At 32.6% G+C, this 132,062-nt stretch overlaps 5 protein-coding genes across 12 annotated transcripts; 3 read left to right on the top strand and 2 right to left on the bottom strand.

Annotated features, from left to right (window-relative positions):
• Positions 1 to 12,610: 12,610 nt before the first annotated feature.
• Positions 12,611 to 15,252, bottom strand: LOC135142024 (angiopoietin-related protein 1-like). 2 transcript variants are annotated; one of them, XM_064073661.1, is made up of 5 exons: positions 15,164 to 15,252; positions 14,928 to 15,050; positions 13,714 to 14,869; positions 13,438 to 13,659; positions 12,611 to 13,382 (listed from the first exon to the last, which is right to left on the bottom strand). In XM_064073661.1, exons 3-5 carry the CDS (start codon positions 14,090 to 14,092, stop codon positions 13,195 to 13,197), a joined length of 789 nt encoding a protein of 262 aa, XP_063929731.1. In that variant the 5' UTR covers positions 14,093 to 14,869; positions 14,928 to 15,050; positions 15,164 to 15,252; the 3' UTR covers positions 12,611 to 13,194. The 2 variants fall into 2 exon arrangements, with proteins under 2 accessions (XP_063929731.1, XP_063929730.1); XM_064073660.1 differs by having other exon boundaries at positions 13,714 to 15,050.
• A 4,867-nt stretch (positions 15,253 to 20,119) lies between these two features.
• LOC135142022 (uncharacterized protein CG3556) lies at positions 20,120 to 46,119 on the top strand. 2 transcript variants are annotated; one of them, XM_064073658.1, is made up of 8 exons: positions 20,120 to 20,198; positions 20,287 to 20,445; positions 33,796 to 34,078; positions 40,235 to 40,443; positions 40,492 to 40,652; positions 40,701 to 40,902; positions 40,956 to 41,303; positions 45,544 to 46,119. In XM_064073658.1, the coding sequence occupies exons 2-8, from the start codon at positions 20,352 to 20,354 to the stop codon at positions 45,603 to 45,605; spliced, it is 1,359 nt and encodes a 452-aa protein (XP_063929728.1). In that variant the 5' UTR covers positions 20,120 to 20,198; positions 20,287 to 20,351; the 3' UTR covers positions 45,606 to 46,119. The 2 variants fall into 2 exon arrangements, with proteins under 2 accessions (XP_063929728.1, XP_063929729.1); XM_064073659.1 differs by having other exon boundaries at positions 20,187 to 20,262; positions 20,323 to 20,445.
• LOC135142026 (putative uncharacterized protein DDB_G0270496) lies at positions 46,053 to 47,314 on the bottom strand. Of its 2 annotated transcripts, none has more exons than XM_064073664.1 (4): positions 47,047 to 47,314; positions 46,820 to 46,940; positions 46,420 to 46,771; positions 46,053 to 46,359 (listed from the first exon to the last, which is right to left on the bottom strand). In XM_064073664.1, exons 3-4 carry the CDS (start codon positions 46,616 to 46,618, stop codon positions 46,226 to 46,228), a joined length of 333 nt encoding a protein of 110 aa, XP_063929734.1. In that variant the 5' UTR covers positions 46,619 to 46,771; positions 46,820 to 46,940; positions 47,047 to 47,314; the 3' UTR covers positions 46,053 to 46,225. The 2 variants fall into 2 exon arrangements, with proteins under 2 accessions (XP_063929734.1, XP_063929735.1); XM_064073665.1 differs by having other exon boundaries at positions 47,047 to 47,313.
• Positions 47,315 to 50,746: 3,432 nt separating this feature from the next.
• Positions 50,747 to 127,817, top strand: LOC135142019 (myotubularin-related protein 4). Of its 4 annotated transcripts, none has more exons than XM_064073653.1 (14): positions 50,747 to 51,013; positions 61,235 to 61,524; positions 78,598 to 78,802; positions 78,864 to 79,039; positions 91,426 to 91,836; positions 96,773 to 96,968; positions 97,019 to 97,201; positions 97,258 to 97,431; positions 103,851 to 104,584; positions 107,681 to 107,999; positions 116,990 to 117,097; positions 117,690 to 117,770; positions 117,952 to 118,151; positions 126,523 to 127,817. In XM_064073653.1, exons 2-14 carry the CDS (start codon positions 61,238 to 61,240, stop codon positions 126,722 to 126,724), a joined length of 3,276 nt encoding a protein of 1,091 aa, XP_063929723.1. In that variant the 5' UTR covers positions 50,747 to 51,013; positions 61,235 to 61,237; the 3' UTR covers positions 126,725 to 127,817. The 4 variants fall into 4 exon arrangements, with proteins under 4 accessions (XP_063929723.1, XP_063929724.1, XP_063929722.1 ...); XM_064073654.1 differs by lacking the exon at positions 50,747 to 51,013 and adding an exon at positions 51,024 to 51,178; XM_064073652.1 differs by lacking the exon at positions 50,747 to 51,013 and adding an exon at positions 60,855 to 60,932.
• Positions 86,956 to 87,744, top strand: LOC135142218 (uncharacterized). 2 transcript variants are annotated; one of them, XM_064073891.1, is made up of 3 exons: positions 86,956 to 87,136; positions 87,187 to 87,240; positions 87,301 to 87,744. In XM_064073891.1, exons 1-3 carry the CDS (start codon positions 87,130 to 87,132, stop codon positions 87,732 to 87,734), a joined length of 495 nt encoding a protein of 164 aa, XP_063929961.1. In that variant the 5' UTR covers positions 86,956 to 87,129; the 3' UTR covers positions 87,735 to 87,744. The 2 variants fall into 2 exon arrangements, with proteins under 2 accessions (XP_063929961.1, XP_063929960.1); XM_064073890.1 differs by lacking the exon at positions 86,956 to 87,136 and having other exon boundaries at positions 87,177 to 87,240.
• Positions 127,818 to 132,062: the final 4,245 nt, after the last annotated feature.

Here is a 132,062-nt window from a genome sequence, read left to right as displayed (position 1 = left end):
TAAAATCAATAACAAGAAATCTTACGGATTCGTTAGTGTCTCTTACAATCTTGGGAGCTCTTAGTGTCTTTTTTTTAGTCAAAACGAATTTTTGAATAATATGAAAAACTCTTGGAATCCCTAGTCTTTTTTAAAAATATGAATCAATTTTGGGAATTCTTAACGTCTTTTTATAATCTTGGGGGCCCTTATACCGTTTTTAAGAATATGCATAAAACTGGGCTCCTAGTATTTCTTTTAAAAAATTTGAAAGAATCTTGAGGACCTCTAGTGTCTTTTTACGGTCTTGGGTGCCTTAACGCTTTTTTTTTTTTAGAAATGTGAAAGAATTTTGACGGTTTCCAATGTCTTTTTTATTTTACGATCAATATTTATCCTTGGAGATCTTTAGTGTCTCGTACAATCTTGGAGGCCCCTAGTATCCTTTTTTTTTAGGAATGGAAAACAATTCTGCGGGTCCTTGTATTTTTTCATCAAGAATATGAAAGAATCTTGAGATCTGTACTGTTTTTCTTTTTTTAAGAGTAGGAAACAGTCTTCGAGATCCTGGGTGTCTTTTTACAATGTTGGTTACCCTTAGCGTCTTAGTGTTACTTTTCAAAAATTTGAAAAAATCTAGGGAGCGCTTAGTATACTTTTTTTAGGAATGTCAAAAAATATTGGGACCCTTGGTGATTTCTTTAACAGTGTGTAAAATTCTTGGTGATCCTTAGTTTCTTCCTTTTTTAAAAATACGATCAATTAAAATAAAGTAGTGGTAATGTTTTTTTTTTTTTCAATAATATGAAATACTCTTGGGGATCTCTAGTATCTTCTTTTTCCTAAGAATATGAATCAATCTTGGGAATTCATAACGTCTTTTTAAAATCGTAGGGGCCGCTAATGTTTTTTTTTTAAGAATGTGGATGAATCTTGGGGGTTCCTAGTATTTCTTTTGAAAAATTTAAAAGAATCTAGAGGACCTCTAGTGTCTTTTTACAATCTTGGATGCCTTATTGCCTTTCTTTAGAAATGTGAAAGAATTTTGGCGGTCCCTAATGTATTTTTTTTTAAATACGATCAATAATCATTCTTGGAGATCTTTAGTGTCTCTTATATTCATGGGGGACCTTGGTGTCCTTTTTTAGAAGTGAAAAATAATTTTGTAGGCCCCTGTATTTGTTCTTCATGAATATGAAAGAATCTTGGGATCCCTACTGTCTTTCTTTTTTTAAGAAGAGGAAACAGTCTTGAAGATACTTGGTGTCTTTTTTATAATGTAGGGTGCCCTTAGGGTCTTAGTATTTCTTTCCAAAAATATGAGAAAATTGAGGGACTCCATAGTGTCTTTTAACAATACTGGAAATCCCTTGTGTCTTTTTTGGGAATGTGAAATTATCTTGGGAACCCTTGATGTCCTTTTTAGGAATGTGAAAAATTTAATCTTGAAGACTCCTAATGTTCTTTTTTAGAAATAAGAAAGAATGTCGGGTGTTTTTTGTGTGTTTTTTTTTTTAAAGTGAAAGAATTTTGGAGGGTTTTGGTGTCTTTTTTTCAAGAATATAAAAGACTCTTGACAGTTTCTAATATCCTTCGTTCTTTAAGAATACGAAACAATCTTGGAAGCACCTAGTGTGTTTTTTTAAAGATAGAAAGAATCTTAGGGGTCATTAGTGCCTTTTTTAAGAATTGACCAATCTTGGAGACTCCTAGTGTCTTTTTAAGTTGTGAAAAAATTTTGAAGGCTTTTGGGTGTCTTTTTTTTCTAGGGTATGAACTAATCTTGAGGGTCCCTTGTGTCTTTCGTTTTTCAAAATACGAAACAATTTTGGGAGTACTTTGTGTTTTTTTTTTAGAAGTAGGACACAATGTTGGAGCTCCCTAGTGTCTTTTAAAGATACAAAAAATCCTGGAGGTGGCTGGTATCTATTTTAGGAATGTGAAAGAATCTTGGAGGTTTCTAGAGTTTTGTTCTTTAAAAATAAGAAGCAATCTTGGGAGCATTTAGTGCGTCGTTTTTTTGAAAAGAATGTTGAATATCTCTAGTGTCTTTTTTAGGAAGGTTAATGAATCTTGATGGGCTATTGTATCTCTTTTCAAGAATTCTGTGACACCTAGAGTCTTTTTTAGGAGTGTGAAAGAGTGTTGAGATTATTAATGTTCTCTTTTCAAGAATATGAAAGAACCTTGGAAGCTTCTAGGGCTTTTTTTTAAGAATACTAAACAATTTTGGGGATCCTTAGTGTAGGTTTGAGAATCCTTAGTGTCTTTTTAGAGGCATGTGAAATAATCTAAGGAGCTCTTAGTATACTTTTTTATAGAAATGCCGAAGAATCTTACGGCCCTTGGTGTCTTTTCTTCAAGAGTGTGAAAGAATCTTGGCGGTCCCTAATTTCTTTCTTTTCTAAAAATACGTCTAATAATAAATCTTGCGAATTCTTGATGTCTCTTACAATCTGGGGGGCTCTTACTGTCTTTTTTTTTTTAATCGAAAAGAATCTTGGAGGTGGTAGCGTTTTTTTTTTCAATAATATGAAAGACTCTTTTCTTTTTGTAAGAATATGAATCAAACTTGGGAATTTTGAATTTTTTATAACCTTGGGGACCTTAATGTATTTTTTAAGAATGTGCATGGATCTTGGAAGCTCTGGTACTCCTTTTCAAAAATTTGAAAGAATCTGGAAGGCTTCTAGTGTCTTTTTACAGTCTTGGGTCCCTTGGTGCCTAATTTTTTTTATTTTTTTGCGGTTCCTAATGTATTTTTTTAAGGAGTGGAAAATAATCTTAGGGCCTCTTGTGTTTTTTCTTCAAGAATATGAAAGAATCTTGGGAACCCTACTGTCTTTCTTTTGCCCTCCATAGTGTCTTTTTACAAAACTGGAGATCTTTAGTGTCTTTTGGGAATGTAAAATTATCATGGGAACCCTTGGTTTTTTGAGGAATGTGAAAAAATTAATCTTGGAGGCTCCTAGTTTTCTTTTTTTAGAAATAAGAAGGAATATTAATAATCCCTTGTGTCTTTCTTAAAGAAAGTGAAAGAATTTTGGAGGATTTTGGTCTTTTTTCAAGAATATGAAAGAAGTTTGGGGTGTTTTGTTTAATTTTTAATTTTTTTAATCTATTTAAATAAATAAATAAATCTTTATTTTCAACAGGTATATATTACCCAATTATAGAAAATATAAATTAATTATGGAATTATGATAATAACATGGCACGTTGAAATGACTAAAAATGCAAAATAAAAAAAAATATTGTTCAAATATTGTACTTATATATCAAAAAGAAAATTCGAAAGAAGGAACTGGAATAATAATATCACAGGACATTATTAAAAAAGCCTAAATGAATGAAAGAATTTTCGACGAAGAACAGTGAACAATGAAAATAGCTTATGGGGGACAGCAAAGGAAACTAAAGAGGAATTCTATGGCGAACTGCAGAAAGCAATAGATTAAGGAAAGGAAAATTGACAATAATGCGAGACTTTAATGGCGGAGCAGGAACCCATAGTACAGGCATACGAGAATTTTTAGGAAAAAAAGGAGAAGAAAGAATTACTGAAACACAAAGGCATACACAAGTATACGAAAGAACTAACTAGCAAAATTGTAAAATCAATAATGAATTATTTTCTACTCAGGAAAAGAAAATGAAAAAAAAGTAAAAATCACAAGAGAAGCGGAAATAGGAAGTGACTTAGTAAAATAGACATGTGGAAAGAATTAAAAATAGCTTGCTGGATGCAACAAGAAAAGGCTGTGGAACTACAAAAGTAACAAAAAAAAAAATACAGAATTACAGAGAAAAAAGATTGTTGGAAAAGGTACATAAATACAAAGACGCCAAAAAATTATGAGGCTTACAAAGAATAACGCAACTTCAAGAAAAGAAAGAATCTAATGCGACTAGCATAAAAAACAAAAATGGAAACGTAATAAATCACAGATGACGGGAAAACATTGAATTGACGGAGGATGTTCTAGATGAAAAGGAAGAACATCAGGAACAGAATTGATCACAGGAAATGGAAAGAATACAATAAAGAGAATTATCAGAAGCCATACAAAGATAAAATTAAGAAAATTACCTGGGAAGGATAATTATAACCCCCGAAATGATAAATATATGGGATAAAAAGTACAGGAAAAGTTAAACAAGGTGATGAATGAGGTAATGCAAGAAATAAAGATGCCAAAAATTAGAAGTCAGAGATAATATTACCAATATATAGATAAACAAGAGAATAAGAGAGATTGGGAAAGATAATGGAAATAAGAATAAGAGAAAATATTGAAACATGTACAAAAGACACTCAGTTTGGGTTCAGAAGATTAAAAATCGCACAAGACATGATATTTACGATCAGGCAAGCCAGCGAAAAATTTATAATCAGAAAAAAGAGGTAAGTGCGTGTTTCTTTTATCGACTTAGAAAAATATAGAAATATAAAATATAGACAAAGGAACAAAAAAATTATAAAAGAAATATACAAAGAGAGCACAAACATACTCAGAACCAACAAACAAGGATCAAAATAATTAAAAAGAAAAAGATGGGGATAGATGAACCAATAAAGCAAGCTAAGAAAACAATAAAAAACTAAAAATGAGATGCTAGTACATGCAATCAATCCGCCTCAGTGAACTAATGTTTACAAGTAACATGACCATAATAGCAAAAATTCTTACGAAAAAGGTAAAATAAAACGAGGAGGGATGAAATAAGAAATAAGACATACTAGAAAATGAATTTTTACGCAAAAAAAATTACCTGTTCGAGAAACATCAATTATCGGAATTATGAATTTCCTGCGGAACTTTATCCACTCTGTAGATGTTTGTATTTCTTTTTATCTGATTTCAAACTCGCAATCAAATTAAATACAACTGAAAAGTTTTAAGAGGCAGCCAGCAGCAACGTATTATTGCTGAAATTCCCAGGTAAGTTATATCGATTGCCTGAAGCGTTATGAACTCAGCACTAAATGGATTTAAGCATCGACAGTAAAACTTTGCGCTATAAGAGAGATCAGAAAGTCTCATATCCTGAAAGGATTTGACTCGATTTCCTTTCAGTCTTGTTGAACAGCCATCGTGTGAAATGGTTATTACTGATGAGTGTGATTGGATCCACTTGACGCTTGACTTCCAATTTAACAAAGTTATAGGAAAGGCACAGTTTAGCCACGTGTAGGTAACGCGAGTAAGAAAAATCTTATTAGTCTCACTGCGATGATAAATTCTGATTAGACGCGACAAAGTAAAATAAAAAGCGCGATTAAATTTGTGGCCCATCCATCAGCTCTGTTTACAGACATTAAGAAATCAGATATGAGATGAAAAGCAAAGAAAGCGATAACTTTAGTATTTTATGTGTGGTGATTATGGAAAATGTTTAATTTCATGTTGCTTGTTGGTCCGTGAAGGTAAATGACAATGTGCCAGTAGCAGGTAGAATCCCGTGCGCATCATTGTGCCATTGTCCAACTCTTTATAACCACGCCATAAAATTTTAACGGATACAAAAATAACGTTCTGAGTATGTATACTTACACTCTATTTATCTACATAAACGAATTAATCAAGTCTGACGCAAGTGTGCACCGACAACATTTACCAAAATGGGTTAAACATATTATACTAACTTCATAAAAATTAAAAATATAATTTAAACTGAGAAAAATCAGCAGTTAACACGTCGTGCGTGAATGAAATCAGATGGCAATACCTCTGGAGTTTAGCGCGCTATAAAATGACCTTTACTTTTTAAATATGGAAATGGACGGGCAAAATTCATGAAATACAGTACTTTATCATCCCCTATATTACCACATGCCAACCGCAAAAAATTTTTATTCATTTTTTCCAAAGTGATGCTTGGGATTTAAATCCACAAAACGTGTTCGAATATAATATGAAATATTCCCCGAGATACGGGAGGAATAGATACCAGTATCCGACATACATTCACCCTTAAATGTTTACCATCTTTTAGCAACTGCACAAAACATACCAAGATCACGATAAGTCAAAAATACAGAAAAACAATCTTTTTTTTCGCAATTTTGGCCACGTATTTTCAGCTTCATCCCACTGCGAACCGCCTCCACAAAATACCAAATGTAACACCACTTTGTCCTCCACTCCAAACTTTCCTGTCGCCTTATCTAAACTTTTAACTTTTTCCCTTAAAATAATTCCGTCCACACCTGCCTCCCCTTGCAAACCTTTATTTGTGCCGAAACGCCCTCCTTCCGCTCGCCGCGATTACGATCAAAATTATTCCCTCATCAAACCTGTCCGAAAACACACAAACACATTGTTCCCAAGCAGTCGTCGGCGTGGCGCTGAAATCGCCCCCGTCCCTCGTCGTGGCGCACCTGTGTGCACACTCACCCCCGAGGCCTCAATTACCATATTTCACCCCAAAAACTTTAAAGTTCATCCGAAATTCGCTGCTTATTCGAAGGAACAGAGCTGGAAGTTGGAGAATGGGGTATTGGGTATTAGGGAACGGATTTGTGGGTGATGGGAGGGAAGTTAATTATTTTGAAGGATTGTTTTGGTTATTTCTTTAGGGAGATAAATGGGAGGAAAATGTGTCTGCGCAAATCCGGAGTGTTATTGTGAGGTGAATGAGAATTTTGGATTAAGGGCACGAAAAGAATTATTAATGGGATTTATTTGGGTTGTGTTGAGTGCTACGAATTGAGTGGGGTGTTTATTCGACCGCACAACGTCTCTTGTATTGCGATATTATCTATTCATCCCGCAACAACAAGCAAGAAAACAAGAAAAGTAAACTAAGAAATTGACGTAAAACGTAAAACTCGATTAGAATCAATGTTGCATACCCGATATATATACATATCGTATAGATAGTTTTCAAGAGTTGACGTTTATAACTTTAAACTATCAATTTAGTATACTTACAATCAGTATCACGACGGATTATTGATCAGTACGCCATTTTTTCTATTTTAACTCACCTCGTAACTTTTACGGTTTCGAGATCAGAATAGTGGGGCAATAAACATTTATCGCCTTGTATATCGAGGTCATACTATGAGTAAGTGAATGTCAACACTGATTATATACTAGGAGATATCTTTACAGCATCACAGGACAACGCGTCCTGTGTAAAGAAATGCATTCCTTCGAATATATTGGACATAGATGGAAGTCTTAGCAGAAAATTCGACACTTGTTGATATCCTTTGTTGTAAGAATTGCCACCAAAGATTTATATTCCATTAGCACTCCATAAATGTATCTCTAAAGGGACTGTTCAGGCTTATCACCTATCCAGGTTACAACAACTTATTTTTCATGAAGCTCCAAAGATTAGTCTTCTAACTAAGCTATTATTACGTATCTATAGACGAATTACACGAACACTTAAAACAAGGCTCAGCTGAAGCATTAGGAATCAAAAAAAGAAATCAAGAAAGAACGAAAAGGCCAAAGTGTAGAACTGGAAAAGAATCAAGCATATGTGAAATGGAAAAACCAAAATATATAGTAAATATCGAATAATGTACGTAGGTATTAGAAGGAAAGTGAAAACATTAGTCAAACAACAAAAAAAAGAAAACTTCCTCGATGATTTTACTCTGTTAATACGTATAACACACACTTCACATTTTTATGTCCAAAAAACCTGCCGCATATTATATTCTATACCCCGCGTCTTGGCAATATAACTCCCCATTAAGCCAAGCTGCACATTTCACGTAATTGCAGGTCTCCACATGACGTTTATAAATACAATGAAACATATCCAGCATTTTCGAGTTTTGCAAGGACACGTATATGAACTTGAATTGGCGCAGTGTAGGACTTGCTAAAATAAGACTGTTTGTGGCAAAGTACATATAAAAAAATGGAGCGCGGATGGGCATAGCTAGTATTTGTTAAAATAAAATTGATTTTGGTAAATAACTGAACAGTATTATGAGTAATCATTGGAATGAAGAGAGGGTGGGTGGGCGGGGCTATTGCTTGCTTATAAAAGATTCTGTAATCAAAAATTAAACTTAACCCCGCACACCCGCCCGTTCACACATTTTTTACGATTAACGCTACTTTTTAACAGCGTACGTTCTATTTGGTCCCATTCTCACTTGAAAAAAGAACATATAATTCACCACGCCCACCCACCCCGCCACCATTTCAGTGATTCATTTTGTTTAGTCTGTAAGAAAGGTGAATCTCAACTGAAGAGAGATAAAATCGTTAGAATGAGAACAGCGTTTGCGCGGGACTAGTATCTGCTAAGATGAGATTGATTTTGGTAAATGACATATCCCCTAAGAAAATAAAGGGCGGCTGGGAGGGGCTAGTATTTACTAAGATGAGACTGATTATGGCAAACGACATATCCTCTAAAAAAATAGAGGGCGGGTGGGCGGGGCTAGTACTTGTTAAGATAGGATTGATTTTGGTAAATGACATATCCTCTAGGAAAAAAAAGGGTGGGTGGGCGGGGCTAAAACTTCCTAAAATAGTACTGAACAATAATAACAGTAGTCACTGGAACGTAACTGCTTGCTCATAAAAAAGGTAAATTTAGGCCCGCCCACCTCGTTTTTTCATTTCACTGACTTATTTTATTTAGTGGAAAAGGGAAATTGAAAAATAACAGTATTGTATTCCCAAAATTTTCTGGGAAAAAGGAGTGATTTAATCAATAACAAAAAAATTAATAATTCATTAATTTCTTTCACCCACCCGTTTAAGCAAATCTAAAAAATATGGATGCAATTATAAATCACAAGTAAAAGCTCATCATATTTTGCACATTTTGGGTAGAATTTATTCGGCAAAATTTTGACATAACGTCATCAATTTTTTGGGGGAAATAAACAGATATATTTTGATTAACAATTTACCATGCTTACAAAACGTCCGCAAGATTTCAAAGTATTCAGTTATGCAATTCTCGATTTATTCAGTAAAATAAAGTGACTGATTCATGTTTTTTTTTTAGACAACCTGTATAAGCAAATCCAAAAATCCCAAAAGTATGAATGGAATGATAAACCCTAATAAATTTTGATTACAAATTTATTATGCTTTTCATAACTTTAAAACATCTGCAAGGTTTCAAAGCATTCGGTTTTGCAGTTTCAAAATTAAGTTTCAAAATTTTGTTTTATAATCATGTTTTTTCCAAAAATCTGGACGTTTCGGGTGAAAACTCAACAGGGAGTGATAAATTAAATGTGTAGGACTATGTTATTTTATACAACTTAAAACCCATTTACTATGTGCAATTTTGAAGTGACGTATTACATTATTGGTGGGGATGATTCCACAAATTTTGGTTATTAATATAAATACAAAATTTTACAACAATCGGTCCAGTATTTTCGGAGATTATCTGTCTAATTAAAATCCGGGACGGTAGACACACAGACAGACGGCCAGACAGACAGACAGACGGAAACGGGAGACCTATTTCTTCGTACTCTAGGGGTCATGAAAAGTCGAGAAAACATGAAAGTAGAGAGTCCGCCGACGGACTCAATTACAATACTTCCTTCGCTTACGTTCGGGAAGTAAAAATGATACAATTTAACTCTGAGAATTTTATTTTTTTGTGGTGACCCATAATTTTCCATACAAAAATTTTTTCTATCACCCCATCAACATTTTAGTAAGGGCATAATATAACAATTTGAATGGATTATTATTACTGTAAAACTATTGATAACAGTACCGTATCCTCAAATTTTCGGAAAAATAGGATGGCTAATAAAACATATCGCCTCATTTATTTATTCATTTAAATATATATTCATTTATTTATTTATTTATTTATTTATTTATTTATTTATTTATTTATTTATTTATTTATTTATTTATTTATTTATTTTGAAAGGCTTTGTATAAACAGTTCTAAAATTTTTTAGAATTTTTTAGAATTAATATTTATTGATGTACTTATAAACCATAAGTATAAACTCTTAATATTATGTATGTATATGATTTATTCGGTAAAATTTAAGTGACGTGTTCAATGTTTTTGAGAGGGGATAACCTGATAAATTTTGATTAACAATTTACCATGCTTCTGATAACTTTAAAATTTTTGCACGATTTCAGAGTATTCGTTTTTGCAATTTCAAAGTTAAATTTTAAAACCTGGATGCCTAGGATAGAAATTCAACACGGATTCTTAAACTGCAAGCAGAGGAGTATCTTATTTTATCAAATTTAAAACACATTTACTACTGTAAAAGTCGCATCTATGTTGGTGGGGATGGTCAGACAATTTTTGGGTAGCGTTTTACCATCTACGTATATTCGTAATGAAGATACAAAATTTGCCAACAACTGGTTCGGTAGTTTAGAAGATTAACTGTCTAATAAAAGATAGACGGAAACCTATGTTTTCGTAGTCTAAGGATCCTGAAACATTGAGAAAACATAAAAGTAGCCAGTTGCCCGATAGACTCGATTACTATAGTTCCTTAGCTTACGCTCTGGAAGCAAAAAAAAAACATTCTTGATGATTTTACTCTATTGACAGGTATAACACAGACACCATATTTTTATGCCCAAAAAACCTGCCGCATATTGTATTCAGTCTTGGCAATACAGCCACCTGTTATGAAGTTTACAAATGAAAATCCATTTGGAAAATTAAAAAAAGTCAGCTTTTACCAGAAACCCTGTGTTCTGCTTTCGCCTCGCGATCTTGTACCCTTTTTGGATAAAGTACTTAGTTTAGAAAAACTATCTTTTTCGAATTTTAGAACGATAACTAAATGCGCCATTAGAATTACAAGAAATAAAGCAAGCAACATTTAATAACGTCAACTCTCTCAAGAATAAATTGAAGATAATGATTAAATCAAAATTAATTCATTATGGACACAACAAATCCCATATCACATAAAACAACGCACATTTGAAATAAACACAACAAGGCAGCTATTAAATATGGTCAATAATGACTAATAAGTGTTCCAGTTCAAACTGTGAGAAAATAATTCGGATGTAAGAAAATAACACATTAATAATACTTATAACAGAAAAAACACTTCATTAAATGCTATAAATGAACTATTATAGTATTATAAATCTCGAGTGAGAAGTTATGAAGTGTTGATAATGTAATAACTTACGTAAAAAGATGCAGAGCTTTTAAATACATCGTTATTTTAAAATAAGTTGAGCCTGAATGACCGAAATGTTCACCGACAATTTCTTTGTCGTTGTTAAATTGTATTAGAAATATGAACAGTTAAAAATCGTAACATGAACTGTGAAATTACAAACAAGAAAACAAAAATTACACGCGCTAAAGTTTTACACATTTCAGATTAAAAAATCTTTACCCTAATTGCACTTAATGAAGGGACACCGTGGCCTCGAAGGCGATTCATTTTTGTTTAAACAATTTTGTATTTTATGATGGGATCCGTCGTCAAGTCGTCGAGTGATGTTGGACTATGATTCATTGGTGTAACTTTGCAAAGTTGCTCGGATATACGAGGAAACCCTTGGGCAGATTAATTAAGTTCAAATTCCCTACACCAAAGTTTTAACCACAAAACTGTTACATTCCGTAAACTCCGAAGTACACCGGTTAATCGAGTTTTGAGTGAACAAGTGAACTTTGGATAGAGCAATTTTTATTATTATTATTAATTTCAGTGCCCTTCAGGCTAACGTTTCCTAGTTATGGGGCTAGGAGAAAAAACAATAAAAAAGTAAAATCAAGAAAATATAAGAAAAAAGACATTCAACCACTTGATTTTAAATTTTACGTTCCTTGTTGTTATCACAAGTACAAAATATTAGTGTAGCGACTGGGAATTCTCGATAACCGAAATGGTATTTTCCTTGGAATATAGCAGTAATCAACTAAATTCTTGACTGTTACGCACCATAAAGCGAAGACATTTATAAGTAGAAGGTAGAATGTTTACAGTATGATACAAGACCGACAATTTACAAACTTTTATCGCTCTTTTTAAAGACTAGACAAATCGCAGATATTTTAAGAATATTCTAATAAATTCCAGTTCATGACATCAAGTTAAACAACCGAAAGAGGTTTCCTAAAAATGATAGCACTATCTCTGATTAAAAACATCGGTATTGACTTAGAGCCTGCAATCATCGATAATAATTTTAGATGTTTGAAAGCGTCGATACCATTTTTTCTTTAATCTTAGGAATGTTTAAGGAATAATTGCATGATGTTTTAGTTGTATTTTAGTTTACTTTATTAGAACAAGTTTAAGTTTTTGGAGGCAATTAGAAGGATTTTTTTCACAAATACATATATGAAACAATTTTGATACTGGAAAAAGAAACAAAGGGTTCAAAGACCTGAATTTGTATTACAACCTACCTTACCCACATCTCAAAAAAACAATATTAATAGAAGAAAACAGGGATTGGAATCACGATCTGAAACTTTTCACGTATCGTTTTCTGTGTAAAAGTAAAGAAAATTTAAAAATCATAAATTCAGGCTAAAGTTTTTAAAATAAAAAAAAAACGCTTCTGGTTCATTTAATTGTAATAACAATCTTCATTCAGTTTTTCTAGTATACTAGTGAGTAAAAAAGTTAACTGAACTGGAGAAAAATAAGGGTATTTTGTTAGGCTTAACATATTATTTTTGAAAATTTCCACAGAATAGGCGTAAATTGTTTAGAATTATTTAAGTGTGTCTATAACTTAGTTTAGTATTAGTGTTTAGTAGTTTAATGCTAATGTGGGTGACAATGTTTGTAATTTTGTTCTAAAGTTTAAATAAAGGGCCACAACACACAAATAAGATTTTGGAGATGATGTCAAGTGCAAGTAAGGTATGAACACATGAAATCTTATTAGTCCGTAATGATTTAACATAAATACCATAATGATGATGACCTAAATAAATCAACAAATACAAAATATCAACACATCGATGGAATGATAAAATTACGTCCTGCAATTTTGAATAGTTTTCAAAAAATCTACATGCATACAGTGTTAAATACGTGTAGATTACTAATTCACGAGTTTAGATATATAATATGTTGCACATCTGATAGGTACAGAAATTACTAGGAGCAACTTTGAGATGACGTCCGAAGTTTAACTAAAGTACTATATTAATATATAGTATAATAAAGTGCTTTATATTCAACCTAAAATCGACATAACCAATATTTTTAAAATGTTAGTTTACGCGCGGCATGTAAAAATGTCATATAGGTACATATCCAAGCCGTGGTCTTATCAACATCCTCGCTTCTTTAAGACTATAGTTGAAACCGTGAAAGCTGTTCCACTTGATTCCTGAGAAAGGGCGATGAGTTCTTGCTTCATCGAGATCACGTTGATATTTGCAAGTCACGCAACCAGCATGGCAATCTACGTACCACCAGCCAGCTTCTGCAAGTACATGATTATCACAAACTAGCCCTACAAAAATAAAGCTGAAATTCACCGAAATAGGCTGCACACGTTTCCGAGTGCTCATTATCGGCGGTACTAAAATTCGCATTCTGATGTGGATAAAAAGAGTTTCCAGCATCCCCTGTATACTTTCCCAAAGTTTTCACACGATACATTTCAAATTCGTTTCCTATCTGAAAATCGTCATACAGCGCATAAACCTTTTTCAAATCCCAGTCGACAAGTTCGAACAACAACTCGGTTCGTTTACTATCTAAACGATAAAAACAAAATGAATGCAGGATTTTTTTGACAAAATAAAACTTACTTGTCAGTTCGTAGAGATGATCTAAACCTAGCCAATATTCTCCCGAAAGATTACCAAAACCTTGCTTATAATCGGTCCAGTTAAGGTAAAAATTTTGTGACCCATCAAATCGATTAACGACATAGGTCCACCCTCCTTCTCGAGTTGACAAGTCGCACCAAACTAGAAAACTTTGCAAGGAAAGCATAGGTTGTATGCGAAAAATGCCGGAAGTGTTATATCCCCTCTTCTGAACTTCTCTACAGTCCCTTGGTACAGATTTACAGTCTTGAATTTCTGTAAGAATCTTCTCCTGAGTTTTCGCCAGTTGGTTTTTAACTTCGTTCAAGTCCTGTAATTGGGAGATCTCGGTTTTGGCCTCTGTAAACTGAGCTTGCATATTTGACTGTATTTTTTTCGATAAGGTTTTCGTTGTTTAAAAGCAGAGCCTTTATTTCGTCAACCATTCCGTTGGTTTTAGTCAGTTTTTGCGTGAAATTAGAAACAACTGCTATTTGTGTTTCTCCCAGTTCTCCCATTTGCTGAATAATTTTCTTGCTTGTTTCCGCAAGTTGCTCTTTGGCGGTCTGTTCTTGTGCGTTTATATTGATTACTTTGTTATTAATTTCGTTGAAAGCGCCAGAGGTGTTAAGAATGGCTTCTACTTCTTTAATCTGAATTCTAATTTCCGACTGCATCTCTGAAGTAAGTTGCTCATGTTTAGAAATAGAGAGCTTTGTCAATTCGCTTGAAACGTTTATTTTAGCAAGTACTTCATTTTTCGCTTCAGTTATTTGCAATCTAAAATTTTCTTCTGTTTCTGCCACAATTTCTTGTTTCGTTTTTTTCAACTGATTTTCCAGATTGGTAAAATGAGTTTGCACGTGTGATTCTATTCCCGCGATGCGTTTTTCGCTTTCGGAAAGAATTAGCTTCGTTGATTCTCTTTGGTTGCTCATTTCATCAAGTACTTCATTTTTTGTTTCAGTGAGTTTCTTTTCGATGATAGAACAAAGCGAAAATCCCGATTCTTTTACGGCGTTCATCTGGATCGTCATTTCATTCTTTGCCTCTGTTAATTGGCGTTTAACATTTTCTTTCGTTTCTGACACAATTTCGGTTTTTGTTTGGGATAATTGCTCTTTTAGGCCTGCGTCGTAAATACTGATTTTGTTTTCTACAACGTTTTCGACTACTTCGATAATTTCCCGCTTTATGTTTTGCAGGTTACTTACCGATTCTTTTAATGCGTCAAGTATAGTGCGCATTTCTAACGGTAATTCCACTCGTACAAAGAAAGGGTTGTTTACGATGGCGTCAAATTTAGGTGGGCTTTTGCTAGTGGAAACCACAGAAAACTGCCAAACAATAAGATAGTAAATACTAACAAAAACTGCTTATTTAATTAAATATGTGTGATGTCTTTTGGGACTATAAAGTAATTTTGAATGAATTTCAAACGAGTACTTACGTCGTCAGTGTCACTAGGGTTCAGGAACACATTTCCAAACAACGACAGTAATAAGAGTACAATTTTTGAAACCATTTTCTGCATCAATAGTTTTGATGTACTACGAAAGTTTTAATCGTGGGTTGTACTTTATAACCTCTTTCTTGATATTCGTGATCATTGACCATTGACCAAATGTGTGATAAATGAAAAAGTTATCTAAAAATTATGTGCAATCATCATCCAAACAAACAACGAGTACATGCTTATAGAAATTTAACTGGTAGAGTTGTTGTATTTTGACGTCGATTCTTTTATTTACTTTAGAATGTCAAAAAACTTGAGCTCATTAGACGTTAAGTTCTTTTTTGGGGAACAATTCTTGAAGTGATTATTCATTGTTATAAACTTTTATTTATCATTATTTTATTATTTTTATGCATGCATATTTACTTTGACTTGCAATGTCATAAACGGAGGCTTTGATTAATATAGGTAAGCTTGTCTTACGTGGACTGATAAGTCTTTTATAAAAAAACTTATGTATTATACGATACTTCGTAAGCTTAATAGAATTTAGAAACGTTTTTTTAATTAGTTTCCCTTTGGCATACATTTCATATTTTCGAATAGATTTTACAAAATTCTGTTGTAAAATTTTAACTAAAACGCCAATCAAAATTTTGCTTATCAATCTTTCAAAAAACTTGATGAAGTAATTTCAGAATTGTGCTAAAATATATAAAATAGTGTAGGTCTACATTTATGGTTTATTGGAACGTTCATACTTTATAAATTTGCTGCTTAAGTAAATTATTTTATTGATTAAATCAAAAAGGGCTTGCACCATTACCTAAAATTCTGAGAATACGTTACTGTTGTTATTAGCACTACATCCACACAGTAATTTCAGGCTATTTTTTCTTTGTTAGCAAACTATTAATAGTATTTTCTGAAGACATAACTTTGGATGTTAGTTTGATCTTGTTTAATTCGTCTTTGAGCCAAAAATTAAGTGCAATGGATGTGTATGTTCCATTAGTGTTAGAAATTTGCGACTGATTGGTTGTTTTTATATGAATGTGTGGGTTTATCAAAATAGTACTCCTTTATCTAATTATCATTTATTGTGTATATAAACCTTCCGAAAATGTTAATCAGACAAATAAGAACACTCTAAAAGAAAAAACGGAAGGCTTTTTTAGTAGAATATTTCCTCAAAAACAAGTAGATATTCCACCAATTTCTGATACTGCTCAAGTTGAAAATGAAGGACAATTGAAAAATTTTACAATTGAGGGCTACAATGCAATAAATGACAACAGACACCCTTGGTATTTTTGTAAAAGTTCGACCGTCGATGAGAAGAAGATTAAATGCATGCTGGTGGTAATCATTTAATTTGTGCAGTTTGTGCATTTATTCTGTTTAAATTGACCTACAATAATCGTCATATTGGATAAAATAATTCAATTTGAGTCGTTCAGTGATTACTGAGTGAGGCAGCGCGAGTACATTCCTAGCTTGACGAGCTCCCAGGACATGTCACAATGCTGCCGATGGAATTTTGAGGAAGACCAGCTGATCGAAGTCTTCATCTCGGGCTTTTTGGATACAGCCTGAGTGTAGTTCGACATGGCTCGTTTGACGGGGTCGCGCACTATGACGAATGAATGAATCACTTTGTGCATTTATTCCGTTTAATTTGCCCTACAAAAATCATCACGCTGGATAAAATAATTCAGTTTGAGTTGGTCGTTGATTTCTGAGAATAATTTCTAATTGCACTTTGACATTTGGATTTTATATGGTTAATCCAAAGACGCGATCACCGAACTTCGGCAGTGCGACGGAATATTTCGCGACAAATCGGCTCGGGCGCGAATTTCAAAATACGATTTTTAAGACCTTTTTACTGTGAATAAGCCCGATGCAACGATTTGAAAAAAATACTAGCCGGTAGCCCTCTTCGACTTCCATAAAGGCATGACTCAATAATAGCTTTAAAGTGATCTGGGGAGATATTATAAAATAAAAACCAACAAAATTTTAGATATTGTACGTTTTAAAAGTGAATCAAAATTGAACCTAGCCGCCTAAATTCAAGCAATTTTTTAATATCTTCCAAAAGTGATCGTAACCTAGAGAAGTGTTATAAAAGGGTCCATGGAAAAGATCCAAAGATTTGGACGTCTAGTTAGCCTTACCGTATCACAGCAATGCAAGAACTCTTACCAGTGGACTTCTCACGAAGATTTTTAATGATGAGGCATGATTTCATCTCAACGAATACATAAACTCACGAAATATGAGAATTTGGAGTCATGAAAAGCCACATGAATTTATTGAAAAAAATTGGTGTGTGGACAGCAATTACTCAAAGACGGTTTTTACTCATTTTTATTTTTATTACACTAAATGCTGTTAGATATCGAAATGCAATTTTAGAACCCTTTGCTAACCAGTTACACGATGATGAATTGCAGAACGGATTCTTTCAACAAGATCTGGAGCTCTGATTCATTGTACAAGGGACAACTTAAATTTCTTAAAACACTTCTGTGATGACCGCATAATTACCCGAAATACAGAAACTCCTTGGCTACCTCGTTCCTGTGATTTGACAACTTGTGTTTTTTCTTGTGACCTCATCTTATAAACAATATTTCAAACGCCGGTTGCAAATCTGGAAGACTTACGGAAAATATTTGAACAAAAACGCCTGGAGATTAATAACAATCCCATTATGTTAGAACATGTTTTTAGAAATTTTGAGAGGAGGGTTTTACGATGCATTGACGCAGAGGGGCAACATTTTCAACATTTATTGTAATGTCAAACCAAAATCAATGGCAACTTGATGAACTTTTTAAATGAACACCCATTATATGTGTTATGAATATCGTTTAGATGGTCAAATGCTAACTAAACTCTGAAAATCTGACCTGATCTGACATGACCTGGGTCGCCATAACCAGTGTAACGGATTTTTATTTAATTTGGAATGGATTTGCATTCGAAGTGGTGGCGCATCTATCACGCGTAGTGTTGGTGCGAGCTACGGGAAAAAACGAGGAGAAAAAGAGAGATAAGAACAAGAGAGGAGATAGCGGGGCAGGAGCGAGTGAGGAGCTCGGCAGGAAGACAATCAAGTTCAGGGGCTTTTCAAGGAAGATTTTCGGGAAGAGACGGGACCTGAGAACCGAAGGAAGAGTCAGGAGCCTCCGCCGCCTACGCTGAGGAGAGAAGAGGTGCCCTTCCGCATATTTTAACAGTGATTGGCTTATCGTATGTAATATCTTTAATAATATCATTTGTCGTAAACGTAGTTTTATTGGGCTCGGGTTGAAACCCACTTCGTGAGGTAACAATAAAGTAGCATTTATTTGAAATCCGGTAAGTAGGTTACACCAGACAAGCCTCAGGTTACCGCTCTGAATATGAGGGAAGTACTGTATAATGTCATTATTCCCGTATACTTTTTGGCGGAATGGGACTATTTGGCGCGGCCGATTTGGCGCGGCCAACTTGGCGCGGCCGACTTGGTGCGAGCCATTTTGGCGCAAGGCCAACTTGGCGCAGGGACACTTTGGCGCAAGCAATCTTGGCGCGAGCCATCTTGGCGCGAGTACGTCGGTATATAATATAAAAAATATTTATTTTTTGTATCGTCGTTTGCACCCTGTTATTTATGCTAAGTGTAGGCAACCAAATACACAGTTTCATTCGCACAAATTCCAATAACTAAATGATCCACGGAGCAAGAAGTTCCACGTTTAGGAGTATGTTTATAATGGGGTGCAGGGCGCGAAGCGCCCGCGTGTCCATTAAAAAGTCGACATTACCCCTCCACGCATTGGAGACCCTAAAAAATTAGGTTATGCTAACAATGGGTACAATTTTTGTATAATTATATCCATTTTTCTTGGTGCGAGTTCATTCGCGCCAAGATGGTCCACGCCAAGATGGCTTGCGCCAAAGTGTCCCTGCGCCAAGTTGGCTTTGCGCCAAAATGTCTCGCGCCAAGTCGGCCGCGCCAAGTTGGCCGCGCCAAGTCGGCCGCGCCGAATTGTCCTAGACCGACTTTTTGGGGGTACTCCTAATTTTAGTTTTTCTAAGCCTGATTCATGTTCTTTGCTATTTTCTATTTGTCTTTACAATCATCTGGAAAGAAATTTCAGTCATGTTTTTTGTTTATTAAACTTATTTTTGTGGCTTAAAATTTTTGCGAAATAACTTATCTTCCTAAACTAATTTACTCTTACTTAATTTTATTTTTTTTAATTGAAATAAATATTGTGTTACTACAAATCTATGAAAGGAAGCCGATTTCTTGGATTTACAGTTATTCTAAATGGGATCGCATCGTCGATAACTCTAATTTGATGTTTATTGCATAAGTTTTTTGCTTACACTACAGCCTCTTGACAGCGTCGACATAATATTTCTTATTTCCGTCCAAAACCCATTCCGCTCTTTTAATAAGGAAGCCTTTGTCTGGAAACGGAACCACGGTACTTGGTAAGTAATCAAGGGAAGACTGAAACTGTAAATAAAAAACACGCTTCAACTTCCTTAAGTGCAACTAAAACAGAAAGCTGAAAAAACAAACAAAAAGCAGAAACACTAAAAGAACAAAAAATTCGTACAGGAACTAGAAGTTGACAGTCAGATTGACGGCCCATCGTAAACAGGAGAGAGAACATAATTTAGAAACATGAAGCTCTAAAACGAAACAACGTGAGAATCGAGCAATTCATCACACGTAGTTATGACAGCAACAGGAAAATTCTTCTTCTCCCGGTCCCAAAAAAATTGCCTCCTTGACCCTCCTCCGGCCGTCCCCCAACCCCCAATTAACCCATCCACGTCTCGTCTCCCAATTAAATCAGCTTAATAAAAACCTTCCAGTGAGTCATAGCGTCCATTGTAAACACGGCCGCATGAATGGGAAAATCGATAGCACATCCCGGAAAAGCGACGCAGAGGGCGCTCTTTCCCCACGTCGGCACAGCAATCGACCACGCCAGTTTTCCTCCAGCCTCTCCAGAACCAGGTACTAAACCAAAGGCAAAGATCAAGCTTGAACTTGCAGCCTTGGGATGAATTGTCGCAATTCGGTGATTAAGTCTGCTCTTGATTAGTTGTAGGTGTGGGCTACCACTAGTTTCCTGCTCTAGGTCTTCATGGTCGTGTCGTGAACGCGAAAATGGTCTATTTGCCCCTTATAGTGTCCATCTCGCTGGTGGCCTTCGGCTACTCGCAAGACATCGAGCTGCAAACGCCCACCTACACTTCCAAAGGTGAGTCGCAATCCGCCAGAAACGGCGAAAATCTTGCGTGCAACGCGGGCCGAAAACCCCGTTAGTGGTGAATATTTAGCGCTGCCGTGTCGGGCGACAATCAACTTTCAATTTTCGCGATCGCACTTCGAAGAGCCGACGAGATGGCCCAAAATTCGCAAAAGTGGAGAAAATGTTGCGTGCAACGCCGGTAAAAGGGGTCTAATTGATAAATATTTAATCGCGGCGTGGCGTGCGACAATTCGAGTTTCAATTTTCACGAAAACGGTTCTCCGACAACCGGCTTTGAAAAATGACGAGTTGGGTGATGAGTTGAGCGAGATCGATACTCGCGTTGCTACTTGTTGTTTTTATTTATAAATCTGTACCACTTCGGCAAAATTATGCAAAGTGGGGTGCCGCAAGGAGGTGTCCTCAGACCGGTGCTGTTGCCGGTTTTATTATATCCGCAGAGTTTAAGGCAAAACGTAAAGTTTGTACATCCATATATATTCATTCATGTAAGGCTCCCAATTTAACTTTTTTATTCATAAAGTTTAGCTGTTGAAATTCAAAACATCTGTGTGTTATTTAAGGAAGAATATGTGGGGTTGATATATATGCCGGCTGTCAGCAACTGTTTCAAAAACGTCTTTTCGTTAGAATTTTTGAGCTAAATTGCTCTTACATCAGATGATTCAACCTCATTAATTTTAGTCACATGACAAACCTTGTAAAATAACCTCACTTTTATTGATGTTGTCTCTAAATTTAACGTAATTTATTAAAAAAAGAACTGACAATGTTAAAGACATACATATAACTTTGTAAATATTTAGGCTAGAAGTTTGCAAAATGAATCTTTAAAAACATTTACATAGAGCCTTTCTGAGCAAATATATCTACAGGTAATAGTATTTTTTTCACAATAAATTTTACGAAATAATTGCTTAAAATAATCCTATTAACTTTTTAGGGCAATAAGATGCTCCAAACCAAAGTTTTTTTTTTGGAAAAGATGAATAATTAAATTAAGACTATACTTAGTGTTTTACAATCACAGCAATCTTAAAATACACTCAAATTTTCAAACTACTTGATTTGGTAATTTTTGACATTATTCACCTAACAGACAGTTCGAAACCGAAAACTTGCAACGTCAGCAACAAATGAAATTCGATATTCTTCTTAAAGATCCTAGATTTTAAAGCCATAGGTACGGAAGCGAGTCATTCAGCACATTTCAGCTTGTTTTGAAATGACGTCAGCAATTCTTTTGAAGAGATGAATACTTCAATTTAGGTTAATATTCTGCAATCATCAGAATAACAACCTTTATGTATAATTAAATTTCGATGGTATTATTAGATTTATTCCAGACGTACCAACTTCATGAAATTTACAAAATCAGTGCAAACTTAATGACTTTTTCTATTGAGCACACGATATGAAAATGTTAACAAAATATACAGTCGCGGCCAAAAAATTTTGGACTACAGTCTCGTTCCACCTTCACAAATGTAAAACACCTTTAAGTATTGTAAGAAATCTTATTGTTTTAGGTTTGTCATTTTTGACATTGCGGGCATGTTGAATGTAATGTTATAAATCTTTTAAAGCTCAAACGTCAAAATGACAATAAGGTGTAGACATAAACGTCATCAATTCTCTGAACGAAATGAATAGTTACGTTTAAATTAAATTAGTGTTTGAAATTGATTTTTGTAATCTGGCACCAACATATTTCCATCAAAATATAAAGTCTGATATTCTTCTTAAATTCCTAGTCCAGTAATGACAAAAGGGCCTTGTTTTATAGTAGATGCATGGTGTATTTTTTTTTAAGCTTCTTCCATTACTGTTTACCTTATGCTAGTTTCCTTCCTGACATTCATGCATTTTTACTTTCTTCTTAAGTTTTAGAGTTTCTCGGAGCCTTTTTCTTGTGTTTCTATTTGATTCCTCTTCTATATTTATTACATTCATGTTTCCATCTTAGTTGATTCTTCTTCGTGATTTCCGGTAGTGACTAAGCTTCCAGTTCATCTCTCAATTCTTGTAATTCTTTAAATTTTTAGTATAAATTTCTCTTTCAGTTGCTATAGTTTGCTCTTTAATTGATACATAGAGTCTTATTAGTCTTTTTGGTTATTTCTAAAATTCTTTTTAAATATTGAATAAAATGATTTCGGTACTTTTCTTATTTTTCGTTAGTCTGTTAGCATTTACAAATGTTATTCTTCTACTAAGTAATATAATAATAATATAACTTATTATTATTATACTACTTTTCTCTCTTTCTTGATTGATATTACTTATAAGTCCGACTTGATTGACATTTCTTCAAAACATTTTCCCGACTTCAAACTTATTACTAGTGCAATTCTTACTTTCCTTTGGCCAATGCTTCATTCAAAAACTGCGTTCACCAATTTCAGATGACTGTAGTTTTCAATCCCTAACACATACTTTACTTCACACAGTTTGCGTCATTTATTAAAACTATGAATAGCATCGGACTTAAACTCCACCTAATTTTAATCCTTCCAAAAATAATTTGATGATTTCTCCATCTCGAATTTTTTACGCCTTTGTACGTACCACTTTAAAATGAATTTCTTACCTCAGTAAAGTCTTACAAGCTTCAACCTGAAAATCAAATATATGCCTGTCACAGAATTTTGAATTTTGTTCCATCTTTGTATTTTTTTCAACATTTTGGAGATATCACGTTTACTAGCTTTATAGTGTTTTTATTATTTTAATGAAATAATAATAATTCTCTGTTTATTTTTTCCCTTATTTTAGTTTGAGTTGGCATTACTTCCACTGGCAATCTCTTAAATTGTCCCATGTTTCTCTTTTACCTTTGACTTGTATTCTTCGATTTATTTCTTTTTGTGTCTGTCTGTTACCAAATGATCATTTTTACTTCTCGAGCATAACTTAAGGAAGTATTGTAACAAGGTCCATATGGCGAACGACTACTTTTACGTTTCCTCGACGTTTCATGACCCCTAGAATATGAAACAATAGGTCTTCTGTTTCCATCTGTCGTCTGTTTTCTGTCTACCAGATCGATTATTGTCGAATTTTATATGTAGTTTAGGAATATCACGTAGATGGTAAAACACTAACAAAATTATTTGTCTAATCAACCCTACCAACAAAAAAAAACTCCTGTACTGTACTTGCGGTTTGTACATCCGTTTTGAATTTTTCCCTAAGCATTCAAATATTTCGAAAAAAATCCAAACTACATAACAACGTTTTATACATACACCCCATGGCGTGGTGATGAGCGTTATGCTCTGTTCGTCTTGAGTACTTTTTTTTGTTACAAAGTGACTAGTATTTCTATATTTTTAACTTAGGGATTACACAAAAAGTGACGTTTTATAAGTTTTATAATTTTTCGAAGCAACTGAACCTGTTGGTCTGTATTTCAAAGACGAGAAAAGTTCTCTCTAAATAATCTCAGACCAATTTTTTCATTGGTAAATAAATCGGAATACGATCTTTCTTAATTTTGAAATAAGCAAAAGAGGTCAAAATTTTTGAAATTCTACCAACTGAATGAATGAATTGGATCAAATTGGCTTTGGATTTTATAAATTTTGCAACGTCAATCATAACCTAACTTTCCTAAGCTTTTTCCAGTGTGTTTGCTGCCTAAAATAATTTTGTTAGCTATGTCAAAAAAGCGGCAAATTCTTATTGCAAGAACAGATAGATTTTGTAAAACCCACTTACATTTTTCCTTGGTTTCTCTCGACACTTTATAAATGTACATATATCCATGTACAGGTTGGGAAAATGGAAAAATCTTGCTCTCATTTTTACTTCCTGAGAGTAAGCGAAAGAAATTTTAATAGGATCCAAGTTTTCTCGACGTTTCGTGACCCCTGGAGCGCGAAAAAGTGGTGTCCCATTTCCGTCTGTCGTCTGTATTCTTTGCCGACCTTTATTAGACAGATAATCCACGAAAGTCCTGTATCAATTGTAATCAAATTTCGTATGTATATTAGGAATAACATGTAAGTGGTAAAAGTAATTTGATAATCGTTCCCACCAAGAATTTGTTGACGTCAGCTCAAAAGAGTCTGTATTAAAATTTTTAAAATGTTTTGAATAATATATTTCTATACTTGTAGTATACGAATCCGATTTAAGTTTTTCCCATAGACACTTAAATTTTCGCAAAAAAAAAACAAAAAATGTTAACAATATCATCAGAAAACTTTATAATGGAAATATTCAGTTGAAACCTTTACTCTACTTCATACATATCTTTATTTTAACATATCAGGATAGGCGTTATCATAAAAAAATTAAATTCGCAAAATGAAATTTTATCGGTTTTGGAAACATTTGGATACATTGTATTGTACTTCAGGAGCTAGGGAAGTTCTGTCAGAATAAACTTCGACTAATTTTTTGGAACTAGATATCAATGTTTAAATGCGAAATTTTTTTCAAAAAAAATATCTAAGAACTACCAAAACTGTAAAAATTAATTAATTATTTCCTTATTATTGTACTAAATATCTGATCTAAATATATAAAAATATAGAAACTGCATTAAAAAAAAGAAAACTTAACTTTGGTGTCAACGTTGTAAAAACCCCTCTGAATAACCACAAGTAATTGTAGGTTGTAGACCTAGAAAAAATCTTGCGTGTAGCCCCAGGTAAAAGTCATTCATATTTAAAACACACTTAATCATCCTCACGAACTCGCCCCCCTAAAAATTCAAAAAGCCAGGGGTAGGTGATGACTGATCATTGATGAATGATGAGTCAAGCTAGGTCGATACCCTGTTGCTACTTGTTGTTTTTATTTATAAATCTCTACCACTGCAATAAAATTATGCAAAGTGAGGTGCCGCAAGGAGGTCTCCTCGGGCCGGTGCTGTTGCTGGTTTTATTATATCTGCAGCGTTTAGGAAAAGCGTAAACTCCGTACATAAAGTTCATAATAAAGTGGCTCGAATCGATTAGAAGACGTTCGTATGCGTTTTATGGCTGGTCATCATAAAAAGAAAATAAGGGATGAGGAAACGATGGCGATTAAAGATGTAGGCGATTGTTGTTGCTTTAATGGGAACGTTTATCGGAAAATAATCAGAACAAAGCGGCGACAGGAGGTCTCCGATTTTTTATTTTAAAAATTCAGAGGGAGAATTTTAGTTTATGTATGGTGTGCGAGTTGTAGACTCATGTCTGGGTTTCTTTTTATTAAATTTTTATGTTTTATTATTTGCGAGGTCTGCAGTCGACGTCACTGTCCTACTTAGCCTACTTAGTTGAAGCCACTAGTAATAAATATGTTTCACATAGTTCCAGACAAAGTAGTCCACTCAGCGGCATGTTTAGATCTAACGATAAATCATAATAACTTTATTTCTGTACTATTTTAAGTTTTTGCAGACTTTATCGATTTGTTAATCTTTGTACGTGGTTCTCAAACAATAGGGGACGACACGGCGACACGTAGTTCAGACGTACTTGAAAAATTGGGTTCAACGCTAACTAACAAATGTGCATGATCATCCTCACCAAAAATTTAATGACGTCACCTCAAAATTTTGCTAAGTAAATCCCATTTAAAATGTACAAATGAATATACTTTTTTTGTTGAAAAAATTTCTGATGTTTTTTAAATTATATTAAATTAAGGAATCTTGCGACCCTCTCGTTCGTTGTAATCGATCAATAAATAGTTGTCCTTGTTTCTAAAGTGCAACTAGTCACATTTCTCCACGTGTACGATAATTTTCTCCGTTATCTTTAACATATAACAAGGATGACCGAATATAAAAATATAACGTACAGCTCCCTAAAAGACTGTTTGCAATCAGCTGAAAAGCTTAGGTTGCAGATAGATCGGATTTCCCCTCTTTATATCTTAAATAAACGACTGAAGGTCCAAAGGGTGTCCCCAGGACTCTATAGGTCAGTTTAGAGTATAGAACGGTATAATAAGACGAAAGAACATTTTTAAGGCAATATCACGTAGGTAGTGATTTAAGAGTAGTCGCGACATTTAACTCTTATAGGGTTTCCAATACCTCTTTGAAAATGTAATATCCATAATATCCATTATTATGAAAATTTAAATACAACCTGCCCACAACTTTCTCTATATAAAACAAAGGCAGGAATAATGGTTGGCGTTACTATTTGAAGTAGAGGGGCAATGTTTATAATTTTTGCATCGATTTCTTCCGAAAAATGAATAAATTGTGGTGTCCCGATTTAAACATTAAATTTTGCGCCAAGAAATGTTATTACTTCTTGCCTTCGTGAGTTAAATGTTGGAATAGTACGTTAAATTTGGTAGTTTAGTTAACAATGTTCTAGTCCTAAAGTTTGTCAAGTTTTGACAAGTTCTTCAACATATTTGTTTCACTGTTTGAGAGTTCACGTTAAGATTTTCATCCGTTCACAGGTTTTAATACAATTTGGTGGCAATCATGTAATATAGAAAGATGTGGCGCAAATTTACTTATATTATGCAGGTTAACTTATCCTAGTAACGATGTCTAAAATTCTGGTCGATTTGCCCTAAGTTATTATTCACAATTTATGACTTCTCACTTGAAATTTTAAAACGGCGCTTAAAACTAACTTTAAACAACGATATATTTGTCCCCATCAAAAAATTGATGACGTCATCAAAAAGTTTCCGTCAAGAAAATCTATATAAAAAATTCTATCATGCATCGGTTAACATTGTTTGAACTCTGTAGACCATTTTTGACACACCACTGATACCAATCTTCATTTAGCCTAAAATAAAGCACGCAACAATCAAATATTCAATAATAATTAAGAGAAGAGCCAACAACAAAAGTGGTATATATTTAGGCAGCCATTATCTACTTTCGGCCAGGAGCAATTATTATTCAAACATATAATCACTCCCCCGTGCATGTGCATACAAACATGTACATTGTACACTTACTTTAAGTAATTAAGTTGACACTGAATACACCGTCAAGGGTTAATTTTCTTAATTAATAGGACAACGGCGCTGCAAATGTTTGAATATTTGAGACAAGCATTAATTAGTGCTTTAATGTACACAGCATTACGGCCGAGGACCGGGACAAGGTTTTCACCGCTTATTTGAGGACATTTTCTTGTAGGCAGTAAGTAATTAAAGACAATTATGTATTTAGGAACGCTACCGTTTTATTATTAGGGCTATTCATATTTCGGCGACACATGTTGCTAAATTAAGTTTGTAATTTATTGGTCATCAAGAAGCATTCAGGGGAGTTCCGCAGGGTTTAAGCCTTAGGCCACTGATCTTTGCAGCATACATTCATTGATTGTTTCGTCTGAAATTTTCCGTTGAACGCCTGCCAGTTCCTTATGTATATTCTTGGCAGCTTCTTGTATGCTGCTATAATTTACGATGTCACAGAGATATTTAATAAATGGGGTGCCTACTGTATGTCAATTTTTGCACGTTTCTTTTACCAGGAGCATGTCAATGCAGACGTACAACTTAATTTAAAATTTTTATTTTCAGTTGTTGAAATAAGTACATTGTTTCAATTTTTCAGGACACACCTAACGCGGTAATAAATTTTATGGCGGTACTTAAAAAAGCACTGCGGTTTATCCATTAACATGATGAGTTTAATTAAATCAACATAACAATATGCTGAAATCTGTAATATATTTTATATTCTAGAATTATATAATTATAAACATTGTGTAACGAAATTTTTGAACCGATTTTTGTTATTGTGAAACCATCCAGATTAAGATTTTCACTAGAAAAATGAAAATCATCTCATTCATTACTGCAATTCCATTCTTTTTCAAGTAATGAGTAATTACAACAAATAATTTTTTTTTTTGAGTATTTCAGCTACTTTTACAATTACTTTTTGCAATTACTTTCAACCCAAATACTCAAATAATTGTTGGGATTATTATACCTGGAGTTTAGCATATAATTTGTTGATAAGCCAGGTAATCATAATATACATAAGCTCTTCATCATTTTAAGGGTGAGCTAAAGCATATTCCAGCATAGGGAAATACATATAAACTTCTGCCCACGTTTTTGCCAAATGTATGCGACCGATTGTAATAAACTTCACACCCTTGAAATAAGCGTAAAAAACTCTACCCAGACTGCTTTTCCGTTTTTTAAATTTTATTGTCAAAAAAAAAACTACAACGCGTTAAAATTGTGATGAGTATGAGATTATCTGGTTTTCGCTATTTATGGATCAATTTTGAATTTTCAGAAATGTACATTAGTAGAAATTATATTAAAAAATCCATTCCGCTTTACAGAAATAAAATATCTTAATAAATAATTGAGTAAACAGAGGCAAAATTTGTGGTCAAACAAACTTTAGCCATTTTTCTGGTCCACTCAAATCTATAACAGGTAACCGCTAAAGCCTGTCTTTTTAAACCCCTCATCCGACAATAAAATTTTATGAGACTGTCCACCCTCTAAGGTTTTCTAAATTTAATCTGTAAGCCACAACGCCAAGTAAGAGGTAATTAAAGACAGACTTTTAAGTTTACATTATCTTGTACTCCCGTTCTAAGGATTTAGGAACATCCTTTTTATTAAAGATTAAAAGATTTGCGTCCGCAGATAATTATATAACAAAATTTATAGTTACAAATCATTTTTCAGTAATACCTGAAAAAATTGTAACTATATTTGATTTAATTTAATATGTCAAGATTGGTGAATATTGAAATATACCATCCCAAAAATATGTAAGTATATGACAGACTTAAGAAATACTTAACTTAGTACGTCGTAGGTGTAAAACTATATACACTTGCCCCAGCTGACAATAACAGTTATAAAACTATTGTAAACGAAGCGAACGATTTTAACCCTTAGAGATGAGTGGTAGCTGTCATAACGAGGTAGCATGAGTTGTTTTACAAGTTGCATATCTTTTAAAATAGAAATTTTCTTGAGGTGTGATGGAGCCTTAACTAACTACCATATTTTGAATTACTTCAACGTCTTTATAAAGATCAGAGAGCTGTAATAGACATGTTTTTACTTCCAGGTGAATGGTTACTTTCATGTTTTCTCGACGTTTCATGGCCCCTACAGTATAAAAAAATATATCCCTCGTTTCTTTCGTCTGTCTGTTTGTTGGTCCGACTGTCGTGTCGATTATTATTATTATTAGACAAATAATCTTACTGGACTGACTGTTGTCAAATTTTATATATGTACAGTAATAACTTTAAGATGGTAACACCCTAACCAAAATTTGTTAATTATCCCCACCAATAATTTGATCACATTGTCTCAAATTTTTGCATGGTAAATGCTATTTGTGTACTTGTGGTCTATGAGTCTGCCTAATTTTTAACCCTGTTGTAAGAGCACGGTTCATCAATCGCTTCGATGGCTCAAATGGTTCTTACATTGGCTGGTATTACCTTTTTTTTCTAAAAAACTGGATTTGTTTGATTATATATACATCAGGGGGGCGGAAGTTCTATTTAATAATACGAGAGATCAATTCTTTTCGCTGTTATCGGTCATCTCAACTTGAGTAAAAGCAGTTTGAAGATTTCAGCTTAAACTAATTTGAAGCTCTGTTTTATATGAAATTATTTTATATTTTTGCACTGGCAAATTTTCCTTTGAAAATCTAACAAACTGTAGTTTAGTTTAACAAATTTATTATTTTGTGACAGAAAATACTACTATAAATTACAATCAACACAAAACCAACACAGTTAATTTCTGTTCGCTATATTGCAACAAATGTTCACATACGTCACTGGTGGAACACTTGAGCAGAAGTTTACAAACTTTGTGTCCGATTGTTTTACTTACGTGTAATAAAACGGAAATTAAAGCAAGAGAACACGCGACGATCAATTTTTTTTCAAGTGAAATTTGACAGAATATTAGATTAGAATTTTATAAATAAAATTCAGTTCAGTTTATCGCACAGATTACAGAACAAAATAATTACAGAATAAGACAAAAGTACAATAAATTCCTTACATTTTGGTTGCCAAGGAGGACGTGATCAATGGTCAAAATAAATTTTTATTAAGTATATTAAAAATACTAACATTCTCCAATAAATATTTTGCGTCAAAATTTCTACTAGAACACGTATTAACACAACCCCGAGTTTTTATCACGGAAATACCTAAACTAGAAAATTGTTCAAAATAAAAAAATCTAACTAATGGACTACCATATAATAAAAAAAAGAAATGTTGGACGCACCACCGCGTTTCTCGTTTGGTTTGACAATTACGGTCAAATAACTGTGAAATGTTATTTTAAAAATAAATTTCATAGCTTACTAGAGGACACTTTTTCAACATAATTATAGTACCTACTTATTACACGTTGTGTTGACTTTGACGAATTTGCAATTTAAAAACTACATGAAACAGTTAAAGATTCTTAACAAATTAATAATGAATAAAAACTAAAAATTCGGTTATATTGATAATATGTATTACATTTTAGTTGTTGAGGTTAGAATGATGTTAACTTTATACACAGACTGTCCAACAGATGGGTGGTGGGATGCTGAAAAAACTTTAACACCCTTCACTAACACTCATTGGGGACCACAGTTTAAAATTACCGGATGATTTTTTTTATTGCTATCTGTTACTCATTTCGGCCGAAAAGTAGGTATGTCGTAACCTGACCCAGTTTTTAATATAAAAAAATTATAAAATTTTAATGAATTTAGCACCCAATTCTCGTTGTCGAACGATCGAACAATATCAATTTCATTGTAGAGCACAACAAAAATACCCATAGGGGGAGTTGTAGCACGAGCGAAGTTTGGGGCTCCTGGTTGTGGCTGTTCTTCCACCGCGACGGTAATTATATTCTATCGACAAACACTGTCGCCCAGCACCCCTCTATCTAACGAAGAAACGTGCCGCATTACCCAGTCCGTTTAGGTCGCAAACTCGTGGTTGGAAATCACGGCTATAATTAAGCTGACAGCATCACGTCATCCCGACCGTTCCCCTGACTTCTAAACAAAGCCTGCATCCTTTGTGCAGATGGCGCGATAAATCCCGCCAGCTCGACTAGGAACCGCGCCCTCCGCTTCTGCCACGTATTTCTTGTGTTATTTACCTCAATTCTATTTTAAATGTTCAATTCTCATGACTCTGATATTAAACTACAACTGAACAAGTGTCAAAATTTCCAAAAGAGCAATTAACATTTGAAATCGCCATACACTCACGTGCAATATTTAAACAGCAAAGAATTCTCGTGTGAGATTAAGATTGGACATCAGATAATTTATGTGGTGGAAACATTCATCAACAAAATATTTACATGAAAAAAAAACTCGCAAAGATTTGTAAAAACAAAAAGATCTGGTGTGGAGTAAAGCTGGTGCGGACAAAAAATTACGTGAGGTTAGAAACTGCAGAGCATGAAAATTTACATTCAATTTAAATTATACAACAAAAAAAATACTGAAGTTATAATTGTGAGATAGAGAAAAATTGCATGAGGTGAGAAATTGCAAAGCTAACAAAAGTACATGAGGTTAATATTTGCCACACTTTATCAACAAGAATTTATATTATGTTAAATGATGCCATGATCCAAGTGATTGGTTACTTAAAATAATCATATTATCCTCCTAAGGAGAGAAATCCTTAATCCCCCGTACCTCAGTCCACGATATCATGAATTCTGCCGCAGTTTTCTATGCTCTTTTTCTATTAGCAACCTTGTGTGAAGAATTAAGAAGTGTTTTAATGTAACCTTTAAGTTAACCATCCAGAAACTTATTCATAATTACAAAAACAAAGAGTATTATCCTGACTAAGTAAATTTCATGAAATTTCCCAGCAAGTAATTTATTAAATTGTGTTAGCACTAGTTAAGCTTAACCTAGCTAACTCACCACGTGGTTTTCACTTACACCACACAACACACCTAAAGTGACCGTCACCACCCTCTACCAAGCAGCCTTCTTCGATCAGCCCTCTCACTTCGCTCTCCAGCAGCCATTTTCTACAAACCCTCTAACTAGAATTCCCTAGCGAGCTACCAACTACCCAAAAAGCGTTAACGTGCATATGGTTGCCTATGTTTAACTATTTTTTTGATTGCATTTTTTTTATTCAAATTCAAATTATTCAAATGTGATTTCGCGCCGTTGTAATTTTTTTTTTTGCGCGCGAAATTTTAATTCAAATTCGGTCACCACAGCGTTGTTTGATCATTCCTCTTTTGACAAATAATATAATAACACAACAAGAATTGGTTATTTCTCTAAATACTGCAATTTTATTTGCTAATGATTTTTGTGGTGGACAACCGAAGCTGTTTTTACCGATTTCGGTGCAGCAACACCCTTAAATGAATCTCCTGTATCTCCAATAGGTGCACCGGGTATCTCTCACTGTTTGAATATTTTTATATATTCTTTTATAAACGTAAATAAGAAAACTGATTTCTTTTTCTTTAGGTACTTCCTTCTGCATAGAAAAATGTTTCTTTTATAACCTATAGGTGCGGAATTCTGACAGTATACTACCTACTGTCTGTAAAAACGTCACATATTTTCTTTTGGGATTAAAGTAGTTTTTTCACCCCGGAGAGTAATATTTTAGACCCACGAAACTGAATTTTTGCTACACTTATACATTTGAAAATAATGATATTGGAAGCCTGGTATATACTTTCCGATCGAGCTCTGTAACGGTAAATCGACTTTTCAACATTTTGATAATAAATATTAATAAATTTGCTGATGGTAATTAGCACGTTTTAATTAACTTTAGCACTTATTAACAACATTCAAATTAGAATTTATTATTAAACACGCAAAGGGCAAATTTCATTTCCTTTGAATGTTATTATTTTATAATTTCTCTTAAATTGGAAATTTTTCAGATCCTGAATTCAAATTGAACTCGTGTCAAATACCTGATACTATAGTTACCATCAGAATTATACGTATAATGACGCCCTTCGGAAAGCATGTTCTGTGTATGCTTCAGAATATTCAAGCTTGGAAAACGTTGGATATTACAATTCTAGTGTCACCGTACTTCATAAGCTCGACCTGCTTTTAGATTAATCTGCATCAACACACCATAAATACACGAAACAAAACAAATTCATAACTTTTACCCTCACAATACCTTTCGCAATGAATATTAATTTTTAATTCAATTATGCCAGTCATAGAAAAAACTACCCTCGAGAAAAACCCGCTCTCAACGCCCACTTTATTAAAAACCTAAGCCCCCACAGGACCCACCACCACTTCATCCACCTTTCCGTTAAACGCTGACCCGTAAAACAAAAACACACTTATTATTATTCCCTCCGGTTGTGACATTTCAGGGACGACCGACTCGTTCCGCTCCACATCCGAAAATCCCGAGCACGAATCGACCATCCAGAAGGCCTTAGCATGGTTAATAACCCAGAGAGAGAGCAACTGGGGTTGGCGGAACGACACCCCCAAAGCGCTCACCGCCCTCCAACTGGCTTCGTACGACGACCTCGGGGTCGCCTTCCCCAACCTAATTGAGATGCAGCTCTCCACAAAGCAGCTAGAGGTCGAGATCGTGGTTCTGTTGTGGAGGCACCACGAGGTTCCTATTACGCCACCGAAGCTCGCACAGTAAGTAGAAATTTGTTTGTATCGCGGGTAAAAAGGCCGGTTACCGCACCGCAGGTTTTTACGCGGCTGCTTGACTGTCAGTGTGAAGGGGTGGAATAAATCAAACATCCTGCCAAAATGGCGACGGGCCAAATTGCGGCCATAAATTGCGATCGTCGTGAGGTGGAAAAGCTACGTTGTGTTTATAAATGGCGGAAGATGAAGTAGAGGTGTAACTGAAGGAAATATAACACATCTGGGGGAGAGTAGAGCGATTGGTCATTTATTTAAATTAAATGTACAATGTTTGATTCAATTTGGCATTTACTGGTTTTAAATAAATACATAAAACACAGTGTAAATTAACAGTTTAAATTTTAACAGTTTTATTACAACATAGCACTAAAAAATCCAAGTAATAAAGATTCATCTATAAGTATATAAAGATTTGGTTCCAACAGGATGGTGGTCTCCCTCATCGTGATATTACCATTAAATGTTACAAGGTGCCGCTTTTGGTGGCAGAATCCCTCAATATCTTGCCAGAGCAAAAATAGGCTTCGATAATAAATTTATCTCCCACATTTTTATGTATCCTTTGTGACTTAAAGAAATACATGTTAAAATTTGATTCAGTTTGACAACTAATTAACAAATTAATTAATTTACCAAAAAGTCAAATAAAGTGACACAATAAATTAATTTCACAGCCCACTAGATGCAAATCCTTTATTAACACCCTGTATTTGCACAATATTTTACTAAATGATGGATTGGAAGGCGGGGATTTACAGAGCGATTAGTCAGATTTTAGCAGACTCAACACAACGAGACTATCTGTTGTAGCGTTAGCATAATTTAGAAATATAAGGAGTGAGTCACAAAGAGCGCGGTCCTTGATATCTCATTAATATTAGAGACAGAAAAAAGCGTCAAAAAAAATTGCACGGTTCTTTGGACTATACTATAAAATAATTTTTAACTACACAGAGTGCTCTGTTTTTTTAAGAAACACCCTATTTGAAAAAAACAAATTAAGATGTAGTAATAAAATACAGGTGCTCCATTTGGAAAAACTGGAATATCGATAATTGAAGCTTATTGTGGCGGCACAATAACACATTGGTAAGCGGAGAAAGATAACCGGCCTCGTGGTCTAGTGGTCAAAATACCTGCTCGGCAAGCGGGTGGCGTGTGGTCCGATTTCCACCGAGGCAACAACATTTTTCTTACCTACACTTGCAGTAATTAAAAAAAAATATATATAAACACTGGGTCCAATGATTTTCCTTTCGATAAGTTCGCTTTTATTGACCTTTTGAAGAGCAATTTACAAAGCTAAAATTTTACTGCATTTTTTGTAAACATTTTTATTGGTAAAAAATTTGAAAAAAAAAATGGAATAAATGGCAACAATGTATCGGAATTTCAAAAATAAGCTGCAGACCTAAGACATATTTGATTGAGCTAAGAAGAGGTCAATCAAATATGTAAGAATATATACGCTGATTTTATTAAAAAACAATAATTTCGTGTAATGCCTTAAAAACAGAACACTTTGCATAATTAAAAATAATTTCAGAGTATAGTTCTTAAAGAACTGTGCAAATTTGGTTTTTGACTTTTTTCTACTTCTAATAATAATTATTATTATTGAAGTGTGGAAGAACTCGCGCTTAGTGACTCACCTTGTATATCTATCATTTTATATTAAGTTATAATTTTTGTTAAGGTACAGACAGTGTCAAAAGCCTTGACATGTACGATTGTTTCTCTAAAAGTGTTTTTTCTGTCCCAGCATAAACCAAGGAACTATTGTAAGAGGTTAGCTTAGTCAAGTGACATCAAGTTAGGTCAGATCAGGTCAGCTCAGGTTAGTTTTCCCGGCGTTTCATAGCTTCTAGAATACAAGAAAGTACATGTATTTATTCAAATTTTGTTTGTTTATATCCATCAAAAATTCGATGGCGTCATCGCAAAATTTTTTCTACGTGAATCCCATTTAAACTTTCTAAAGTAATATACTACTACAGAGTTCTATAAATGATTCATACTTTGTACCTAAATATATTTGTGGTTAATTTTTTGCTTCCAATTTGTTTGAAAATAAATCAAAATTATAGAAAATTTGAAATGTTGCAAACGTTTTATCGTAAACATGGGCATCGATAATCAGAATTTCTTATAGTCTGTTTGCCTCCAACAATAATTTGATGACCTCATTTCAGAATTTTGCTGAATTTCATAAGACATGATGCTTCAGTACTTGTGAATTATGAATTCACTCCAGTTTTTTACTATTTCAGTCATTCAGAATTATAGAGGAAAATTTTTAGAAAATACGAAACCGACTGCTCTAAAATTTTGAAAAGTTTTAAAGTTGTGATAACCCAAACATCCCGCCTTAAATTGACATGTGAACAAAATTTTAAAAGCCCGCGAAAAATTCAAAAATTTGGCCGGTTGAAGACCCCCCTTAATACTCAAACGTTCTGAATCAATGCAAATATTTGAATAGCACAAATTCAATGAAAAAAAAACAAAGAAAAATCTAAAATAAAGTAACTGGATGCGAATATACAAGTTATTACGAGCGTGTGAAGGTAAATTTAAAATTGTGGCAGTCAACAAGAGAACAAAATTTTAATAAAAAAAAACTCTATACAGCGGCAGGGGCAGCGATATAAGAGTGTGGCGATCGAACTATATCAATTTCATTCTAGAGCACAGCAAAAATACCCATAGGGGGCGTTGTAGCTGTAGCACGAGCTGAGTTTGGGGCTCCTGGTCGTGGCTGTTCTCCCACCATGACGGTGATTCTAATTTATCAGCAAGCACTGCCGCACAGCAACCCTCCACACGGAGATGCCGTACGAGCAGGCCGTTACGGTCGTAAACTCGAGGTTGGGTCTCGGCTAGTGAGACAAGCCGACAGCGTCACGTCATCCCGACCGCCCCTGACTTCTATTCAAAACCTGCATCCTTTGTGCAGATGGCGCGACCGTCAGCTCGACAAGGAACCGCGCACTCCTCAATTCCATGTTCACTTTCTATGACTGATATTAAACTACAACCGAACAAGTGTTAAAGTTTCAAAAGAGTAATAAACAACATTTAAATTCGCCATACACTCTCATGACATTTTAAACACCAAAGAATTTTTATCTGAGATTAAGATTGGACATCAGACAATTTCTATGATGGAACAATTAATCAACAAAATATTTACACGGGAAAAAACTAGCATATTTATAAAACAAAAAAATCTGGTGTGATATAAACTTGTGCAGACAAAAAAAATTACGTGAGGTTAGGAAAATTTACGTTCAATTTAAATTATACAACAAAGAAAATGACTAAGGCTAAAATTGTGAGAGAGAAAAACTGCATGAGGTGAAAAATTGCAAAGCCAACAAAATTACATGAGTTTAACGTTGCCCCAATTTATCAACGATTCAAACAAAGAATTTAAGTGATGTGCAATTATGCCTCGATCCAAGTGACTGGTTACTTACAACAATTAGCTTTGAGAGTTTATAACGTGGACTGTCCCCAGTTTAACCCAAACAAAACACTTGATAAATAAACACAAAATGCATTCACCGTCGCGAGAAATGCTTGTCGGTGGTGTAATTTCCAATGTCGCGAGAAAATATGTCTCGAAGATTTGATGATAACAATGATAACTGCCCAAGGGGAAAATTTAATTCCCCCGACCCTCAGTTCACGATATTATAAATTCTACCGCACTTTGCACAGTCCTTTTCCCAAAATGGGAAAACGTTCTTAGGTTAATCTTTACTACCGTAAATGAATTATTAACAATCTTGTGTGAGGAATTAAGAAGTGTTATAATGTAACACTTTGTAATGTATAACAACCAGAAACCTTATTTTCAGCTTGATAAACATGAATGTCATGAAATCTTCTAGCAAGTGCTCTATCTACCCAATCTCAGGACCGTTGTGTTAGAACTAGTTAACGATTAAAATCCTAACATGAACTGTGAATTTACAAACAATAAAACAAATTTACACCACGTGTTAGCGTCGGTCGAAAATTCGCATATTTCCGATTAGAAAAACAGCAATAATTAGCTACGCTTGTTGGGGAAAACTGTGGCATCGCAATCGGTATATTTAATTTTCGTTAAACAAAGGCTCTTTCCTTTTTTTCTAACTGCCAAACCAAATAAACTTAATCTAGCTTTCCTACCGCGTCGTTTCACTCCCAAAACAAAACAACAGTGACGCACCACCTACCCTCTAACAAACAAGTGAACTTCATTACCAACCTTCTCACCAGATACTATCCACAAATTCCCCTAGGAGAGCTAGCAACTACCAGAAAAGAACTAAACGTGCACTGCACATTGTGGCCTGTGTTTAACAATTTTCTTGTTTGATTTTTTTTAATAATTCAAATTATTCAAATGCGATTTGGCGCCGCTGTTTTTTTTTTCAGCACGAAGTTCGAATTCAAATTTGGTCACCACAAAGTTATCGTGCACATGATAAAACACCAATGAAAATTTATCTTTTATCCATTCTAAAATGCTCTAAAATGTACAAATTATACTTTGTACCTACCGTTTATCACCAGACCTATTATAGTTCCGCCATTTTTTTAGAAGGAAAAACTGTTGCAATAAACTATATAAGGAATGAACTTCTCCAGCTCTCAAAAATGAAATCAAATGTTATAAATTTATACAAATAGTTGAATATTACAAATTTAAACAAGCAAATAAAAATCGGTTTCGGGACCGACGGCTCTGATCAAGGCGATCGAACCCTCCTCACTTTTCAACTTTATGCTGTTACGAGAATCACTAAAATTCCCCGTGATAACATTCGCCCAATTGACCAATGACTTTCACAGAAAACTGTTTGCTTCGACATCCATTTTATAGAGGTGACCGTATTACGTTGAAATACACCTGAAGATCTAAAAAATAAATTACTGAAACTGCAACACTAACAAGTGTTCGTAGCAAGCTCTTCATGCAACAAAGAATTTACGTGGTGTCAAATTGTGAAACACTTTATCAACACCTTCGAACAATAGGAATTAATACATGGTATGCAAAAATACAATAATATATACATCAGTAATGAACTAATGACTAAATCAAAATAAGTTCATCAAAAATTCATCGTCGGCTCAAAGAATTCACACATCACAGAAGACAAGGCACATACCTATTAAATGCAGATCAACATAATAATTCAAGAATAAATGTTCAAATTCAAGCTGACACAAAAAAAAACACAACACGCCTTACTAGAGTGAGTGCTTTTCTGATTTTACTGGTTCAGATAAACACCTATCAGAATTTTAACTTTCTACTTTTCGCCGAAAGAGTTTATTATTTGATGTGCTAACTCCCAAAGAATCACATCTATCTACAAATGAGAATTATTGTGTATTAACAACTGTGTTTTGAACTGAAACATCAGCTAAAGTAAACAAATAAACAATATCTAGAGGGTGTTATCAATACGAAGACGGATGTTTACGTAAACTTACCTTACGTGGCGTGGTTTAAATAGTAAAATTTACCACCATTTGGTCGAAAATCGAATGCTACAACACGATGTTCCCCTAATTAGAATCATTACTACGAAAATAAGAACATCTGCATTGCCAACAATTAAAAAAACTGCAATACTGAGATTTATTAACAAATACCAACTATTCAATAATTAAAATACAAATTGTTTTCCTTTTCGTTTTTATTTTTGAAGGAACTATTTCTCTAGAGTTTGCAGCGTCGAAACATTGTTCTCTGAAACAGAAAAGAAGTGTACTTAATCCGTATATCTGTAGGTTCAATATGTCCACCCTTTTGTGTCTACATTTTAGTTTTCATAGGTGTCTTTTTTCAACACAGTTTTTCATTAATGTCAGTATTTAAAAATAGACCTGACTTATCTGGGACCCTTTAAAATTAACAGTAGCACAAAGTTTATTATCTAGACATTCTAAGACAACGGTAGTAGTTTCCAGAAACAAAATCAACGTCGAGTCTAATTTACACTAGCACAAAACAGAGAAACCGTTCTTAGAAGATGCATTTCCTCCCTATCTAATCAATCTATCAAGGAATAGAATATAAAATTCACATCGTGATAAATGACTTCCAACAAACAATAAAACGTTCTATATCCAATCCAGATATGCGCTCGCTTTAAGCGCCCTCTGTCACGACCCTCGTCAATTCCACGGCCACGACCTCATCGGTTCCCTGCAACACCACGAAGCCATCCAAGACCTAGAATTCGCATATGCCACTCTAGCAGCATGTAGTTCAAGGGCGCACGTTCGAAAGAAGCAAATCCGACGGTTATTGGACATCGCCAATACTGCGAAGGACCACAACATCGGTACGTTCCGGCCAATCAGAAACCACCACGTGTAACACTTATTTCCAGATACCGTCGCCATGACAATACTGGCTTTGAGATGCATCGTCAAAGACCACCGGCACAGAAACTTGCAACACTCGTTACGAAGGCCCAGCATCAGCTTAGCGCGACAGCAGCAACCTGACGGTGGCTTCGGAAACTTGTACAACACGGCTCTGACCATGCAAGTAAGTTAACAAAGACGCGCTTACACTATGCCAATGCTTGTTTTTAAGGCACTGCAAGACATGACAGAAGCCAGCTCCCACTGGAACAAAACGGCTGCGAAATCCTATATTGAATCCCGGCAGGACCCAGATGGCGCCTTCACCGACCCCGGTCTCACCTCCGACGTCATCCTGGCCTTATCCAATCGCGGCCTAGGCTCGATTCGAACGCTAGATTGCGGCAAAAACGACGGCGATATAGAGAATCACGGTTCGTAGCCACGCCTAGTTTTGCAGCCACAGATCTTAACTTTTTTGATTCAGTGGAAATCGACGGGCTGACCAAGTCGCTTTCAGTCCACGGCAACGACTCGGAGATTCGGAACGTTACCATAACTTATACATTATGGGTGGGTTCAAATGTGACTGAGAACTGTACCATCGCCATTACGGCACCGCGAAATACTTCCTTTTATTCTGTGATGCAAACAGCGATGGAATTAGATCCCCACTTTACTTTTGAGGCGTCGGAGTGGCCCAATGGGCATTATGTACACACGCTGGCTGGGTATAAGGAGGAACCAATGGGTTATCACTACTGGCTGCTGTATCGGCTGCCGGAGATACCCGATCCGAGCGCTCCGCCAGCCAATCAGCTCGTGGCTCCTGTAGGTAAGGAAAAATTGAGACTGTAGTGGTAGATATAAAACAGGGGGTAAAACAAAGCGAGCGAAGCCTTAAATTAAAATTCCCAACTATCAAACTTTGTGTGGTATATTTTATTCATAAATTGAAGTAATTAATGTTTCAAAACTCTACAGTTTGCTCTAATGGATTAATTTAAGTTTTAGCATTCACAGATCCGCCTCTGTGGAATTTATTAAATGTTTTATGAATTCAAACGTCCGCTTATCACAATAAATAAAATATGTTTGTTATTTTGTCGTCCCGCCCAACAAGTTTTAACGTCCAATTAAATTTAGATTTGTCCAGGTTAAAATAAATATAATAGTCACATAGATCACAACATAAATGTCATATGTTATTAATATTGCACTTATGTCATGAATGACAGCTGTGACACTGTTAAATAAAACAAACTAACTTTTGTTACAATTTTTTTTCATCGACTTCAGAATCGTTTTTTTTTTCTTGAAATGTGATGTTCTGTTAAAAATATATTTTACTCAATTGAAAAAGTCATCAAGTTGGATTTGATTTTTTGTAAACATGGTGAAATGTGTCTACAATTAGCCTAAAATTTAATCGATGCCAGCGTTTTTGACTACGTCTTCTTTTATTAAAAAAGCAACGCCAACTTTATGACTTTTTCGATTGAACACCCGTTATATTTTCAGTGTCGCTATTAAGCGATGACTTAGGGAAATATTGTAAAAAGATCATTTTGCCAAATATCCAAGATTTATTCAACGGGTAGTATTCGAACTATTTAATATGAAGCTATGTTTTTTATGCATTTTGTGTTGCCGTGAAGATGAGATAACTCTAATAGAATTTTGTTGGCTAATCCACTCCAAAGAATTAATGACGTCATCTCAAAAATTTGATAAGTAAATTCCGGTTCAAAATATGCCCTGAAATAGTGAGGTGTTTACATTTCAAAATTTCAAATAAATGTGAATAATCAAAAAAAAAGTATATACTTATGGACAAAAAATCTGTAATTTTTTTAAATTTTCATAATTTTTCACAGTGACGATTTAAATTACTTACACACGTTGTACTAGAAACGTTACTTTAGGTAAATAAGTTGTAAATTTTTATGAGAATGAAACTGTGACAAAAATTTTCTGTAATGAAAAACATAAAGTGTTAATAGTCCCGGACTCAGATTTTCGAAAAACATTTTTTTCCGTAAAAATAACTTTTTTTTTAAACGTACTAACACAAAATTACTCGTTTAACAAATACACAATAAACATCAAATGTTGTCATTGTCAACTGTATTGGGCAAAAAACCCAAACAGATCAGTGTAACCAACCTTTCTTCTATCAACTGGGCAGATAGAAATGGCCTGGACTGTATATTTTTTATTTTTGGAAAAAATCTGACTGCCTCATTTTAATTGTTCTGAAGTTGTACGTCAAATAAACCTCCCTTTCTTTTTAGCAACATCCTTTGTGTCACGTGTACAATATTATGACACTTTGATTTGGCACGTTGTTGACATTTGAAAATTTTGACATTTCGAAAAATTATTTATTTTGCTATTTACATTTTCGCAAAAAAAAATATCCTGTAATGTTCATTTTTGTAAATCACATGAGATATAGCTGAAAATTCATATTTTGGAAATTTAACTTTTCGTAAATTAGAAATTTGTTATTTTGTATTGATATTTTATTTTTCGTTTTAATTACTGTCATCATTTTTGACATTTTTTGTAGGATACGTCAAATTTATTCATTCATTTATTCAACTTTCGACTGAAAGAAATTAAATGGGTGTTTGCGTTTTGCTGACTGCAATAATAAATGTATTACTTATTCTCATCATTGGTTATTCGGATTTTTAAATTTATAATTCATTATAAAGTTTACATGGTGTCATAATACGAGAATATGGTTATTACAAATTTTCATTTGATATGAAAAAGTATTTATTAATAATTATGGTGTTGCTCTTTTCTATAACAATTAGTATTCAAGAATTTTCGCATAACATTATTTTCCTTACCACCTTACCCATATTTCAATGGAGTAATAAAAATAATTACATACCTCTATACTTTTACAATACAAAAGAAGTAAAAAAAATCGAAATTAATTTATTGAATCCTTGAATCGAATATCAGAGATCCGATTCTGCAGCGTTTGAGATATACGTTGACGCCAGGGCGTCCTGCCCCGCTTGAAGCAAGAAAACACAGATATGCAAAGACATGCATTTCGAATTCTTTACTCTCAATCACGTACATAGAAAATCGAACGGATGTCGTTGCTTACAATCAAGAGGGTGGACCAGGGTGGACTAGCCCATCTTCACATGAACCGTATAACGCCGAGATCTGACGCACTCTTTTGCAACTGCAATTTCTCAGTGGCGGAAACTGCGGCATGTAATGAAGAAAATTCGTTGGCTTAAATGATGTTTATGACGATAATTATTTGTGTATACACATAAAATAATTTAAAAAAGATAAAAATCAATACTTTACTTCGTATCGTAAACAATCAAATAGGGTGGACATTGCCCACCCTGCCCACCCCGAGGAGCCGCCACTGCTTATACACAACAATATGCATTTAAAAAAACACATACGTTTTAAACACGTTTTTTTTTTCTATCAAAAAACAACGCCAACTTCATGACTTTTTCAACTGAACACTCGTTATCTTCAATGTCAAAATATACCTACTTTTACGAAAAAACTGAACATTTTTAGTATAAACCGAGTTACAATTACAAACCTGTAATCATTAGGAACCTATTTATAGTAAATGAATTCGAATTAAATATATATATATATGAGTGATTAACCCGTGACCTGTTATTTCAAAATCACAAATCCATCAACATCGCAACTTCTTTGAAAATACAACCGACAACATTGTCAGTGCTAGTTTTAGTGATTTATTGTGAAATAGTTTAAGGTATTTCATTCCACTTTTATTGACAGTTTATGTCCAGTTTTAAACTTCAAATTGACAATCCGTTGAAAGAAGGTCTCAAACCTTAGAATAATTAAATTATATGACCAGGTTTTTTTTACACTAAATTGAAAAAGTGGTGCATTTTTGATTTTAGAATAAATTATATGTCATTCTTTAACCGATTCTAAACACCTTAATTTTCAATCCTTGACAATCTTTCTCACATTTCTTTAGCCAATCGTAAAAAAAAATGTTAAACACCTTTAAGTATTGTGATATTATTATTTTTAGTTTTGTAATTTTTGACACTGCGGGCACGGTGTAAACCTCAAACGTCAACATAACAATAAGGCATAAGGTACATCAAAATTTTCAGAATGTATGTAAATATGTTTTTAACAACTTTGACTTTTGACGATTTACTTTCAATTATTTAAACAAATACTGGTCAATCTGTTTTGCATAACATACCTAGCGACTATTGGTGTTTGTGATTTTTTTGTCAGGTTGACAATCGATTTAAAATTTTATGATGGTATACCTAATTGTCAAAGTGACATTTATGACAGCTGCCACCGTCTCAACCAATCAGCATGTTTATTAGACGTACTCATGCCACTCTGACAACTGTGAACTGATGTACTAACACTGATGCCAATAATTCAGGATTACCAACACAAAAATTTTCTTCAATCACTTAGGTTCATATTTAACTTTTCTGACACCACTACAGTATTTTTGATAAGTGTTTCTCATTGACAATTTTACTGTTTTATTTTTGATAAATTAACTGAATTAAAAACTTTTATAACATTCCAAGTTCATACGTTATATTTAAATACTTACTGTGTTGCATTATAATTAAAAAATGTCATATCCAATGTTCCTGCAAAAAAAAAAAACGAAACTGCCACATATCAACGCAAATTATCTGTCAAAGTCCATCAGATATAAAACGACAGACAGCAAACAAAAACAGAAAACTAAGCCAATGTAAACTTGAATTGAAAAAAAAACTGATATCATTAGGACCAAAGTAACAAATACTTCTTTACACTATTGACATTTGTAAAAAATGAGGTTAATACGAATGAACATTATTTTTATTATAAGCCCTGTTTTATTTCTTTTGTTCTTGTTCTTTTGTTTTGAAATTTTTCATTTTTCCATTTTGCAAATGACATACTTAACGTAAATATACATATTGATATTTTTTTGAGAATATATGAGTTGGGCTCGCTTCGCTCGCTTTGAATAACTTATTTCCACACCCTTGTTACCACGATTCTGTTTTCAGGAGTCGACGACTTACTTATTGAAGAGGGTGACCACTACTTATTCTGGTACAAAAAGCTCTAAGCCTAAGCACAACGTTCTGTATACAAAAAACCAAACCAACATCGCTTCTGTACGCCTTTTTCCTCTTTAGTTAGACGATGTTTGTGTGTCGTTGTTTATTTCCGCCACAATATACCGGGTGACTCGTTTTCGTTTCCTTTTGCTTCATTTCAAATCTCTAGAGGGCGCTTCGATCTGAAACGACGGAATTTTTGACACGAGCCACCTGTATCATCTCGGACTGTATTTTATACTGTAGCCTCACAATACACAGTGTGTTTTCTTTCTACTATTGTGCAGATAATAAATGTACAATACACTATAGGTGTGGTTGTAATAATTATAATGACATTAATAATTAATATTAATAATGCATTTTGAGGGGACAATACTTTGACATCTTTGTGTGACCTTTTTTATAAGTAGCTTAGGATCTTATTATTTATTCAATTGTTAATACATGGCAAAAATTGTTAAAAATTCTTTATTTTTGTTATATTTGGCTTAAAAGATTAATAATAAACACTTAAATACAGTGGGTGTTCACTTAATCCCCTTTTATGGATATTGTCTCGAGTTTATAACATGAAAAATATATTTATTGTTTAAACTATTAACAAAAGAAATTAATAAAATTATCCTTAATTACTTAGCTCAGGTGCTGAATCATCACTAGACATTACTATGGCGTTATCGTCGTCGAAGTCTTCGTCGTCTAAGGAATCAGGGACGTAGTCTTCGTCGTCTTCGTCATCCTCGTCGTTATCGATATCATCTACAACACACCAAAATACAATAAAAAATCTAGAAGATAACCTAAATAATTCGAGAGTACCGAAGTCATCATTCTCGTCACTCTCTTCATCAGGAGGGGCCACAAATAGCACAAATTGTGAATTTAGGTCCACTTCGTCATCATCAAAAGGGTTTTCTATAAGAATACCATTACCATAATCATAATCCTCGTCCATCAGATCGTCACTACTCAAAATCTCCCATCCTGGATTTCTAATAAATCCCCCCGCCCCCATCATCACTGACTACTTCTCCTGCTGCTCCTCCTTATCCTTCTTTCGATGCACGTTAACGAACACCTTCTTGCCGTCAATCTTAACAGCTTTCAACTCCTTGACACCCGCTTTGGCTGTCGTACTGTCAAACTCGACAATGCACCAGCGTCGAGATTTCTACAACCCAACAATCACACATCTCCCAACCCAATCCACCTCACTCACCTGTCGCGGCAAACTAACCCTCAGAATTCCCGGATGCAGATCCCTCACTTGTTGTTCGTCGGCAATCTTAACAGGTAAACGCAAATATAACTTCACGGGAGCACTTTTACCATCCGCAACTCTGCAAAGCGAAACCTAACCTCAATCTCGGAAAAGCGGAAAATCGCGAGAAACGGTGAGCAGTGTGCGCTTTTCAGTAAGGACGGGACACTGCGGTGGAAACTTACCCCATTATAAGCAGTTTGGCGAAAATATCAAAAATATTTGCCTAGCGAACATGAGTGGAAATAAAAACAAAATGCTTGTTTGAGATGCAGCGCCCTCTGGGCTGATCGGCGATCAGTTGCGAAATGGGAGTCACGTGGGTGAGTTTATGGATGCTGAAAATGGGTCTTGGCACAATTGTGGGTTGTGTAAGGCGAAAATGGGTCGGTTTTTCTGTTTTTGGGGCGCGATGGGAGCGAGCAGCGTGTGGAACAGGTGGCGTGGGACGGGCTAAAAATATTCGAAAAGTGGGGAAAAGCGTTCGTTAGGTGCCCTCACTCGGGGGTGTGGGGTTGGTTGCCTAAATAGGCTGAGCAACAGAGTAAAAAAAATCCATTATTTTTACAATAATGGCATGCGCATTAACTCATTTGGGACTCATTACGTCATGCGACAAGGTGGGGGGATTTTTCTCAGGTTCAAATGGCGAAACAACAATAAGAAGAGCACGTAAATATGACAACAATTTTCTTCGTGGATCTAGTTGGAATTGACCATATTTTATATGGATTTGACAAAATTAAAATACAACATGTATGTGAGGGTATATTTGAACAGAAATAGATGGCATTCATTGCTATTGTGTTAAATTTTAGTAGGATAAAGAGAATAAGAGGTAAGGCGTAACTGGTCCTTGTTCAAGATATAATTGACATTGTTAACTCTGCTTAGTGTGTCAAATTTTCAAAAACACCCTAAGCGTCCACCACGACCTGAGTAATGCATATTTAAGTGAAGATTAGTGATGCTAAATGATGATTATATGTTACCTTATTAATTGACATTTGTTAAGAAATTATAGTTATATGAATTATTAGTATGATAATTACACTTCTGTATAATACAAGCCTTTGACAGTTAGCTGCCTGTAGAAATAGATCTTTTAACTGTCGCCAATTTTGAAACATTATCTCAATTTTACAAACGTTTTGTTATAATTTATTAAAAAAAATGCGGAAGTATTGGTAAATACACTATTTTTGTATGCGAATAAAATTTTACAACCTCCAAGGTAAAAAGCTTGTATAATAAGAAATTACTTACCATACAGGGGCGTTTCTGCTCTACTCTGTGATGAATTTGATTGGAGGTCATGTATGTACCATTGGTAGACAAAAAATTTGGGACACAATTGGTACCTAGATAATCTTGAAAATTACAAGTTTCGAACGTGTAAGTTGTGTTTTGGTCCAGAAAATTTTCATTTTACGACATATGGTTGACACCAATGAAAGCATTTTGATTGACTTTTTGAAGAACAATTTACAGTGTTAAAATTTCCAATTTTTTTGTTGTTTTTTTTTATTTTCCGGAATACAACCCTGATAATTAAATAACTTTCAAATTGACTCTCAATAACTGTCAAGTCGACGAGGATCTTTATTAGACAGGTGGGTATAGAATTTTATTAGTATACTCAAATATTGGATATTTGATTGCCATCTACAGGCTGCATTTTAAGAATTTTTGGTCTCTGTAAATTTAGTTTGTCAGAATTTTTCTCATTCATTGGTAGCAATATTTTCCTGAATTTCCATTTTCTTTTTTTTTATTCATATTTGGTCTTTTCTTGAAATGTTTGAATAAAATAAGTACACTTTTTATTTTTTTAAGGACGTGGACAAAATTATGCAACGTAATATACAGAAACTATATTTTCAATTCGAATAAAATGTACAACGCAAGATATTGATTAAATACATGTAGGAAGTATCTATTTAATCAATGTCCAAGATCACAAGTCAAAAAAATTTAGAAATTTTAGGTTAAATTTTCTCTTTTTTTAAATTGACATAATATCGACATTGACATTGACTTTTTTTGTTGTCTGATAACAGGGAGTAAAAAAATACATGAACAAAAATTTTGTCATGGACAGGTCCCTACATTAATTTAATTGTGGATTTTAGATGATGACATTAATAAACTTTTTGATAAATAAATGGTTAAGATTCAGATTAGTTCTATAGCTCTAACAGTCTGTAGATTACTTACATTTTGTATTATGATTATGCTCTTTTAAATTAAATAATATGATAAATTGAAATCAGTAATCATAATGATCATCTTGTAAATATTGATTGATCATCAGGTCCTACATACTTTTATCACCATTTTTTTTTATCGCATTTGCAACATGTTTGCTATAAAATATAATAAATTATAATCACAGGCAGTAATGACGTTGTTTTACATTGCTGATTCATACTGCTAACAACAAGAATTAGTACATAACAAAATATTTTAGACAAATGACCAAAGTTTCGAAATCTAGGGATTTTAGACGGGCAAAGTGACACTTTGTTAGCGCCGTTAGCGGAACTTGTCCATTTTTAGTCGGTTTTCGGTAACGTTGTCCCAAACATGTATGAGCTAAACGTGATTACTCAAATGTACAAAATAAAAACTTTCATTGGGTTCCTGAGTCAGGTAAGAAATTCATGACTAATTCTAATTTGCTTTCTCAATAGTTATACATATTGTTTTCGTATCGTGTATAAAATCTCAAAAAAAACACGTGCTTTGTAATGCGTCACCACTTGCAAATTGCACTTTTCTGGTTACAGTTGCTATTTTTTAATTATCTGTCTCTATAAAACTTCCATTGTATATTATTCGAGACATTTTTCTATTGTTTAACACTTCAAAAAGCATGGGTTTCATTTTTTTGGTTATGGCGGGAATGTTGACCAAGTGATTTTTAATCAATTGTTTTGAAGGAGTATATAATTTGTGAATAAATCTTATGTTTATAAGTGAAAGATTTATAAAACACTATTTATATTTCATATCGAAAATTAATTTAAAAAAAAAGTGGTCTATAAACCTACTACAATATTAAACTTAATTGACATAATGTATATGTGTCATGGACCTGTCTTTCGGTGATAAAGTAATAATAGTTAATTTTAATTGCAAACCACACACTACCGGCACTACCAACTGCAATTTTATAAACAAAGTCACCTTCAACTTCTTTTTTTATCGCATACTTACCATTGAACCTTATTTTAAATTTAAAATAGTAAATATTCTGCATTTGCACATTCATTAATTAACTGGCAAAATATATAAATAGCTTGCAAATCATTTGTTATTTACTTTATTAAACAAGTAATACTGGTTTTTAATTCTTGAAAATGGGCTTGCTAATCTGAGTATAAATGAGTTAATGAAGTATTTTTTCATTAAGATGTGTTTATTTCAAGAACAACAAGAATCCAATAAAAATTTAAAACCAACTATAAATGTTTTTTCGAATAACTAAGCATTGTTAAATCAAAATATTTCTGGCAAACTCAAAAATTAGTACAGTTGTAAAAACTGTCTAGTCCATAAAGTGAAAATTCTTGCAGTGGAAACGACAGTAATAATAATCCAGTAATTATTTTCTGTGTTCTACAGTACTGATAACGTTTCAGAATGCGCCCTGCATTTGAATTTTTCGTTTCAGCATAGTCACCCGACTTCACAGCAAGCCATTGCGAAAATTTTCCCCTTGCGTTTACTGGTGCACGTTACGTCATAGCCCCGTGACAGCACCCGATGAACAAAAATCAGCGCAAGAACTGACCTTTCCTCCTTTTCTGTCGCGGGATCGCTCCAACGTTCGCAACGCAAGCAAAAACCGTACTTTTCCGTACCGAGTGTGATTATCCGCTCCGATTTTCTCTCTAACATCTTTTTTTTGCAGCGAGCAATAAATCGTCTCATTTTTTCGGCACCCATGGTGGCGCTAGCGTCGCACGTGACCCGAATTTGACGTCACCGCCGCCATTTTGACTGTCACAAGGACGTTGTCTAGTGTTATCGTTTACGAAACCGAAAGGGTGGCATATTTATTTACCAATTCGGGTTATCTCTGTTATCTTGTAATCAGTGCGATGTCGTGGGACGTGTGAAGTTGGCCCAACTGCCGGATTTCGACCAGTGAGTACCGCTTACATTGGTAGCACAGTTGCGTTTTCACCTGCATTTGACATTTCACAATTTCCACAATGTCCGGATTTTTGCTAGTTTTTCCGTGACTGTGGCACGGATCTCGCCGCCGAGGAGCCCGAGTGCACCCCGCGCCAGCCCGCAAGGGGGCCCCGAGTGAGTGGCAGTTGTTACTAGATAGCCTTCAGCGGAGTTGGGGCAGAGCCGCGGGCTTGCTCTCCTGTCGTACCATTGTAGCACCCATGAACCCAGTGCAGATGCTTGAACCAGCTAAGCCCACCAGCTTTGTCGTTGAGCAGTCGATATCTTTGAACTCCAGATAACAGAGGCAATCAATAGCCCCGATAGTGTCACTGAAACAATGATAAAGACAGACCGGCCTCCAGTCGTGTCAAGGCTTTCCCGATTTTCGCACAGACAATGATAAGACGTTTTCTTTTTTCCTTTTGGATGTGTGCCAGTTTGCACCGTAAACACGCTTGCTTTTGCCATAAATTTGACAATAATCAAAAGAGGAGTTTAAATTTGCACTGCTAAATTTATAGATTTGTGCACGCGGAATATAAAAAATAGCTTGTTTGAGTTCCGCCCCCGCGCCGTGGGGGCGGCTGCAATCAAGCACACTTTATAAATTGGCGCATTGCGTCTAAGGGGGTGGGTTGGCCCCTGGCGTTTAATTGGTATTAATAATTTTGCGCTCATGCCTCATAATTGCCCACTTTTAATTAATTAACAATTAAAAGATTGTTAATTGATGAGTTTGAAGGTCGCTGATTCGGTGCTAGGTTGATGTTTGGAGTGCGACAGGGGGTCTGTCTGGGACCTTCCACAATCGCAATTGCCACAGCGATTTTATAAGAACGCCAGCGACCCTGAGAAGAGGCATTAACTTTTTTTGTGCAGTTATTATGGGACCTTGACTATTTAATAAGGTTTTATTCCTTGTCGTTTCATTGGGGTGATTTTCTCTGCAGCCCTAATAAAATGGAAAGCGACTACGTAATTTATTGATCAAGTCTGTTGTTATTCCAATTTTTTTGCCGCGAATCGATTGTCATATCAAAAATCTGACGAAGAGTTTTCTTTAATGGATAGGAATAAGTAAATTGATTTTTCAATATGGATATGAGGATTACATCATACAGGGTCATGAATTAAGTGCATCATTTTTGCATTGGAGTTTACGTAATTGTGATTTATGGCCATTTAATTGATAATGCAAGTGTTGCTAGGAATTCGTGTTTATTTTGAATGCTTAATAAGGTTGAATTTATTCCGGGGAAATACATTTATTTCGCTTGGTTTTTTGGATGATTTTAAAAGAGTAACAAGGTCTTATTTTTGACAGATTATTGAAAAGTCGTGTGTTATTGTTAACATAGCAGGTACGAATTAGCGTTCAAATTTCAATTATTTTCACTCAGCCATTTCAAATTGATTTTACTGCACCCACTTCATGGAATTTCGCCTCAAGACCGATATATAATGATAGTAGAAGAATTTAAATGATAATTTCACGTCAAGAGACAAGTAGATTGTGTTCCTTTGTTGCACGAAATTTTCTGGTCTTAATTTGTTACGTGTTGATTTAGCGAGATTAAAAATAAAATGATCAAAATATACAGGGTGTATCACTAGTGCGAAGTTTTTTAATGTATTCTAAGTCATTTAAAGTACAGAAAGTGAAACACAAGGGCAAGTTCATATTCTAAGAATATTTTCGTCTTAATTTTTTCAAACAAATATATGTGTATAGTAACATTTTTAGAGCTGGATTTACGATCTCGATATCTTCTCGCGTTATTAATATCGTGAGCTATGAAATAGCAACATTATTAACAAATCCAAGAATATCAAGTGCAATGAATTTTAAGAATTACGGAACTCGGTAGATGTTATCTTAACACAATAGGAAAAACCAGTTTATTGAACACTTTTATTTTCACGCTATTTCGTAAAATATCTTGTGTTATAAAGCCTACATCTTGTGAAATTGTTGGCTATCGCTGTGATATATGGAAACCAGTATATAGTTTTACATTCGTAAATAAACTGTAACTTGGTTGCTTCATTCTTATTATATTTATTCATTAGTAAATAAAACAATCCAAGAACAAGGTAATATTTTTCATTTAAGATTTATTTAGTAACTTTTTGACATGACGTCTTCAGCTTCTCGGAACGGTGTTATCTAATACTGAGATAAACTGCAAAATTTAATGGTCTAAACTTAATTTTGTTCGGGCAGTCGTATAAAACCAAAAACGGTGGTCTATTTATTACCTGATGAACAGATAAATATGTCATAAATATCCAATAGAATTTTATTGTTATAAAAATTGTACACAGATTCACAATAACAAGTTTTGAAACGAGAAAAACAAAGCCGCGTGACTCGTATGAGAAAATTAAACCATATAAGTAGACATTTCTACGGAATTAGAATGAACTAGTGCGGTAAGATGAGAGCACGACCTTACTTACGAGGTATTTGTCACATTATAAGAAATTATGCAGACGGCGAAAGTCAGGAAGGTGATAATGATAATATACTAGGAGGAAATATGCTTCCTGGATTAAGATCAACTAAATTAAACCAAATCAGGAATATTGAGATGGTTTAGTTTAATTTACTCTAATGAATACAAGAAAATCGACTGGTGTGGAAACATACAAAGTTTGTCTGAGAGAGTGGTGATAATCAAAATAGGTAGCAGAGATGATGTCAACATTGTTTATTTATTTATTCTTTTTAATATGCGTATTGTAGGCTGTGTCCGACAATGATGTGTTCATTACAATTGCGATATTTTAGAAATATTATTTTTAAATGTTGATATAATGGACGTAAATATTTGACACTAAAGTTAACATACTTAAATTAAATAATAGTTGATTCTAGATTTTCATCATCTCTATAAATTTTTGAAATAAGTACGTAGCAAATTATGTGAGAAAACATTAAAAAGGATTAAAATATTGTGGTGTTTTTGCAGTAATCTAATTTTAGGAAATTGTTCACGATAAGGGCCGATAAGCGTTTGCAATTTGCAGTGTCAAGGCAAACTGAATTGGGTTTGCAAATTGCAGATCCTTATCGAGTTGGTGAATTACCTAATTGGTATTTTTTATCAGTAGTTATTTGATGTATTAGTGACTAATATTTGTGACGTTTGGGCCAGGTATTCCCTAACAAATTCCCCGAGTTGTAAAAATGTTTGGTTTTGATAAAAGACGCATATTAAATATTTGTAATGAGATAGAGCAATTGGGTACGATTTTCCTTGGTTATTTTCTAGATAAATAATGAAAGTTGTGGTGAAATATTGAACAATTAATTAATTCGTGACCAAAAAGACAGCCATTATTTTTAAGTTTTACTTGGGCAAATGCTAAGTTTCATTTACTGTAGTTATTTCAATAACGTACTTTCTTTTTAAGAAATTAGAAAATTAAAGTATTTATGTATATCTATACTTGTTGCAGTTGAATAAATAAATAAGAAAAAAATATATAAATAAGTTACAGGTGAATTAATGAATAGTTTTATCATCAAAAGAAAGTTTTAATTTTAAAAATCTTATAAATATGAATTCAAGATTATAGGAGGAATCGCCACGTTTGGCTCCTTGTTGAAATTTTTTCGTCATGTATTTTTAAAAATCAATATTTTAATTATTTATGAAAATTTCGGAATGCGGTTTCCACCACTTTTTTCAGCTTACAAAACTTTAGAAATCGTACCAGATACATTATCGACTTCGTGTTGGAAATGAGATATAGTAAAAAGAAACTTCTAGCAGCTTCTCCACACAAGCTTCTTTTTACTGGATCTAGTGTCCGACCCAAAAAATCGACAATGTGTCGGGTACGATTTCTAGAGTTTTCTCGACTGAAAACACTGTTGAAAACCGCGTCCCATAATTTTCCATTAATAATTAAAGAGATTGGTTTTTAAAATCGGAAATTTGGGAATACAATACTGTTTAGAAGTGATTTTTTTTTATATTTATATCAGGGCTTGTTTTTTATATTTTACTACTTTGTAATCGTTAATAATAATATCGTACTTTATGTACAGAATTTGGTTCAAAAATAAATTTTGGAAACACTTGAAAAACTAAATCAAATGTATTTTCGCTTAAGGTACAAAGTTCAGTCTCAAATTAGAACTATTTAATGATTTACTTCGGTTGTAACAATGTCGGTTACATAGTTTTTATGAGTGTTTTTGAATCCCATCATTTTCACTTTTCTCCAATAGTTTGTTTAATTTAGCTACCTTACTGTACTATTTTTTTATGATTTTTTTAACCACAATGTACCACATTAACAAAATTTAAATGTTCGAAAAATAGAGAAATCGAAGAATTGAAAAAATAAAATCGAGAAATTTAAAATTTAAAAAATGTGAAAATTAAAATATTCAAAAATTGAAAAATTGAGCAATCGAAAAATTGAAAAATCGACCAATCAAAACATCGAAAAATTAAAAAACTAGACATTCAAAAAATCTAGAATTTAAAATTCGGAAAGTTGAAAAACCAAAAAACCAAAAACACGAGAAATAGAAAAATTGAAAAGTCCAAAAAATCGAAGAATTGAAATTAAAAAACCCCAAAACTGAAATAATCAAAAATTGGAATATTAAAAATACGAAGGAAAATTGAAATATCAAAAAACTGAACAATCGAAAAATTCAGAAATCGAAAAGTTTGAAAAGTCAAGAAATCGAGAGATGGGAAAATAAAAGAATCGAGTCAAAAAATTGATTAATCCAGAAATTGAGAAATCGAAAAATCGAGATGTTAGACGCACCAAAAACTGAAAAATCGGAAAATTTAATAATGAAAAAACTGAAGGATCGAAGAATTGCATGTCAAAACTGGGAAAAATTGAAAAATTAAAAACATGCAAAGTCGAAAAATCAAAAAATCGATTAATCGAAAAGTCGAAAATTTAAGAACGCCAAAAATTGAAAAATTGGGAAGTTGAAAAATTGAAAATTCTAAAATTTAAAAATTGATAAAATCGAAATAGTAAAAATCTAGAAATCAAAAAGTCGAAAAATCGAAGTCAAAAAATCGAAAAATGGAAAAAATGAAATGCAAAAAAACTGAAGAATTGAAAAACTGAAAAATCGGAAAATCGCAAAATTGAGAAGTCAAGAAATCGAGAAATAGGAAAACCAAAAAATCGAAAATTCGAGAATTCGAAAATTTCGAAACACCAAACCTGAAAAATAGAAAAATCGAGAATTTAAAATTTAAAAAATCGGAAATTTAAAACATTTTAAAAATTGTAAAATCGAGAAATCGAAGCATCAACAAATCAAAAATTAAAAAATTGTAAATTCAAAAAATCTAGAATTCAAAATTCGAAAAGTTGAAAAAACAAAAAAGTAAACAATCGAGAAATCGAAAAGTGGGAAAAAATTGAAGAATCGATTGGAATATTAAAAATTTGAATATAAATTGAAGAATCGAAAAATTGAAAAATCAAAAACCTGAAAAATCGAAAAATCTAGAAATCGAGAAGTTAAGAAATCGAATCATGGGAAAGTCGAGAAATCGAGAAATGTGAAAATCAAAAAATCGATTAATGCAGAATCCAGATTGAGAAATCGAAAAATGGAAAAGTTAGAGACACCAAAATTGAAAAATCGGAAATTTAAAAAATAAAAAACTGAAGAATCGAAGAACTGCATCTCAAAACTGGAAAAAAATTGAAAAATCAAAAAATCGAAAATTTAAAACACCAAAAATTGAAAAATTTGATAATTTAAAAATCTAAAATTGAAAATTTGTAAAACCGAAACATTGCAAAATTGAGAAATTGAAAGTTCTAAAATTTAAAAACTGATTAAATCGAAGAGTTGAAAAAACGAAGTCAAAAAGTCAAAAATTGAAGAGTTCAAAAACTGAAAAATCCGAAAATCGCAAAATTGAAAAGTCATGAAATCGAGAAATGGGAAAACCAAAAAATCGATATATCGAAAATTTCGAAACGCCAAAAAAAATGAAAAATAGAAAAATCGAATGACTGAAAAATCAAAAAATCGAGAAATTTAAGATTTAAAAAATCGGAAATTTAAAACATTTTAAAAATTGTAAAATCGAGAAATCGAAGCATCAACAAATCAAAAATTAAAAAATTGTAAATTCAAAAAATCTAGAATTCAAAATTCGAAAAGTTGAAAAAACAAAAAAGTAAACAATCGAGAAATCGAAAAGTGGGAAAAAATTGAAGAATCGATTGGAATATTAAAAATTTGAATATAAATTGAAGAATCGAAAAATTGAAAAATCAAAAACCTGAAAAATCGAAAAATCTAGAAATCGAGAAGTTAAGAAATCGAATCATGGGAAAGTCGAGAAATCGAGAAATGTGAAAATCAAAAAATCGATTAATGCAGAATCCAGATTGAGAAATCGAAAAATGGAAAAGTTAGAGACACCAAAATTGAAAAATCGGAAATTTAAAAAATAAAAAACTGAAGAATCGAAGAACTGCATCTCAAAACTGGAAAAAAATTGAAAAATCAAAAAATCGAAAATTTAAAACACCAAAAATTGAAAAATTTGATAATTTAAAAATCTAAAATTGAAAATTTGTAAAACCGAAACATTGCAAAATTGAGAAATTGAAAGTTCTAAAATTTAAAAACTGATTAAATCGAAGAGTTGAAAAAACGAAGTCAAAAAGTCAAAAATTGAAGAGTTCAAAAACTGAAAAATCCGAAAATCGCAAAATTGAAAAGTCATGAAATCGAGAAATGGGAAAACCAAAAAATCGATATATCGAAAATTTCGAAACGCCAAAAAAAATGAAAAATAGAAAAATCGAATGACTGAAAAATCAAAAAATCGAGAAATTTAAGATTTAAAAAATCGGAAAATTAAAATATTTAAAATTTGAAATATCGAGAAATGGAATGGAATAAATCAAAAATTAAAATATCGTAAAATTAAAAATCGACCGATCGAAACATCGAAAAATTAAAAAATTGGAAATTCAAAAAATCTAGAATTTAAAAAAGTAAAAAAATCGAGAAATCGAAAAGTCGAAAAACTTTAATTGAAATTGAAAAATCCCAAAACTGAAATATTGAAAAATTGAAGAGTCAATAAATTGGAATATTGAAAATTCGAAAATAAATTGAATAATCGAAAAATTTAAAAGCCCAAAACTAGAAAACCAAAAACCTAAAAAATCCAGAAATCGAGAAGTTAAGAAATCGAATCATTAAAGTCGAGAAATCGAAAAATGGGAAAATCAAAAAATCAATTAATCCAGACATTGAAAAATTGAAACATCGGAAAATTTAAAAATAGAAAAACTGAAGAATTGAAAAATCTAGTCCCAAAACTGGAAAAAATTGAAAAATTAAAAACATAAAAAATCGAAAAACCGAGAAATGGGAAAAATCAACAAATCGAGAAATGGAAAAATCAAAAATTTAAGAACGCCAAAAATGGAAAAATTGGAAAATTTAAAAATGAAATGCCAAAAAACCGAAAAGTTGAAGAATTGAAAAACTGAAAAATCTGAAAATCGCGAAATTGAGAACTCGAGAAATGGGCAAACCAAAAAATCGAGAAATCGAAAATTTCGAAACGCCGAAAACTGAAAAATAGAGAAATCGAAGGACTGAAAAAACAGAAAATTGAGAAATTTAAAATCTAAAAAATCGGAAAATTAAAATATTTAAAATTTGAAATATATATCAAGAAATCGAAGTATCAACAAATCAGAAATTAAAATATCGAAAAATTGAGCAATTGAAACATTGTAAAATTAAAACATTGGAAATTCAGAAAATTTAGAATTTAAAAATCGAAAAGTTGAAAAACCAAAAAGCATATCGAGAAATCGAAAAATTGAGAAGTTGAAAAAATTAAAGAATCAAAATTGAAAAATCCCAATACTGAAATATTGAAAAATTTAAGAATCGATAAATTGGAATATTGAAAATTCCAAGATACATAAATCGAAGAACCGAAATATTGAAAAATCGAAAAATCGAGAAGTTAAGAAATCGAATCATTGAGAAGTCGAGAAATGGGAAAATCCAAAAATCGATTAATCCAGAAATTGAGAAATCATAAAATCCAAAATTTAGACACCAAAAATAAAAAAAATCAAAAAATTTAAAAATAGAAAAACTGAGGAATCGAAGAATTGAATCCCAAAACTGGAAAAAATTGTAAAATTAAAAACATGAAAAGTCGAGAAATCGAGCAATGCAAAAAATCAATCAAGTCGAAATCAAAAATTGATTAATTGAGAAATCGAAAAATAAAAAATTTAAGAGTGCCAAAAATTGAAATATTGGAAAATTTAAAATTCTACAATTGAAAATTTGGAAAACTGAAACATGGTAAAATTGAAAAATTGAAAGTTCTAAAATTTAAAAATTGAAAAATCGAAAAATCAAAAAACCGAAAAATTGAAAAATAACATACCAGAAAAAACGAAAAATCGAGAAATTGAGAAGTCAGGAAATCCAGAAATGGAACAACCAAAAAATAGAGAAATCGAAAATTTATAAACTCCGAAAACTGAAAAATTAATAAATTTGAAAATTTTAAAATCAAAAAATCGAAAATTCAGAAAATATGAAAATTGAAGAATCGACAAATTGAGAAATCAATAATTCCAAAAATTGAAAAGTTTTGTTTATATATACATATATTTAACTACTTTTTACACATCGTACGTTATGTACAGAATTTCGCTCAAAAATTGCATAATGTTCGTGAAAAAAATTAGAATGGAACCCAATAAGTCACTATTATCTCTATTTCTAATTATTGACAAAAATAAATTTTGTAAATACTTGAAATCAGTTAAAATTTACTAAGGAGAGGTGATGACTTTTTGTGCACATATCAGTGGATTTTTTTTTATATTTTGCTTTATAATTATTAATAACAACACCCCAGTTTACCTTCAGTATAATTTTACTTTTAGCTCTAAATTCAAACTCAAAACCTAACGATTTACTGTGTTTGCAATGATGAGAGTCAAGTGATTTTATTTCTCGAGCGTAAGCGAGGAATTGAGTTCATGGGGCGATTTCCTATTTTCCTTGACGTTTCATGACCCCTACAGTATGAAAAAAGTTGTCTTCCATTTCCATTAGTTGTCTGTCTGTCTGTCTGTAGTGAGGTTTCTAATTTGTGTAAAAACTATTTTTTCTTGGATATAGACCATTACTCTGTCTTGTGTTGTAGTTGTGCAACTCTTTGCGACACACATATTGTTCTTTGTTTTATATTTAAAATATAAAACATCTCTGCAATTTAGGTCCTTTTTTAATAGCAGCCCAATTTGTCGTCAGAAGTTGTCTCAAAAATCAATTTCATAATCACTTGAAATACCAAAATCCGCACTAAAAATATTTTCCCTTTCAGCACAAACTTCAAACTCAAATAAAAGTGATTTAACGATTCTCAATCCAAAGATAATGAAGTAATTATACTTGATTCGACAACCCGACTGTGAAATCGATTCCTTTGAATAATTTTTAACTTCCGGTAATAACCGAGGAAATGATTCTCACTTATTCCGTTAATTAATTCATACCTAATTTTTGAATCTCGTATTCATCGTATTCAAAATAGTTTCTTCGCATAATTGAGACCCCTATAAGAGAGGAACTGCTCAGATCGCACTCATTATTTCAGATAAATTCCCGTTGGTTGTCTGAGTTTACCCAAGGTGTACTCCATGATAAAAAAAAACTACAAATCTGTATTTATTTATCAAACTGTGATTATCGCAAAGTCGGGTTTTTTTGTTAAATTGGTTTTTAGGTGCGAATAAATTTCATTTTATTTGTGTGTTCTGTGTCGTTGTGTGTGTCTTATTCATGTTACGTTGGATTCAAGACTTATTTACTACGGCGGTGAATACTGTAACACGTTTTTGTTTGTCTATTTCTCGGCATACACTTTTAATGACTTCACCTATGTCCCGTGTGATCGATAATGAATGTAGACATGGCAACGCACCATTTTTTTAACCTCTAAGAAATTGACAGTATGTCGTAAAATATTCAAACAGCAACATTCCCGTTATTATTATAAAACAACCACCTCAAGATGAAACACGTTAGGTAACAGCTATAAATCTTCAATTGTTTGCCCGTGTCTCACCTTGACACTAATCCAACACGCATCATTCTAACGTTTGACTGTTTCGTGGTAGGTGATGGACAACACTGACCAGCCCAACTCAATATGCCACGTCCAGACCATCCAGATGTACCAGCTGCCACCAGAAGACAAGTCGCTGAACCTCCCATTCAGGTTGCTGGACGGAGAGGGCGTCTTCCACCACGGGAAGACGGTGGATGGGCTCGTAGTCATAACAAATTATAGGCTGTATCTGCAAGTCGGCGACAATCATTACCATCTACCTTTAGGATTGATCGAGAATGTTGAGCACAGGGAATTGTTTTACCTACATATCTGGTGTAAGGATGCCAGGACTTATCGGTAAAATCTGTTTTTGTATTGTTTGAGGGACGGTATTGTCATGGGACGAGGTTCGAAGGGGATGATGAATGTGCCGGAATTATCGCTACAGATCGATTTTAATGAAAGGGTGGCCGGTTTTAATTTTCGAAAAACAAATAACGGGATTTTTAATTTAGATCGGGATGCGTATTTGTGATATGAGGGAAGTTTTGACCGGATGTGGCGGATTGTGTCGAAGTTTGGATGTTGCAAAGTTCGGAAGAGAAATATAAACTTCGTGTTCGGTGCTATTATTAGCTTGGATTTTAACAGAAAAACCAACAGTTGTAACAAAGGTAACAAAGTTGTATGATTCTTAGAAAGTTTGTCATTCTGTATCTCCTCGTAAAACATTTTTATTTATGAAAGTTTCCTTATAAATTGCAGTTGTAACAAAAGGTAACAGAGTTGGACAATTCTTTTTAAATTTGGCATTTCGAATGTATTTTCGATAAAAGTTGATTTTTATTTATTAACCTTCGTTTTTTTTAATTTTCATTTTTTATTGTCATGTTTTCACAATCTATTCAAAATTTTGACCTAGTTTTTTTATTAGTTATATAATTATTATTTTATAGTTACATATTTAAAACACTGCTTTGCATACGTTAAAAATTTCGAATTGGGAGCAGACTGTTTCTCCCTGTTTTTTAAAAATAATTTCGACGTATTAATTACAGTTTTGTGACAGATCAGTTTCAAATTTCGCATAAATAAAAAAATCTTGATTGCTTAAAATTTTGAAACATGTTTTGCGCAGCAACAAATTTTTTTTAAAGAAATGTAGACAATTATTAACCAGAATTTATCGATTTTGTAGTTTAAGATGTATCGTAAAATTTTGAGTTTCAAAGAATTGAAGAAGTAAATTTAAAAATAAAGGTGAATTAATACACCACATATTTGGAAAGAACAGTTTTACTTGGTCAAATTCTCAGATGACATCAATTTTTTTATGAAGGTTAACGGGCAAAATTTTTGTTTAGTAGAATAATACGTATACGCATTACGAAGAATTTCAGGATAATCTAATTGTTTTTTCGTGGAAATTTATTTTACAAACATTAAAATTTTGAATGGCTATTTTTCAATCCTTAAATACTTTAAACCTATGCAAAATTTCAAAACAATCGATTTTCTAGTTTGTAAGATACATAGTAAAATTTTGACTTTTTTTTATATTTCAAAAAATAAACTTAAAAATAACTGTGAATTAATAAATTTTAGGTAATATAATAATAATTAGCAATTTTGAAATGACGTTATCAAATTTTTGGTGATGATGAACAGACAAATTTGGAGTACTTATAGGATAATCAAAAGATTACGCAGAATTTCATTATAATCTGTTTAATAGTTTCGAAGAAGTAGTTTATGACCGTTCTTTTTTTTTGGAGTGAACTTTATTTCGCAAAATTTTGAGATGAATCCAAATTTTTGGAATTGACGAACTATAAAATTAAAGTTCTGATTGACAAATTACATGCCTTGGATATCTTAAAACCATAAAAAATTCCAGAACATCTGATTTTCTATTTTCTAAGATAAAATAGTGAAGATTTGTCAAATTTTGATTTTCTTTTTTTTTTCAAAATGAAATAAATAAAGTTGAAAATAAGTGTGGATTACTAAACTATGTATAGTTACGGGAGTTATTATCATCTGTATTTCAAATAGTTTATTTGGCAGAATAATCAAAATATCGACCAGAATTTCACAATAGTTTATTTACGAATGTTAACCCTTACAAAGAAACCAAAATTTTTTTCGAGTGAACTTACGTTGCAAAATTTTTGGGGTGGACGAACTATCAAATTCAGATCGACGATTTACAATGCCTTAAATACCTTAAAGCTATGCAAAATTTCAAAACAACTTACTTTCTAGTTTCTAATAAGATAAATAGTAAAATTTTTACGTTTTTTCAAGAAGTTAAATACATAAAGTTAAAAATAAATGTGGATTAATAAAGTATAGATACGGGAACTTATTATTAACATGTGTTTTTCAAATAATTTACTTGGCAAAATTTTGGGATGCCGTCATCAAATTTTTGCTGAGGATGAACAGATAAATTTTGGGTACAGAATTAACGAAAAGATTTGCAGAATTTCACAATAATCTATTTAATAGTTTCAAAGAAGTAGTTTACAGCTGTTGTAATTGTCTAAGACATTCCTTATCAAGAATTCATATATTTTTTTGCAGTGAACTTGATTTTGCAAATTTTTGAGACGATGTCATCAAATTTTTGGAATTTACGAACTAGAAATTTAAAATTGTGATTGACGATTTACAGTGTCTTAAATACCTCAAAAGTATACAAAATTCCAAAACAACAGATTTTCTAGTTTCTAGGATAAAATAGTGAAGGTTTGTCAAATTTGGATTTTTTTTTCAAAAATTAAATAAATAAAGTTGAAAATAAGTGTGGATTACTAAACTATGTATAGTTACGGGAGCTTATGGTTATAATCAGTATTTTAAAAAGAGTTTATTTGGCGAAATTTTGAGATTACGCCAGATTTTTGGTGAAGATGAACAGGCAAATTTTATGTATAGGATAACCAAAAGATCGCGCAGAATTTCACAATAATCTATTATTAATTTCGAAGAAACAGTTTACTAGTGTTTTAATTGCCTGGAATATGTCTTAGAAAGAAACCTAATTTTTTGGAGTGGACTTCATTTTGAAAAATTTCAAGATGACCTCATCACATTTTTGGAGTGAACGAATTATCAAACTCTGACTGGCGATTTACAATGCCGTAAATATCTTACAGCTATGCAAAATCTCAAACAACTAATTTTCTAATTTCCAAGATAAAGAGTAAAGTTTTGTTGTAAAGCCTTTTTTTTTAATTAAATAAAGCTAAAAATACAAGTGGATCACTAAACTGTAGATACGGGAGCTTATTATGATAATCTATTTTTCAAAAAATTTACTTGGTACAATTTTGAGATGGTCAGTTTTTTGGTGAGAGTGAGTAAGCAAATTTTGGGTACAGAATAATCAAAAGATCGCGCAGAATTTCACAATAGTTTATTTAATAATTTCGAAGAAGTGGTTTACGAATGTTGTAATTGTCTCAGATAACCCTTACAAAGAAACCAAAATTTTTTTGGAGAGAACTTACTTTGCAAAATTTTAATATGACATCGTCAAATTTTTGGAATGGATGAACTATGAAATTCACATCGATGATTTACAAAGCCTTAAATACCTTAAAGCTATGCAAAATTTCAAAACAACTGATTTTCTAGTTTGTAATAAGATAAATTGTAAAATTTTGACTTTTTTTCAAGTAATTAAAAATATAAAGTTAATAATAAATGTGGATTAATAAATTATAGATAAAATAATAATTAACATTTATTTTTTAAACAGTTTACTTGGCAAAATATTGAAATGACGTTATCAAATTTTTGGTTTTGATGTACAGACCAATTTTGAGTACTTAAAGGATAAAACATTACGCAGACTCTCACAATAATGTATTTAATAGTTTGAAGAAGTAGTTTACAACCGTTTTTTTTTTTTTTTTGAGTGAACTTGATTTAATTTTGAGATGTATTCAAATTTTTGGAATTGACGATTTACAGTGCCTTAAATATGTTAAAACTATACAAAATTCCAGGACAACTGATTTTCTAGTTTCCAAGATATAAATGGTGGAGATTTATCAAAATTAGATTTTGAGATGACGTCAGATTTTTGGTGAGGATGAACAGGCAAATTTTGAGTACAAGATGAGCAAAAAATCACGCTGAATTACACAATGATATATTAATCATTTCAAACAAGTAGTTTACGACTGTTGTAATTGTCTCGGAGATCCCGTATCAAGGATTCATATTTTTTTTGGAGAGAACTTTATTTTACAAAATTTTGAGATGATGTGTCAATTTTTTGGAATTGACAGACTATAAAATTAAAATTCTAATTGACGATTTACAGTGCCTTAAATATCTTAAAAGTATACAAAATTCCAGAACAACTGATTTTCTAGTTTCCAAGATAAATAGTGGAGATTTGTTAAATTTTGATTTTTTTTTTTTTTCAAAAATTAAATACATAAAGTTGAACACAATGGTGGATTACTAAACTATAATTACGGGGGCTTATTATCATCATCTGTCTATATTTCAAAGAGTTTATTTGGCAAAATTTTGTGATGAAGTCAAATTTTTGCTGAGGATGAACAGGCAAAATTTGGGTTCAAGATAACCAAAAAATCACGCTGAATTTCACAGTGATCTATTAATAATTTCGAAGAAGTAGTTTACGACTGTTGTAATTGTCTCGGAGATCCCGTATCAAGAATTCACATTTTTTTTGGAGAGAACTTTATTTTACAAAATTTTGAGATGATGTGTCAATTTTTTGGAATTGACAAACTATAGAATTAAAATTCTATTGACGATTTACAGTGCCTTAAATATCTTAAAAATACAAATTTCCGGAACAACTGATTTTCTAATTTCCAAGATAAATAGTGGAAATTTGTTAAATTTTGATTTTTTTTTTCAAAAATCAAAATTTGTTAAATTTTGATTTTTTTTCAAAAATCAAATACATAAAGTTGAACACAATGGTGGATTACTAAACTACAATTACGGGGGCTTATTATCATCATCTGTCTATATTTCAAAGAGTTTATTTGGCAAAATTTTGTGATGAAATCAAATTTTTGCTGAGGATGAACAGACAAATTTTGGGTACAGGATAACCAAAAAATCACGCTGAATTTCACAGTGATCCATTAATAATTTCGAAGAAGTTGTTTACGACTGTTGTAATTGTCTTGGAGATCCCGTATCAAGGATTCATATTTTTTTTGGAGAGAACTTTATTTTACAAAATTCTGAGATGATGTGTCAATTTTTTGGAATTGACAAACTATGAAATTAAAATTCTAATTGACGATTTACAGTGCCTTAAATATCTTAAAACTATACAAAATTCCAGAACAACTGATTTTCTAGTTTCCAAGATAAATAGAGGAGATTTGTCAAATTTTGATTTTTGTTTTCAAAAATTAAATATAGTTGAAAATGGAGGTGGATTAGTAAACTATAATTACGGCAGTATTGTATAATAATATTGTAATATATTCCATCAAAATTAAATTAAACATCAAACAAAAGCTGTCCAAGAACAGCTAGCTAGTGATAATGTGAGAAATATTTGTAAAATGGGTCATATGTCAGAACATGAATCCACAGAAACTGACATCCCAAAATTATCCTTATCGAAGTGAAAAACTACAATAAAGATAATAAAACCAAATGTGGTGGAATTAGGATTCTATTGATAATAATTACTGTTAAAAAAACTAAAACAGAACGTGTTTTTAAAACGATGAAAATTTAAGGAAAATTCTGATTTACAAATGAAAATAGAATCTAAACAGCAATAAATGCGAATGCCAACGACTTTACGATAAATCGTACATCATGTCCCGACTTCTTCAGAAAATCGATACTTTTTAAGAGTTGGCAATACGGCGACGAAGTCCCCCAATAAAATATATAGTTAATGTGTTTTATACGTTGCCAAGTTAAGCTGGAATGGTCTATAGTTCACGTTTAGCTGGCACAGCACAAAGTTCACGAGTATTGGATTTGAGAAATTCCGTTAAAAACAACCCGAATTCTTGAAAAAATCCGTAAATGTATCGTAACACAGAATCTTAGTCATCAGTTTTATTTACTAAAATTAATGTATAATTTTCTGTAAATACCATGTTTTTATTTTATCTAATCTTCTGAAAATTCTGAGAACACAATCTGAAAGTGAAAGTCCTACAATAAAGTCCTGTAATGTAACTACACACAGAGATAAATGTATGTAACTGTACTCTGGTCTTCGGAAAGTGAATCATTTACGAAAATACAAATTTTACATGATATGTTAATAAAATGTTAGGATCATGACTTGCATGGAATTCTACCTGCGACTGATTGATGCAACATCATTTGCACAATTATTAGCATCTTCAACTTTACAGGGTAATAAAATTTGAGTGAAAACAAAAATAACGTTTTATTTTTACTTTCATCGACGTCACGAAATAATTATTATTGAAAACATAAACACAAAACGAGATAACAAATGTATTTTTTATTTTTATTAAATCAAAAACATGTCTATAATCACCGTCGTCAGTACTGTCGTCATCTAATTCAATAATCAATTCCGTCACTAGTTACTTAATTTTATTTCATGACGCACGCAATTAGACCAACTGATTGTTGTTAAAAAATACCAAATTTTGAGTTTTGAGATCTTGCGCTAATGATAACCATATGTGGCGATAATTTTATTTTTCAAATAATTCAGCTGTCATATTTTGGACGCAATCAGCGCTTTGTCCAGATGAAAACAAAGCATTTTCTGCCTAGTCATTTTCCGACCCTGCGCAATATTATCATTCTTTTTTTATGCGAGGGTGGCACATCGAGGACGCATTTATTACTTTTATCGCACACTCGCTTTTCACAGGGTCGTGGGCTTGAAGGTATTTTCATTTGGAAATTTTTGGATTTGTCTCAAATAATTAACACGACACTCGGAAATTCCTAACATTCCAGTCATACGTGCCTTTGCTTTGTAGTTTTTGATTGATTTTTTTTACTTATTTTCGAATCTACCTTTCTGTGATATATGTAGATGAATCGTAGTCTTGAAAAAGACCGTTTTTTAGTTGAAGAATTAAAAGACAAGGGAAACACAAATCAATACAAGCGCTAGAAGTTGTGGATTGCGCCAGAAAATGAATATTTGGAAAGGTTTCACCCCGTAAAAGTTCAAGAAATATCGAAACAACAACAATCTTACGAGTGAAATAATGAAACATTAGTAACTAAATTTTGCAATGCTAAAAATTACACTAAAATGTGTCATCGTTAAACAATATTTTAAATAATAATAGGAAAATTGTTTAAATTTTTTTTTGATTCGACGGATTATTAAAAAAACTATTTTATATAAAATAGAAACGTATAAATATTGTATAACAAAGATATGCTTCACCTTGCATACATTTTTATTCTTATTGTAATATTAATACATCACAAACAGGAAGGGTACAAAACTGGTTACATTAGAAAAATGTTGCACTACCTTGTTGCAATTAATCAAGTACTTTTTTTATATTTTTACTTGTTTCTGAGTTATTCTAAAAGAATTTCTATTGTTCTCAAATCAGTAAACTTAAGAAATTAACGCTCGTAACTGTTATATCACGAAAGTAATTCATCATTTTTTTTATTTCTCATTACTTTGTACAGCATATATTGGTTCGATGTTTCAAAGGATTTATAGGATCCAAGTTTGATTTATTTATTTACTTTTGAACTAGATAAGATTTCAACATTATGTTGCAGTATAAGGAATTCACGTTCGGTAGATGTAACTAGATTTGGTAACTTTTTTTTTTAAGCTGTGTAACCGCGGACATAATTGTTCTAGTGTATAATGTATAACTGGAATGTCAGAAAGTAGGTATCAAAAATGTGACATGTGTAAGTAAGTAAATGGCAAATATCGAAAATGTGATGGTTTTGTGGTGATCTGCTGAATCTACTTTTGAATCCAGGAGAAAATTGCATCCCTCTAAAAGCCCAATTAAAGAGCAACCCACATGTAAAATTGTGAATCTTTTCCCTTCACTAGTTATTTTAGGACAAGCTTTGATGTCATCATCATGGATCCGCAATTTTACCATGGATCCGTTTTGGTATATCCATGTCTCATCCAAGAAAATGAAAAATAAATCTTCACCACTATCACGCAATTAGAGGTACCGCTTTAGAAATTTGATTCTGGTACCTATTTAATGTGAAAACCTTCACCTTCGGAAACCTAAATTTATACGTGTACGTATTACGTACAATTATTCTCCAAGCCGAGTATTTTCCCTTTTACAAAACAATAACGATTATATAAAACTAAAAACCAATTGTAGAGCGGACCCAACAAAGCATGTAGGTATATAAATCTGGGCAGTCGTCTTTCTGATTCTGAGTATAATATTAACGGCACCGACGCCGTTGTATCGGTATTGTTTTAAAATTCGAAAAACACTCGAGAACACTAGCGAACTTTACGGAAAATATTTCTGCCACCAGTTTAACTGTTTCCGTTTTACCCAAGCATTGTCTATTTTTCCCAGTAATTTTTTCAAAACCACGAAATATTTCTTGTTTCTTTTCCTTTAAAATGCGCTTTCTCGTGACTACTTTTGTGGAAATTGTTTCCACGCTGTATTTAAGGATTTTCTTCAAACGAAGCGTGTTGAAATTACAAAAACATCGTTTTTTTCCAGACAATTCAGATTTGACATTTGAATTAGAAAACTAGACAGTTGATACCAATCTTTAATTTCTAGTGATCTTAAGATTGCAACTTAACCACAGAAAAATTTCTGTCAGCTACTTCTACCGAACGTGAATGCTTATTATCTACATTGTGTAAATACGATTTTGAAAAAAAATCATGGAATTGCTTGATTTTCCGGGAAATCCAATTTAAATTTTCTGGTTCGAAATTTAAACCGAAAATCATTAAATTGTGTGCAAATAACTTCGTAAACCCAGACATTCGTTAATTAATAATTTAGCTCGCAGCGACCCAGTCACTTTAAAACTACGACAAAAATCCCCGATATTGCAAAAACACATTTTTAAAATGGTAATGAGTTTCCAGATGTCGAGTACCGGCTTTCTCGCCGCTACATGAAAAATGCATCGATTTAATTTTAATTACAAAGGCAAACAGGTTCATTTCAATCGCATTCCATGTAGACACATTAATCTTGCATCTTTCCACGAAGCATGTTATTTCTTCATTACCCAAAAAAAAAAAAAGAAATTATGCGTCCCAAGTTTTAAATTTGCGAACGTCGTAGGTTTCAAGGTTTTACCTACTATTTATTCTTGTCTTAATTTTGTTTGTAAAAAGTGATGGATTGTGTTTTTAAAATTCGTTGCAGTGGCGTTTTTTAATTTGCATATATGAAGTCACTTTTCTCACGTGAATCGCGATTTGCTGTGGAAAAAATCGCTGAATTTAGCGAACTTATCGTTCAAACTAACATGCTAATCGAAGTTATTTTAGTGTTTTATAACTAATAAAATCGATCGGTTTTTTAAATATCGAGAGGTGAGATCACGTTCGTCCTAGATTTATTTCATCCGAGATATCTCTCGTGAGAAAAACATTACATAATTTTACTTTTGTTTGTAGATTTGTTAAAAAATGTGAGATTTTACGGGCCGTGATAAGGTTGAAACGTCTTCGCTTGATAAGCTTTGTTGTAAATATTTATTTGTTCTAATGTGGATTCTGTTTTTTTGATAAACTATTGCATTGTAAACATTGTTGATAAATTTACGATCAATCACTTCTATATTCTATATTGAGGTTAACCACAATGGTTACCACAGTGTCTTAGAGATAAAATTTTATGTTCATAAATAATAAAAGTGGCATCACTTTGTTGTACAGGATGGTCGGAAAACGTGTGGGAATTTATTCATTACATGATTAAAAAATCAGTCTAGGTTACTAATTTATTAACAACATGATTTTCACAAAAAATGTGTTGTAATTATACGTATATGGATATGAATCAGTTCCTCCAGAAACGATCAATTAAAGTCCCAGACGAGGTCATTATGCGATTAGAAGCGCTTAGAGAAGAATTGAAGTGAAAGATACATAATTTGTTCTCAACTGACCGGCGTTTACCCGTGCATGCTTTGTTCTTAAAGCCAACAGGTTTAATTTATGAAGTGTATGGTAGATATCGCCCCTATCTAGTGTACACGTCATCTCAAAATTTGGCCAAGCAATCGAAAGCAACCCTATGATTAAAATAATACAACTTTGCTTAACTGTTCTATTGTTTATTATAGAATAATTGGAGGATATATAAAAATAACTGTCTATCTTGTATCATTATAGTATCGTATTTCTGATTCAGTTGTAATGATTAATAGTACTTTTTTATTGAATTTCTGGTATAAATAAGAAATGTAATACCGTATACGCACGTTTGCTTGTTTGTTATTTTTACCAACAAAAAAGGAAAAATAAAACAGATGATAAAAACAAATCAAAAAAGGAGAGGAAACGTTGAAACTAGTCAAAATTTCTACCTACAATGGTGTCATAGCAATTGTATTTTATTTTTTTTTTGTAATAGTAAAGTAGCTGCTTATTGTTTATTCATAACTATTATTGTGTTTAATGGTGTAATTATTTATGGACGTAATTTTCAATTTTCCCCTTTCATGCTATTTGTGGGAATCACGTATTATTTATATATCGTATAAACTATTTATATAACTAAATTGATATGGGCTTAATTTTTTTTATATTAATTACATAACTAGTTATTATAGAAAGTGACATTTCATTTTTCTCTGTGAAATTAAGTGTTAGTTACCGGACTCCACCCGTTTATTTTTTTAGCAAATATTTTCTATTTTTAAAAAGAGTTTACTATTGTTTACTTTTTTTTTTAAATAGCGTACTTATTTTAAGAAGACTTTAAAATATGGTGGAATTTTTATTTGGCGAACATTCATAAATTGAGTCTAAAAAAACGTTAGAATAACAGAAATATAATTTTGAGTTGGCAAAAAAAAACACTGACCTGTCTAGTTGTTCTATCTTGATTTTTTTTAATACTATTTAATAATTGTTGCCGTATTGGATAATTTTGATTATATTTTTAGATGAACACCCCCTTTCACTGACCCCTATCAAATAAGTAAAAATGTATGCATTAAAATAAAAAGTCTGGGCACATTAAAAAAAAAACACGTATATTATTTTACACGTTTTAAATGGGAGTTACTGAGCAGATTTTTGCGATGTCATCAAAATTTTAAGGAAAAGTAGATTGGCAAATTCTCGTTAGAGTTTATCAGGATAATGATAAGCTCAAAACTAAATTCGAGAGTATTTATTTCTGTACTAATTTCCAAAATAAATTATAAAATTTTGTTGCCTAGTTTTGAATTTTTTTCCAAAAATTTGTACAGGTAAGACTTAAAATACGGGTGCATTGGTGCACTAAAAGTGCCTTAAAGCGTGCGTTAAGATTTTAGACCAATCGATTGTGTATTTTCTAAGATAAACTTTCAAATTTTATCCAATGTAATAAGGGTGGATTCTTGATTCACAAGTATTCAAGCATGCAATTTGTGAACTTTAAATACCAAAATTTGAGATGATGTTATCAAGTTGTTTGGAGTGAATGAGCAAACAAATTTTCGTTAGTGATTTTATCATCTTTATGATAACTTAAAGTGATCGCAAGATTTTAGAGTACTCGCTTTTGGATTTTTTATGATATATTTTGAATTTTTCTCCAAAAATCTAGATGTTTAAATTAAAAAATTAGGTTGAATTCGTAAATCACAGGAACGGAACATTATAATTTGTGAATTTTAAAAAGCAGTATTTTGAGAAGAGGCCATCAGGTTTTTTGAGTGGATAAACAAATTAATTAGTTTTCATTACTGATTTGCCATATTTAAGATTACCTTAACGCGTTTCCAAGAGAGTTTAGAGTAATCAATTTCAGATAAATTTTCAAGTTTTCTTGCTTCATTTTGGATTTTTCTCCAAAAATCTACATGTCTAAAGGTTTTTACGTAGGGGTGAATTCATAAATCACAAGTACTGAAGCATACTATTTTGTGAACTTTATATAGAATTCACTCAGCAAATTTTTGAAATGACGTCATCAAGTTTTTGGGGTGAATAAACAGATAAATTTTCATTTGTGATTTACCATGTTTACGACAACCATAAAGATTTTGCAGGATTTTAGAGAAGTCGGTTTCGGTTTTTTAAGATATATTTTGAAATTTTCTAGTCTCATTTTGAAAGCATACATTAATTTCCGCACCCGTGCCGACCAATCTCAACATAGTACTTTTTTTTTTAATTCGCATCGATTTTTGGATTTCTCAGTTTTTCGATTTTTATTTTGGAGTTCTTGCATTTTAAAATTTTTTGTTGTCGATTTTTCAGTTTCTCGATTTTTATTTCGTCAGTTTTTTCAGGCTTCAATGTTATAATTTTTAGATTTGACGGTTTCTCGTTTTTTAGAGTTTTCCATTTTAAGATTTTTTTTTTTTTTCAATTGTTCAAGTTGTTTTTTCAATTATTGAAGTTTTCAGTTTTTCAAGCTTTAAGATTACAATTTTTAAATTTCTCGGTGTTGTTTCTATTTTTTGATTTTCAATTTTGCAATTGTTCGATTTTTTTGTTTTTTAATTTTTTAAGTTTTTTAAGGTTACAATTTTTCCTTTTCCAGTTGTTGATCTCTTAATTATTCGATTTTGAGTTTCTGAAAAATTAAAAATAAAGTACTTCCAAGTTGTTTCGTTTCTTCGATTTTTCCGTGTTTCGTTTTACATTTCTCGATTTCTCGATTTTTTAGGTTTTCGATTTTCATTATGATTTTTATTTTTCTGTAAAATTTTTGTATTTTCGATTTTTTAATTTGCAGGTATTTTAATTTTTCTATTTTCCAAATTGCTTTTTAATTTTTTGATTTTCCATCTTTTTACAATTTTTCGACTTCTCAATTTTTAATTCATCACTTTTTTAGGTTTCAGTGGTATAAATTTTCGATTTTACGTTTTTATTTATTTTTTTTTTTCAAAGTTACACTTTTGTAATTGTTTCATATTTAAATTTCCCGATTTTTAATTTTTCACTTTTTTCAAATAATTATTACGGTTTTTTTTTTCAAGTGTACAATTCTTGGCTTTTCAGTTATCCGATTTTTCAGTTTATCAGTGTTTCGTCTTTTCGATGTTACAATATTTCAATTTTTCCGTGTTTCTTTTTTACAATTTCTTAATTTTTTAGTTTTCAGGTTTTCATTTTAAAATGTTTGGATTTTGAAATCAAGAATTTTTGTATTTTTGATTATTTAATTTAGAGATTTTTGTTTTTCGTTTTTTTTCAAATTTTCACTTTCTCGATTTTTAATTAATCAGGGTTTTCGGGTTTTAATATTACAATTTTTCGATTTTTCCGTTTTTAAGTCTCCGTTTTTCGATTTTTTCAAATTTTTTCAATTCTTCGATTTCTCAATTTTTTGATTTTTCAATTCAATTCAAAATTTCGGTTTGAATAAATTTGTCCTTTTGTTGAACAATTAAAAACTGACAAATCGAGAAAATGAAGGAATAAAAATCGAGAATTTGAAAAATTTATTATCGAAAAATTGCAGAATTCTTTCTCTTTGTCGATTTTTGATTGTTTTGTTTTTTGATTTTTAAGTGTTATAATTTTCGGTTTTTCAAAAGTTCAGTTGAATAAATTTATTCTTTGTTGAAAAATTAAAAAATGAAAAGTCGAGAAAATGAAAAATTAAAAATCGAGAATTTGAAAAATTTTATATCGAAAAACTGTAGAATTGCTTCGTTTTGCCGATTTTTCAATTTATCGATTTTTTATTAATCAGGGTTTTCAGGTTTCAATATTACAATTTTTCGATTTTTCAATTATCCAATTTAATTTCTCAATTTTTTCATTTTTCGATATTTCAAGTTTCATTTTAAAATCTTTGGATTTTGCAATTAAGAATTTTTGTTTTTTCAATTATTCAATTTCTCGATTTTTGATTAATCAGGGTTTTCAGGTTTCTATGTTACAATTTTTCCTTTTCCAATTGTTGATATATTAATTATTCGATTTTGAGTTTCTTTATTTTTGCAGTTTTTCGATTTCTCAATTTTTAAATTGTTTGGTTTTTCAATGTTTCTTCTGCGATTTTCAATTTTTAATTTTTTGATTTTTCAATTTTTCAGTTTTACAATTTTTCGATGTTTCAGTGCTAAATTTTCCGATTTTTCGATTTTTCCGTGTTTCGTTTTTACATTTTTCGATTTCTCGATTTTTTAGTTTTTCGATTTTCATTATGATTTTTATTTTTTGTAAAATTTTTGTATTTTTCGATTTTTGTATTTGCAGGTATTTTAATTTTTCTATTTTCCAAGTTGCTTTTTAATTTTTCGATTTTCCGTCTTTTTACAATTTTTCGGTTTTTCAATTTTTCAGTTTCTCTTCATCACTTTTTCAGGTTTCAATGTTATAAATTTTCGATTTTACGTTTTTATTTTTTTTTTCCAAATTCACACTTTTGTAATTGTCTCATTTTTAAATTTCCAGATTTTTAATTTTTCACTTTTTTCAAATAATTATTAGGGTTTTTTTTCAAGTCCACAATTCTTGGCTTTTCAATTATCCGATTTTTCAGTTTCTGTATTTTTTTAAATCTTCGATTTCTCGATTTTTCAGTGTTTCGTCTTTTCGATGTTACAATATTTCAATTTTTCCGTGTTTCTTTTTTACAATTTCTAAATTTTTTAGTTTTCCGGTTTTCATTTTAAAATTTTTGGATTTTGAAATTGAGAATTTTTGTATTTTTGATTATTTAATTAATAGAAATTTTGTTTTTCGTTTTTTCAATTTTTCACTTTCTCGATTTTTAATTAATCAGGGTTTTCAGGTTTCAATATTACAATTTTTCGATTTTTCAGTTTTTAAGTGTCACTGTCGGTTTTTTCAAGTTTTCTTAATTTTTTCAATTCTTCGATTTCACAATTTTTTGATTTTTCAATTCAATTCAAAATTTCGGTTTGAATAAATTTGTCCTTTTGTTGAACAATTAACAAATGAAAAATCGAGAAAATGAAAAATTAAAAATCGAGAATTTCAAAAATTTTATATCGAAAAATTGTAGAATTGCTTCGTTTTGCCGATTTATCAATTTCCCGATTTTTAATTATTCAGCGTTTTCAGGTTTCAATATTACAATTTGTCGATTTTTCAATTATCCAATTCAATTTCTTAATTTTTTCATTTTTCGATGTTTCCAAGTTTCATTTTAAAATGTTTGGATTTTGTAATTAAGAATTTTTGTACTTTTGATTATTTAATTTATAGAAATTTCTTATTTTTCGTTTTTTCAATTTCTCGATTTTTAATTAATCAGGGTTTTCAGGTTTCTGTATTACAATTTCTGTATTTTTCAGTTGTTTTTTCAATTGTCCACTTGTTTAATTTCTCATTTTATTTTATTTTTAAAATGTTTTGTTTTTCAAGTTTCATATATCAATTTTTGATTTTCAATTTTTCGGTTTTTTCAATTTTTCTTTATTTTTTCAATTCTTCGACTTTTCAATTTTTCAAAATTTCGGTTTGAATAAATTTGTCCTTTTATTGAACAATTAAACAATGAAAGATCGAGAAAATAAACAATTAAAAATTGAGAATTTGAAAATTTTTGCAGTTTTTCGGTATAAAAACTGCGAAATTGTTTCTTTTTGTTGATTTTTTCAATTTATCGATTTTTAATGATTTTGTTTTTTTATGTTCAGTGTTACAATTTTTCGGTTTTTCAAAAGTTCAGTTTGAATAAATTTGCCCTTTTGTTGAACAATTAAAAAATGGAAAATCGAGAATTTGAAAAATTTTATATCGAGAATTTGCAGAATTGTTTCGTTTTGTCGATTTTTCAATTTCTCGATTTTTAATTGTCGCATTTTTTAATGTTTCGGTGTTTCAGTTATTCGATTTTGCAAAATTTCATTTTGATTAAAATTGAAAATCAAGAACTTGAAAACTTTAAAATTGAAAAATTGCAAAATTGTTCCGTTTTTCGATTGTTTGATGTTTCAATTTCGGGATTAATTTTTTCGTTTTTACAATTTTTCAATATTTCGGTGTCTCGATTTTTTAGTTTTTCGATTTTCATTTTGAAATTTTTGGATTTTTCATTTTAAAATTTTTGTATTCTTCATTGTTTCAATGATTTTCCAATTTTTTGTTTAGATAAATTTGTTCTTTTGCTGAAAAATAAAAAAACACGAAATTGAAAAATTAAAAAACCAAAAGTTTAAAACTCAAAAAATTGAAAAATCGGAAAACTAACAAAGCAAAAAATGGAATAATTGAAAATCGTAAAATCGAAGGCTGGAGAATCTGAAAAATTAACAAATCGGTGCCATTTAAAAAAATTGTCCCACACAATAATAAATATAAAAACAAATGGTATGGTTGTCCCTAGGTAAATTTTCAAATTTTCTTGCATAATTTTGAATTTTTCTGCAAAAATATATACACGTTCAAAGTAAAAAATTAGGGCTTATTCATAAATCATAAGTACTGAAGGATACTATTATAAAGCTTAAATAGGATTCAGCCAGTAAATTTTGGAGTGACGTCATCGAATTGTTGCTGTGGATGAACAAACAATACAATACAAGTAAAATGATCTGAAAGTTTTTCGAAAAATAATTACTCAAAAAAAAAAAAATTAAAATTTATTCGCACGGAAGACTGGTAGGAAAATTGGAAGTTAGCCGTTATACTACCACGCATACAGCTAGAATTTCTTTAGTTCGCATACCTTGCTAAGTTTTTCGTTCACACGACGTGTTATTGTTCTTACACCACAAACCCGTAATAATTCTAATTTTACTTGTTCCAGGGGAAGTTGGAAATTATAAAATTTAAATACAAAATGCAATTTAACATAACCTACTTCTACCATTACCCAGCGTAATGTTAGAAAGAGAAACGAAATGAAGAATAGAATATTCATTCATTAAATTGCAAATAAATTTCACATTTTTACCGCATTTCAACCCTTTTAATGACAATTACTTGCAAACCAAATCAACTTTATACTACCATTATTTAACTTGCAAATGTTGTTTGGGTGCTTTATTTTTTATTTACATTGGCACCTGTTACCACAATAACTCGATTTGCAAATAATACATAACAATGTAGTCAGAAAACGAGAAAATTCCAGCACAAACACAAACAGTACGAACGAGATACAGGTGATAATGTTTTAACAAAATAACACTACAGCAGGAAAACAACTTTTATTAGAAGAATTTTCTTTGGTGCATTTTTTCACCATTATAAGATCTCGTCCCATGACTACCAGACTTCGCTAGTTCAATTTGCATTTTCGATCTAGTCTAATCAAAAAAATTTTTCAGGTGTACGTTCAGTAACAACGAGACTTGTTTGGAGTGGTTCGATCGAATTACGAAATTCAGCGAGGCGCCACCCGGCCTCGAATTCGAGCAAGTCTTCGCCTTCTACTATTTCATCTGGCTGCAGAAAAAAGGCGGCGAAGAGTTCGAGGAAAGACTCAACAACTTGAAACAGTACACGTTTAACTATGCATTATTCAAGCGAGAGGTTCGTCACTTCGAAACGAAATAAATTTTTTATGGGCTCTAACGTTTTTTGCGTGTCGCAGATGGAGAGGTTGCAGTTCGAGGGCGACTCCTGGAGGATCAGCGAAGCCAACAAAAGTTACAAATTGTGTTCTACTTATCCGCCGTATCTTATAGTGCCGTCTTGCATCAACGATGAAACGCTCGAGGCCGTTGCGAAGTTCAGGAGTTCGAGGAGGATTCCGGCGGTGGTGTGGAGGTGAGTTTTTGTTGTTTGTTTGATGAATAAACGGTGAGGAAATAATGAAGACGATAATTAGAATGAGGTCACGTAGTGTCTGCGACGAAAGTTTTGACCGAGATTTATGGTGTGCGGTTGGGGAATTATAATGTGGGAAATTGATAGAGAGGCGGCTTGGCTTTGTAGTTTTGACGGGTTTAAGTAAATTATAAAAAAAAGATCGCAAGTGTGAAGTTTCGCTATAACGAGGCGCCAGCCGAGTTGTGGAATCGTTCGAGAATGTTAATGGGTTAGTTCCGTGACGCAGATAACTCTATCTGCTACTTCAGAATTTGCTTAAAATGAGTATAAATAATTGAAAGAGATCTCTACGTGTGATAGTCACTCATTTGAGTGGGGTAGATAATTTTTCCCACTGTTGCAGATAACTATTGTTTCTCTATTTCTAGATTATAAAACGATTATTTAAACTATTGACATTTCTTATCATTTAACAATTGGTTGACGTTGAATTTAAATTCAGGAAATAATTATGACTAAACTTTTGCGGGGGCGATAACCTTTATTTATAAATTATATAGCATTGATTCATCCCTTATAGAAAATTCATAACTCAAACAATATTTAATTAATAAAAGATTACTTGTTTCATTTCATGGGACTGGAGCATTTACATAAATTTGGTTCATTCATTTCCTCAAGAAAAGTGATGACGTCATCCGAAAAAAATGAAATCAGTGTGTACGTTACGCGTGAGCTCGCCCATTATTGTACTCCCGTGTAAAGAAAATCCTCAATTCGTTTTGCTTTTCTGTTATTATTGTATTGACCTTCAGAAGTTCTTATTCTTATCCAGTTATGAAACTGTTAAACAAAAAAACTGTTACGATTAACCATAACAAACAAGGTATCAAAACAAAGTTCATTGAAAAATAAAAACACGATAAAGTACGGTTTGTTCCATTAAAATCGATAACGTTATTGAATTTTTTTATAATTTTACGAAGTCAACGCACGTTTTATGCAAAATCACAGCTTAAGCCCGACTTGGTTAGATATAATATACCTTTTCCCGTATTTGTTTGAAAAGTAAATATAAATTATTTTATGCGAAACTCCAAAAGCGAATTTCGACTCGAACTGAATCCTTTGATCCTATTAAACCCAACCCGTCCCGACCACAAAGTATGAAATTTTGCATTCGGTTCTCCCGATTTAATAATTTTTCGGTGTTTATTGTTTTGTGACGACGGAATTGCCGTTGCCGCTTTAATTATTCGTGGACTTCCGAAAGCGGCTTTTTTGTCTTTCGTGGTGTAATGATGTGATGAATTATTCGGGATCCTGAGAGAACTGAATAAACGCTGTTGAATCTGTCCGATGATTTGCTGACCGCATCTTTTGTAAATTATCTACGCAGCGTTGCTTATTGTAGTTGTGACAAGTTCAGTAAACATGTGATTTGGGTTTAATTAAGTTGATTAAAAAAATGGGTATCTCATTTGTATGAAGATCTCTGCGAGGGAAAATGACTCATTTATGTTTTTAGATCTGTGTGAATTTTGCTAATTAATTGGGATAAGAATTTATTGTTTCTGATAAATTGTTATTAAAAAATTGTACTTATATGCATCATGGTGATTTATAAAGTAAAATCTGAAAGCTTCATGATTCCAATACGAAATTGACTATTAAAACCTATATGAATATGCAACATAGATCTGTTTCTTGAATGCTTCTGGTTCTCGAACGCCGTTCATCACCAGAACTTTCTTGACTGCGATTCTGGTGTCTCACGTAAAACTTTACCCTCTCTGATTCTGATCGTCGCAATCAAAAGCCATGTTCTTTTAAAGTCCGTAAAACAATAACTAATCTATAACGTGACATTTATTTTAATAACTCCTATTTTCTCGCATTTTATTGCTAATGTGACGTTAAACTTATTATGCTGACCCTAATAAATTGTTAAATAAAAATTTAATAAAAAAACATTCAGCGGCAGCGGCACCAGAGCGCTATAAGAGTGTGGCGATCGAACCATCTCAATTTCATTCTAGAACACAGTAGAATTACCCATAGGGGGCGTTGTAGCACGAGCGGAGTTTGGGGCTCCTGGTCGTGGCTGTTCTCCCCCCACGACACTGATTCTATTTTATTGCAAGCATTGCTGGACACCACCCCTCCGTTACGAACATGCCGTACGAGCAGGCCGTTACGGTCGCAAACTCGTGTTTGGGTCTCGACTATTGGGTCAAGTCGACAGCCTCATGTCATCCTGACCACCCCTGACTTTTATTCAACAAGTGTTAAGTTTCAAAAGAGTAATAAACAAATTTTTAAACAGCTAAGAATTCTTATCTGAGATTAAGATTAAGCATCAGACAATTATATGATGGAAGCATTAATTAACAAAATATTTACAAAACAAACAAACTAGCAAAAATTTATAAAAATAAAAGATCTGGTGTCAAATAAAACTTGTGCAGACAAAAGAATTACGTGAGGTTAGGAACTGAAGAGCATGAAAATTTACGTTCAATTTAAAATATACAGCAAATTACAAAAAAAATTGTATGAGGTGAAAAATTGCAAAGCTAAGAAAATTATATGAGTTTAATATTTTATGTCCATTCGAGTTATTGGTTAATTTTTAAAAGTTAAGTTATTCAGCTGCATTGTGGGCCATCGTTTTACTTTCACCCAAACAAACACAAAAAAAACATAACTGACAATCTGGAGGTTCAAAGTGGCGTCGGACGAATGCCGCGTTAAAAAAAAATGCGTCAAAAATATGTCTCCCAGAAATGTGATCATTCCTGTGGGTCTGAATCAAAGGAATAAAATGCACGTCCCACATGAACCACAATGTTGTAAATTTGTTCAACGAGATTTTACAGTTCAAACATATGCTCGTTTTGGAAATACTCTTTCAACATGGCCGCTGCCAGAATAAAGAATTTACCTGATGTCAAATTATGCCACACTTTATCAACGATTCAAAGAAAGATTTTACAGGATGTTAAATGATGCCTTGATCCAAGTGACTGTTACTTAAAACCATGAGCTTTGAGAGTTTATATCGTGGACTGTCCCCAGCTTATCCCAAACAAAACACACGATAAATAAACACAAAATGCATCCAGCGTTGATAATAATTGCTTAAGGTGACTCGCTAGACGAGGTATAACATTTTTTTGGTTTTTTGTATGAAAACATGATATTAATATAGATGTATCATACATCAAACTGCAGCTTTTTTCATATTCTAGAGCGCAAAGACCAGTTCAATCAACTAAAAAAATATGGCTGAGAAATATCGTAAAAAAAGCATCATTGTATGTTTTCTTTTCAAGTTTTTTGAGTCATAACCATCATAGAATCGCTTGAAAATTCGCACATGAATAAAACTTCACTTTTTACAGGGCGCAGAGTCATTAAATGTTTGTTAGTGGTACAATTTGTTTAAATAATAATGTGTTTATTAAAATCAAAATATACCACAAATTAATGCAAAATACGTAGAATAATTTTAACAGGAATATCAGAGGAAAATTAATGATCTATTGGTTAGCAGAGTTTTTAACAAAAACTAACAATTATTGAAAAAAATGGGTATCAATTCGACAGAATTTGAGCAGTTAGTTCAGTACTTTGCCGATAGGAGCGCCACTAAAATTTACGGAAGCGACTTTCCAGGTAAAACCCTTATCGCCTGCTCTACCATAAGCTGATTGTTAGAGTTCTCGGCTGATTTTTCTAATTTATGGCAAGGAACTCAGTTTTATAACAAGCCGCCAGGACCGGCCGTAGTAATCTATTGTTAAGGAAATTAACTTTTACGCAATGAGGTACTATCATAAAACCGAATTAAAACTGGGGAACTATAATATTTTTACTCCACTCAGGTTCCTGAATTCAATACACATGATTACTAAAAATTCATTGTAATATTATTGTTAATATATATTTTGCTTTGTTAATTAATAAAACTAATAAACATATTTATAATAATAATAAAAAATATATAAAATACAGCTTTTGTTTAACACGTATAAGTAGCTAAGTGTATCTACTACTTATCCCAGAAAGGAGGTGTTTTAAAAAAGCCCTACGCACAGTAACTTTTCCCTTCATTGTTTACTCGAAAAAAGTGCTCCTATATGTTTTCATTTGCCGAGAGATCATTTTCAAAATATAGTTATAATAAAAATATGCAAGTCTTGGTGATGAAAAATGTACTCTTAATAAATTATTAAAGTACATAAAAAAATAGAAACAAGTTTTATTTATTTAAAAAAAATCTCTCGCAAAGGCAGGTTCCTCTTTCTTCAAAATAAAATCTGCCAAGTTTATCTGCCATCTTTTTACATATATTTCTTCGTCGTTATAAATTTGTTCTATATTTATTCCTTTGGGTGTCCATACAACAAAATAAACTTGTGAAATACGCGTAACAAGCATTTGTCCCTGGATTTGAAAGTAGTAATCATGATTTTTTTTTAGTTACAATTCTCTGTCTGTCAATGTACAAAATTTGATTTTTTTTTTCTAACCGTTTCTTCGGGAGACAAATCTTGCGATTTTGAAGGGCATTTAATTTCGACTAATGCACTCCTATCCTCTAGAACCCTGTCTGGACTAGCAACCAAGTGAGGTAATTGTTTTGAAATAAACAAGCCACACCGTCCAGTTTTTATATTTTGATTTATTTCAAAATATTTGGCAGCTTCTTCCTCACTTTGCTGTCCATAGTATGTATGACTATTACCTCTAAATGTATTGTACAACAGAGACTCCACAGTTTTAGCTATTGCTGTAGTCGGTCTAAGTTTGTAAATACGTCCAAAATTTGAAGCCGTAACCCTAATTTCTCTTTCTTTTGCCCAAATGTTCCTGTTGCCTAGTGTCTATTTCAATTTGGTCTAAATTCACAGATAATTTTCTCAAAAAAAACTTTTTGGCTGTTACAAATGTTTCTACATCCATGACAGGATTTTCTAAAAAATATTTAAACCATAATAGCAGTCGGCACCAGCATACGTAAATTTTTTTACGACATATTTTTTTACGAATACTTTGTCTAAGACGAGCTTGTTTTATAGACGAACGATATCTTTTGTTATTAAACCAGGACCGTTTTAATCACATTTACTTATCCCCTCTAAAAAATTGATGACGTCACCTCAAAATTTTGCTGAATAAATCCTATCTAAATTGTATAAAATATGATGAGTGTCTTTTAGCGATTTATCATTCCATTCATGTTTTTTGGATTTGCATATACAGGATGACCCCAAAAATTAATGAATGCGTAAATTTATTTTATTGATTTAATCAGGAACTACAGAACCCAATGCTTTGAAATCTTGCAAATGTTTTAAGGTTATAAAGAGCATAATAAATTTTTAGTCATTTTTTCTCCCCTCCAAAAAATTGATGACGTCAGCTCAAAAGTTTGCGGTATAATCCTATTTAAAATTTACAAAATATGATGAGTCTCTTCTTGTAATTTATCATTCCATTCATATTTTTTCGATTAGGATATAAAGGGTGACTCAAAATATTTAATGAATGCGCAGATTTATTTTATTGATTTAATCAGGAACTACAAAAGCGAATGCTTTGAAATCTAATGTGAAAAAAAAAATAGGCATGCAGTCGTCATGTTTCCGATAGCGAGGGAAGTACTGTCTAAACTCTAGACCAATTTTTTTGATTTTCCCATTTTCCATTTCTCAATTTTTCAATGTTTCAGTTTGGGATTTTTTCACTCTTTCGATTCTTTAATTTTCCTTCCATTTTTAGGTTTTTCAATATTTCAGCTTTGGAATTTTGCAATATTTCGTTTCTTCAATTTTTCAAATTTTTGATATTGTGTTTTCTCGGTTTTTAAATTTTTCGATATTTTAATTTTTCAGTTTTTAAAGTTTTAAGTTTTTAGATTTCTCACTATCTCGACTTTTCGATTTTTCAGTTCCATGATTTTTCAATTTGTCGAATTTTTAAATTTTAGATTTTTTGTTCTCGATCATTCAATTTTCTGAGCTTTCAGGCTTAGATTTTTTTGTTGTTCAATTCTTGGATTTTTAAAATTTTTGTTTTTTAAATTTTCCTATTTATCAACTTACTGGGATTTCAATGTTTTGATTTTTTGATTGTTCAATTTCTCGATTTTTTGAATTTTTAGTTTTTGATACCATTTTTTTTTTTCAAAAATTTTCAGTTTTTCAATTTATTAACTTTAGGATATTTCAGTTATACGATTTTTAAATTTTTTTATTTTTCAGTTTTCAATTTTTGACGTTTCTAAATTTTTCGATTTTTCAACTTTTCGATTAACTGATTTTTTGATTTTCCCATTTCTCTATTTCTTGATTTTTCAATTCTGTCTTCTTCAATTGTGATTTTTCAATTTTTCGATTTCTGGATTTTTCAATGTTTCAGTTTTGGATTTTTTCACTTTTCCGATTCTTCAATTTTCTTTCGATTTTTCAGTTTTTCAAGATTTCAGTTTTGAATTTTTCAATTTTCCTTCCATTTTTCAGTTTTTCAGTATTGCAGTTCTGAGATTTTGCAATGTTTCGGTTCTTCAATTTTTCCATTTTTTGATGTTTCGATTTCTCAGTTTTTCAATTTTTTGATAGGTATTTTAATTTTTCAATTTTTAAGTTCTAGATTTTCCGTTAATTTTTTTGTTTTCCTTGATGTTTTGATTTCTCGATGATTCGATTTTTCAAGTTCTCGGTTTAGATTTTTTGGTTTTCCAATTCTTCGATTTTTAAATTGTTTAATTTTTAGATTGTTCAATTTCTCGATTTATAGATTTTTCAATTTTTCGGTTTACCGATTTTTTTCATTTAAAATTTTTCAATTTTTCAATCATTAAGTTTTCGATTTTTCAATTTTGGTGTAATTTGAAAACGGTATTAATAATACATTTAGGCGAATAAACTAATAGATGGGCTTGATAAGCCTTGTTTGCTCTACAGTGTCTAAATTGTGTTTGAATAATATAATAATTATCTCGAAAAGAATATATCAAAAGAATACGAGAAATGATTATTCTGTGCTGAAGGTATGTTGTGGGCCGCCTGTCATAAATTATCATTATTCTGCATTATCGGCTTACGATGCTTTTATGACCCACGTCCGGTAGTCGTCTATCCCAGCGCGTCAGGTAGATTTAAAGAAGAATTGCTGGTTGTGTGTAAGGCAACAAATGGCGCCCAATTCAAACTTGTCTCTCGTCTAGCGTTCCCCCTTAAGGGAACTTTTTAATTCCCCGGACCTCAGTCCACGATATTATAAATTCCATTTCACGGTCTCTTCCCAGAGTGGGCCAACGTTAGATGATTTAACTGCCCTAATGGCCGGTTTCTCGAACCATATTTAACTGGTCTGTTAACTAACTGTCCGTTAAATTTATCGGACAGTTAAAATTCAGTTCGGTTTCTGAAAACATTCTCCAGTTAGTTTGTAGGTCGGATAACTAACTGGCGGTTGTATCCTGAACTAAGGATTTTTTTAAAATCGCATAGATGGCGCTACTATAAATGTGGGTAATTTTTGACATATTCAAATATCAAAATGGGTGATAAACGCATTAGAGGTAAAAATTTCACCGAAAGAGAGAAAAATATGCTTTTTGAACTAGTTACGGCCGATTTTAAAAGTGTCATAGAAAACAAGGAGTCAGATGCTATAACCGTGGCCAAAAAAAATTTGACATGGCAGGAAATTGCCCAAAGTTACAATGCACAGTGTGAAACGGGGCATCGCACTGCCAAACAGTTGCATGCCTTGTATGATAATATGAAGAAAACGGCGCGCAGCAATTTATATTCCGACAAGGTAAGTGTATATGCAGTTTTCAAATCCCTGCAATGAGAGAAGAAAATGGATATACTTATAAAATGTAAAATATGCTTTATTTTTAGAAAAGTTCATACAAAACAGGCGGGGGCACATTTGTACCTAAGAGTACCGCCCTGGATGCGAAAATAGTAACAGTTTTAAAGGACCAATTTCAACCGCTCCAGAACAAATTTGATTCTAGTGCCAGCTATATCGAAGGGCAACCAAAACCAAGTTGTTCTGGATTCAATATGACAGGTATAATATAACATAATTATAAGTAATATACAATGTAATTATGTTTCTAGAAAAATACAACATCGAAGACTGTTCACTTGAATCTGCGGATGCACTATCAGATGGTACTTAATACATGTACAAACCTCAAAAACTAAAGCATTGTAATAATTTATTCTGTGCAGACACACCTAACACACCAGGACGGGTTGAGGTAACGAGAACTTCACCTACTGAATCCGTAGCTTCTGCAACTCCTTCTCCCCCTCCTCAGCAGCCAGTCAAAGGAAGAACAGCCCAAAAACGCAAATTCCAGATGCAATCAGTGCAAGTGCCTAAAAAAAGAAGCACCTGCGCTGAAACCATTTCTAACAGATTTGTAAGGCGCAAAAATTACAAAGATATGCAAGACGCCGAAGTGCAAAAGTTAAAGATTGACATTTTAAACATCGAAAAGGAGTTAAAATTAAAACAACTGGCCGTTGTACAACAACAATTGGACAACGACCGAAAACTGTTTGAACTAAATTTTCAGCATAGAGTGGAGGAAATTAGTTTTGAGCGAAAAATGCGGCAAATGAAACTTAATAGGTTGCAAGCAGCAGAGGAAGATATATAGGTGTTTTTGTATTAATTTTTTGTAAATATAAAGTTTTGTTAGTTAATGAATTTACCTGAAAACTGTGTCTATTAGTGCTCTCCTTGCAGCATTGCCACCTGGAAAATTGTCATTGTTAATGTCATTTTCCACATCTTCATATTGCTGGATTGCTTCAAAATCGTCAGCTTGATCATTTTGGCTAATGGCAATATTATGCAGCACTGCAATTGCTAATAGGATTGTCAAGGTGTTCTCCAATTTTGTTCGTAGTCCCAGAGATAGACATGCAAACCTTCGTTTCCAATTCCCGAAACAACGCTCGATACAATTTCTAGTTGCTTTGTGGGCTGCATTATAATTACGTTCTGCTGGAGTTGTTGGATTTAGAAGAGGGGTCATTAAATAAGGTGTACAACCATAGGCACTATCTCCAAGTATGTACGACCCTTGAAATTCTCTATTTTCACATCTTGCACTTAAGAGTGAAGCGTTCCATATTGTGCTGTCATGTGTAGATCCTGGCCAACGTGTAACAATATCACGTATGTTTAACTTTGAATCACAAACAGCTTGCACGTTGATGGAGAAATAAGTTTTCCGATTCCTGAATAGCTCAGCATTTTCTCCACCAGGTGATGTTATGGGAACATGGCTACCTACCATCCACACAACCAATAACATTTGGAAAGCCTCGTATCGCATGAAAACCTGTCTTCACTAGTAGTTTTTCTTGCTGGTTTTCCGGCATTTTCACAAAATGTGGGCACATCCCTGCTAGATGTTCAGATACTCGTTGTACCACACGACATACTGTACTTTTGTGGACACCATAGTCATCACCAACGAGAATTTGGAATGCTCCTACATTATAGGATACGATTAACATTTTGTTATTATAGTATAATCTCACTAATCCGGCACTATTAAAAACCGGAGGATGCCGGATTATTGGAATGTTCGGACTACTGGATTATAGTAAAAAAATCATAGGTAATGAATAAAATAAAGCATTTCATAGAGGAAATAAATGTATGTAATCTATTAATGGAGGTGTAGAGGGGCGAGGGAGGCGTGGGCGGAGGGTGCCGGATTATTGGACGTGCCGATCTATCGAAGTGCCGGATTAGTGAGATTATACTGTAATTCTATGATAGTTACCTGTTGCGTAGAACCTCAAAGCGATAAGTAGCTGATCTGCAGGAGAAAGCGAACAATTTCTTAAGGTCATGGGGGCAATGTTGTCTTCAATCAAAGTAATAATGTGTCTCACAGTGTCTTTATAAAAACGGTATCGATCACGAAACTCAGCTTCACTATACATTTCGAAAGGGTTACGTCTATCTCTGAATACTTTCACCCTATCCACAACCACTAAAAGGTCACCCAATTCCTCATCAGAGGAAGAACTTGAACCCTCGAATACCCGAGCAAGTTCCATTCTCTCTGACCCCGCAGACGCGAAGTTCTGAAAAGAACTGATTTTGTTTTCACTAAATTGTAGTTAATTTGTTGAAATTGCTGAAGTAATCCTTGCAGAACAACACCAACACTCCAAAATCGAAATCAAAAATCAAAACAAAACACGAAACAGCGACCATTTGCATTCAACAATTTGACAATTAGTGACTGCGCATGCGTCAGATAAAATTTAACGGACCTCCATGCCGCGTTAGTTTAACTGTGCATTTTGGCTCAGTTAAACTGACAATTTGTTTCTAGCAACCCATTTACTAATTTATCGGAGAGTTAAACTAACTGGTCGGTTAAATATCGTTCCAGAAACCGGCCATTAATGAACTATTAGCAATCTTGTGTGACGAATTAAGAAGTGTTATAACGTAACACTTGAGTATAAGTATCCAGAAACCTGATTCATAATTCGATAAAAAAAGGATGAGTCCTGACTGTGAAATCTAGCAAGTGCTGTATCTGAACAATCTCTAACGGTTAAACTAGTGTTAGAACCTGTTAACGATTAAAATCCTAACATGAACTGTGATTTTACAAACAATAAAACAAATTTACACCATGCCTCATCTGCATATTTCCGCTGGGAAAAATCGCAAGCTACGTGTGTTGGGGAAACTGTGGCTTCGTAGGCGTTACGATTAATTGTCGTTAAACAAAGGCCTCCCCCTCTGTATTAACTACCAAACCAACTAAACTTAACCTAGCTTACTCACCATGCGGTTTCACACACAACAAACAAATCAAAAGTGACACCTCTCGCCCCTTTAGCCACCAAATCAACTTCTATCAACCCTCTCAAAGAAAATTCCTTAGAAGATCTACCGACTACCCAACAAGAACTAAACGTGCACATGGTTGCCTATGTTTAACGATTTTCTTGATTGATTTTTCCTTTTAATTTCCATGCTTTTCGTTTTAGTTTTTGTAATTAATGATAATGAATGACTACTTTCATGTTTTCTCGACATTTCATACCCCGAGTTTAAAAAAAAGGTCTCCCATTTCGTGTATATGGTAAAACGCTAACCAGTATTTACCTAATCATCCCCATTAACAATTTGATTGTGACCTTAAAATTTTATATAGTAAATATTTTTTAAATTTTATAAAATAAAACTGCCGTACTGGTGGTTTATGAATCCGCCTTGATTTACGCACATCAAATAACAAACACGTGGTGACCGAGTGGATAAAGCGCTGGATCGCCCCCGTCCTGGCCATTTTTAATATTATCTTTATTTATTTATTTATTTATTTGAATTTGAATGTTTTATTTCAAGTGCAAAGCAAATTCTATCTAAATAGCGTTAGAGCAGATTTTTCATCTTTTGCGATGATGTTCGACTTGCTTCACTTTTCAGTCTCCGCTTCCTGTTCTGAGTTCATGTTTTCTTAGAATGATGCGCTTAGATCAATGCAAAATTGAGTCATCGATAGCAGACAGATAGAAAATCCGTAAACAATCCTCTGGTGATATACCTGTCCTTGCAAGTGAATGTTGATGATGTCATCAAAAAAATTTCTAATGGAGAAATTCGCTTGAAACATGCCAATAACATGTTCTTAACCTTTACTTTACTTCACACATCTTGATTTTAACTTATAGGGATTATCTTAAAAAAAAATTCTCAATACCAAATTTTATAAATTCTCAAAAAAATGTATAAGTTGGGACGTTGTCTCGAAATAGCCTTGGACTATTTTTTTTTATCTTGTGGTACTTCCCCTTCCGTTTTCTTCATTTTTCTTGAAACTGATTTCGCGCATGTTATATTTTTTTCGTCGAGTAACTCCTAAAGTGTTTTTCTCTCTACTTCTCTCTCATATTCTTCCTCTATCACCTTTCTTTTTTATTTTTGATATGTGTTTGATGCATGCATGTTTCACCGTAATTTTACCATCCGTTATCTTATCTTTCTACTATTGTTTTGATTTCATTTCTCTGGTTTTCATGTCTCGCATTCTTTTTTGATTTTGATGGAATAACTACAATGCAAACTAAAAGTGGCGCATATACGACTCTGTTCAACCGCAGGCTACTTCCAAGCAAAATATTTTGAAAATGTAGTGTCTTATTCATATGGTTGGCAAGTTTTCCGCTTAACAATGCGGAACTTTTTTAACGCATTGTTAAGCGTTAAAAAAGTTCTGCATTTACTTACTCGCAGAACTCTTATAACGCTTCGCCCACCGAAGTTTAATTAAAAAATAAATAAATAACGTTATTTTACGATTTTAGACACACCAAGAACGGCGCCGTCATCGCCCGCTGCAGCCAACCCGAGGTCGGCTGGCTGGGCTGGCGCTCCAGCGAGGACGAGGACCTCATCAAAGCCATCTCGCAAGCGTGCAGTTTCGACCCGAGGAGCGACCGAGAGTCGGACCTTTCACACTCGCCCGGCTCTCACCACTCGGAGGATTCCCTTCAGATCACGTCGGACATAGGGAACAAGGAGAAGAAGGTCCTGATAATGGACGCCAGGTCGTACACCACGGCCGTAGCGAACAGGGCGAGGGGCGGAGGCTGCGAGTGCCCAGAGTACTATCCAAATTGTGAAATAACGTTCATGAATTTGGCCAACATACATTCCATCAGGAAGAGCTTTCAGGCTTTAAGGCTGTTGTGTATGTCGTCGGCGGATCAGCCAAAGTGAGTATGAAGTAGCTGTGACTAGAGTGGATTTGAAGTTGGGGCCGAAAGTTGCTTCTAAATTTTTACAAGTCACTGGAGGTGAGGGTTTTGGTTGTTGGAATGTTTTGACATTGAGTAACGAAAGTACTCCAATCGTTCGAGAAAGGTGAATTAAATAATAAAAAAAAAAAAAAATACTTTCATAATAGATGTAAGGAAATCAAAGGATACTAAATTTTTACTTCGAGAGCGTAAGCTAAGGAATTATTGTAATCGAATCCATCGGGCGACTGTCTACTTTTATGTCTTCTCGAGGTTTTAAATGACCTCTAGAGTACGAAGAAATACATCTCTCATTTTTGTCTGTCTATCTGCCGTCTGTCCAGATTTTTATTCGACAGATAATGTCCGAAACTACTGGATCGATTGTTGTTAAATTTTGTATCTATATTAGGAATATCATGTATTATATAGTAAAACGCAAACCAAAATTTCGCTATCATCCCACCAACAGTTTGATGACGTTACAATAGTGAATTTGTTTTTGTTCTCATAAAATAAGATATTCCTGTGCTTGTGGTGTATGAATCCGTGTTGAGTTTTCACCGTAAAGTTCTTGGAAAAAAAATTGTATAACAAAATTTTGCAATTTAACTTTGAAACCGAATGCATTATTATCTTGCAAGAGTTTTATGATCTTAATTTCATTTTCCCAATTTTTTTATTTTCATTTTCTCGATTTTGTATCACAGTTCTTCGTTTTTTCCTTTCCTTTATGTTTTTCAATGTTTCTTCCCATTTTATAATTTTTCGTTTATTTAATTTTCCAAATTTTAATTTTTTCAAATTCAGTTTTCGATTTCTCAATTCTTCGATTTTCCGATTTTTTAATTTTTAATATTTAGGTTTTATAATATTTCGTTTTTTTGGTTTTACACTTTTTCGATTTTTCAATTTTTCGTTTCTTCAATTTTTCAAGTTCTTGATTTCCAATTTTTACATTTTTCAAAGTTTTCATTGTATGCTTTTTCGTTCGTTTTTTCATTTTCAATTTTGCTGTTCTCCAATTTTTTTGATTCGAAAAACTGAAAAATCGAAAAAATGAAGAAACTTGAAATTGAAGCATTGAAAAAATTTTACAATTTTTTGATATCACATTTTTTCGGTTTTTGAACTTCAATTTTTCGATTTGCAATTTTTAAATTTTGCCATTTTTCGATATGTATTACAATTTTTCATTTTTCGATTTTTCATTTCCTTTATTTTTTCAATATTTCTTTCAAGTTTATAATTATTCGTTTATTAAATTTTTCAAATTTAAAATTTTTCGAATTCGAATTTTTCGATTTCTGATTACCCGATTTTCCGATTTCATTAATTTTCAAATTTAGGTTTCACAATACATATTTCGTTTTTTCGGTTTTACACTTTTTCCGATTTTTAAGTTTGCTCAATTTTTAATCTTTCGATGTTTCAATTTTTCGTTTCTTCAATTTTTCAAGTTCTTGATTTCCAATTTTTAGAGTTTTCAAACTTTATATTTTTTCTCTTTTTCATTTTTGATTTTTCAATTATACAATTTTGCTATTTTTCTATTTCTTTTTATTCGAAAACTTAAAAAATCGAAAAACGAGAAGTTGAAGCATTGAAAAAAATTTACAATTTCTTGATATCACAGATTTTCGATTTCCTTTTTCTTTCATTTTTCGTTTTTTCAACTTTAACTTTTTTAATTTTTCAATTTGTCCATTTGCAAATTTTAAGTTCTTAATTCTAATTTTTCATTTTTCCAATTTTTTAATTTTCGTTTTCTTAATTTTATGTCACAATTTTTCGCTTCTTCATTTGCTTTATTTTTTCAATGTTTCTTTTAATTTCATATAATTATTTATTTAATTTTCCCAATTTTAAATTTTTCAAATTCGCATTTTTCAATTTCTCAATTATTCGATTTTCCGATTTCTTTAATTTTCCATATTTAGGTTTTACAATATTTCGTTTTTTTTTGGTTTTACACTTTTTTTATTTTTTTAAATTTCTCAGTTTTTAATCTTTCGATTTTTCAAATTTTCGTTTCTTCAAATTTTCAAGTTCTTGATTTCAAATTTTTAGATTTTTCAGTTTCCATTTTTTTGATTCGAAGACTTAAAAAATTGAAAAACTAAAAAAAACGGAAAATTACAAATCGAAGCATGGGAAAATTGAAGCATTGAAAAAATTTAACAATTTTTTTGATATCACAATTTTTCCTGTTTTATTTCATTTTTCTATTTTTAATGTTTCGGATTAATAATTTTTCGTTTCTTGAACTTTTTTTTTCAAATTTTCAATTTCTCGACTTCGAAATTTTTCGATATTACAATTTTTCATTTTTCGATTTTTTTTTCCTTAATTTTTTGTAATTTTTCAATTTTTCAAGATCATGATTTTTTGTTTATTATTTTTCCGATTTTTTCATTTTTGATTTTTCAATTGTACAATTTTGCTATTTTGTCATTTTTTGATTCGAAAACTTAAAAAATCGAAAAATTAGAAGTCGAAAAACTAAAAAATTGGAAAAAATACGAAAAATCGAAAAACTGAAAATACAGGAAATTATAGCACTGAAAAATTTTTACAATTTTTGATATCACAATTTTTCGTTTTTCCTTTTTCTTTCATTTTTCAAGTTTTCAGTTTCTCGACTTCCAAATTTTTCAATTTTTGATTTCTCGATTTTTCAATTTTTCGTTTCCTCAGTTTTTCAAGTTCTCGATTTGTATTTTTCATTTTCCCGATTTTTTTATTTTCATTTCCTCGATTTTATATCACAATTTTTCACTTTCTTTATTTTTTCAATGTTTGTTTCAATTTTGTAATGTTTCGTTTATTTAATTTTCCAAATTCCGATTTCTCATTTACCCGATTTTCCGATTTTTTTTATTTTGAATATTTAGGTTTTACAATGTTTCGTTTTTTCGGTTTTACACGTTTTCGATTTTTAAGTTTCTCAATTTTTATTCTTTCCATTTTTCAATTTTTCAAGTTCTTTATTTCCAATTTTTTTTATTTTTCAGCTTTCGCTTTTTATACTTTGTTCATTTATGATTTTTCAATAGTACAATTTTGCTATTTTGCCATTTTTTTATTCGAAAACAAAAAATCGAAAAATTAAAAGTTGAAAAACTAAAAAATCGGAAAAAAATAAAAAAATCGAAAAACTGAAAAAACAAAAAATTACAAATCAAGGAACTGAAGAAACAGAAAGTTTTTGTCATCCCAATTTTTCCTTTTTCTTTCATTTTTTAATTTTTCTATTTTTTAATATTTCGGATTCAAATTTTTTAGTTTTTTGAACTTCAATTGATTCAAGTTTTCAGTTTCTTGATTCCAAAATTTTTCAATTTTTCGATTTACAATTTTTCAATTATGCAATTTTTCGATTCTTCATTCTCTCAATTTTTGAAACTGCGATTTTTCAATTTTTCGTTTAATCAGTTTTTCAAGTTCTTGATATTTGTTTTTTCATTTTTTGGTTTTCTTTATTTTTTCAATGTTCCTATTTTGTAATTTTTCGTTTATTTAATTTTCCAAATTTTAAATTTTTCAAGTTTCGCAATTTTTCTATTTCTTAATTACCCGATCTTCTGATTTCTTTAATTTTCAATATAGGGTTTACAATTTTTGTTTCTTCAATTTCTTAAGTTCTTGATATCCAATTTTTATATTTTTCAAAGTTTTCATTTTATGCTATTTCGTTTTTTCATTGTATAATTTTGCAATTTTTCCATTTTTTGCCTTCGAAAACTTCAAAAATCGAATAATTAAAAGTCGAAGCCTAAAGACCGGATAAAATTAAAAAATTGAAAAAACGTAATGAATCGAAATTGTAGAAAGAAGGAAAAAACAACGAATTGAATGGAAAAAATCCAAAAATTGTGAAATTAAAAATCGATAAATGAAAATTTTCAAAAATCCAGTAATTGAAATATTAAAATATTCTAAAATCGTAAAATGAAAACTAAAAAAATGCAAATGGAAAAACTGAAGAAATAAAGAAAAGAAAAAACCGAAACGAAAAATTGCAAATCGGAAAATTGAAGATATAAAAAATTAAAGAATCGAAAAATTGAAAATTCAAAACTCATGGAATTGAAAATCGAAAAATTAAAGAAACGAAAAAATTGAAATTGCAAAATAAGAAATTATAAAACGGAATATTGCAAAATTGAAAAATTAAGAAAAATGAAAAATGGAAGAATTGAAAATTTTAAGTCAAAAAGCTGCGGAAGTGTTACGCCACTGATTTTTACTTAATAGAGGTTATTAGAAAACAAAAATCGCAAAAATTTTGACAATTTTTTAAAAGAACCGGCATTTTTAGTGCTTATCTTCAGGGCTAAGGACATTCCTTCGACCATTTTTTTTTTCTAATGTTCAACAAATGCGTGATAAAAGGGCGCGATCAACACACAATAAACCTACCGTTCCTCTTGGTTAGAAAACAGGCACTTTTCTTGCTTGGATTTAGCGCAGCCTGTTCATGCTACTTTTACGTGATCACTAGACAGCGGATTTCTGTCGGGCTACGTCACGATTTTAGTGGGGACGCGCTGCATCGCCGGGACTCAGTAGCGGGTGATAGGTAATCACTGAATTTAATTGCCACTTGATTCCATAAATACAATTAACGATTTATTAATCAAACGGCTAACTAAATGAGAACTGGAATTAACAGCAGAGTGCAACGAAGCAGCGTTATTCTAATCTCAAATAAACGAAGTGCAGCCGGTAAATGCAATGAATTCCCATCCCGTACGAGCCGTACCGAGTTTGGCCTTGTCTAGCCCGACAGAAATCCGCTCTCTAGTGATCACCACTCTAGGTACTAGAATTGAATTTGGTGACTTCTAAAAATTTAGAACAATTTTCAGTTGAGCGTTTGAGTTAAAAATGTTAAAATCGAAAATTGCAGTTGGTTTAGTCAGTTGGAAGGGACCCGTTGGTTACAACATATGTCGGGTTTGATGAAAGCAGCCGTAACTTTAGTAACTGCCGTAGATCGCGATGCAAGACCTGTTCTAGTCCACTGTTCCGACGGATGGGATAGGACGCCCCAAATCGTCTCATTGGCCGAACTTTTACTAGACCCGTTTTACCGAACCATCGAGGTGAGTACACAAAATCTCAGTCAACCTTCATACTCATTTTTTGTTAACAGGGTTTCCGAATTTTGATCGAGCGCGAATGGTTAGCTTTTGGTCACAAGTTCGCCGACAGGTGTGGCCACACGATAAACGGCGACCCGAACGAGCGCTGTCCCGTTTTTCTGCAGTGGTTGGACTGCGTGCATCAGCTTTTGTTACAGTTCGATTGCTCTTTTGAGTTTTCGCAGACTTATCTTGTGAGTGTATATAACTTAATGTTGGTTTTGGGTGAATAATGTTGACTGTGTTGCAGGTGAAGTTAGCTCAACACATTTATTCCAATCTGTATGGAACTTTCTTGTGCAACACTTTCCAAGAACGCATGAAAGTGGTCAACGGAAAAACGTTTTCGGTGTGGGAGTTTTTGAACTCGCCGAGGTTTAGGAATCACTTGTATGCGCCACCTGGAAACGGTGGTGGGAGCAGGGTATGTTTTTAACACTCATCCCGTTACGTTACCATTATGCGTAGAATGTGATTATTTCGTAATGAGTACGAAAAGTGGCACATTTCGCATTGGTGGAAAATTTATATAGCAATAGTCCAAAGAACGGTCGATTTAATATCTAGTTTTTTCGCAAACAAATTGAAACTAAAAGCAGTTTCAAGCGCGTTTTATTATTATTTTTTATTAAAGATTGCAACGTTTACAGCTAAAATTTATCACATCTCGTGCAAAAATTCAACACATTGTGCCCTTACATTATTCACCATTTACAATTTTTTGTTACCTCAACTTAAAATTTTATGATCAACAAAAAGTTATATTCTAGGGAAAAATTACCACGAAGATCGTTAATATAAAGTGAAAATAATAATGGTCGTAATATAAAACCCAGAGAAGGATTAAATCGGAATTTAAAAGTCTGAACACGCATTAGCCTCAAATTTTACTGCTTCCAAGAGATAAATGAATAATTTATAAGTTTCATGTGTACTGTTTTCCAAAGTGCTTTCAATTCGCGAAAGAATGGAGTCACGTGGCAGTTGCGGTTTGAGTTCAATGATTATAGAAAATCTTTAAATACAAGGGCAGTTATTTATTCCGAATTGACATTTTTTCCGCATCGATTCGTTGGTATTTTTGAAATTTAAATTAAAACTAACCTTTATTTTTGTGAATACACGTATATGTCAGGAGAAAATGGTGTCACCCTGTGCTGTAATTTGAGAGATCTTTTGTAACCACTTCCCAGAATATGTGATGATTTTTTAGCGATTTATTAAAGTTTATTTAACTTATAATATCAGGTATTGTTGTCTAGAATTTATTGTTTAACTCATCTGTACGGTGTGTTAAATATATAACACCACCACTGTCTATGATTCGAACGCATTATGTTACGAAAATTTACTGTATTAACTTGTTTATATATGGTCTAGAATGCACTAATCCTCTACCTAGGATAGGAAACGAATTAAAAATTGCTCAAAAAAACTGAATTACATTGGCTTTGCCCACATTTCCCATTTGAAAATGTTCCAATCAACATTTTTGCAGCAAGGACACGTATGCCAATTCTGACACGTGCAGTATAAGACTAATAATAATATAGATAATAATAGTAACAGTGTAAGAAACAAAAAACCCAATGCCGCATTCGAATGTACGCATCTGATTTTCGCGTTAAGTCCGAAGACACTCTATGCGATAAGCTAACGAATAACCTTTTAAGAACTCCGCTTATGCTTACTAATAGTAGCGAAAAATCTCAAGGCAGATTTATAAACAAGTATAGGTGTATGTATTTTTTTAAATTTGAATTCTGTTTGGCACTTTGACTGTTATTTCAGCGTAATTGTCAAACTGGTTAACGACACGGGTTAAATTTCAATTCATGTGGGGTACAGTATTATATTAATTTTTGGCAAGGCGTTGTAAAACTGTACCACTTACGATATCTGATATGTTCCTGTTTGTTTCTTTGTCCGACACACTGTATTTACACAGGTGAAGAATGCCCACACTTCTTAGCATTTTAGGGGCGGGAACGCATACTGCGTAAATACAGTGTGTCAAACAAAGACGGTAAGAGAAGCATACCGTTTTACAACACCTTGACAGAATTAAAAGAATTGTGTTGTAAGTCACGCAACATCAGATTCTCCTTGGTTAAAAGTCACGCATGCGCACCAAGAAGAAAAATAGACCGTGTTCGCCCTCCGTTTTTCTGCGACTTTGATCTTGTGTGATGCTCAAACAGAAATATCGAAGAACTCAACAAGCAAAAAGTCGGGTAATCATATAAAATATAAACGAAAAAAATCTAAAATTTCAAAAACTGAAAAATCAAAAAATCGGAAAATTGGGAAATCAAAAAATTTAAAAACCGAAATATCAAGAATTTTAAAAATCCAAAAAGTGAAAAACCGAAAAATCTAAACCGAGAAGTCAAAAAATGTTAAATTTAAAAATTCAAGAAGATTGAAATTCGGAAAATCTTTTTAATTTTAAGAATTGAAAAATTAAAAAAACGGATCATTGAAAAGTTGCGTAATTAAAACATCGAAAAATTGAAAAATCGAGAAATCGAAAAGTTGAAAAATCCAAAAACAGAAATCGAAAAATCGAAAAGCCAAAGTTTAAGAAACAACAAAAATTGAAAAGGGGAAAAATCGAAAGATCGCAATATACAAAAACTGAAACATTGAGAAATCGGAACATCAAACTATCGAAAAATCGATAAATGGCAAAGTCGGAAGTCGAAAAATTGAGAAATCGAAATAGGTAGGCCAAAATCTAAAAAACGAAAACTTAAAAATTTGAAAAAATTAAAATAAAAAAAATCGAAAAACCTAAACACGGAAATCTCGATAAATCGAGAAATAGAAAAATTGAAATATAGAAATATCGGGGAATTGAAAAATCGAAAAGTTGAGAAATCGAAATAGTTGGGCTAAAATCTAAAAAACGAGAAGTCAAAAATTGAAAAATTTAAATTAAAAAAAAATTATAAATCAAAATATTGAAATCTCGTCAAATCGAGGAATAGAAAAATTGAAATATGTATGGACATATCAAGGAATTGAAAAATCGAAAAATCGGGAAATTAAAAAATTGAAAAATCTAAAATTTGAATTGTTGAAAAAATAAAATATCGAAAAATTGAAGATCGATAAAATGAAAATTTGAGAAATCAAAACACTATAAAAAAAATTAAAATTGAAAAATCTAAAATCTAAAAAACAAAAAATTGGAAAGCCGAAAACCGAGAAATTGAAAAATTCCAAAACTGAACTAACGAAAAATTGTGAAATTGAAAAATTGAAGAATTGAAAAATCGAAATGTTGCAAAATCGCAAAATTGAAAAACTAGAAAAAGAAAAATAGAAAAATTAAAAACGGAAAAATCGAGAAATCGAAAATCCAAAGTTTAAAATATCACAAAAGATGAAAAAATAGAAAATTTGGAAAATCAAAAAGCTGAAAAATTGGAACGTCAAACTATCAAGAAATTGAGAAATGGATAAGTCGGAAGTCGAAAAATCGATAAGTTGAGAAATCGAAATAGGCTAAAATTTAAAAAACGAGAAGTCAAAAATTGAAAAATTTAAATTAAAAAAAATTTATAAATCAAAACATTGAAATCGCGTCAAATCGAGAAATAGAAAAATTGAAATATGTATAGAAATATCAAGGAATTGAAAAATCGAAAAATCGGGAAATTAAAAAATTGAAAAATCTAAAATTTGAATTGTTGAAAAAATAAAATATCGAAAAATTGAAGATCGATAAAATGAAAATTCGAGAAATCAAAACACTATAAAAAAAAACTAAAATTGAAAAATCTAAAATCCAAAAAACAAAAAATTGCAAAGCCGAAAACCGAGAAATTGAAAAATTCCAAAACTGAACTAACGAAAAATTGGGAAATTGAAAAATTGAAGAAATGAAAAATCGAAATGTTGCAAAATCGCAAAATTGAAAAACTAGAAAAATCGAAAAATTAAAACAAAGTTTAAAAGATCACAAAAATCGAGAAATCGAAAATTTGGAAAAGGAAAAAGCCGAAAAGTCAAAAAATTCGAGTTATACAAAAACTGGAATATTGAGAAATCGGAACATCAAACGATTCAAAATCGATAAATGGAAAAGTCGGAAGTCGAAAAATTGAGAAATCGAAATCGGGAGACCAAAATCTAAAAAACGAAACGTTACAATTTAAAAAAATCAATAAATCGAAATTTCTATAAATCGAGAAGTAGAAACATTAAAATATAGAAATATCGAGGAATTCAAAAGAAAAATCGAAAATTTAAATGATTGAAAAAATCAAATATCGAAAAATTGAAGATCAATAAAATAAAAATTTGAGAAATCGAAACATCTTAAAAAAAAATTAGTCGAAAACCGAGAAATTGAAAAATTCTAAAACTGAACTGACGCAAAATTGGGAAATTGAAAAATTAAAACAACGAAAAACTGGAAAATCGAAAGATTAAAATATCGAGGAATGGAAAGGTCGAGAAGTCAAAAAATCGAAAAATTGAGAAATCGAAATAGGCCAAAATGGAAAATTTGAAAAGTTAAAACAACAGTTCTTAACACTGTTCTGCAAATTAATTTTTGCCAGGTGGGAAGATTTTACCCTTTTTGTTGTTCGTTTCTTTTTTTTTATTATTATTAATTAAGCATTTTTACGTTCCCAGCGTAAGCTAAGGAAATGTTTTAATAAGATCCATCAGACGAACCGCTAGTTTCATGTTTTCTGGACGTTTCATAACTCCTAGACTACGAAAGAGTAGGTCTTGTTTCTATCCATCTTTCTGTCTGTCCGTCGGTCTATTATTAGACGGATAATCGCCCAAACAACTGAGCCGTTTTTTGTCAAATTTTCGATCAATGTTATGTTGTATATCAGTAAAAGGCGCCAATGAACATTTGTTATCATTCTCACCAACAAATTATGACGTGACTTTATAATGCCGTACATTAAACATTATTTAAATCTTATAAAATAATATACCCATACACTTGTGGTTTATGAATCCGCTTTTGAGTTTTATCTCCAGGGATCCAGATTTTCGCTAAAAAAATCCAAAATCGCGTACGTTCGATCCCCCTTTGGGCCTTTTTTATCCTTACAATGTGACTAGTATTATGTTTTAATTTATAGAGGTTATCACGAAAAAAAAATTGCGAACCATTTTTTTTATATTTCGAAGGATTTGTTAGACGTACTTCAGGGCCGAGAGAAGTTCTGTAGAAGTGATTGTCGACAAATTTTCTAGTTATTATTGAATTTTGGCAATATTTTTTTTAATTTTTGGAATACGAAAAATTGTTAACATACGGTCATTTAAATATTTCACAATTTTTACGTTTTAAAAATAATACCTAAGTTTTTAATTTACCGTACTGCTTTGTAAAGATTGACCAATGGACGTTATATTTCACCACCAAAATTTTAATTAAATATAATAATATACCATGTTAAAACAGAGTCCACCGAATAGTGAACATTCACTTTCTGTTCGTTGAAAGTCACCAATAAACCACTTAGGGTTATGGTAATGATAATTTACAGCCCAGATCTTCTCTCTGATTGCTTGTCTGAAACAAACACAGGCTCTATGAATCAGATGCGCATGAAAACATTGTAAGTTTTAATGGTCAATGATGTCCCATTTGAACAAACGACCCAAACGCAGACAAGCGTTATAAATAATCACACTATAATTTTGAGCAGATTATTGGGTTCATTATTTGGCAAACTCTACTTTATAATATAATAATATGATAATATACGTATCATGATTTTTGAGGGACAATATATTTAACTTTTTTTCATGAAATACCCTTAGTTTTACATAACAATTGCAATTTTCTTGAATTTTTTAATAATACATAGGTTCAAAAAATTCGCAACAGGGCTATTTTGAACACCTGTTGCAATATTTTATAACTAAGACATACGCCTTATTATAGTACCAATAAAATGGAGTATTTGTATACAATGTGTTTGATGAAAATGTATTATAAATTAAGAAAAATATTTTTATTCTCTTTCTTTTTGGTTGATTGTTGATCATTTTTGCTATTTTTTTTAATATTTTTAACAAACGCGCTAACATATTGAGAAAAAGAACAGAAAACAGTGAAATGCCGCAGTAAAATTTAGAGTGTTTTGACAAAAAAGTATACATATACAGGACGAATCATCACTAAATATAAATATGTGTTCTTTGCGTGGCATACACTAAAATTATTTTCAACCGTTTTCAACTATACAGAGTGTTCTCTTTTTCAGACAACATATAATTTAGTTTTTTGAAGTGGAACATATACATATACTCTGATCGAACTCTTCTTAGTCTGTATGGTTTATTTTTGAAATTCCGATGCAACGTTGCCGAGTTATTCAAATTTTCTACTAACGCAAGAGTTCACAAGAAAATCCTGATGGGGTGATTTTTAACATCCCTGTCGCAATATTTTATAGAGAAATAAAACGTGTTTAAAAAAAAGTATGTAATTATAATTTTCAAATTACAAATTGTATTGTGTTTTTCGTAGATCTATGCAATATGAAAAAAAAAAACAGAAAACAAAGTATTTGGCAACATCGCAACGGAATTTTAACAATAAAGAATGTGTTCCATTAAAAAAGTAAAATAACTCAAAAAATTCCCTGTATAGTTAAAAATTACGTTACTTTATGCTGCTCAAAAAACCGTACAAAGTCGCTGTTTGACTTTTTCTAACAATTAATGAAATATCGAACAGTACACACGGTTACTTTAATCTTGTTAGTTACGCTGAGTCGGTATGACGTAATCGAAAATGCGCGCGCATCCTCGGCTAAGAAAGTAAGCTGATCCTGGTATTTGTCAACGATGTTTCAGGTCCTCTGGCCGCAGTCCAACGTCCGCGACCTCCACCTTTGGCACGAGGTGTACCTCGGCTCCTGGGAGGTGAACTTCAGCACCGACGGCGGTTCCGGCTCCTGCCCCGGCCCGCCCGAGTCTTCCCCGTCGCACATGACGAAGACGCGTTCGTACGGCGACCTGATCAACGCCGCCGACGTCGGCACCGGCCCGACCCAGTTCCGACGCAGCAGCGACCCTAGTATTAATATCGATAAGAAGTTAGTGATTCCTCAGGAAAGCAGCAGCGCCCCAGCTCAGGACATGGTCAACGGCCACGCCGCCGCCGACCAGCAGCAGCTTCCGCAGCTGTCGTCCAACGGTGGCGATTTTTTATCCAACGACCCGGACGAGGTCGAGTGCAACAGGGACTGTATATACAAAGACGTGCGAGTGAACGGCAGACCGACGTTTGACGTAGTGCCAGTGGACGGTAGTGCGACGACGGACGGTGGCGTTCTGACCGACAATGTGATAAACGGTGATAAGACTGACGTGGATGAGTGCGAGGAGGACGTTCGGGCTGTGTTGAAAAATGCGTGCTTGAATGAGGAGTTGACGCCGTCCTATAACCATAGTAGCGAAGTAGATTCGGATAACGAGCTGACGGAGAAGAGCGAGAGCAGGTCGGAGAACACGGTGTGCGACGTGGGGGCGGCGGAGAGGCTGGAGACTAGTACGGATACGTTAGTTTCGGATAGTCATAATATCAGGTAGGGGAGCGGCACGTGGGACGCGTGAAATATTTTTTTTAACTCTAAGAACGTTGCTTAAAATGGCGGACAAAATTCGAACGACAGATTTTTTTCTTTTGCACAAAATTTCGTCAATTATCAGCTGCCAGAAAAGACAAAAAATATTCCTGAATAAAATTTTGTACCGCTTTTTAGTAAAATTGTCCGTGTAAATTTTTACTTTACTAAAAGGTAGATTCCCGTTTCGGTCTGAAGGCGTCTGTTGGAATTTTAAGTGTTTTAAGTTGAAATGTTAAGTGTATTTTAAGTAGTTTAGTATTATCGTGAAGATAGTAAAACGCTGGATAGATATATTTGTATATCCCGTAGAAAAAATCGATGACGTCATCTTAAAATTTAACTTGCTTTAACATTCACCTATTGTAACTACGTATACGACTTACCTTTAAAAAAATAAAGTTGTATAATCCAATTTTACGATTTTTTATATAGACTTGATTGCATTCTCAGTTTGTGTGGGTTGACGAACATGAAAATCGGAACGAAATTCCAAGTTTCTATGTCTTCAGGATTTCGGGAATTTGTGAGCATTGGTGTCATCATTTACCCGTCAAAACTGTTATAATTTCTAATAGGTTCTATTTGGCGTGAAAAAGTAGGTCTCCCGTTTCCCTCTGTCTGTTTTTCGTCATCTGACGGATTCAATACTTTTACGTTGTCTCGACCTTTCATGATCCCTAGAGGACGAAGAAATAGGTCTCCCGTTTTCGTCCATCTGTCTGCCGTCCGGTTTTTTATTAGACAGATAATCTCCGAAAATACTGGACCGATTGTTGTCAAATTTTGTATTTATATTAGTAATGTCATATAGATGGTAAAACGCTAACCGAAATCTGTCCAATCATCCTCACTAATAATGTGATGACGTCACTTCAAAATTGTACGTACTAAATGGGTCTTAAATTGTATAAAACAACATAGTCCTACACATGTAGTTTATGACTCAGTGTTGAGTTTTTAGTGTCCAGTTTTTTGGAAAGAAAATCAAAATTATAAATCAACATTTACAATTTAATTGTGAATCTGCAAAACCGAATACTTTGAAATCTTGCAGACGTTTTGAAGTTATCTTCAGCATGGTAACTTTTTAATCAAAATGTATATGTTTATCAACCCCAAAAAATTGATGACGTCATCTAAAATTTTGCCGAATAAATTCCACCCAAAATATGATGAGTTTTTACTTGTGATTCATCAATACATTAATATTTTTGTTGATCAAGTTAAGGTCGAGTCACCCCATCTCCCCGAAAATGTGAAAATACAAATGTCTTTATTTAATAAGAATTATAATGATATTCAGAACATTTTGTCGATTGTAGCTTACTACTTAATAGTTTTGATCTTCTGTTTTGAGGGCACGAACTCATTCAAATCAAACTAATTTCTGTGAGACATTCTTCCGATGTATAAACAAACACTTTTAAGTTGTTTTTCTTATCGAGGATAACCTAAGGACGTACAGCAATGGAGTCCATCGGGCAATTTGGTACTTTCATATTTTCTCGATATTTCATAACCCCTAGATAACGCCGTAGCTAAGGAGAGGCAAGTTATAATTAACCAAATGTGAATTACAACATCGAAAATCAAAATAAAATGTAGTATTTTATTCAATAAGCGGAAGTCAGAACAATAAAAAAGTCTGGACCGTCGGCATTGTGATCCGGTTAGTACAATTCGTAGAAAATTTTGTAATAGAAAAATTCACTTGTAACAAATGGTTGGCACGTTTCTTTACCTTTACTCAAACTTTGATACATATTTTTATTTTAGCTTATAATAGTTGCCATTAAAAAAAAACAATAAAATTCGCAAAATCAAATCTTTTATTTTTTTGAAAGAGCTGGATATGACAAGTAATCTTCGACCATTTTTTTATTTATATTAAAAAATGGACTGGATGTATTAAGCTTCATATGCGGGGGAAGCTCTACTAAATAATTTTGGAACAATTTTTCTGTAAATATTAACAAGACGGCTTTCTCACATTTCTCTTAAATTCACTTAAATAGGTTGGTAGAACCGAATGAGTTCTTGAATATCCAAAATCACTTGTATTAGATGATGAAACGTACTCAGAGCTTTGCTTTGATACCACACAAAGCCTCTTTATTAAACAGTATTGTCAACTGAAAAAATGGATGATGACATTGATTTTGAGGGATAGGATTAATAGAAATAATTTTTCCATAACTGGAAGGAATTATTTCAAGCGAAAAATTGTTTTGGAAATGAGGAAAATCCTGTGAATAATGCTTTTACGTAAATTCACTCTTGCGGCAGCAGCATTAGATCAGACTGGGCTAGAACCCCCAACATATCACTACTAAAAATTTTTGTTACCAAAAAGTGAAAACGAAAGGAATCTAATTTTTAAGATTTGTTCAAATATTAAATTGAACACCACTAAATTGAGACTAATTTTTCCAAACCAGGCTTGAATGACCTAAAAGTTGTACTGACCTCGTAAGATATTTTTTTGTAGAAAATCTGAAATGATTAAAATACTCTTCATACTAAAATGTGAAAGTAGCTTCAAATGAAAAAATCGCAACTCTAAATTTATATGACTAACTTACTATTGCGTCAGATGATAAAAACGAGCTCGCTTTCGGTTCTTTGTATTCAATTGGCGTGCGTGCTGACCCATTTTTGCAATAGGTTCCACAATTTTTGTTTGCACAGTTTTATATTTTAAGAATCTCTTTAATATACTATTACATTTTCTCAACGGCAAATTGTAACCGAAAACTTTGTGCACGTGTTTATTTTCTGTTCTTTTCTTTTTAGTCGACTCTCATGCACGATTTTTTAAATGGAAATTCGTATTTCCCCGTTTGTCCGTACACTCACGTTAACACTTCCATTCCCTTTTGGCGTCGATTTTTTTCACCCCTCTTCGCACACTTACCGCTAACCCCATTTCCAGGTTAGTTTAACATCGGTTTAAAATTTTCCAAAACGAAAACCCGCTTTCCTAAATTCGAAGAACTAACGACTTTACTCTAACGGGACTCTACTTTTGTCGTTCTACATTGCTCTTTGTTGCAGTTCATCCCCTTTAGAAGTGAACGGCTTCGAGAAACTCCAAAGTCCGGAAGAGGGCGTCGACTCGACCGACGGCTACAAGTTGTCTGCTCAAAATTTGAAATTCGTCAACGATGCGTCGAGCAGTAAAGCAGAAATGTCCAAATATAGCATTTCACCAATGTACTCGAGGGCGTCGAGTAGTAGCGGGTGGGAGACGGGTTTACAGCAAAGCCGGCCCTGGCACCACCAGACACACCCCTATAATTTGGGGGACGACGGGCTCATACCGGTGACGTCGGTCGCACAAGAGAGGCTGTGGCAAATCATACAAGAACATAAGGTGAGTTAAGCATGTTGTAGTGTCAATGATACATATTATTTCCATAATCCATGTATTAATTGATTTATCGAAAACATAATTTTGATAGAAACGTCACTTCTGAATTGTTTTACTTGCTCAAATCCTATCCCAAAATGACACCTGCGCAGTGTCCTGTTGAAACCAAAAGTTTTATCTGTTTGATTTATGATTTCAATGTTTTTTTCTGTAACATTGCTAGGAATGTAACCAGCAAAATACCTCCTTCAAATTATGACCCCTTATTTTTAATGTGTAGTGATTGTAATAGTGATGTCTCGTATTTTCAATTCAGGGAATTATCTTGTGCCGAAGTTCGAGAAGTAATTAATAAATTGAGAAACAGCAAATCTAGAGACGTCTATGGGTTTAGTGTCGAAATAATCAAAACTATCAGAGATATTATGTTATCCCCCCTCACAAAATTAATTAATACTTGTATTAAAACCTGTACCTTCTCTAACTGCCTAAAGGTTGCGAATGCTATCCCAATTCTTAAAAAAGGTGACCCTAGCGACAGTAATAATTATCGTCCGATATCGCTTCTTCCGATTTTTTTTTTAATTTTGGAAAAAAATTCTTATGGTGTAAATGAGTTGCTATTTTGAGGAACATAATTTAATCTGTTCCAATCAGTTTAGGAAATCGAAACACCAAAAAACAAAAATCTAAAATTCAAAAATCAAAAAATTGAACACTCGAAAAGCGAAAAAGTCGAAAAATCGAAACATCGGAATGTCAAAAACTGAAACATCGAGAAATCAAAACATCAACAGTAGAGGAGTCAAGAAATCAAATTAGACGGAAATAGAAAAATCGAAAAGTTAATAATTGAAAAATTGAAACATTTTAAATGAAAAAAAATCGGTAAACCGAAAAATTGAAAAATCTAAAAATCGAGAAATTGAACAATCTAAAAGTTAAACAATTTAAAAATCGAAGAATTGGAAAACCAAAAAATCTTAACCGAGAATTTGAAAAATCGAATAATCGAAAAATCAAAACATCAAGGAAAACAAAAAAATTAACGGAAAATCTAGAACTTAAAAATTGAAAAATTAAAATACCTATCGAAAAATTGAAAAACCGAGAAATCGAAACATCAAAAAATAGAAAAATTGAAGAACCGAAACATTGCAAAATACCAGAACTGAAAAATGGAAGGAAAATTGAAGAATCGGAAAAGTGAAAAAATCCAAAACTGAAACATTGAAAAATTCAGAAATCGAAAAATTGAAAAATCACAATTGAACAAAGAATTGAAAAATCGAGAAATAGAGAAATGGGAAAATCAAAAAATCAGTTAATCGAAAAATTGAAAACTGAAAAATAAAAAAATTTTAAAATCGGAAAATTGAGAAATCGAAAAATGAAGAAATTCGAGAAACCGAAAATATGAAGAATCGATAAATTGAAGAATCGATAAATTGAAAAATCCCAACAGTAATATGTCGAAAAATTGAGAAATCGAAATCGAGCAAAACTGAAGTATCGTCAAGTTAATAAATTGAAAAACTAAAAATTTTTGAAAAAATCGTATCAAAAAGTAAAAATTCAAAAAATCGAGAAATTGAACAATCAAAAAATCTAAACATTGAAACCCCAGTAAGTTGATCAACAGGAAAATTTAAAAAACAAAAATTTTAAAAATCCAAAAATTGAACAAAAAAATCTAAGCCAGAAAACTCAGAAAATCGAATGATCGAGTACTCAAAATATCAAAGAAAACAAAAAATCTAAAATTACAAATTCGACAAATTGAAAAATCATGGGACTGAAAAATCGGAAAGTCGAGACAGTGAGAAATCTAAAAAACTAAAACTTTAAAAACTGAAAAATTAAAATATCGAAAATTTAAAAACCGAGAAAACACAATATCAAAAATTTGAAAAATTGAAGAAACGAAATATTGCAAAATTCCAAAGCTGAAATATTGAAAAACTTAAAAATGGAAGGAAAACTAAAGAATCTAAACAGTGAAAAAATCCCAAACTGAAAAATTGAAAAATTGAGAAATGGAGAAATGGGAAAATGGGAAAATAAAAAAAAATGGTCCCTCGCTATCGGAAACGTGACGACTGCATGCCTATTATGTTTTTTTTTCACATTAGATTTCAAAGCATTCAGTTTTGTTGTTCCTGATTGAATTAATAGAATAAATTTGCGCATTCATTAAATTTTTTGAGTCACCCTATATATCCGAATCCAAAAAATATGAATGGGATGATAAATTACAAGAAGAGACTCATCATATTTTGTACATTTTAGATAGGATTTATTCAGCAAAATTTTGGGGTGACGTCATCAATTTTTTAGAGGGGATAAGTAAATATATTGTGATTAAAACGGTCCTGGTTTAATAACAAAAAAATATTGTTTGTCTATGTAACAAGCTCGTCTTAGACAAAGTATTCGTAAAAAAAATATGTCGTAAAAAAATGTACGTATGCTGGTCCCGACTGCGATTATGGTTTAAATATTTTTTGGACAATCCTGACATGGATGTAGAAACATTTGTGACAGCCAAAGAGTTTTTTTTTTTTTGAGAAAATTATCTTTGAATTTAGACCAAATTGAAATAGACACTAGGCATTTGGGCAAAAGAAAGAGAAATTAGGTTTACGGCTTCAAATTTTGGATGTATTTACAAACTTAGTTCAACTACAGCAACACTGTTGTACAGTACATTTAGAGGTAATAATCATACCTACTATGGACAACAAAGTGAGGAAAAAGCTGTCAAGTGTTTTGAAATAAATAAAAATATAAAAACTGAACGGTGTGGCTTGTTTAGTTCAAAACAATTTCCTTACTTGGCTGCTAGTCCAGACAGGGTTCTAGAGGATAGGAGTGCATTAGTCGAAATTAAATGCCCTTCAAAATCGCAAGATTTGTCTCCCGAAGAAGCGGTTAGAAAAAAAAGAATCAAATTTTGTACATTGACAGACAGAGAATTGAAACTAAAAAAAATCATGATTACTGCTTTCAAGTCTAGGGACAAATGCTTGTTACGGGTATTTCACAAGTTTATTTTGTTGTGTGGACACCCAAAGGAATAATTGATTTAAGAAGAAAGAGGAACCTGCCTTTGCGAGAGATTTTTTTTAAATAAATAAAATTTGTTTCTATTTTTTTATGTACTTTAATAATTTATTAATAGTACATTTTTCATCACCAAGACTTGCAGATTTTTATCATAAATATATTTTGAAAATGATCTTTCGGCAAATGAAAACATATACGAGCACTTTTTTCGAGTAAACAATGAAGGGAGAAGTTACTAGGCGTAGGGCTTTTTTAAAACACCTCCTTTCCGGAATAGGATAAGTAGTAGATACACTTAGCTACTTATACGTGTTAAACAAAAGCTGTATTTTATATATTATTATAAATATATTTATTTTTTTTATTAATTAACAAAGCAAAATATATATTAACAATAATATTACAATGAATTTTTAGTAATCATGTGTATTGGATTCAGGATCCTGAGTGGCGTAATAATATTATAGTTCCCCAGTTTTAATTCGGTTTTATGATAGTACCTCATTGCGTAAAAGTTAATTTCCTTAACAATAGATTACTATGGCGGGTCCTGGCGGCTTGTTACAAAACTGAGTTCCTTGCCATAAATTAGAAAAATCAGCCGAGAACGCTAACAATCAGCTTATGGTAGAGCAGGCGATAAGGGTTTTACCTGGAAAGTCGCTTCCATAAATTTTAGTGGCGCTCCCATCGGCAAAGTACTCAAAATCTGTCGAATCGATACCCATTTTTTTCAATAAGTGTTAGTTTTTGTTAAAAACTCTGCTAACCAATAGATCATTAATTTTCCTCTGATATTCCTGTTAAAATTATTCTACGTATTTTGCATTAATTTGTGGTATATTTTGATTTTAATAAACACGTTATTATTTAAACAAATTGTACCACTAACAAACATTTAATGACTCTGCGCCCTGTAAAAAGTGATGTTTTATCCATGTGCGAATTTTCAAGCGATTCTATGATGGTTATGACTCAAAAAACTTGAAAAGAAAACATACAATGGTGCTTTTTTTACGATATTTCTCAGCCATATTTTTTTAGTTGATCGAACTGGTCTCTGCGCTCTAGAGTATGAAAAAACAATTCGTTTTTAACACCAATAAATTATCTTATCTTATTTGTTTCGGTTTTGCTTAAAAAAGTAATTTTAATATATATCACTTACATTAGAAATCTCAGGGTTTCCACTGAAGTCACTTTAATCACTAAAATCACTTTTGCTTGCAATAGTCACTAAAAGTCTCTTTTTTGATCCAAAATACGGAAAATTTTCACTGTCAGTCACTTGTAAACACAGTAGATTGTTCTATAATTTTTTTCACAATTCCATCATAATCATTAACTGAAATTTACCATCATCCGGCGAACAATGTCACGTTTTAGAATTTTGTTTTTAATATGATTGATTCCTTTAAATTTCTGAACGTTACCAAGTTAGTTAAGACATGTTTGTTTAGCATTATCAGACGTCGAAAGAGGTTTTTCGCGGTCCAAGCTGATATTGATAGATAAGATAAATTGTATAAATACAAAGTGATGAAAAAATGATCTAATTGCTTGATGGTACGTTGTTAAGAAGGCTCTGCAGAACTCGAAAAAAAAATCGTTAAAACAATCTGAACCAAATTTCTGAAAATATTAACTTTCAAAATTGAAGAATTAATTATTAGCTTCGTAAATCTGATATGTTTTAATGTGAATTTAATTGAGAATCTAAAATTCGGATAAACATTGTCAAAAATGATATGAATCAACAATAAAAAATGGCATAAATCGTATTCTAGTAAATTATTATTAAATTATTCATAACTAATTGTTTAACTGTCTTCAGACAATGCAGTTCAAAATTAAAAAGTTAATTCTTCAACTTTGACGTTTAATATTTTCAAAGGTTTGGTGCAGGGATTTTTTAAACCATTTTTTCGAGTTCTTCAAAGCGTTCTTAACCATCGAACACCTACGTCATTTTTCCATCAGCCTGTATATTAAAGAGATTTAGTAATAAACCATATCATGATCCCGTAACTAAGGACTTATCGCATCAAAGTTAGCTCATAAGTTGTTTATCCTTCATTTAGAACAAAAAAAAATCAACAGAACTTCCCTCGCCCCTGCACCCAAATAGATCCCATTTCTCTGAAAAATTATCTTTTTTTTGCAATTTTTGTTTTCTGATAACCTCTATAAAGTAAAAACCAGTGGCGTAAATAACGTTCCCGCAACTTATTTGACTTAAATTTTTTCTTCAATTTTTATTTTTTTTATTCCTTCATTTTTTCGAGTTTTGAAGTTTAAATTTTGCAATTTTTCGTTTCAATTTTTTATTTTCTTTATTTTAACAATTTTTCGTGTTTTTTTTTTTGCTTTAATTATACCCTATCTCTTCGAGTTTTCATTTTTAAATTTTTTGTATATTTGGTCCATTGTTTCTTAATATACGAAGTCTTCTTTTCCCAACAAGAAATTGACAATATGTTTAACTATCCTGTTGTTGAAAGAAAACCCTATATGTATATTAAAAAAAAAAACACACAAAAATTAAGCCCCACCCACCCGCCCCGATCTCAATTTCATTCCTGATCAGACCGAAGGGCGAATTTTAATTGTAACATCAATATTCCTCTAAAAAATTCTACCTTTTTAAAAACATTTCATGTGGAAATTTCTTGTAGAGAAATGAGGAGTTTGCAACTAAACTTCGCCATTCAACTCACGATGAATAAAATATTCATCACAATTGAGAAGGGGCGGGTAGGCGGGCCTTATATTTGGTCCATTTTTTCTTAATATACGAAGTTTTCTTTTCCCAACAAGAAACTGAAAACATGTTTAACTATCCTGTTGTTGAAAGAAAATTCTATCTATTAAAAAAAAAAACAGAGAGATTAAGCCGGTTCGCTGAGCCACTGAGCCACGTTATTATACTGTGCAATTGTTTTTGCGAAAAGACTGAAAACAGATTCGTATACTACAAGTATATCAGTATATAGTTTTGTATAACATTAAATTCATTTTAAAACCCGGTTCATTGTGATAACGTCATCAAAATGTTGGTTGGGATGATTAGCCAAATTTGGGCTAGTATTTAACCATCTACATGATATTTCTAACATTAACATACATACAAAATTTGACAACAATTGGTGCAACAGTTTTGGAGATTACGTGTCGAATATAAATGGATAGAGACAGACGGACAGAAACGGGAGACTACTTTTTTCGTACTGAAGGGGTCATGAAACGTCGAGAAAACATAAAAGTGACAATTCGTCCGATGGACTCAGACTACTATACATACTTCGTTAGTTTACGCTCGGGAAGTAAAAACGCGAAATGAAAAAGAAATTATGTAATTCGATGAACTAAAAAGTAAAAAAAATATTGATGGTTGGAACTTAAATTGACAGAAGACAGAACTTCCCTCGCCCCTAAAATACAATAAAACAATTCCAGCTTTTTCGAAAAATTATAAAATTTGATCATGCGATTTCTTTTTCCACTGTATTCATTGATGTTGTTTCCCTATAGTTTTGACATGTTTCATTATCTCCTTTTTACTTTCCGAGCATAAGCGAAGGAAGTATTGTAATCGACTCTGTCGCCGACTCACCACTTTTACGTTTTCTCGACGTTTCATGGCCCCTAGAGTACGAAAAAATAGGTTTCCCTTTTCCGTCTGTCTGTCTGTTTATCTGTCCGTCTGTCTGCTGTCCGGATTATTATTAGACAGATAATCTCCGAAAGTATAGTAGGAATACAAAATTGCAGATGGTAAAACGCTAACCAAAATTTGTCTACTCATCGCCACTAATATTGTAATGTCATCACTTCAAAATTGTACGTAGTAAATGGGTTTTAAATTGTATAAAATAACATAGTCATACACATGTAGTTTCTGACTCCGTGTTGACATTTAACTCGAAATGTCCTGATTTTTGGAAAAAAAATCACAATCATAAAACAACATTTTGCAATTTAATTTTGAATCTGCAAAAGCGAATGCTTTGAAATCTTGCAGATATTTTACAGTAACGATAAGCATAATAAATTTTTAATAAAATATATTTGCTTATCCCCTCCAAAAAAAATCTAGGAGTAAAATGTCCATACTCGTATATATATACTCGTTCCATTCATATTTTTTAGATTTGGTTAAAAAACTATTTTTATCAAATAGTGGTCAATATTTTTTTTTCAGCTTGTCTTGTGACTTTTACATTTTTTACCATTTTCTATTTTCTTTTTCTGATTAGAAAATAATCTAATACTGATATCTTCAGTTTCTTTTGTTGCATCTTCGTTTTCTTGGTTAAATATCTTTATTTCTATCTTTAATATTCTTTCATTTACATAGTTTTTTTTTATATATGCCTTTTAATAAGTCTGGTATTATTATTAATCCTACCTCTTCTTCCGCTCCTTTTTTTTTGGATCTAAACCTTACCACCAGATTTTTTGTATTCGTAATTCCTAGCATCTCCACATTATTTTTTATCATTTCTGCTAACAATTCCTCTTCTCTACATTACTTTTCTCTTTCTTGTTACGTGTTTTATTCATTTCCCTATTCATATCCATTTAGTTCGCTTGGTACGGCCTGTTTGTATTTGCCTTGCTATTACTTCTCAGTGCTTTGGTTTTTTTGACGTTTGATTTAAGTCTATCTTCTTTTTCCCCAAATTCAATTTTTTGGTACTTAATTTTGACTTCTCTTCTCATACTCTTTCGGTGTCCCTACTTTTTTTTGTATTTCTAATTCCTCCTTTGTCAATTCGTTATTTATCGTATCTTTTCTTTAGTTTGTTGTTCTATGCCATTTCTTTGATCTCTACTTTTACTCCTGTTTTATCTTCCTGGTATTTACTCTCCCTGTTCCTGTTATGCTTTATCACTCATTACTTTAAATATTTCAATCTTTATTTTATTATGATTTCACTAGTGTATTTTTGTTTTTTTTTTTTTTTTCTTACTTGAAAGGAATTGTGATATTTACAAAAACGACATATGTAGAAACATTTGAAAAATGTATGCGAAACGTCCAGATTTTTGGAAAAAAAATCAAAATTATAAAACATTTTGCAATTTAATTTTGAATCTGCAAAACCGAATGCTTTGAAATCTTGCAGATGTTTTAAAGTCATGATAAGCATAATACATTTTTTATCAAAATATATTTGCTTATCCCCCCCAAAAAATTGATGGCGTCAGCTCAAAATTTGGCCAAACAAATCCTATCTAAAATGTCCACAGTATGATCAGTCTATATTTATGATTTATCATTCCATTAATATTTTTTGGATTTGCTTATACAGGGTGACTCAAAAAAATTAATGAATGCGTTTAACTTTCATGTTGTGAAAAGATGGCATGTATATTAAAAAAATAAAGGCAAAATATAAGCCCGCCCGCCCACCCTGTCTCAATTCTGACGATTTTTTATTCGTCGTGAGCCAAGGGGGCGGAGCTTAATTGCACATTCCTTATTTCTCTACAAGAAATTACCATGTAAGACATGTTTTTCAATATCGTGTTTCTCAAAGAATACTATGTATATTAAGAAAAAAAAAATAAGCCCCACCCATATCCATCCCAAGCTCAATTGTGATGAATTTTTCATTCGTTGTCAGACCGGGGGGCGGAGCCTGATTGCAAAATCCATACTTTCTTACAAAAATTTACCATTTTAAACATGTTTTACCTTTCTTGTTGTGAAAAGAAGACTACACTACTCATATTAAGGGAAGTTCTGTGGAAACAACTTTTTCTTCGCAAAAAAGAGTGAAAGGTCTGAAATATCCACTCGTAATGATATAAATCTTGCCTGAATGTCGGTCATTTCCGGGTCAGTGGTGGGTCCCAATAATATTAATAATAATATATAAAATATATACGTTAGAAATATAAAAAAACCACTTTTGTTTCAGCGAAAAGAAGAACTTCTAGAAAAGGAGCTGCACACGTACAGGCAGGCGCTCCTGAGGCAGGCGTGCCATCGGTGCAACAATAACGATAGCGAAAAAATCGACGATAGCGTAAGTTGTCGGCGTGAGCACTTATTACTTCGAGAGAAAGAGTCGATGTCGAGGCGAAACTGGTTGTAGCACTTCAGACCCTAGTATACTGTAGACTACTGCCGAAGTAATGTAAAAATTACAATACTTCCTTAGCTTACGCTCAAGAAGTAAAAAATAATCGAATTTAACGCTATTTAACCAATTCTTCCAAATTATCACGTCAAAGCAAGCAATACAATACAATTATGAAAGAAAATATTCAGAACATCATACCAAGTCAACATTGTGCAGGTCTCTAGTGACTAATCTCGCGACAACGACCAACCTTTAAATTGGCACTAACAAAATAAAAACGCACTGGATGAAATCAATTCATAATTAGACAATAAATTGCGTAAAATTACGATGCTTACCTCAAAACTCGAGGATAAAAAGTGAAAATTGACGCCGATCGATACAATTTTTTGGTCAAAATTGTTTACTATTTCGTTGCTGGATAACCCAGAGGCTTATATTTGGGTCTGAGTACCACGGCAGCATTGCCGCCTCGGCATCGCCTCTTCCAGACTGTCCGGATCAACCGCCTACTTGACGTTCATTTCTTCCGTAGTCTGATAGCGAATCGGAATCGTCAAATCGCAGCGTGTTGAGTAGCCCCCAAAGAATTTCGAGCCCCGTTACGAATAAAGCGGTCAGTCAATCCAGTCAAAACCACAACTTTTAAATTAACACACTAATGGTCGTGAAGTTAGTTGTTGATTTGATTTTGACTCTGTTTTTTTACCAGCATGCGTAATATCGTTGTGTTTGACATATATATTTTTACTGGTTGGTGGTGTGGCGGTTGAAGTTTAAAGGTTTGTTGTTTGTAGTGTTCCGTCGTGGAGTCTGTTTGCAGTGCGGGGGAAGGCCAAGCCTCAGCGGTTGAATCTTTACGGTCGGATATGTCGTGGGAGGCTTTGGAAGATAATGTGTTGACCGAATGTACTCTGTGGGTGCCCGATCACGCCGTTAATAGGTGTACAGGGTGTAACATGGAGTTCTGGGTTGGGAGGAGGAAGCACCATTGCCGGTAAGTCTACCTCTGTAGGAAGCTAAGTTGGTGGCATGTCTTGCGAAACTTAATACTTTTCTTAGGTATATAGTTGCATGAAGTGTGGCGTCTTTATGAGTAGAAGTAGTCCAGGAAGAGGGCAGCTAGAGTAGGGGGTCGATAGCTGGATCAGTAATGTCGCGTGCTCGAGATAGTTCGCAATTGAGTTATCCTTGGACGTAATATTGCATTATTTATTTGTTTGGCTACGATGTGCTAACCCTGTGAAAGTAAATTAAGACAGAGATACATAATTCGCATCCAAGGATGGCCTGATCACGAATTATCTTACTTTCACTGTATCTGTTGGCCCATTTAGAAAATATTATATTAAACCAGATTTTTGTACTTTGGCAGACTTATAATATTTTAAAAATAAACTAATATTAGACCGAAAGTTTTTTTTTTCTTAGTGGTAAATAAAGACTTATTAAAAAAATGTAGAGCCTGCTGATCGTTTTTAAAAATATCTATATTTGTATTATATTACACCACCAGTTCAGCTGCTGCTTCTCTTAACAATCAATATTGTAATCCAAACTACTTCTACTCTTAACCGTGGCTTTCTGTCTGAGTTTAATACACTAACTTTTTCCTCCTGTCTCGTATGCTTCCATTCTCGAACCTTCTTGACTCCATCGTTTCCAGTGAAAAATTCCCAAACACAAACGCTCTTCGTCACCAGAAGTTTCTTGACCCTGAGGTTTTGGTGTATTCTGGTCATCCCAATCAGAAATCACGTTCCTTTTAACCGCTTTCAGTGTTTTAATGTTTTGGTTTCTATTTTATTTACTAATATATTGTCAAACTAATTATACTGACTGTTTTTTTCGAACTAATGATAAACTGTCTACGTTATTACCGGTGATAGTTTCTTTGGGAGCTACATCTCTGCTATTTATTCGGTAAATGATTTTGCATAATTATAAAATGTGATTAAATATAACCGACAAAAGTAAGTTTTTATAAGTTATAAAATTTTAACTCTTGTTATCAATGGAACTGGCATACACCATGGCCAATTTCATCTCTATACGCTTCACGGTCTTGACTAAAAAAAAAAAAACATGAAACTGATTGCAACGCCCCCATGTTCCGCATGCTGCTATCCATCCTCCTAACCTTCACACTACAAAGATTCCACAGTAAGAATTCTTATATATTTTTATTGCTTGTTTGGACTTCATTTATTCACAAAAAAATAGTTATTTTCTTCGTTAGTACCAAAAGAGGTTCTAGAAATGAGTAAGAGGATTAATGTAGGATCATAACGGAGTCCGACGGTTTTACGAGGCCCGAAAAAGCATTTTTTGTACCAAGAAACAAAGTTTTTTCTTCTGTCGTTTTTAACTACCAAACTTCATGACTATAGATTGTTTGGAATAAAACAAAAATAACAAAGACCCTAAAATCGACACTTGTATTAACTAGGAATGTGGCTCAAGTTCGTCGTAAGCAATAGCCTGTGTAGTTTTTACGTTACGTTACGAATTTAATATTGTATTTTAGAAATAAATATCGTATAGATTATATGAACTGTGAACAAAACAGTCTGATATGTATGTAAATACTTAAATTTTATAAAATACTCCTACATATTTCTCCAGTTTATTTATTGGCCTATTTTTAACTTTCGTTTAAAATTACTAGAGAAATCTTATTCATTTGTGGTTTCTTAATGCATTCATATTTTTTAATTTTGCTTATTAAACAGAATGTCTCAAAAATTTGTGAATGGCGCAATTTATTTTATTGCTTAATTCAAAAACGATATACCTTATTTTCCCGAAATTCTGGAAATAGTTTTGTTGTTATTGTAGTTATCCAAATTGATATTCGTGTGATCGAGAAAAAAAGGCGTCTAACAAGCTTTGAAATTTAATGTTACAGAATTATGTTGGTAATACCAATGTATTTGTTGTTCAATTCCACATTTACGGTCAAATAAGTGTCAAATAAAAATTAATTTCATGGTTTACTAAACAATTGCCTTTTATTAAGAAAAACTCACTTGAAATATACGAATAGCATCCTTATTTACCTGCAGTTTAATCATGTTGTCAAATTTTGTATGTATATTAGGATTATCGTATATATGATAAAACACTGACCAAAATTTGTCTAATCATCCCCACCACCAATGCGATGACGTCATCTCCAAAATTTACAACAGTCAATGTTACTTAAATTGTATAAAATAACGTATTCTTGTAGTTTATGAATCCGTATTGAGTTTTTACCCTAGGCATCCAGATTTTTGTAAAAAAAAAAGTCAAAACTGTAACAAACCTATAACCTAGAATCAAATTTTGTAATTTTTCAAAAAGCTGGATATGTTTTATTGTACTAATTTTAGTATTAACGTTATTACTTCTTTAGCGTATTTATTCTTAAATACCGTTATTATTGATGGTAGTAAATAATTAAATATTTATTTTTAATTAAAAAAAAGTTATTAGACATAACCTCCATCACCCCTGAAGTACAATCAAACAAATCCACTATTTTAGGATAAAAAACAGATAATACCAGTCACAGTGTAAGAAAAAGTGACCCATCCAAAGAATGACTGCTTTCATGTTTTATCGACGTTTCATAATCTCTTAGGGCCGGTTTATCAATGCGCAGTTAAGTTAAAGTAACTGGCAGTTAAAGCTTGTCTGTGAGTTAACCTGTTTATCATTACCCGCTAGCTCAAAACTGGTGGTCAAAGTGCCTGATAAATTAACTGACAGTTCAAACTGTCAGTTAAAGCGTTATCCACCAGTTAGTGGCAACATAACCTAACAAATCCAAATAAATCTGTTATGAATTTAACAATATTTTGATGAGGACTTTTGTTGTGCAACAAATTGACAGAGGAAAGATGAGAAAAACACTTATTATTAGCTGATTATTTTCCAGGTCTAATGTAGGTACCAAAAATTAAAAACCTATCTAATAATACCGCGAGATCGAAAAAGAAATTAATCGAAGTAGGTCATGCACGACAAGCCGTTTGTCGTAATCACGGTGGTAGGGTAATTAGAATTATGACCCTACTTTTAAAACACATAAGAATGAATTAAAATCACCGTTTTCCAATTTTGTCTAAAATTTATCCCATTTCTGAAGATTCTAATAACAAAAAAGCTTTAATTTCGTTTGATAACAGTGCAAATTACTTTTGTCAACGTGACGATTAATAAAAAATTCTTTTAAACTAAGACAAACGCCTTTTCGTCCATGGCCAACTTTGGCTAATTTCTTTTTCGATCTCTCTGTATTTATTTATAGGTGTACCTACTTGTTTCATTTTTAATTTCCAATACTTCTAATGCTAAATTTTGTTTTTGCATGATTGATCACGTGAAACGCGATATACAATCGTTGAATACCGAGTGCGGATCGAATCTGATGGAACTTTCAAGGTCGGGGTAGTTTTGAAATGACCAATCACAACTCATTTCCAGTGGGGTGAGCGTTACCAACTTAAGAGAGTAACAGCTAAACTTCGAGCTACGAAACTGGAAGAAACATCGTGCATTGATAAACACTTTACCTCCGTTAACTGCTAGTTACCCTTATCTGACAGTTACTTAACAGACACTTTTAACTGAGCATTGATAAACCGGCCCTTAGAGTATGAAAAAGTTCTATCTGTTCTCTGTGTCGATTTTTATTATACAGCTAATCTCCGAAACTACCAGACCGATTGTTGTCAAAATGTATGTTAGGAATATCGTGCAGACAGTAAAATGCTAAGTAAAATTTATCCATCGTCCCCACCGACAATTTGATGACGTCATCTTAAAATTTTATTAGTACATGCCATATAAATTTTATAAAACAATATATTCCTACACCGTAACTGATTTACCTATATTTAAGTAGTCCGTACATACCTCTACTTTAAATTATATATACCGGGTGTTTGGAAAATGGCGGATTAACTCTCAGCTACGCTGTTAACAATCAACTGGTGAATCTGGGAAAAATAGTAAAAAGATTTGGGTGGAGTTATCAACAATTAGGCAACATATTCATTATCACAATAACTAGTAATAAAACTTTTACTTAATATTTCTCTCGCCCATGACCATGTTTAATTACCATTTGGTTTAGAATGTACAAAGAAATGGTTGTTTTTTTTATAATTTGAAAAAATTCAATTTGACAGCAATGTTTGCCTGATATAAAACGAAGGTACAAATCAGCAAAAATCGAGTAAGCAGTTAAAAATATTTGACGTATCAGAAATTGTCAAAGTTTTTAAAACGCAATTAATTTTTGGTCCCCTGGTGTTTTATTTTTGGATAAATTTAAAGGAGTCTGGTGTTTTGTCGCTGAATGAAATTGAAAAAATCTTTTGAACTTTTAGTGTTTTATTTTTTACGCATTTGAAAAGTCTTGAGAGCGCAGTGTTCTTTTTTTAATTCGGAAAATTCTTGGGAGCCCATGGAGATTTTTTTTTTTTAATTATTTAAAACAATTTTGGGGGACTTTCGTGTTCTATTTTTGGAAAATTCTGACCTGACCAGTTTTTGAGTTAATTTTGTGACCCTGTTTTTCCTTTTTGAAAAATTTAAACCAATCTTGAGGTTCTAGGTATTCTTGTTTGGAAAAAATTTCAAGGTGCTTTGGGGCCTCTAATGTCTTTTGCTAAAATCGGTCTTATTTTAGCAGCTACTAGTACCGCTCACTCGCCCTCTCTTTTCTTAGAGGGTATGTCATTTACTAAAATCGGGCTTATTTTAGGAGGGTAGTGAGGGTACTAGCCCCGCCCACCCCCCTCTCTTCTTAAAGGATATCTCATTTGCCAAAATCAGTCTTGTCTTAGCAGTTACTAGCCCCGCCCACCCACCATTTCTTTTCTTAGTGAGTATGTGATTTGCCAAAATCGGTCTTATTTTAGCAGCTACTAGCCCGGCCCACTCACGTTCTCTTTTTTTGGAGGGTATGTCATTTGCTAAAATCGATCTTAGATTAGCAGGTACTAACCTCGCCCACCGGCCCTGTATTTTCTCAAAGGGATCTCATTTGCCAAAATTATCCTTATCCTAGCAGGTACTGGCCCCGCCCACCCACCCTATCTTTTCTTAGAGGGTATGTTATTTGCCAAAATCAGTCTTATCCTACCTAGTATCTCCTAAGATAAGATTGATTTTGGCTACTGAGATCCCCCTAAGAAAGAAGAGGGCGGGTGGGTGGGGTTTAGTAGCTGCTAAAATAAGATCGATTTTGGCAAATGACATACCCCCTAAGAAAAGAGAAGAGGGTGGGTGGGCGGGGCTAGTGGCTACTAAGATAAAAACTGAGTTTGGCAAATGACATACCCTGTAAGAAAAGAGAGGGTGGGTGGGCGGGGCTAGTAGCTGCTAAGATAAAACTGCGTTTAGCAAGTACTAGCCCCACCCACCACCCCTCTCTTTTCTTAGAAGATATGGCATTTGTCAAAATCAGTCTTAACAGGTACTAACCCCACCCACCCGCCCTCTGTTTTCTTATAGGGTATCTCATTTGCCAAAATCAGTCTTATCTTAGAAGGAAGTGGCCCCACCCACCCTCGCTTTTCTTAGAGAGTATGTCATTTGCCAAAATCAGTCTTGTCCTAGCAGGTACTAGCCCCGCCCACCCACCCTCTCTTTTCTTAGAGGGTATGTCATTTGCCAAAATGAGACTTATCCTAGCTAGTAGCTGCTAAGATAAGACTGATTTTGGCAAATAACACCCTCTGAGAAAAGAGGATGGGTGGGCGGGGCTAGTAGCTGCTAAGATAAAACTGCGTTTAGTAGGTACTAGCCCCACCCACCCGCCCTCTCTTTTCTTAGAGGGATCCCATTTGTCAAAATCAGTTTATCCTAACAGGTACTAGCCCCGCCCACCCACCCTTTCTTTTCTTAGAGAATATGTCATTTGCCAAAGTCAGTCTTATCGTAGCAGCTACTAGCCCCGCCCACCCGCCCGCGCTTCTCTTGAGGGTAGGTCATTTGCCAAAACCAGCCTTATCTTAGCAGGCACTAGCCCCGCCCATCTACCCTCTCCTGTCTTAGGAGTATATCATTTGCCGAAATCGGTTTTATTTTAGCAGCTATTAACCTCCATTACCCCTGAAGTACAATCAAAGAAATCCATTATTTTAGGGGAAAAAACAAAATAGTACCAGTCACAGTGTAAGAAAAAAGTGATCCATCCACAGAATGACTACTTTCATGTTTTCTCGATGTTTCTTAATCTTAAGAGTATGGAAAAGTGGGTCTCGCGTTTCCTTCCATCTGTCGTCTCTGTCGATTTTTAATATACAGCTAATTTTCGAAACTACCAGACCGATTGTTGTCAAATTTTATGTGTGTTAGGAATATCATGTAGACCGTAAAATACGTATAAATGCCATATAAATTGTATAAAACAATTTTGATTTTATAATTTTTCGAAGAAGCTGAATTTGTTGGACTGTACTTCAGCGATCAATTTTTTTGTAGTAAGAAAAGAAAATGGCAACAAAATTGCATTCAAAAAATTAAGCATGTTGTCAAACAAGAGGAAAATAATCGTACATTTTGACCGTGAAATCCAGAATGGCCCACCCAATGTTCCAGAAAATTTTTGTAATGGAAAAATTCACGTAAAACATGCACCCTTATATCTTTAAAAAAATAATCCTAAAATCAAATTTTGTAAATTTTCGAAAAAGTTGTATAAGTTGCACTGTACTTCAGGGGTGGGATTTTGTTTCTACCGATACGATACGAAGCGATAAATGACAAGGACGAAAATATAAATTTCCGATGCGAAAGGAAAAGACGACCACATTTTATCGGTACCGATATTTTATCGTTATAGAAATAAATTCCCACCCCATGGATGCGATTTTGTTTCTCGATCGAAAAAAACTCGATAGCGATAAAATCTCGTTTGCTGATCGGTTGAGATGCTACATTTCTGTCACATTTCTCTATTCTGCCACGAAATCAAGTCTTCATGGAGTGATATTTTCTCGATAGTTCTGAGTGAAGTGATGAATTTTGGTGACAGCGTGCGATTTTGTTTCTCGATCGAAAAAAACTCGATAGCGATAAAATCTCGTTTGCTGATTGGTTGAGATGCTACATTTCTGTCACATTTCTCGATTCTGTCACGAAATCAAGTCTTCATGGAGTGATATTTTCTCGATGGCTCTGAGTGAAGTGATGAATTTTGGAGGCATAGCGTGCGATTTTGTTTCTAGATCGAAAAAAACTTAGCGATAAAATCTCCTTTGTTGATTGGTTGAGAGGCTGAGTTGGTGAGACATTTCTGTCACATTTCTCGATTCTGTCACGAAATCAAGTCTTCATAGAGTGATATTTTCTCGATAGCTCTGAATGAAGTGATAAATTTTGGAGACATAACCTCGAAATTTATGTCAAAATAGAAGTTCAAAATCGTAATTCTGAGTTATAAGTTCTTAAAATTAAGGTAATTGTAAACTTTTGAGCATTTAATAAGCTTATATGCAAAGAATAAATGCAAACTTTGCATTTAAAAGCTATGCAATGACATTTATCGCAAGTGATAATTTATCACTTCGATCAAGAAACAAAATCCCACCCATAACCTCGAAATTTATGCCAAAATAGAAGTTCAAAATCGTAATTCTGAGTTATAAGTTCTTAAAATGAAGGTAATTGTAAACTTTTGAGCATTTAATAAGCTTATATGCAAAGAATAAATGCAAACTTTGCATTTAAAAGCTACGCAATGACATTTATCGCAAGTGATAATTTATCACTTCGATCGAGAAACAAAATCGCACCCCGGGACCGAAAAAACTTATATATATCATAATTTTCTTTCGATAAATTTTTTGGATGCCCAAGAGTAAAAAATGAAGGCGCATTCAGAAACCACAAGTACCAGAGTAGAAATTTCCAGGTGACACCATGAAATCGTTAATGGGGATGATTAAACAATTTTGTTTAGCAGTGCACCATGGACAGTGTAATCGCAATCGGTTATTGTAAACAAAATAATTTAACAATTTACAAAAATAACTGTCAACCAACTTTTTATATAATAACTACCTAGACCTCTGTCCAGACTACAGCGTAGAGTAAATACGATCCTGTTCAGTCGTAGGCTACTGAAGATATAATTTGCGGTTTTGCAGGATGTAAAATTTTATTAGTAGACAAATAGAATAGCTTCAAATTTGCAAGTTTTGTGACGGCTTTACAATAACCTGATATGATAAGGTACGTCAAATTTTTCAACTCTCTTGAACGGTTCTCTTTTTACAAAGTATCCCGACAACGTAGTGTCATTCTTGCGGTTAAAGAAAAACGTTTCTATGTAATACACTCCTTATAATGCTTCTTTTTCTTCTGTTTAGGAAGTGCGGCCGGATTTTCTGCAACAGTTGCTCAGAGTACAGCACGCCCTTACCATCCGAGCAACTCTACAACCCTGTCCGTGTGTGCGCCTTTTGTTTTTCGAAACTGCGAAGAGACTGCGGGGAAGTCCCCGATCAATGCAAGCAAAGCAACGGCCAGCCGACAAACAGTAACCCCCAGATAACGGCGTCCAGTAATTGATTGAACTCGTCGCATTGCATTTTCCAAAGTTGCGGTATAGTTTCGGTTGGAGATTTCGGTAAATTCGATGAATAAGGGAAAATAAAGGCTGAACGTACTGTGATTAGATGAATTCGTTATAATTGTTTGTTTTATTTTGGCTTTTTAAATAGTTCAATTGATTGCTAGATTTTATTAGTGTTTTATTTTATCTTCTTCGTTTAACGATCGATTTTTGGAAAATGTAATATTTCAGTCCAGATATGTCTTTTTTGTTTTATAACGATAATAAAACACATAGTGCACTCGACTTTTTTTTATTAACCGATGAAATTTACACTAATCACGAGGATTGTTATGTACAGGTTTGCGAGTTTGTATATGTTGCATTGGTTTATTTCGTCTATTTTTGTGGACTAAATTTTAAGAGAACACTGTGATGACATTGAATTAAAGGTATAAAGTTTGTACGAAAATTTTGCACTAGTTGAATGACTCGTCACCAGATTTTTCTCATTAACGGAATTGGATTAATTCAAACTGATTTCAGTATAAAAAAAAAATGACAACAATATAACCGTGTTATCTATGTTTCCAAGTGTAAAATTGACAGATCCTTGTACAATAATTGTTAGCGATGTACTAAATACCGACTATCGGTGTCTAGCAGTACATCTAAAAATATATATGACTATTTTATTTTATATACCATTAATGTATAGATTTTGTAGAGTTGTTGGTTTTCGCAATATTTTTTATTACTGTTTAGACTCAAGGTCCATAAAAACATTGCGGAAATTGTACATACTTTTTTTCACTATTATGTATTTCTTTACACTTTTTGATGTTATAATGTATATAAGATGATACAAGTATTTAATTGTAAAAAAAAACATAACAGTTCCTTTATATTTTCTAAGCCAGGGCATTATATGCAGTGGGTCATCAGCTTCTTAATATTTTTGTTTGTTTTTGTTAGGTTTTAAATCTAAATTGTAAACTCATTAGTTCTTGGTATATATTTGTAAAATTAAACATAGATAATTGCATTTAATTTTAGCAAATATAGAAATGTAATTTTTAAATTAGTTGCCAATAAAATATTTAATTATTAGTCTAATCTCTCATTGACTTGTCTTCATACATGTAAGTGTAACATTGAGAAAAAAAGTCGACTAGAAGTCTGTGGAATTATTGTATTGTGTATTAAAGTCTGCACTGTCACAGCTGTTCGTTTTTGAGGTTAAGTACAAAATCAATCTACCAACAATACAATGCCACAATTCACGTTAATTTATTGTTATGTAGTATTCTTCAGATTAAGAAAGACAAAATAATCGAGGAAACGTAGATCTGACGACTCTGCAGGAAAATCGATCGAACATTTATCAAAAAATTTCTTATTTTAGGGCGGTGGCATTATCTTGCTGAAAGTATTTGTCAAGAATATCATCGTTTATGTGAAATCTTAGATCTAGTGGTGATTTGCGTTTATTAGATGGAGTTTTTAGTAACCAAAGTGACTGTGCGTGGAGGTCCGGGGGGATAATCCGATTCTACCTGGAGATAAATACTACCCTGCGTAGAATTAAGGTTAATACCGAACAATGTTCATTTTTTAGAAAAAAAGCATTATAACTTCACTAAAGCTAACTTTCCAGGGCTGTATGAGGAATTATTAACTGGAGCTCTATCTGTACGATCACAGATGTTAATCATGCATGCGACGTTTTTTGTAACATATTAATAACGTTTTCGATAAGTATGTGCCCTATACTAAAAATACGAAACCTGAATTTCGAAAGTGCTGTTCTGATGAACTTAAAAGCTGTATCAAACTTAAAGAGAAAATCTTGCGCCAAAACTATAAAGATTTCTGTGAAGGTCGACTTATTATTATACAACTAATTATTAGAGATTTCAAAGTTTATGTTCATAAGGGACAGAATTTATTAAGGGAGAACCTAAAATATTTCTAATCCTATATCAAATCTAGAAGTAAGGACGTCCTTCAGTCGCAGGTAAATTACATAAAAGAATGTTTCCTTTAATAAACCAAATAATAATTTTAATGCGTTTGCATATAGCGCGTTAATTCAAATTTTAAACCGCATACACCCAATCAAAGCTAACTCTAATTCTAATTCATGTAGACCGGAAATTCTACCCTTAAGATAAACCTATTGTAGCGAAAAGTCGCCCTTTTGTCTATTAATTTCCACGGCCTTTACCTACATCGCGGTCGTTTCTTTACTCCATTGCCTTCCAATAATTCGTTCGAAACACACCGCTTGCCAAATATGGGCAGAATTCACTGTCGACCAGTCAAGTGATTCACCAGTCCACATGGAAGACGCATTCTTTATCCAAATATGGACAAAATTTGCTGTTCCGAAACTACTATAAGTAGGAAACGGCATTAGATGTGGGGGGTAGTTGAATCTATTTGATTCAGCCATTCAGTTGGTCCGTCACGTCTCACGTAATCGAAAAATCGCTCCATCGAGTTTCCATCACCTTTCACTCAGATGGCTTTTATCGTGTAAGTTATTACTGGCTTAATTAATTATGCGTGTGCGCAATATTCTGCCCTCGTATTGTCGCGCTATCGACTGACTATATTACTTAACCAGTAAATACGGAACTATTAAGATGCCCGAGAAATCAACCAATCGGAGAATATGTACTCTAAGGCACTGCCCACGTTTCTATCTCGTCGATGCGCTCAATTCAACGCTTGGTCCATTTTTGTGCTGCTCCCCATAATGTCGAATCTAAAAGAGTCCTATCCCTAGAATAAAGCCCGGGATACAATGATCGGGGTTAGCTGTTTCCGTCAGTCACCGACAGGTGAAAAGGAGACAACCCTAGCAGTATTTCCATAGGAAAGTTGGTGTAGTTCTTGTTTCTTGTGAATTGTATATTACTTACTTAGATATTTGATGTCCGAGATCGTGGTGTTCATCTTCAGGGGGGTTATCTCCAGCGTGTACCAGTGTCTCTTGAATGACCATCCAATGTGCATTTTCTAGTTGCATTCCGGGGACACCATCTGCAAAAACGGAGAGCAGGTGCGACCGTTGGCATAAAAATATGTGCCGGTTGTAATGACCAACTTTGAATTAAAATTTCGCGTGGAAAGAAAAACAACGGCGCGAAATCACATTCGAATCATTTGAATTTGAAAAAAAAATCAATCAAGAAAATCGTTAAACATTGGCAACCATATGCAAGTTTAGTTTTTTTTTGGTAGTTGGTAGCTCCCCTAGGGAAGTTGTGGCTAGTATCTAGTGAAAGGGTTTGTAGTGAAGTTGGCTTGCTTGGTAGAGTGTTAAGATGCGTCACTGTTGTTTGTTTGGGGTAAGTGAAAGGACGCGATAGCTATATTAAATTTAGTTGCTTTGCTAGTTAATAAAAAGGGAGAAGCATTTGTTTAACGAAAATTAATTAACGGCGACGACGCCACAGTTTCCCCCAACAAGCATAGCTAATTATTGCTGTTTTTCCAAGCGGAAATATGCGACTTTTCAACCGACGCTAACACGTGGCGTAAATTTGTTTTATTGTTTGTAAATTCACAGTTCATGTTAGGATTTTAATCGTCACTGGTTCTAATACAATTTAACAGTCATGAGATTGTTCAGATAAAGCATTCGCTAGAAGATTTTATGAAATTCACTTAGTCAGGATTCATCCTTTGTTTATCAAGTTATAAGTACTGTGATAACCCAAACTTCCCGCCTCTAAATTGACCTTGAAAAAAAAATTGAAAGGCCCGCGAAAAATTTAAAAATTCAAAGTTTGGCCTTGGCTGTGATCGTCCAACAGATAGGAACCTACGTTGTTTTTTTTTGTTTTTGAAAAATGGCGGGAAGACGTTCTTTCATACAAGTGAGCATGTACTGCATGTGAGTTGAGAGCGCAAGAAATAATAGACAAAATTAGGGAGGTCGAAATCCTTCCTTAGGAGGCAAAGAAACGAAGAGCGACAGTGACTCAACGTGCCCTTCTGGTGGTTCCGCAGGGCCACGGCGCCATCGGTCTTCATTCCCAAAAACCCCCTGGGGTTTTATTCACCGAAATATTACATTTCAAACACCTTAAGATACATGAAAGAAAACACTCGCGAATTGACAGACATACACATATGAAAAACGAACAAACAGAAAATTCTATACATCTGTTTGGAATCAATGCAAATATTTGAATATCACAAATTTAATAAAACAAAGCAAAAACTGAATCAAGTAACGGGATGCAAATACACAAGTTATTACAGGCGTGTGGCGGCAGCTTTTTTTTTAAGTTACGGCAATTAACAGGAGCACAACAAAAGTACCCCTGGGGCGTTGTAGCATAAGCGGAGTTTGGGGGTACCGGTCTGGGGCTGTTCTCCCCCCACGACGGTGATTCTATCTATCACAAAGCCTACCCTACACGCATATCTCCATTACGAACGTGCCCTGCGGAACTAGGCCATTATGGTCGTCCGACCCGCAAGAGGATCTAGACTAGCACGAAGCCTAGAACTTTACAACATCGGCGGCCGCCCCTGAATCTATTCAAACCTGTGGACTTGTACAAGTGACATGATTAATCTCGCCAGCCCGACTAGGAATCGAACTTCGCTTCTGCCACGTTTTCTGTGTTATTTAACCTCAATTCTATTTTTAAACATTCAATCTCTTATAACTCTGGTATTAACAACAACTACACAAGTATAAAAGTTTCAACGAGCTATAAATAACATTTAAATTCGCCATACAATCTTGTGAAACTTTAACCAACGAATAATTCTTATATGCGAGATTAAAAATTAGACATCAAATAATTTGTATGATAGAAACATTCATCAACAAAGAAGTTAAAAAACAAACTTAGCAAGGATTTATGAAACAGAAGATCTGGTGTGAAATTGACTTGTACAAATAGAAATATTATGTGAGGTTAAAAACTGTCGAACATGAAATTTACGTTCAATTAAAATTATACAACAAATAAAATTACTGAGATTGTGAGATTAAGAAATATAGTATGAGGTGGTAAAATTGTAAGTTAACAAAATTTACAGATTGATATTTGACATACTTTATCAACGGTTCAAACAAAGAGTTTACATTATGTTAAATTATGTCTTGATTCAAGTGATTGGTTACTTCCAAAAACAATTTACTTTGAGAGTTTAAAATACCGCGAACTGGTTACCTCAACAAAACACATAATAATAAACAAACACAAAAATATCCAATCATCGCTCCGAGGGAAAAAGCGTCTCGGTGATGTAAATTTTAAAATCGTTGCGAGGAAAAAGCGTCTCGGTGATGTAAATTTTAAAGTCATTGCGAGGAAAAAGCTTCTC

The sequence above is a fragment of the Zophobas morio genome, unplaced genomic scaffold (assembly GCF_036711695.1).
Source record: "Zophobas morio isolate AGI-343-1 ecotype UQ-CSIRO unplaced genomic scaffold, CSIRO_AGI_Zmor_V1 ptg000046l, whole genome shotgun sequence".
Taxonomy (NCBI): domain Eukaryota; kingdom Metazoa; phylum Arthropoda; class Insecta; order Coleoptera; family Tenebrionidae; genus Zophobas; species Zophobas morio.
This window is presented reverse-complemented; position numbering and strand designations above follow the sequence as displayed.

Coding starts and splice junctions, on each gene's coding strand:
- LOC135142024 (XM_064073660.1), bottom strand. CDS start 14,092: ATGCAAGCTCAGTTTACAGAGGCCAAAACCGAGATCTCCCAATTACAG. Junction 13,660..13,713: donor TCATCTCTACGAACTGACAA/GTAAGTTTTATT, acceptor TTTATCGTTTAG/ATAGTAAACGAACCGAGTTG. Junction 13,383..13,437: donor AACGTGTGCAGCCTATTTCG/GTGAATTTCAGC, acceptor ATGTACTTGCAG/AAGCTGGCTGGTGGTACGTA.
- LOC135142022 (XM_064073658.1), top strand. CDS start 20,352: ATGGTCTATTTGCCCCTTATAGTGTCCATCTCGCTGGTGGCCTTCGGC. Junction 20,446..33,795: donor GCCCACCTACACTTCCAAAG/GTGAGTCGCAAT, acceptor GTGACATTTCAG/GGACGACCGACTCGTTCCGC. Junction 40,444..40,491: donor TGCGAAGGACCACAACATCG/GTACGTTCCGGC, acceptor ACTTATTTCCAG/ATACCGTCGCCATGACAATA.
- LOC135142026 (XM_064073664.1), bottom strand. CDS start 46,618: ATGATGGGGGCGGGGGGATTTATTAGAAATCCAGGATGGGAGATTTTG. Junction 46,360..46,419: donor TGACGAGAATGATGACTTCG/GTACTCTCGAAT, acceptor GGTGTGTTGTAG/ATGATATCGATAACGACGAG.
- LOC135142019 (XM_064073652.1), top strand. CDS start 60,897: ATGTTACGTTGGATTCAAGACTTATTTACTACGGCG. Junction 61,525..78,597: donor AAGGATGCCAGGACTTATCG/GTAAAATCTGTT, acceptor AAAATTTTTCAG/GTGTACGTTCAGTAACAACG. Junction 117,098..117,689: donor GCGAAAAAATCGACGATAGC/GTAAGTTGTCGG, acceptor TTTCTTCCGTAG/TCTGATAGCGAATCGGAATC.
- LOC135142218 (XM_064073890.1), top strand. CDS start 87,177: ATGTTTCTAGAAAAATACAACATCGAAGACTGTTCACTTGAATCTGCG. Junction 87,241..87,300: donor TGCGGATGCACTATCAGATG/GTACTTAATACA, acceptor TATTCTGTGCAG/ACACACCTAACACACCAGGA.